General features: G+C 35.8%; 10 protein-coding genes and 1 pseudogene across 31 annotated transcripts; 7 read left to right on the forward strand and 4 right to left on the reverse strand.

The window, feature by feature from the left end:
• The first annotated feature begins 8005 nt into the window (after positions 1-8005).
• LOC122004732 (LRR receptor-like serine/threonine-protein kinase GSO2) lies at positions 8006-10624 on the forward strand. Its single transcript, XM_042559573.1, has one exon. It carries the CDS (start codon positions 8006-8008, stop codon positions 10622-10624), a length of 2619 nt encoding a protein of 872 aa, XP_042415507.1.
• Positions 10625-26597: 15973 nt separating this feature from the next.
• Positions 26598-42169, reverse strand: LOC122007126 (DNA-directed RNA polymerases I and III subunit RPAC2-like). 9 transcript variants are annotated; one of them, XM_042562906.1, is made up of 6 exons: positions 42098-42169; positions 41554-41663; positions 40897-40973; positions 40049-40126; positions 27557-27668; positions 26598-26956 (listed from the first exon to the last, which is right to left on the reverse strand). In XM_042562906.1, the coding sequence occupies exons 2-6, from the start codon at positions 41652-41654 to the stop codon at positions 26908-26910; spliced, it is 417 nt and encodes a 138-aa protein (XP_042418840.1). In that variant the 5' UTR covers positions 41655-41663; positions 42098-42169; the 3' UTR covers positions 26598-26907. The 9 variants fall into 9 exon arrangements, with proteins under 9 accessions (XP_042418840.1, XP_042418841.1, XP_042418839.1 ...); XM_042562907.1 differs by having other exon boundaries at positions 26598-26884; positions 41986-42146; XM_042562905.1 differs by having other exon boundaries at positions 41986-42146.
• A 1079-nt stretch (positions 42170-43248) lies between these two features.
• LOC122004742 (protein DETOXIFICATION 10-like) lies at positions 43249-46166 on the forward strand. Its single transcript, XM_042559581.1, has 8 exons — positions 43249-43433; positions 43514-43802; positions 44496-45040; positions 45111-45197; positions 45277-45333; positions 45403-45641; positions 45736-45941; positions 46040-46166. The coding sequence occupies exons 1-8, from the start codon at positions 43414-43416 to the stop codon at positions 46100-46102; spliced, it is 1506 nt and encodes a 501-aa protein (XP_042415515.1). The 5' UTR covers positions 43249-43413; the 3' UTR covers positions 46103-46166.
• Positions 46167-52807: 6641 nt separating this feature from the next.
• LOC122007129 (protein DETOXIFICATION 10-like) lies at positions 52808-55676 on the forward strand. Its single transcript, XM_042562914.1, has 8 exons — positions 52808-52964; positions 53044-53328; positions 53922-54466; positions 54534-54620; positions 54700-54756; positions 54826-55064; positions 55158-55363; positions 55471-55676. Exons 2-8 carry the CDS (start codon positions 53092-53094, stop codon positions 55531-55533), a joined length of 1434 nt encoding a protein of 477 aa, XP_042418848.1. The 5' UTR covers positions 52808-52964; positions 53044-53091; the 3' UTR covers positions 55534-55676.
• A 568-nt stretch (positions 55677-56244) lies between these two features.
• LOC122007131 (UTP--glucose-1-phosphate uridylyltransferase-like) lies at positions 56245-64598 on the forward strand. The gene is made up of 21 exons (XM_042562915.1): positions 56245-56407; positions 56511-56558; positions 56667-56758; positions 56836-56926; positions 57990-58050; positions 58130-58207; positions 58304-58354; positions 58487-58560; positions 58981-59053; positions 59207-59264; positions 59356-59402; positions 59477-59542; positions 61438-61470; positions 61601-61653; positions 61730-61805; positions 61896-61952; positions 62043-62126; positions 62230-62328; positions 62401-62505; positions 64135-64206; positions 64304-64598. Exons 1-21 carry the CDS (start codon positions 56349-56351, stop codon positions 64334-64336), a joined length of 1410 nt encoding a protein of 469 aa, XP_042418849.1. The 5' UTR covers positions 56245-56348; the 3' UTR covers positions 64337-64598.
• Positions 64599-69696: 5098 nt separating this feature from the next.
• On the forward strand, positions 69697-76302 carry LOC122007132 (protein GET1-like). The gene is made up of 8 exons (XM_042562916.1): positions 69697-69857; positions 71094-71173; positions 71349-71419; positions 73836-73906; positions 73968-74049; positions 75732-75781; positions 75868-75986; positions 76083-76302. Exons 1-7 carry the CDS (start codon positions 69747-69749, stop codon positions 75952-75954), a joined length of 552 nt encoding a protein of 183 aa, XP_042418850.1. The 5' UTR covers positions 69697-69746; the 3' UTR covers positions 75955-75986; positions 76083-76302.
• Positions 76303-78045: 1743 nt separating this feature from the next.
• LOC122007133 (bromodomain-containing protein 9-like) lies at positions 78046-87201 on the forward strand. 2 transcript variants are annotated; one of them, XM_042562918.1, is made up of 9 exons: positions 78046-78538; positions 79030-79075; positions 79195-79261; positions 79396-79441; positions 79518-79616; positions 85148-85216; positions 85315-85669; positions 85770-85927; positions 86210-86372. In XM_042562918.1, the coding sequence occupies exons 1-9, from the start codon at positions 78212-78214 to the stop codon at positions 86231-86233; spliced, it is 1191 nt and encodes a 396-aa protein (XP_042418852.1). In that variant the 5' UTR covers positions 78046-78211; the 3' UTR covers positions 86234-86372. The 2 variants fall into 2 exon arrangements, with proteins under 2 accessions (XP_042418852.1, XP_042418851.1); XM_042562917.1 differs by having other exon boundaries at positions 78049-78538; positions 86194-87201.
• Positions 87202-89691: 2490 nt separating this feature from the next.
• LOC122007134 lies at positions 89692-94070 on the forward strand (annotated as a pseudogene).
• Positions 94071-95811: 1741 nt separating this feature from the next.
• LOC122007135 lies at positions 95812-103019 on the reverse strand. The gene is made up of 5 exons (XM_042562920.1): positions 102714-103019; positions 100774-100892; positions 96438-96495; positions 96273-96350; positions 95812-96200 (listed from the first exon to the last, which is right to left on the reverse strand). Exons 1-5 carry the CDS (start codon positions 102913-102915, stop codon positions 96007-96009), a joined length of 651 nt encoding a protein of 216 aa, XP_042418854.1. The 5' UTR covers positions 102916-103019; the 3' UTR covers positions 95812-96006.
• A 1196-nt stretch (positions 103020-104215) lies between these two features.
• Positions 104216-106856, reverse strand: LOC122007136. 2 transcript variants are annotated; one of them, XM_042562921.1, is made up of 6 exons: positions 106695-106856; positions 106396-106615; positions 106022-106117; positions 105218-105473; positions 104847-104924; positions 104216-104662 (listed from the first exon to the last, which is right to left on the reverse strand). In XM_042562921.1, exons 2-6 carry the CDS (start codon positions 106495-106497, stop codon positions 104520-104522), a joined length of 675 nt encoding a protein of 224 aa, XP_042418855.1. In that variant the 5' UTR covers positions 106498-106615; positions 106695-106856; the 3' UTR covers positions 104216-104519. The 2 variants fall into 2 exon arrangements, with proteins under 2 accessions (XP_042418855.1, XP_042418856.1); XM_042562922.1 differs by having other exon boundaries at positions 106396-106624; positions 106695-106853.
• Positions 106857-107855: 999 nt separating this feature from the next.
• Positions 107856-111539, reverse strand: LOC122007138 (poly(A)-specific ribonuclease PARN-like). Of its 12 annotated transcripts, XR_006118852.1 has the most exons (7): positions 111142-111539; positions 110468-110598; positions 109913-110031; positions 109633-109758; positions 109279-109540; positions 108703-108907; positions 107856-108240 (listed from the first exon to the last, which is right to left on the reverse strand). XR_006118852.1 is itself a non-coding variant. In XM_042562929.1 (5 exons), the coding sequence occupies exons 1-3, from the start codon at positions 111393-111395 to the stop codon at positions 109745-109747; spliced, it is 399 nt and encodes a 132-aa protein (XP_042418863.1). In that variant the 5' UTR covers positions 111396-111539; the 3' UTR covers positions 107856-108240; positions 108703-108784; positions 109633-109744. The 12 variants fall into 12 exon arrangements, 7 of the variants coding, with proteins under 7 accessions (XP_042418863.1, XP_042418862.1, XP_042418861.1 ...); XR_006118850.1 differs by having other exon boundaries at positions 108703-109540; positions 109925-110031; XR_006118853.1 differs by lacking the exon at positions 109279-109540.
• Positions 111540-143295: the final 31756 nt, after the last annotated feature.

Consider the following 143295-nt stretch of genomic DNA (forward strand, 5'->3'; position numbering starts at 1 on the left):
ATGAACTTATAGGGGCTTTTCGATAACTTGCTCGTTATAAATTTGTTTCTGCGCCATTATATTTGGAATTGAAATAAAAAGCCCACAATGAGCACAGTAGAATTAGAAAATGTATAAAGAAAAAAAAATGTAGTTAAAAAATTATGAAAATAAATAAAAATTATTATGACAAACTTTAAAATTAAAAACAAATCATGGGGAAAATGAAAAACTAAAAGTTTTGACGGTCAAAATTAGATAGATGGTAAAATGAGAGATTCGAAAATAATGGATAAAGTAATCCTTTAATCATCAAATTCAAAATAAAAATATTAAAAGTAAGTTGTAAGATGAAGTAGAATTTTTAAGTGCAATAATTAATATTAGCAAACATGAAGCATAACAATGAAAAAAAAAAGATTAGACAATTGAAAAACTTTAAAGGTGAAGTGGAATGTTTTAAGATGAAATGAGCATTATACAATATTTAAGATAAATTGCATTTTTGTTAAAGATATGAATGCAACAAAACTAATCCAAAATGCCATCTCTAAATATAAATATAGCAGCCACAGCTAATCCCAATTAAGAGCATAAATTACAGATATAAAATCTTGAGTTGCAAATTATAATGTTATCTCAATTAATTTTAAATAATGAGGTTGATTTTTAAAAAAGTATTTTTTTAATATTTCATAATTAAAAATAATCATGTACCATGTATTTTCATAGGAGAACTACAGTGAGCTTAATCAAGAGTTAAAATGTGAATTATAAGAAAATTAAAGGTACATTTAGTCGATAAATTTTATAATAAATTTATAATTATGTGGCAATCAAAATAAGATTAAATAAAATAGTGGGTATATAATTTTTTTTTTAAAAAAAATAAAAAAGTCTTAAGATGACATAATGAATGAACTAATACTATTTTTATTACATACAATGTAGTATAAGATCTTGTGCAATACGTGATTCCTAAATAGATGGGAATAAGATTGAAGATGATCTAAGTAGATAAGAATGAGATTGAAGATGAGTGTACTAGATGCAGTTAAAATCATTTGCTTGCCGTTTGTGTCAAATTTCATGTTGATAGAGATTTATTATTTTATTTCTTAATTTAAGAAACTTAAAATTGATAAATTTTATAAGTATAATAAATTATTTGCTCTAAAAAAAATATTGTTGTAAAAGTTTGTGAGATCTTAATGTAAAATATAATTTATCAAATCTAAGGAACTAAAATGATAAATTTAAAAAATAAAAAATGGAAATGTTTAGAAGTAAAAAAAAAATGTAGAAAATTATGAAAATATAGAGAAATTATTATCACAAATTTTTTAATTGAAAATTTTGGAAAAAAATAAAATTTTGAAAAATTTATGTTTTTATGATAAAGTAAAAAATTAGTAAAAGGTAAAGTAAGAGATTATAGAAGTATGAATAAGGTAATATTTCAGTTTAAAAAAAAAAGTATCTCATGAGAGTACATTATAAAATTAGGAAATTTAGATAATTATAGAGATGAAGTAGAAATTTTAAAGGTAAAAATTGAATATTAGCAAATATGTGCGCGGTAATAATGATAAAAATATTAGAATTGCAATTTTTAAGTTGAAATAAAAATCATAAAATACTCGAGGAAAGTTAAAATTATTAAATAATAATTTAACGTTTTCCTTTTTATATATGTCTTTTCAATCTCTGTTTTCACTCAGCTCTTCACCGGTCCCATGTGTCGGAGGAATCATACAAGTGGGAACAATTTCTTTGAACCTCGCTCGGATAAGCTTTCTGGACTCAACTCTCATAGAATGGAACTTTGTTTTCTTCGATCTCAACCTCCAACAATTTTTGATAATCATCATACTCTGCAGTCCATAACCACTCCTAACAAGATAATTTGCATTGAATATGACACTGGCCAACAACCTAATCATGTCAAATATATGAATTTGTCGACCTTTCTCTGTTGATCTAGTCAACTCCTATCTTATGTGGTGGCTCACATAGACTCTCTTCCCTTTTGACTTATATGGATGAGTTGGGTAAGAAAAAATATGATTTTATTTTTATGTGTATAGGTTGTTCATCTCTCCTGATATGATTGTATATGGATGTATTATTTGGAGTGTATTTCTATCATGGTATGTATTTTTATACTTTATTCTCGATATTTGGATACTTTCTATCATGATATGAATTTTAATTTGTGTATGATTGTGATTAGTTTGTATGAATTGTGTTTATTTATAAGATTGTGTGATAGATGATGGATTGTATGAATTATGTTTGTTCATCTGATGTATGGATTGTATGATTGTGATGTTTGGATTGTGTTTGTATCGCCATCGTCTGATAGTTTTGACGCCGGACAGAATATAGATTATTCTGGGACGTGAAGTTATGGAGGGATTAAGAAGAAACTAGAGAGAAATAATGAAATAAGAAGTAGCTCAAGATAGGTTTTTTAAAAAAAAAACCTTCTTGAGAAAATAAGAGCGGAAAATAAAAAACAAAAGAGATGTAGTCGTAACGTGGCTTAAGCGAAACGAATTGATTCAATATCAAAATAACTTGTCCCCAAACATCATCTAAACATAGGCTTATATAGATCTCAAAACCCTCAAAAAAATCTAAATAGAAAAATAACCAATTAAACTTATTCCTTAAGATTTAGGATAAATTAATTGTCAAGACTCGTTCCTAAGATTTAGGACAAAATTAAATATAAAAAATAAACTAAACTTAATTAACGGATAACTACTTTTAAAAAAACTCAATTTTGGATTCTCTCCTGCAACAGTCGTCTGGAGTTGAAGAGAACTCGTCCTCGAGTTTAGGGTGGGTGTATCTGGCTCCAGAGCACAATGATTTAGGTGTTTTACATTGAAAACATCAGAAGGCTTTAAATGGCTAGGAAGTCGCAACCTGTAGGCATTGTCATTAATCTTTTCTAGTATCTCGCAAGGTCCAATCTTTTGATCTTTGAGCTTGTTGTATTCACCAACAGGGAAACAATCACGAGTTAATACAACCCAAACCATATCACCAATGTCAAAAAGAACCTAACGTCGATGCCGACCTGCCCTGATCTTGTATTCGGTGTTGCTTTCTTGAATAGCTTGCTTAACCTGCTCATGAAAAACTCGAAAATACTTGGCCATATCCTCAGCCTTGGGTTTAGCTTGCCCGAGACGCGAAAATAGGGACTAAATCCAGTACCCCAGATGAGTTTCGTCCATAAACAACTTCGAAAGGACTCAAATAGTGGTCATGTTCTTTGATCTATTGTATGTGAATTCTGCTTGAGGTAAAACTAGATCCCATTGATTCAATTTGGTTCCTGTGAGACATCTCAGAAGATTTCCTAAGCTCTGATTCACTACCTCGGTCTGACCATTTGTCTAAGGGTGATATGCGCTGCTGAAGTTTAGCTTTGTCCCTAGCTTTTCCCATAAAGTCTTCTAAAATTGACTGACAAATTTAGTATCACGATCCGAAGTAATAGTTTGAGGAATACCGTGTAAACGCACAATTTTTTTGAAGAAGAGGGTGGCAACCCGAACAACATCCATGGTTTTTTTGCATGCCACAAAGTGAGCCATCTTGGAGAATCGGTCCACCACAACTAGAATAGAATCAACATTGGTGAGGGTTCCCTTAGATTGCTGACAAACAAAGCAACGGTCCACGAAATGAGTTACGTCACTGGTTAGCTTGGTTCAATAGAAGGCGGAAGAGATGAGGGCTAATGTCTTATCTCGATCAAAGTGTCCTTCGTTATGCAATTCACTGATAATGTGTTGTATATCTAAGAAAGATCCAAAGCCGATAACCTTAATGCTCATGGTAGTAAGCAGTGAAGAATGACAGCTTAGAGCATCTGCAACACAATTAAGACTCTTGGATTGAAGCTTCAGCGTGAATGTGAACTCTGGAAGTGCTAGAACAGGTGCTTCGGTCATCTGTTCCTTTACCAGTTGAAAACTAGTTGTAGTCGCTTCAGTCCACTTGAACCTATGCCCCTTGAGATACTTAGTGATAAGAGCAATTAATGTGCTGAAATTCTGGATGAATCGACGATAGAAAGAGGCCAAACGTGAAAATTTCGGATGTCATGAATGGTTTTTGCCTGCAGCCGCTCTAAAACTGCATCTATCTTTGATAGATCTGCACGAACACCATCTGTAGACACTATAAATCCAAGAAACAAAACTGAGGTTGTGAAGAAAGAACACTTCCTGTTGTTGATGAACAAATGTTCTGCCTTTAGTTTCTCAAAAACAGTGCGAAGATAATCAAGGTGCAAAGCTCGTGTCGGGCTATAAATGAGGATGTCATCCAAGTATATAACCACGAATCTTCCCATGAAAGGTCATAAGACTTGATGCATGTCTTCGTGCTTCATCTTGTTCAAAAATCTGGACATAGAAAGTAGTGTAGAGTTATTAGTTGCCAAATCTGAAGGGATTCCATCTCGTCCAGACTCCAAATAGAGTGCAACCACGTCAAAAGACCACGAACTCATTATCTTCCTTGTAAGTAGCCTCAATCGTCCTTCTTCTAGATTCAAAAGGAAAGTTGGTAGCTTTATTTTCTTCTCATAACAACTCTAAGGGGAACATAGCCATGTTGGATGGTACGAGATTATTGTGTTACTGGATGCTACTTCATCAGACGCCCCAGGTTGAAAAGAACTCGTCCTCGAGTTCAAAATAATGTCTTCAACATCCATAGTCTCCCTTTTCTTCGCATTATCTTCCGAGACACCACAAACTACATCCTCAAATAAGACCAAAATCTCATGATCATCACCATAGAGTACCTCGTCAACTTCATCATCAAATATTGGTTCGCCTAGTGCTTCGATCTCGTCTTTGTCGTAAATTAGATCACCAAATAATTTGATCTTTTCATTGTCTTCGCTGCCTCTTGCGATCGGGAGAGTAGGATTGATCGTACTCGATGTTGTCGATGTTCGCATCCTCATAGCTGTCTTCGTCGCCGTGAGAGGAAGGGGGGCGTAGAGGTACTGGGGAGTTGGTGTTCTCTCGAAGTTGTAGGTGGTGGGGTGGTTGAACCCGTATTTCTTGAAACCAAACTTGTGCTTGGATAACTCTTCTCGATTGGAAATTAGAGATTTTTCAAAAGGGGAATAAAGGAACTTACAATATTTACGTTCTCGTGTTGCTAGACGTTGAGATAACTTTGTTACTTGTCTCTATAGATACTGAATCTCGTCTTGGGTGCTACAACCACAATGTGAGGCTTCCTCAGCCGAAACCTGCCTTTCACGATCATGACCACGTCCACGACGACCCTCCATAGGATCTTAATGAGCTATGATACTAATTGATGCCGAGCAAAATATAAATTATTATGGTACGTGAACTTACAGAGGGATTAAGAAAAAAACAAGAGAAAAATAACGAAATAAGAAGTAGCTCAAGATAGGTTTTAAAAAAAAAACTTCTTGAGAAAATAAGAGCAGAAAATAAAGAACAAAAGAGATGTAGTCGTAACGTGGCTTAAGCGAAACTAATTGATTCAATATAAAAATAGCTTGTCCCTAAACATCATCTAAGCATAGGTTATATAGCTCTCAAAATCCTCAAAAATATCTAAATAAAAAATATCCAACTAGATTTATTTCCTAAAATTTAGGATAAATTAACTATCAAGACTCGGTTCTAACAAAAAATAATGAAACATGTTTGTTTAATTTCTTACGAAAACAATTAAACAAATGTGTCTTTTATATATATATATATATATATATATATATATATATATATATATATATATATATATATATATATTTCTGTTTGATAGATTTGTTTAAACTTGATAAAATATAAATTTGATCTTGATAGGAAAAAAAAGAAAGAAAATACTTGTGGTAAAGGAGGTTGCATTCTCTTGAGCTAGCAGACGCTCTAAGTTAATTGGAGTAATTAGCAAGATGCATGCATGCGTTTTTTCTACCACCTCAACTGCATTATTCGCATTGACTTCTTGGTCTGCTCGTCAATGTCGTTGGTGTCTCATAACCGGCAGGACAGAGCATCACAATTTCCATCATCACCCAAATTTCCACACAACGAGATGATTACAGCACTACTTGCTGATGCATGAATTAATGACAATTTTTAGAGAGAGAGAGACAACTGAATTATTGGAATAATGGGCGATCGAGGGAAATAGACTCTTCACCAGACACAGACGCAGTCTTCAACATAACTAGCCATTGCTTCTGCAGAATGAAAATCCACCAAAGACTATGTTGCCTTGCCATTGCCTTTGCCGTGAGCTACGCACCTCAGCTAGCTGCATCATTCGTCATTGACTTGGTCTGCTCGTCAAAGTTGTTGGCGTCTCATGATCAGCATGTTAAAGCATCAATCGCAATTTCCATGACTCTAATTTCCACAGAAGAAGACGACAAATCTATTGACCACTTCTTGAGTCATAATTAGGATGAGGCAGAATAAGTGATATGGTTCATGTAAGTCATTATGTATGGAAGACTTGTGATCTTGCAGTCTTGAGACGACTCTAAATATTTATTAGCAAGAACTCTAGTTTTCTAATTAAGTGTCGATGTCGAATGAAGGCATATATCGTATGGTAGAATTTCAACATCGGACAGTGAGTGATTTAATGTAAAGTGTAGAAGAATTTGAAGTCGTCCAGAGTGAAAGACGAGCACTCTTAGTCGTCGATTTCTCCTCCACCACTCCATCCCTTCCTCCTTCACCGTGCCCCTCTCGATCGGTCAATATATCATTGTTGCCACTCACATCTCCCTTCGTCGTCAACTCGTCACACATATTTTCCCTCATCCTTGGCGGCCTCCCCCAGCCATTCCCTTCCCTTGTCGGAGGAAATTTGACTACATCAATCCAACAAGTAGCTTGCCCATAAATTGACAACTTGAAATGATGAGACATTGATATGGTATTGCTTGCGGGTCACAACTTACTAATTGCGACACCCTTTTTGATATGGTAGACATATTTATGGCGGTGTGAGTTCCCTTCTTGCTCTCTGTCATATCATTTTATTGCATGTGAATCACCCCCAATTTGCGTAATATTACTTCTCCACAAAACTCAAGCATGCTATATTAATTGTTTTAATTAAATCCTTCAATCTATTCTTCAGATTTGTTTCTCAATTAGAATCTTTTTGTTGCTTGAAGGTTATGAATATCTTGCCTTTGGGATTTAAAAATTAAACGCAAACTTTCCTAGAGTAGTCTCACCAATAAATATTAATTGTATTGTAGCCCGCCCTCTACAAATTCATTTTTGTTAATGCGGTGAGTTTGCTAAGCAGAAAGTTTTGTTTTGCCGCCATGGTTTTCAAATTATCTTGTCAGCTTATAAAATATATTTCACATTTATTTCTTTAATACAACTTTTTTTTTCTACTTTGGTCAGATACATTAATTTAGTATTCTTTTTAAAATTTCCCATGAACTTAGATTGTAGTATATTTGTCCTTCTTTCTGCCGTCTCCTCAGCTGCATTAAATGTGGCGTCTCATGAGCGTCAGGAAAAAGCATCGCAATTTCCATCACCCAACCCAAATTTCCACACAAGAAAACGATCGTTCGATCTATGGACCACTTGCTATAATAATATATAGATGAATATATATATGGGGAGTGCATAGTTCTTAGCTGAAAGGTCCAGGGATTGATTCCCGGGGTGTCATTGTCTGGGGTTAACGTCTCCGTCATGTACTTTCCACCTGTGTACCTATATTTATCTCCCTCTATATCCATGGGACCGGCTCTAGAAGGGCCGTTGATGTGACGACTTCACATTTTTATATAGATGAATATTATATTGCCAATTTCCACAGAAGTAGCTAGAGCACGATGACTGATTCTTGCAATAATGATTAATGGCGGAGGGAAATAGACTCTTCATTTCATTCTTCAATATATATATAAATGGCCATTGCCTTCCTGCAAAATTAATAAGAATAGAATCCACCAATTAAATTAAAGAGTATGGCAACGGCCTGGAGAAGCACACTCTGTTTCCGTGAGCCATGGCCACTACTGCACCACCCCCACTGCTACAGCTGCTACTATCTTCGTCTTGTCTTGCTCATCAGCCTGGCTTTCTTTCTTATGGAGGTAGCTGGAGTAGAAGGGAGAGTGAGCAGCAAGGGATGCTTGCAGAGGGAGAGGGATGCTCTCTTGCTTTACAAAGCCGCCATCAAAGATCCTTCCGACCGCTTGTCTTCTTGGCATGCCCAAGTAGACTGCTGCGCTTGGAATGGCGTGGTCTGCCACAACAGAACAGGCAGAGTACGAGTGGCCGAGCTCAACCTTCAAAATCCAAATGCCTACCAAGACGATAATTTGAGGGAGACGGCTTTGAAGGGTGAGCTGCTGAATCCTTCATTATTCTCTTTAACTCATTTGCACACCTTAAATCTAAGTTTCAATGACTTTGAGGGCTTCCAAATTCCTCCTCTCGTTGGTTCTCTTCACAAACTCAGGTATCTTGATCTTTACCGGTCCAACTTTGGTGGAACCATTCCCCCTCATCTTGGAAACTTAACTAATCTTCGTCATCTTCATCTCAGCTCATATTTTAATTCTGCCAAAGTTGTTGTCCACAACCTAGACTGGCTCTCCGGCCTTTCTTCTAATTTGATTTATTTGGGCATGTCCTTTTTGGATCTCAGCGCTGCCTCCCATAATTGGATATCAGCAGTCAACATGCTACCTTCCCTACAACAATTATATTTATATGATTGTAAAATTAATAATATCCCTCTTTCTCTTAGTTTCCATCTCAACCTCAGTACTTCACTTGTGGATCTTAATCTTGGTTCCAACAACTTCAACTCTTCTTTTCCTAACTGGTTCGGGAATCTCACCAGCCTCTCCTCTCTTTATCTTGAGAACTCTGGAATTCAAGGGACACTGCCTACCGAAATTGGCAACTTAGTTGGCCTCACACATCTTGTTCTTTCTTCGAATTTGCTCTCTGGTCCTTTACCTGATGTGATTATGAATCTATCAAGCTTATCTACACTATGGCTTTATAATTGTTCACTAAGTGGTCCAATCCCTAGTGAGTTAGGAAATATGACAAAGCTAAATAATATTTATCTTCCATATAATTCACTTTCTGGACCAATACCAATTGAGATTTGGAAGCTAGTCAACCTAAATGAGCTTCTTCTCTCTTCTAATTTGTTGGAGGGTGAAATTACTGAGTTCCACCATTCTAATCTTACTTTTCTAGATCTCTCCTATAACAAAATTAGTGGTACTTTGCCACCAGCGTCCTTACAGAATATGACTAAACTAAAATTCTTAAGTCTCCGTTCAAATCGACTTGAAGGTTTAATTCCCCGCTTACCACCCAACCTAAATTTTCTAGATCTATCCAATAATACCTTTTCGGGACCACTACCACCAGCCTTATTAACATCCAATGTCTGCAATTCTTATAAACTTAAGGACCTCGACATATTGAATAACCAAATATACGGCGAAATTCCTCTATGTTGGCAAAAGAATTCACTTCTTGAATATATTAATTTGGGAAACAATATGCTCTCTGGAGAAATTCCAAGCTCTTTTGGAAACTTAATGAGACTTGAGTTCTTACACTTGAATAACAATAATCTAAAAGGGCATCTCCCATCGTCACTACAAAATTGCACTTGCATATTAGTTGTTGATCTTGGTAACAATAGATTCTCTGGAAATATACCTATATGGATTAGTCAAAGTTGGCATTACTTGCGCATTCTTCAACTACAGTCAAATATGTTTAATGGCAATATTGATCCACAACTTGGGTATTTAAGAGATCTACAAATTATCGATCTTTCAAATAATAAATTGTCTGGACCCATACCAAGTTCTTTTGGAAATTTCTACCCGATGATTTCAACATCAACACCATCACCTTATCCCTTTGAAGAAAGAGTACAACTCATGGATGGATTTTTTATATTAAATGAAGTCATTACTTTGGCTACAAAAGGATACCAACTTACCTTTTCATCTATTCTTTATCTTGTGAAGAGTATAGACCTTTCAAATAATGAATTAACAGGTGAGATTCCGGAAGAATTAGGATATCGTGTTGGACTCCACACTTTGAATTTATCAAGAAACTACTTCAAAGACAAGATACCAAATAGCATTGGCAGAATGAGTGCATTGGAAACTTTGGATTTATCCTTCAATAATTTATCAGGGGTTATTCCTCAAAGCTTATCACAACTAAATGCTTTAAGCCATTTGAATTTATCTTATAATAACTTATCCGGAAACATTCCCTCCGGGAATCAACTTCAAACATTGAATGATGCATCCATTTATATTGGTAATCCTTATCTCTGTGGAACCTTAGTAAACAAGAGTTACTTTCATGGGAACAACACCAATGCGACAAGCGAGGAGCATGCAATGTTATCATCAATCTTATCAATCATTCTCAGTAGCACACTTGGATATTTTATTGGATTGTGGAGTGTGTTTGTCCTCCTACTATTCAAGAAAAAATGGAGGTACTTTTATGTTAAAAAGGTCGATGAAATTTATGATATAGTTTATGTGACAATTAAGATAAGATTGGATCGAATATTGAATGTTTAGTTTTTTTTTTAGAAAGAATAAAGTTTATGATGAATGTATCAATAAGTAGTTTTCATATGAGAATTGTGTGTGTTTCATTGTAAGCATGGTACTTTTAGGAACCATATTCTTGTGATATTTTGCAAATGATTATGATTGTGCTTTTAGTGTAATCTATGACACAAAGAATGCATTTATTTTGTTTTCATTTTATGAAAATTATTATAATCCTCTACGCAATGCAATAATGTTGAATGCATACCTAATAGTAGATGAAAATGAGATTGGCGCTCACTTGGCTACCAGGATTTATAAACTCTAATACTTAAGCTTGGAGGTTTAGAGTTCGAATCCTGGGGGAGGCAAAAATCCACTGCCAGGAGTGGAAAGTCCTAGTGAGTAACGGCACGGCCAAAGGGTCGTCGGTCGACGACATTAGAGGTCGCCAAATGGACCGACGACATAAGGGCCGACGGTCGACGACATGAGAGGTCGTCAAATGGGCCGACGACATAAGGGCCGGGTCGTTACATTTCATTTTATGAAAATTATTATAATCCTCTACGCAATGCAATAATGTTGAATGCATACCTAATAGTAGATGAAAATGAGATTGAAAATTACTCATGCAAGTATTGAATCATTTGTAGTAAGTGTGATTAAGATTATGATGGTTTACTTGAACTTGTATCAATCGTTTCGCAGTAGTTGATAGATTTATTAATTATTTTTTCAACTTAACAAACTTTAAATTGATAAATTTTAAAATTAAAATAGATTATCCATTCGATAGTTACAACTAAAATAAGTTTTAAATATATTTTAAAAAATTAAAATGATAAATCCACACTCGAAGCTATAACTTTTAATACTTTAAGTTGATCTAAAACATAGAGTCCTTGTCTACAACCTGTCCCAATTAGCCTTTGAGATTGTAGATCCTGAACATAACAATTAGATGAAGAAAAAAAGACTAAGTATTCAGACTCACATAATTGACTAACAAAAATAAGATTTAAAGTAAAACTCCGAATATAATAAATATCAGTAAGAGATAAACAAGATATAATAATTGAGCTGACGCCTACTAATGACATAGCTAGAAGTGCCATCAGTAGTCACAATAGATATAGATGAACGAAGAGAAAAAGAAATAAAATATGATAAATTAGATGACATATGATGGGAGGCACCAGAATCCAAAATCTAGAAAGATGAAAATATACCTGAAATACCGAACGATGACAAACCTATATGAGAGGAAGCTAACATGACAGAGAGCTATGAAGCAAGGAACTATTGAAACTACTGTAACATATTGCATATACTGATCAAATTTTCATGAAGCATCTGCACAACCAGGCATGATGATAGAAAGAATAATGCTCAGAATAACCAAACTGTAAGGATACACATCTATACGATCCGTAAAAACTGGTGTCAGGATGACCCATGGGCATATAAAGAATTCGAGACAGAAAAGGATGCCAAACATAGAAATCGGCAGCATAGGGCGTCGGTGTTGAAATCAGTAGAAAAGGATGTCAATGCCAAAATCGGTAACACAGGGCGTCGAAATCGAAATCAATAGAAATGAGCATCAGCACCGAAATCGCCAGCATAAGATGTCGGTATCGAAATCAACAGAGAAGATCATCGGCACCAAAATCAACAGAAAAGAGCGTTGACGTGAAAATTGACAGCACAGGGTGTTGGCACCGAAATTAGCAGTAAAAGATGTCGCGCCTAAATCGATAGCAGCAATAAGAGACGACATCGACAATAGGAAGCAATAACAAGGGGCGGCAAAAAAAAAATAGATTAAAGAAGGAGAACCGCTTTGATACCATGTAGAAATTAAGAAAAGAAAAAAATTGGTCATATTATTGAATTCAAAATTGATCCATAGAAATACAAAGTATAAGGTTTTATATAGTTCAGTTAAGAAATTCTAAACTCTAAATATAAAAGAGAAAAAGATCAAATTATCTTAAAAATTATAAACAAATAAATATATATTGATGGAGGGAAAAAGGAGGATGAGGTAGGAGGTGTTTAGAGAGAAAGGAGAGAACAAACTATACTTTAAGTTGCAATTGAAACTCACAAATTGAATTCTCTGCCATTACAAGCACCCTCATGGGGTTTTTATACTAACTTAACATTGGTTGAAGAAGTTTACTAAAATACGCAATAGTATTTCAAGAGACCAATTTTAAGGTCCTTTATTGCCCTTGAAATTGATGGCATTTATTACTTTGTCAACTTGTCTTGCCTACTACACTTGTCTTCAAATTGCATTTGTCTTCATGCAACGTTCCTTAGTGTCGTGAGACAATTAACTTTGGACTGTAGCATTTGATGTCAACTGCAACAATCTCCTCCTTGACATCAGAGTTGCAAGTTATTCCAAGCCTTTCTCTAATCTTTTCAAACCTTTCTCGTGGCATCAGTTTCGTCAGAACATCAGCCACCATTTCTTCTATTGAAATGTGTTTCATATGGGTTTGTCACTCCTCCATTTCCTTCAAATAATAAAATTTTATCTTCATGTGTTTGGTTCTATTGTGAAAAATTGGATTCTGGCTCATGGCTATGGCAGACTTGTTGTCGCACAGGATTGTTGTTGCTACTTCTTGATCGTGATTCAAGTTGCTCAGCATCTTCCTGAGCCATATAGCTTGATCAGTTGCTCCTGTTGCAGCAACATACTCAACCTCGGCAGTGGACTGTGCCACTACTTCTTGCTTCTTAGAGTTCCAAGTGATCATCCCCGATCCAAAACTGAAGCAATGCCCTGAGGTGTTCTTCATGTCTTCTTTTGAGCCGCCCCAGTCACTGTCTGAATACCCGTACAACACTACCTGCTCATTCTCCATGGACTTACGATACAGAATTCCATGGGTTATGGTACTCTTCAAACACCTCAAGATTCTCTTTGCTGCTACCATATGTCCACGTAACGGATTGGTCATATATTTGGATAGGTAGCTTGTTGCAAACATGATATCCGGTCGACTATGTGCTAAGTATAATAGGCTATCGATCGGACTTCGAAACTTTATTGTGTCTGGCAAACTCATTTTTTTTACCATTATTAGTTCGGTCATAAACCATAGAAGTGGGCATTGACTTACATTTCTTCATGTTATGCACCCTTAGAACCTGCATAAGATATTTTTGTTGATGTAAAAAAATACCATTGGCTTATCTTTGGATCTCCAGGCCAAAAAAATAAGTCAACTCTCCAAGCTTGTTCATCTCAAACTTCTCCTCCATAGCAGCTTGAAAATCTTTTATTCTTGGCAGCTCCCACTGATCAGAATATCATCAACATATATAGAGACTGATTATTTGTTCACCTTTTTTTTTGATGTAGAGAGTTGCTTCATTCCAACTCCTCCTGAATTCTTGCGAGATCAAATAGTCGTCGATCTTTGCATACCAAGTTCTCGGCGCTTGTTTTAAGTCATACAATGCTTTCTTCAGCTTATACACCTTCTTCTCCTCACCTTCTTTGTAGAATCCTTCTGGCTACTCTACATATATATCTCTTCTTGGAGGTCGTCGTTCAAGAAAGCGGACTTCACATCCATTTGATAGATTTTCCAAGAATGGTGAGCAGACAAAGCTAAGATAAGACGTATGGTATCATACCTAGCCATCGGTGCAAAGGTTTCGAAATAGTCTATTCCTTCCTTTTGAGCATAGCCTTTGACAACCAACCTAGCTTTATACTTGTTCAAGCTTCCAACTGGATTGAGCTTTAGCTTGTATATCCACTTCACGCCTATAACCTTCCTATTGCTTGGTCTATCCACTAGACTCCAGGTTCTGTTCTTCTCTATTATCTCAAGCTCTTGTTTCATTGCTTGTTCCCATTCAGGAATCCCGTATGCCTCTTCAAAGCAAGATGTCTCTTCAACAGCTACATTACATCTTTCATAGATGTCCGAGAGGCTTCGGGTTCCTTTTATCGAGATGTTATCTTCGTCTTCCTCCAAAATTAATTCGGGTTGGTTGACTTCCTCATCTTCTTCATATTGCATGACATTCAACACTGGCGTTATAGCATGGATAATTTTCTTGTCCTCCAAATTCCATATGGAATGCTCATCCACCTTGACATCTCTTGCCACAATAATCTTCTAGTTTTCAATGTTGTAGAGTCTATAGTCTTTGGAATGTAGGCTATAACCAATAAAGATGCAGATGTCTGCTCTACTATCTAACTTGTCCCTTCTTATCTCTGGAACCCAAGCATAACATGGACTTCCGAAGATTTTGAGATGCGCCACTTGTGGATTCTTATCAAACCAAGCTTCGTATGACGTCTTCCCTTCCACAGCTTTAGACTTTGTTCGGCTCTGCAAATAGATAGCAGTGTTTACTGCTTCTGCCCACAAAAACTTTGGTAAGGACTTCTCGTGTAGCATGCATCTTGCCATGCCTAGAATAGTCCTATTCTTCTGTTCACTCACTCCATTTTGTTGAGGAGTGTAAGGAACGGTTAGCTGGTGATGAATTCCAGCTTCTCTCAACATGTCTCTGAACTGTCGTGTGGTAAATTCTCCATGGTTGTCACTTCTGAAAGTAACAATTTTCCTCTTCATTTTAGTCTCCACCATTTCCTTGAAGTTCTTGAAATGGCTAAATACTTCCAACTTGGACTTCATGAAATAAACCCAAGTGTACCTGTTGAAATCATCGATAAATATTACAAAATACCGACTCCCATTTAACGAAGGTATATTCAGAGGACCAAACACATCGCTGTGTATCAGTTGGAGCTTCTCCTTAACTCTCCACACTTGCCCAAGTCCGAATGGTTGTCTATGAAATTTGCCGAGTTGACAGATTTCACAAATTCCATTCGTCTCTTTAAACTTCGGCATACCTTTCACCAGTTCTCTTCTTGACAGGCTAGCTAGCGACTGATAATTGCAATGTCCTAGCCTTTTATGCCATAGCTCTCTTTCATCGGTGCTTACTGTTGGTGCAGTTAGCACTAACGATTTAACCCAGATTTTGATGAATGACAAATCAGGTTAAGTTAGTCTGTTGTTGTCTGACACTTTGATAAAGTGCGCAGGAGAAGTCCAGACAGGTCGACGGGCCGACCAGATGTCTGGCACGAAGTCCAGCTAGGTCGACGGGCTGACCGGATAGCTGGCGAGAAGTCCAAGCGGGTCGACGGGCTGACCGGACGCTTGGCGAGAAGTCCAGCTAGGTCGACGGGCTGACCGGATAGCTGGCGAGAAGTCCAAGCGGGTCGACGGGCTGACCAGACGCTTGGCGAGAAGTCCAGCTAGGTCGACGGGCGGAAGTCCAGACGGGTCGAAGGGCTGACCGGCGTCTGGCGGTAAGTAAGGTAAGTCACCGGAGGAGAGTGATCGCGAGGACGCGTTCCCGGGAAGGGAACATTAGGCGTCGATCCGGCTTAGATCCATTTCGGATATCTAAGTCGAGATCGTGACTAGATTCCGGTCTCGGAAAGACGGAATCTAAGTCATACTTTGCTTATCTATAAAACTGTGCTAACAATCTTTGCTGCAGGGTACATTTTGCCTCGGACTAACCTTTTCTTGCAGGAGAAGGACTTTCTGGAGAAGAGGGGTCCGGGCGCCCGGAGGGGATCCGGGCGCCCGGAGGCAAGTTTTATCCCCAGGACGACGTTGACACTTGGAGCATGCTGGTTGGGAGTGTTACGTCACATTCCAGGCGCCCGGAGCAGCATATAAAAGAAGCCCCAGGCAGGAGCTTCAAGACATCTGCTTTCTGAGAACTCTGAGTTCAATCACTCTGCTACTCTGCGCTCCAACGACGTTCACAAAGCTCCGACGACTCACTCCGGTTTTCTTTTAATTCATTAGTTGTCGGTATAGCTTTGTTTTTCTTTCATTAGCAATATTTGTACGTAAATTGTAATTATCCGAATTGCTAGTGAATTGCCCAACGAAAGTACTCAAGGAGTACGGGCCTTCGAGTAGGAGTCGTCACAGGCTCCGAACGAAGTAAAAATCAACCGTGTTCATCTCTTTACTTCCTTACTTTTCCGCTGCGTTTTAACTCGAGATTTTCGAATCGATATTCACCCCCCCCCTCTATCGAATTCAACGGTCTTACAAGTGGTATCAGAGCGAGGTTCCGCTCTGATTTGGTGCAACCACCAAACAGATTGGGGGTAAAATTTTTTTTTTTAAAAAAAAAACGGATATTATTATCTTTTTGGAAGATTTTTTTGCATTTAATTGGTGCAACACCAACTTAGAGTTTCTGTTTCTCCCGCACTGCTAATCCAAGACGAAGTCTTGGGATATTTTTCCAGTTAATTTCGTGTGTGTAGGTTATAATGTCTCAACAAGAAGGCTTCAGCACAGTACGTCCTCCTCTATTCAACGGGGATGACTTTTCGTACTGGAAGAGGAGAATGGAGGTCTACATGAAGACAGACTACGACCAATGGATGAGCGTCACAAGGGCTTACAAAATTCCAGTAGACAACTCCGGGAACATACTAGACCCTGAAGACTGGACAAATGATGTGAAGAAAAAGGCATCAATTGAAAACAAAGCCATCAATACACTACACTGCGGACTAACACGAGAAGAACTGAACCGGGTCGGACCGCATCAAAACGCTAAGGAGCTTTGGGATAAATTGATCGAGCTGCACGAAGGAACAAGCGACGCGAAGGTAACAAAGAGAGATTTGCTGTTAAATAGAATTTTTAATATAAAAATGCAGGAAGGAGAAACGGCAAGTCAGCTCCACGCGAGGGTCAAAGATATCCTCAACGGTCTCCACGCGATAGGCCACCAAATGGAGAACCGAGACTTAATCAGGTACGCGTTAAATGCTTTTCCGCGAAACAATTTGTGGGCATCAATCGTAGATGCCTACAAAATTTCAAAAAAATTATCTAAATTAAAATTGGACGAACTCTTTTGTGAATTAGAACTTCATGAGCAAACTAACGCCGGGGTCGAGAAAGGTGTAGCTTTATTTGCAGGTTCCTCTAAAGAAAAGAAGAACAAGCCCGAATCCGAAGAAGATTCCGATCAAGACTCTGAAGACGAAGAACACCTGGTGAACCTGGTAAGGAAAATGTTCACCAGGAAAAAGAGAAGCTTCAGCAAACAGGATCTTCAGAAGATCAGTTCGCCAGCCGACTCAAGAAATGTCACATGTTTCGGATGTAACAAAAAGGGGCACTACAAGAACGAATGCCCAAGATTGAAACTTGACAAACCAAAGTCAACAAAGAAGAAAGCCCCAACAAAAAGGGGCACTACAAGCAACATGGGACGATTCCTCCTCAGACGAATCGGAAGGAGAAAAGCACCAAAGTCACCTCGCGCTGATGGCTCGCGAAGCTGAAACGGAAGACGAATCAGAGGAATCGGAAGACGGGTTCGAACCCGAATCGAGCCACGAGTCCGTACTCGTTTCCGAAAGTTCCAAAGAGGTATACCTAAACTTAAATCGTAAATTCTTTAGAATTATCTCGTGTTTGAATAAAAAATTAGTTAAATTGGAAAATAAAAATAAATCGCTTCTTGAGGAAAATCAAAACCTCAAGGAACAATTAAAAAATTCGAATCCAACTCAAGATCGAACACTTGAGGAGGAGAATTTATCATTAAAAAATGAACTTAATAAGTTAAAGGAAATGTTGGAAAAATTCACAACAAGATCTAAAAATTTAGATTTAATTCTAAATAACCAAAAGGCATGCTATAATAAAACCGGACTTGGATATAAGTCAAACTCAAACAAAACCTTTAAATCATTATTAACCCAACACAAAGCAACTAAACAAGCTTGGGTTCCGAAAGCGTGCTTAACCACGCAAGTAGGACTTAATCAATTCTATATACCTAAAGATAAAATACATTATATAAACTTGAATAAATCAGATCAAAAACTAAAATATAAATCTAAATTAAAATCAAAATTCAAAACTCAACAAAATTTAGATTATCACCAAGTTGATTATAACTATAAAAAGAATCAATACAAGCCTAAAATTAAAACTTAAATTAATGGCCAATAATTCAGGGGGAGGCTCCAGAATAGCTGGCACCTCCAAAACTAACTTACCCGACAGGGTAACTCAAAACTAACAAACCCGTCAGGGCAATTAGAATTAGAGACCAAGTTTAACTTGAATCATGGTATTGGTGAAATTTTTGGATGATAGTACGTTAGGGAAATTTGGGCATCGCATGTCTAGAAAGATATGGTTTCGATCTGGTGCATTTGGCCAAGTGGAACTGACCGAAGCTACCCTTAAATGAATCCTAACCAGTTAGACCAAGATTTAGTACTAAGTTCCGTGGATAGGACTATTCGGAAAACCTCGAAAGGTTGGTTACTCCTAATGATGTCCTTGTGACTCACCAAGCTTAGAAGTTTATCCGAAGAATGCCTATTTGTGGAAACCAAAGCTAAGTCTGAATCTAACACAAGTTAAACCAAAAGTCTGTAATCAAACCAATTTCATCTCACAAAATCATAGGATTCCCTGATTGATAATATAGTTCGGGTGAGATGAATAAGGCTTTAAAAATTAATTTCAAAATTTTAATTTTAACTTAAAAATTAATTTTAATTTTAACTTAAAAATTAATTTCAAAATTTTAATTTTAACTTAAAAAATTAATTTTAATTTTAATTTAAAAAATTAATTTCAAAATTTTAATTTTAACTTAAAAATTAATTTTAAATTTTAACTTAAAAAATAATTTCAAAATTTTAATTTTAATTTAAAAATTAATTTCAAAATTTTAATTTTAACTTAAAAAATAATTTCAAAATTTTAATTTTAATTTAAAAATTAATTTCAAAATTTTAATTTTAACTTAAAAATTAATTTCAAAATTTTTAAAATTTAATTTCAAAATTTTAATTTTAACTTAAAAATTAATTTCAAAATTTAAATTTTAATTTCAAAATTTTAATTTTAACTTAAAAATTAATTTTAAAATTTTAATTTTAATTTCAAAATTTTAATTTTAACTTAAAAATTAATTTCAAAATTTTAATTTTAATTTCAAAATTTTAATTTTAATTTCAAAATTTTAATTTTAACTTAAAAATTAACTTCAAAATTTTAAACTTAAATTAATTTCAAAATTAAGATTTTTTTAAAATAATGATTGATTAAAAATTGATAAACTAAGACTAACATAAAAATCCTACTTGTTGTAGGAAACCAAATGGATTTTGGACAGTGGTTGCTCCAAACATATGACTGGAGATCACACCAAGTTCACTCAATTAACCTACAAAAGCCTAGGAACAGTTGCCTTTGGAAACAACGGTAAACTCAAGGTAATTGGTATAGGTAATATTGAATTAAAAATAGATTTCATAATTACAAATGTTCTACTTGTTGAAAATTTTAAATACAATCTTCTGAGCATAAGTCAATTATGTGACACTAGGTATAAGGTAAAATTTCTATCCACAGAATGTTTGTTTAAACATCTAGATAATCCAACTATAAGCCTAAAAGGCTTTAGAAAAGACAATATTTATGCCATTAACTTAACCACTTCTTCAGTCAAATGTTATTTAACACAAAAAGAAGAAACCTGGTTATGACATAGAAGAATGTCACACACACATTTCAGAAACATAAGTAAATTAAATGGTCTAGTTAGAGGCTTACCAAAATTACCTAACTTAGATTTAACGATATGTAATGCTTGTCAACAAGGCAAACAAACAAAATCTACCCACAAACCAATTAATGAATCCCAAACCAACTCAGTCCTAGAACTTTTACACTTAGACCTATTTGACTCCCATGGAGTTAAATCAATAAATGGAAGTCTATACTGTTTAGTTATAATAGATGACTATTCTAGGTTCACTTGGGTCAAATTCTTAAAAAAATAAAGATGAAACCTTTGAAATTTTTACAAATTTCTGCAAACAAATTGAAAATGAAAAAGGCATAAAAATTAAAAGAATCAGAAGTGATAATGGAGGAGAATTTAAAAATCATAATTTTGATAAATTTTGCCTTGAAAATGGCTACCATCATGAATTCTCTTGCCCTAAAACTCCCCAACAAAATGGAATTGTAGAAAGGAAAAATAGAACTTTACTTGAAGCATCTAGAACTATGCTAAACGAATACAACTTACCTAAATATTTTTGGGCAGAAGCTGTTAGTACAGCCTGCTATGTACAAAACCGAACAACACTAAACAAAAAACACAATAAAACATTTTTTGAAATATTTTACAACAAACAACCTAATATAAAACACTTTAAGGTATTTGGTTGCCCAGCCTTTATCCTAAATACTAGAGAACACTTAGGCAAATTCACTTCCAAAATAGAAAATGGAATTTTTTTAGGATACTCTCTGAATAGCAGAGGCTACAGAATTTATAATAAAGTTACCTTAAGAATTGAGGAAACCACCAATGTAAAATTCAAAGAATCCAATCAAAACCTAGAACAAGCCCAACCTCAACCAGTTGACCCTGTTCATGAACATATCAATTCTGAAGGAACAAACCAAACCCAAAATCATGAAGAAGAAGAACAACTACAAGAAAGTCAACCTTCTAGAACCATAAGAGTCAACCCAAACCATCCTACTGATCAAATAATTGGTGACCCAGACCTTAGGGTCCAAACTAGGTCATCTTTCAGAAACCTAAGTCAAATCTCGTTAATCTCAAATATTGAACCCAAAACTGTAGCTGAATCCCTGCTTGACCCAGACTGGGTCATAGCTATGCAAGAAGAATTAGCTCAATTTGAGCGCAATGAAGTTTGGGACCTAGTACCTCCTAACGATAAGAAAATAATAGAAACCAAATGGGTATTTAGAAACAAGTTAAGTGAAACTGGAGAAATTACTAGAAACAAGGCCAGGTTAGTTGCCAAAGGGTTCAGTCAAGTTGAAGGACTTGACTATGATGAAACTTATGCCCCGGTAGCTAGACTAGAGTCCATTAGAATGTTACTAAGCTATGCAGCCCATAAAGGATTCAAACTATACCAAATGGATGTCAAGTCTGCCTTTCTTAATGGATTAATAAAAGAAGAAGTTTATGTAGGTCAGCCACCTGGTTTTGAAAGCCTAGAACACCCTGATTATGTCTACAAATTAAAAAAGGCATTATATGGACTTAAACAGGCACCTAGGGCATGGTATGAAAGACTAACCTCTTACTTAATCTCTAAAGGGTTCAACCAAGGTCAAGTTGACCCAACACTATTTGTGAAATCAATAAAAGAAGATATTTTTATAGCTCAAATCTATGTAGATGATATCATCTGTGGTTCGACAAACTCAGAATTTTTAAACGAATTTACAAACCTAATGGAACACGAATTCGAAATGAGTCTGGTAGGAAAATTAACTTATTTTCTAGGGTTACAAGTCAAACAAACAAATGAGGGAAATTATATTTATCAACAAAAATATACTAAGGAGTTACTTAGAAAATTTGGAATGGAAAATGCTAAAGAAATAAAAACACCTATGGCCGTAAACACAATCCTAGATGATGATCCTAATGGGAAATCTGTAGACTTAAAACATTATCGGAGCGCAATAGGTAGTCTACTTTACTTAACTGCAAGCCGACCTGACATTTTATTTGCAGTTAGTATGTGTGCTCGATACCAAACCTGTGCTAAAGAATCTCATTTGACTCAAGTCAAAAGAATCTTTAGATACCTCAAGGGAACCACAAATGTAGGAATTTGGTATCCTAGGACCAACAACTTTGAATTAATAGGATATTCTGACTCAGATTATGCCGGATGCAAATTAGACCGCAAAAGCACAAGTGGTGGATGCCAACTACTTGGCCCATCCCTTGTCAGCTGGTTTAGTAGAAAGCAACACTGTGTTGCACTATCTACAACTGAGTCAGAATACATAGCTATAGGCGAATGTGTTGCACAGTTATTATGGATGATGCATACTCTAAAAGATTTCAACTTAAATATCACAAATGTAAAAGTATTAATTGACAATATAAGTTCAATTAACTTAACCAAGAATCCTGTGCATCATTCAAGAACCAAACATATTGAAATTAGGCACCACTTCATCAGGGATCATGTTACTAAAGGTGATATTGAACTCAAGTACATTGAGTCTAAATCAAATTTAGCTGACATTTTTACAAAACCACTCCCTGAAAGTGAATTTAGCAACTTACGACGACAATTAGGGATGTGCTCAATAGACTAGGAAATTTCAAAAATACTCTCAAAAATGGTTTCATCAAATTATAGGTTAAACTTGTCTGTTTTCAAAACTTTCCATTTTTAGATTTTCAAAAACAGTTTTGGCCTTAGATTAGTTTTTGAATCCTTAGAAAGCATGTACCCATAGGATTAGTTTTGAGCATCTCACCAACACCTTAGGTTTACCTTGCTTGTGTTTGAAAAACATAGAAAGGGGTGAGATGCATAGGTCAACTGTCTGGACTTAAGATGCTTATATCAGTGCATCGGCATAAGTCTGGACGTTAAATACAACTCAGATATTAATCAGATTAATCTCATCAGTCAAATCAAACACTGACTGCTTATAATCAACTTAATCTGACTAACCAAGTGAAAACTGCTATTTTCTGATAGTTAGTTAGTAACTGATTGGTTAGACAGCTATGTAAATTTGAGTATCAAATTCAAGAGGATTAACTAAAGCGTTTTTTTTAATTTCTTTTGAAAATTCTACTCCAATTACTTTGAAAATCTTATATTAAAAATTCTTAGCAAATATTTTCAAAAGCCTTATCTTAAATATCAGGTTCAGGGGGAGAAATTAATTAAAAGTTTGGAAGTTTAAAAATCCCACCTAATTTTTAAAATTGATTTTCAATTAAAAATTATTACATCTAAATTTAGTCAGTTTTGTAACATATGCTTGAAAATTAAAACTTTCCAAACTTAGCAAATTTATTTTGACTAAAATTTTACTTGCTTTTGAAAAATTAAAAATGTTGCTTTGTTTTGAAAATATCAAAATTGAAAACTAAATTCAACTTAGTGTTTGAAAATTAGAATTTACCTTTTAAAAAGTAAATGCTACTTAAAATCTAATTTGAAAAACCTGATTTGAAAAACTTTACACTTTTGAAATGTTAAACTTGATTAACTTTAAACTTAATTTGGGCTTAAAGATTACACTTTTATCAGTATCTTTGAATTTTGAATCAAACGTAGATATTTTCCAAAATAAGCTGTTTCTTAAATTAATAACTTTCTACAGTAACTCCACACTATGCTTGTTTCCTCTTGCTTATTTTTTTGATGAATGCCAAAGGGGGAGAATTAGGAGGTTAAGTTAGCTAAACCAGAATTGAAAATACAAACTAACTTAAAAACCCTTTAAATGCTTGCTTTTTCTTGCATATGTTTTCACTAACTTAACCAGGTTGTCATTCCATCAAAAAGGGGGAGATTGTTGGTGCGGTTAGCACTAACGATTTAACCCAGGTTTTGATGAATGACAAATCAGGTTAAGTTAGTCTGTTGTTGTCTGACACTTTGATAAAGTGCGCAGGAGAAGTCCAGACAGGTCGACGGGCCGACCAGATGTCTGGCACGAAGTCCAGCTAGGTCGACGGGCTGACCGGATAGCTGGCGAGAAGTCCAAGCGGGTCGACGGGCTGACCGGACGCTTGGCGAGAAGTCCAGCTAGGTCGACGGGCTGACCGGATAGCTGGCGAGAAGTCCAAGCAGGTCGACGGGCTGACCGGACGCTTGGCGAGAAGTCCAGCTAGGTCGACGGGCTGACCGGATAGCTGGCGAGAAGTCCAGACGGGTCGAAGGGCTGACCGGACGTCTGGCAGGTAAGTAAGGTAAGTCACTGGAGGGGAGTGACTGCGAGGACGCGTTCCCGGGAAGGGAACATTAGGCGTCGATCCGGCTTAGATCCATTTCGGATATCTAAGTCGAGATCGTGACTAGATTCCGGTCTCGGAAAGACGGAATCTAAGTCATACTTTGCTTATCTATAAAACTGTGCTAACAATCTTTGCTGCAGGGTACATTTTGCCTCGGACTAACCTTTTCTTGCAGGAGAAGGACTTTCTGGAGAAGAGGGGTCCAGGCGCCCGGAAGGGATCCGGGCGCCCGGAGGCAAGTTTTATCCCCAGGACGACGTTGACACTTGGAGCATGCTGGTTGGGAGTGTTACGTCACATTCCAGGCGCCCGGAAGGGATCCAGGCGCCCGGAGCAGCATATAAAAGAAGCCCCAGGCAGGAGCTTCAAGACATCTGCTTTCTGAGAACTCTGAGTTCAATCACTCTGCTACTCTGCGCTCCAACGACGTTCACAAAGCTCCGACGACTCACTCCGGTTTTCTTTTAATTCATTAGTTGTCGGTATAGCTTTGTTTTTCTTTCATTAGCAATATTTGTACGTAAATTGTAATTATCCGAATTGCTAGTGAATTGCCCAACGAAAGTACTCAAGGAGTACGGGCCTTCGAGTAGGAGTCGTCACAGGCTCCGAACGAAGTAAAAATCAACCGTGTTCATCTCTTTACTTCCTTACTTTTCCGCTGCGTTTTAACTCGAGATTTTCGAATCGATATTCACCCCCTCTATCGAATTCAACGGTCTTACACTTACATCATTTGCCAGAACTTCTCCCCAATTTATAGGAAAGCTCCTATCCATCATCTTTACAATAGCAATTAAGTTCTTTTGAGCATCTCTAATTTCACACTTCTTATCAAAGAAATGAACATCATAATCATCTTCTAGCAATTGTCCAATGCTTATTAGACCTTGATGCAAATCAGGAACATAAAGCGTAGTGAATTTGGTTTTTGTACCTGAAAGTGTTGGTACTTCAATGTTGCCATTGCCTTGCACACAAACCAGCTTTCCATCACCCATTCTTACTCGCAAGCAATTGCACAAGTGAACAGAATCAAACAACGATCCATTCAACGTCATGTGATGAGTACAACCACTATCAAGTAGCCACGTATCTTCTTTCCCTTCAACAATCTTATGCACTTCCATTTTAGCCATCAAGGATATTTCTTCAACCTCCTGATCATCCCTTTTGACTTGAGAATTTTGGGCTTGAGATTTGTTTCTGTAATCTCTTGCCAAATGACCTAGCTTATTGTAGTTTCAACATTTTGCAGGTGCTTTACCTCTACAAAATTTCTCCAAGTGTCCCTTTCTATTACACTTGGAACAAAACAGATATGATCGGAAATTCTGTTCAGGTTCCTCCTTCTTTCCTTTCTTTTCGTTGTTGTTGTTGAAGTTACCTTTGAATTTCGATACCTGCGCCTTGCCTTTGAATTTGGCCACCAACGTCGTCTCGGTCGCTTGGCCACTTGTAGAGAGTTCACCAACTCAGCAATACTTATCTGCGATAGGTCATGCGAGTCTTCCAAAGAAGAAATTTTTAATTCAAACTTCTCTGGTAAGCTCACCAACACCTTCTCAACAACGCTTGCATCCGGCATAGACTCTCCAAGAAGCCTAATTTCATCCTTATCAACTAAAATTCTCGTCTCAAGTTCAAGACTTGCATTTGCTTCGTCTTGATACTTCCTTGAAACTCCTCGTTTAGCCTATCCCATGCACCTTTTGCTGTTTCACAGTCAATAATTCTTATAAAAATGGTCCCTGATACAGCTGTGTGAATCATGCTAAGCGCCTTGTATTTCTTAGCGTTCTCCTCTGCATAGAACCGCTGCTGCTGTATGATTGGATTCTCTCGCAACTCGACAGGAGGTGCATCAGACTCGACCGAGCTCCAGAGATCGACACCCTTCAAAAAAGTTTTCATCTTCACGACCCACATGACATAATTTTGACCGTCGAAGGTTAGTGGTGCTCCGGCTATGACGCTCGTCATGGAGGTGTTTAGGCGTACTTTAGGTTTCAAGTTTTTTTTAGCTCTGATACCACTGGTGGAGGGAAAAAGGAGGATGAGGTAGGAGGTGTTTAGAGAGAAAGGAGAGAACAAACTATACTTTAAGTTGCAATTGAAACTCACAAATTGAATTCTCTGCCATTACAAGCACCGTCATGGGGTTTTTATACTAACTTAACATTGGTTGAAGAAGTTTACTAAAATACGTAATAGTATTTCAAGAGACCAACTTTAAGGTCCTTTATTGCCCTTGAAATCGATGGCATTTATTACTTTGCCAACTTGTCTTGCCTACTGCACTTGTCTTCAAATTGCATTTGTCTTCATGCAACGTTCCTTAGTGTCGTGAGATAATTAACTTTGGACTGTAACATTTGATGTCAACTGCAACATATATAATCTAACGGTCAAAAGGATGCGGAATTCTGTACCCATATATAAAATCCCACCCTTGGACTGCAAAGACAATATGTGAGTGGAAAATTTGTCTTGTGACCCTAATTAAAAGCAAGAATTAGCTTAAAATGACAACTCATGTTATCTCTATCATCATAAAACTACTAAAGATTGCACTTTAGCCCGAAAGATTAAGACTCTAGTTGATTGGAAATATAATCATGACTACAATAACAAAATTACAATACTAAGGCAGTAACAATTGGTTCTAAAAGATATGGATGTCATGCCATATGATGGTTCTATAAGATAATAAACATAGGATAGTCATAGCATGTAGCTCACCTCACTGTCAGCATATATATCATAAGCATAAAAGTTACGTACGTTGTGTCTCAATACACAACCCAAAACTATCCATGTTTCTATAATATATTTGAAAAACTAATTAATTATAATGAAAAAAAAGCAAGTTCATATTGAAATTCTTCACTTAAACACATGGATAAACTGACTAGCAAAGGAGCACATCTCAATAAACAGGTAGGTGAAACAAATAAACAGTCATGCATGATTAAGAGCAAACGGTATTAATTAAATCAATTAACCAGCCATTTACACAATATATAAACAAAGTTGTTTACTTTATGAACAACTCACTCTTGATTTAGCATTAATCTGACGGAGTTTGCTAGCGTATGGTTCTCATCCATCAAGGAGAATGTTGAGGGGTGCTCAAATTTGACAGAGAACCCTACTCCATAGCAAACAACTACAAACCAAGCGGAAAAAAACAACTTCGAATTCACACACCAGATGATGCAACAATTTATATCGGAAATTATTATCTTTGTGGAAATTTAATAAACAAAAGTTGCTTTCATGGGAACAATATCAATGTAGCAAGGGATCAATCTATTTTAGTAGAATAATTGGATATTTTGTTAGATTATGGAGTGTGTTTACTTTCTCTTATTTAAGAAATTAAACAAATGGAAGTACTATTACTTTAAGAAGGTTGATGAAATTTATGATAAAGTTAATATGACAATTAAGATAAGTTTGAATAAATTTTCTGAAAAAAGTCAATGATCAATATCGTAATAGCTAGTAATTTTTCATGTTAGAAGTGTGACCTTACAATTTCATTGTAAGCATGATATTTTTAAAAAGCATAAACTGGTAATATTTTATAAATGATGCAATGTTATGGTTGCGCTGTCAATGTAAACTATGATATAAAGAATGCACTTTTGCTATTTTCATATCATTTAATCAGTATAAGTAATGTGGTCTGATATGGTTATAGATGGGTTGAGAAAAATTTTTAAAGGTAAACCAAGGCTTTTCTAAAAAAATTATGGGTGGTAAACCCTAAAAGTAATGATAGGTAAATAAAGCTTTAGGATATTTTAATAATTTTAAAAGTTTATGAAAATCTGTTAAAAGGTTAAATTATCCTATTAATTCATTTTCAATCCCTTCCTTTTTTCACCTTTTTCTTTTTCTTCTCTCTTCCTCTTCCATCTTCTTTTTCTTTTTCTTTTCCTTGAGAATTTTTTTCCACAGCATAAGTTCTCTATAAGCTATAAGTTTCATTAATAATACGCATTCTTATTTTAACCACAATATAAATCTATTATTTTAAAAAAAAATACCTAAAATTAATTGTTTATTGATTTAAGTATGCAAGTCAAGATTGACATCTAGAAGATATCATGAATTTCTTATCTTTGTACTCTTAAAATATTAAAAGTGTAAAGCCAAACTAGTCATCAATAAATTTTAAAATGTCTTTAAGCACCACCTTTAAACTTAGTATGCGTCCTCCAGTGCCTTAATTTCTCTTTACATATATAATTACTTATGGATTCATTTATTTATAAATAAATTAATAATGAGAATGTTTTATTTAAAAAAAACGCTATATTTGTACCATAAATAAGCTAGTTTAAATGCTTATCAGAAACACAAATGTTAATTTCTATGTTTCTAACGACTGAAGCATGTTTGTTTAATTTCCTATCAAAACAAATGAGTCTTATATATATTTCTGTTTGATAGACTAATTTGCTTAAACTTGATAAATAAAATAGAAATTTGATTTTGATAGAAAAAACAAGAAGAAAATAACTCTAAGTTAATTGGAGTAATTACCAAGATGCATGCGTTTTTTCTACCACCTCAACTGCATTATTCGCCATTGACTTCTTGGTCTGCTGGTCAATGTTGTTGGTGGACAGAGGCACAGAGCATCACAATTTCCAACATCCCCCAAATTTCCACACAACGAGATGATTGACCACTACTTGCTGATGGATGAATTAATGACAATTTTTAGAGAGAGAGAGAGAGACAACTGAATTATTGGAATAATGACCGATCGAGGGAAATAGACTCTTCACCAGACACAGACGCAGTCTTCAACATAACTAGCCATTGCTTCTGCAGAATGAAAATCCACCAAAAGTTATGGTACATTGCATTGCCATTGCCATTGCCATTGCCGTGAGCTACACACCTCAGCTGCATTATTCGTCATTGACTTGGTCTGCTCATCAAAGTTGTTGGCGTCTCATGATCATCAATCGCAAGTTCCATGACTCTAAGTTCCACAGAAGAAGACGACAAATCTATTGACCACTTCTTGAGTCATAATTAGGATGAGGAAGAATAAGTGATATGGTTCATGTAAGTCATTATGTATGGAAGAATTGTGATCTTTGGGCAGTGCCGGTCTTGAGACGACTCAAAATATTTATTAGTCAAGAGCTCTAGTTTTCTAATTAAGTGTCGGATAGTGAGTGATTTAACGAGGATGTAAAGTGTAGAAGAATTTGAAGTTGTATATGGACTCAGAAGAGTGAAAGACAAGCACTCTTTAGTTGTCGTCGATTTCACCTCCACCACTCCATCCCTTCCTCCTTCACCGTGCCCCTCTCGATCGGTCAATCATTGTTGCCACTCACATCTCCCTTCGTTGTCATACATGCATATTTTCCTTCATCCTTGGCGGCCTCCCCCAGCCATTCCCTTCCCTTGTCGGAGGAAATTTGACTAAATCAATCCAACAAGTAGCTTGCCCATAAATTGACAACTTGAAATGATGAGAAATTGATATGGTATTGCGGGTCACAACTTACTAATTGCGACACCCTTTTTGATACGGTAGACATATTTATGGCGGTGTGAGTTCCCTTCTTGCTCTCTGTCATATCATTTTATTGCATGCGAATCACCCCCAATTTGCGTAATATTACTTCTCCACAAAACTCAAGCATGCTATATTGTTTTAAATCCTTCAATCTATTCTTCAGATTTGTGAATATCTTGCCTTTGGGATTTAAAAATTAAACCGCATGACTTTCCTAGAGTAGTCTCACCAATAAATATTAATTTTATTGTAGTCCTCTACAAATTCATTTTTGTTAATGCGGTGAGTTTGCTAAGCAGAAAGTTTTGTTTTGCCGCCATGGTTTCCAAATTATCTTGTCAGCTTATAAAATATATTTCACATTTATTTCATTTTTTTGGCTCTTACTATTTTTAGTAGTTAAATACTAACACTATAGCATTTTTATATTGGACAAAATAATAATAGTGATGTATTTGTGATATTTTTTAAGTCATTTTTTTTTTCATAAGATGAAAATTTTATTTTACTTTAAATTTTCAATTTTAAGTTAACTATTGCAAAGGACTCAACAGACTGCAAGGAAAATATTTATGATTTTACCCGCCCGTATCGATTATAAGAATTCAATTTCCATACAATTCATCTTCAATTTGGATCATTTTCATCTAATTCATAACTTAATTGATGTTATAATCATAATATTGTTTTATTCGCAAAATATCACAAACATACGGTTACTAAAAGTAAAAGTATCATACTTATAATGAAAGTTCACAGTTTAACATGAATAATTACTTATTGTTATGTTGGTCACTGAGTTGTTTTTAAAAAATCTCATTTACTATACAATCTTATCTCAATCAGCATATGAACTTCATACCTCCATTTTCTATAATCCAACAAAATATCCAAGTACACTATTAATTAAGAGAAGTTAGTAGAATTTGGAACAACTAATATTTTATGATATTTACTAATTATCACATCGATAATTTTCCAATGAAAGCAACTCTCATACTCTCATTTACTAAGTTTCAACAAAGACAAAGATTGCCAACTCAGCACAAAGATAAGGAACTCAACACAATAGAATCCTCTTCTTCTATATTGTGGAATTGATCATAAAAAGTCCCATTATTTCTATCACCCAAACTTCCACACAAGAAAACGATCGATCGATCAATGGACCAGTTGCTATATTAGATCGATGAATATTATATTGCCAATTTCCACAGAAGTAGAGCAGGATGACTGATTCTTGCAATAATGATTATTAATGACGGAGGGAAATAGACTCTTCATTTCATTCTTCAATATATATAAATAGCCATTGCCATTGCCATTGGTTTCCTGCAAAATTAATAAGAATATAATCCACCAATTAAATTAAAGAGTATGGCAACGACCTGGAGAAGCAGACTCCGTTTCCGTGAGCCATGGCCACTGCACCACCCCCACTACTACCGCTGCTACTATCAGCTTCCTCTTGTCATGCTTTGTTGGCTCATCATCCTCGCCTCCTTTCTTGTGGAGGTAACTGGAGTGGAAGCGAGAGTGAGCAGCGAGGGATGCTTGCCGAGGGAGAAAGATGCTCTCTTGCATTACAAAGCCGTCATCCGAGATCCTTCCGCCCGCTTGTCTTCGTGGCAGGAGGCCCAAGGAGACGACTGCTGCGCATGGACTGGCGTAGTCTGCTATAACAAAACAGGCAGCGTACGTGTGGCCGAGCTCAACCTTGGAAATCCAAAGGCCTTCCAAGAAAATTGGACGGATTTCGCTTTGAGGGGTGAGCTGCTGCATCCATCATTGTTGTCTTTAACTCATTTGCGAAACTTAAATCTCAATTTCAATGACTTTGAAAGAACCCAAATTCCACCTCTCGTTGGTTCTCTTCACAAACTGAGTTATCTTGATCTTTCTTGCTCCAACCTTGGTGGAACCATTCCCCCTCATCTTGGAAACTTAACCAATCTTCGTCATCTTGATCTTTCTTGGTCCAACCTTGGTGGAACCATTCCCCCTCATCTGGGAAACTTAACCAATCTTCGTTATCTTGATCTCAGCGAAAGTTCTAATCTTTATTTTCCTAAAGACGGTCACAGCCTAGACTGGCTCTCCGGCATTTCTTCTTTGAATTATCTGGACATGACCAATTTGAATCTCAGCGATGTTTCCCATAATTTGGTATCAACAATCAACATGTTACCTTCTCTCCAACAATTAAATCTATATGACTGTAGTATTAGTAATATCCCCCTTTCTCTCAATTTCCCTCTCAACCTCACACTTCTCACAACTCTCGATCTTAGTTTCAACAACTTCAACTCTTCTTTTCCTAACTGGTTGTGGAATCTCACAAGCCTCTCGTCTCTTCAACTTTGTAACTCAAATATTCGAGGAAGGTTGCCTGCTGAAATTGGCAACTTAATTAGCCTCGCACATCTTGATCTTTCTGGGAATTTACTCTCTGGTCCCCTACCTGATACATTATCAAAATTGAAGCATCTAACATACCTCGACCTGAGTGATAATTTACTTGGAAATTCTTTACCAATGGGGATGATGAATCTATCAAGCTTATCAATATTATACATTACTAATTGTTCACTAATTGGTCCAATACCCAGTGAATTAGGGAATTTAACTACTTTAAACCAATTATCTCTTGAATCCAATTTCCTTTCTGGATTAATACCACATGAGATTGGGAAACTAGTCAACTTAGATCATCTTGACCTCTCTATTAATTCCTTTGAGGGTGATATTACTGAGTTTCATCTTTCCAACCTGACCAAACTATACCACTTGTTCTTGTCTGATAACCACTTTCTCACCATAGCAATAGACCACAATTGGACCCCTCCTTTTCAATTAGAGTTAATTAGCCTTAGTTCCTGTAAGGTAGGTCCTAGATTTCCTACTTGGCTTCGTTCACAACAATCTATCGACACTATGCAATTGGACAATACAAGCATAGAGGGCAGCTTACCTGAATGGTTTTGGAACTCTTTTTCCTTCATTAGATTTTTAGATCTCTCCCATAATAAAATTAGTGGTACTTTGCCAATATCCCTAGAGAGTTTGACCAAATTAGACTATTTAAATTTTGGTTCGAATTTACTAGAAGGTCTAATTCCTCATTTACCACCCAACCTAAATTTGATAGATCTATCTGACAATGCATTTTCAGGGTCGTTACCACCAACGTTATTCAAACCACACTTAGAATATTTAATTCTCTCCCATAATCAAATTAATGGAAGCATACCATCTAGTATTTGTAATTTTCTTACATTTCAACACCTCAACTTATCAAACAACAAAATATTTGGAGAAATTCCCCGGTGTTGGCAGGAGGGTTCATTTCTTCAATATATTAATTTGAAAAATAATATGTTCTTTGGAGAAATTCCAAGCTCTCTTGGCAACTTGACGAATCTTGAGTTTCTTCACTTGAATAATAATAATTTCAAAGGGCATCTTCCATCATTACTGCAAAATTGTGCTCGACTATTGGTTGTTGATCTTGGCAACAACAAATTCTCTGGAAATATACCTTTGTGGATTGGGCAAAGTTGGCGGCAGTTGCGCATTCTGCGTTTGTCCTCAAATATGTTCGATGGCAAAATTGATCCACAACTTGGGTATTTGTCGGATTTGCAAATCATTGACTTTGCAAATAATAAATTATCAGGGCCAATACCACTTTCCTTTGGAAATTTCAGCACAATGATTTCAACATTAGATGAACAACTTCCTTCCTTTGAAGTACGAAAAATGAAAATATGGGACACATACCCAATTTATAGCGGAAGTGAAAGTATTACTTTAATCACAAAAGGAGATCAGCTTACTTTTTCTTCAATTCTTTATCTTATGAAGAGTATAGACCTTTCAAACAATGAATTGATAGATGGGATTCCTGAAGAATTAGGATATCTTGTTGGACTTCACACATTGAATTTATCACGAAACTATTTCAAAGGCAAGATCCCAGATAGCATTGGCAGAATGAGTTCATTGGAAACTCTAGATTTATCCTTTAATAATTTATCAGGGGCTATTCCTCAAGGCTTGTCACAACTAAATGCTTTGAACCATTTGAACTTGTCTTATAACAACCTCTCTGGAAGCATTCCCTCCGGGAATCAGCTTCAAACATTAGATGATGCATCCATTTATATTGATAATCCGTATCTTTGTGGAGACTTAGTAGGCAAAAGTTGTTTTCATGGAAACAATACCAATGCCACAAGCGAGGAGCATACAATGTTATCGCCAATGTTATCAATTTATCTGAGTAGCACACTTGGATATTTGGTTGGATTGTGGAGTGTGTTTATCATTCTACTATTCAAGAAAAGATGGAGGTACTCTTACTTTCAGATGGTCGATAAAATTTATGATAAAGTTTACGTGGCAATCAAGATAAGATTGAATAGAACAATGGATGAATAGTTTCTTTTTAGAAAAAATAAAGTTGAAGATGAATGTACCTTTTCATATATTAGAATTGTTAGCTTTCATTGTAAGCATGGTACTTTTAAGAATCATATTCTTATGATATTTTGCAAATGAAACAATGTTATGATTGTGCTTTTAGTGTAATCTATGACGCAAAGAATGCAATTATTTTTGTTTTCATTTTATGAAAATTATTATAATTCTCTGCGCAATGCGGTAATATGAATTCCTAATACTAGATGAAAATGAGATTATAAGTTACTCATGCAAGTGTGGTTAAGACTATGATGGTTTACTTGCACATTGTGTTAATCTTCCAGTAGTTGATAGATTTATTGATTATTATCATGACAAAAATTTATAAAAAATTATAAACACTATTATGAACAAATTAATAGAACTAGAGTAAAAAATTATTATATAAAAATATAAATGTGAAATATGATTTACCAAATTTCAGAAGTTGAAATGATCAACTAAAAAACTATAAGGGTAAACTAAAACTTTCTTCCTAATTAACTCACGGTATCAAAATATAAAAAAAAATGAATTTGTACGGGTTTTTAATAACTTGCTTGTTATAAATTTCACTAAAAAAAACCCTTAATTTAGGGACGAAAAATTTTCGTCCCAAATCTTTAACAAATTAAATTTAGCGACAAATAAATCGTCGCTAATTAACAACGAAATTTGCAACGAAAGAGTTTCGTCTCAAATTAGCAATAATATTTTGTCAACAAAATCGTTTCCAATTAGTGACGAAATTTGATATTCGTTACAAACCCCGCGACGAATTCATATTCGTTGTAAATTTTGTAATGAAAACGATATTCATTGCAAACTTTGAGACAAATTCAGAATTCCTCATAGAAGTTTGAGGCATATAAGGAATTGATGCAGCCAATTTTGTGATAAATGCATGGATTTGTCTCTCTCCCCTTACCCTATTCTCTCTTCTCCGACTGGCAGCCAACCTTGGCTGGCTGCGGGGGAGATTATGTATCCATTTATATTGGTAATCCTTATCTTTGTGGAGACTTGATAAACAAGAGTTGCTTTCATGGGAACAACACCAATGCGATAAGCGAGAAGCATGCAATGTTATCGCCAATGTTATCAATCTATCTTAGTAGCACACTTGGATATTTTATTGGATTATGGAGTGTATTTATCCTTCTATTATTCAAGAAAAAAAATGAAGGTACTCTTACTTTAAGAAGGTCGATAAAATTTATGATAAAATTTTTGTAGCAATCAAGATAAGATTGAATAGAATAGTGATTGGTTAGTTTTGTTTAGGAAAAAAAAAGTTTGTGATTAATGTAACAATAAGTTGTTTTCATATTAGAATTGTGAATTGTAAGCATGGTACTTTTTGGAATTGTATGTTTGTGATTTTTTACAACTAAAATAATATTATGATTGTACTTTTAGTGTAATATATGAGACAAAGAATGCACTATTTTGTTTTCATTTTATGAACGTCAGCGCAATACGGTAATGTGAATTCCTAATAGAGTAATAAAAAATGAAAATGAGATTGAAAATTATTAATGCAAGCGTCGAATCATTTGTAGTAAGTGTGATTAAGATTATGATAGTTTACTTGCGCATTGTTTCAATTTTCATAGTAGTTGATAGATTTATTAATTATTATTTCAACTTAACAAACTTTAAATTGATAAATTTTAAAATTAAAATAGATTATCCATTCGATAGTTACAACTAAAATAAGTTTTAAATATATTTTTAAAAATTAAAAACTTATGAGAATCTTAAAAGGAAAGTGACTAAATTAATAGAGCTAGAGTAAAAAAAATATATAATTTACCAAATTTTATAAGTTGAAACGATCAATTGAAAAAACTATAAGGGTAAAATAAAACTTTTTTCCTAATAAGGTCACCGTATCGAAAAAAATTAAAATAAAAAAAATGAACTTATAGGGGCTTTTCAATAACTTGCTCGTTATAAATTTGTTTCTACGCCATTATGTTTGGAATTGAAATAAAAAACAACAATGAGCAAAGTAGAATTAGAAAATGTACAAAGAAAAAAATATGTAGTTTAAAAATTATGAAAATAAAGAAAAATTATTATGGCAAACTTTAAAATTTAAAAAATCATGGGAAAAGTTAAAAATTGAAGTTGTTATGGTCAAAATTAGATAGAAGGTAAAATGAGAGATTAGAAAATAATGGATAAAGTAATCCTTTAGTCATCAAATTCAAAATAAAAATATTAAAAGTAAGTTGTAAGATGAAGTAGAATTTTAAAGGGCAATAATTAATATTAGCAAACATATAGCATAACAATGAAAAAAAATATACATAATTGAAAATTTGTAAAGGTGAAGTGGAATGTTTTAAGATGAAATGAACATTATAAAATATTTAAGATAAATCACATTTTTGTTAAAGATATGAATGCAACAAAACTAATCCAGAATGTAATCTCTAAAATATAAATATGGAAGCCACAACAAATCCCAATTAAGAGCATAAATTACAGCTATAAAATCTTAAGTTGCAAATTATAATGCTATCTCAATTAATTTTAAATGGGGTTGATCTTTAAAAAAGTTGTTTTAAATATTTCACAATTAAAAAAAATCATGTGCCATGTTTTTTCATAGAAGAACTACAATGAGCTTATAAAGAGTGAATTATAAGAAAATTAAAGGTGCATTTAGTCGATAATTTTATAATAAATTTATGTAGCAATCAAAATAAGATTAAATAAAATAGTGGGTAGTAATACTATTTTTATTACATACAATTTAGTATAAGATTTTGTGCTATACGTGAGTCCTAAATAGATGGGAATAAGATTGAAGATGATCTAAGTAGATAAGAATGAGATTGAAGATGAGTATATTAGATGCGGTTAAAATCATTTTCTTGTAGTTTGTGTCAAATTTAATGTTGATAGAGATTTATTATTTTATGTCTTAATTTAAGAAACTTAAAATTGATAAATTTTATAAGTAAAATAAATTATTTGATCCAAAAAAAATATTGTTGTAAAAGTTTGTGAGATCTTAATGTAAAATATAATTGATTAAATCTAAGGAACTAAAATGATAAATTTAAAAAATAAAAAATGGATATGTTTAGAAGTAAATAAAAAATGTAGAAAAGTATGAAAATATATAGAAATTATTATCACAAAAATTTTAATTGAAAATTTTGGGAAAAAAATAAAATTTTGAAAAACTTATGTTTTTATGATAAAGTAAAAATTAGTAAAAGGTAAAGTAAGAGATTATAGAGGTATGAATAAGGTAACATTTCAGTTTTTTTTGAAAAAAAAAAAAAGTATCCCATGAGAGTAGATTAAAAAATTAGGAAATTTAGATAATTATAGAGATGATGTAGAAATTTTCAAGGTAAAAAATGAATATTAGTGCAGTAATAATGATAAAAGATTATAAATGCAATTTTTAAGTTGAAATAAAAATGATAAAATATTCAAGGTAAGTTGAAATTATTAAATAATAATTTAGTGCTTTTCTTTTTATAGATTTCTGCTTAGATTTATTTTTCAATCAGCTCCCATGTATCAGTCCTATGTACGGGAGGAATCCATGCAAGTGGGAAGAATCTCTTTGAGCCTTGCTCGGATGAGCTTTCTCAACTCAACACTCATAGAATGAAACTTCCTTGAGAGGAGATATCCTTGCCAAGTTGTTTTCTTCGGCCTCAACCTCCAACAATTTCTAACAATCATTGTACTCTACAGTCCATAACCGCTCCTAACAAGACAATTTGCATCAAATATGACACTTAGAGGGTGTTTGGCTGAGCTTATAAGCTCTCTAAAACAGCTTATAAGTTGTTTTAGAATTTATAAGCTCTTCAAATTTGTTTGGTAAATTTTTTTTCAAACAGCTTATAAGCTGTCAAAATAAGTTGTTTTGGAGCTTATAAGTTGTTTTTAAAAAAGTATGGAAGACCTACTTTTTTTTAAAAAAAATTATTTTAATAATTTGTTTCTCTAAAATACCCTTATATAATTTCATAAATCTCATCTTATCCTCCATAAATTTTTATAAGCCTAATATCTTTTTATCTCCGCCGACTTTTCTTCCAACATTGTGTCATCTTCTCCGCCAACACCTCTTTCTAATTTTCTCTCCCCCGTTGCAGAAACTCGCCCAAAACCCTCTATTAATAAAAATCTCAAAACCCTCTATTAATAGTATTATACCCTTTTTGATAATTTTATTAATAAAAAGATCTTATAATACCAAACACATCAATATCTTTAAGTTGATTGTAATAAGTTCACTCAAACACTTTAACAACTTATTTTTAAAATAAGACCTAACAATTTATAAGCTCCTAAAACAACTTATACGCTGTACGAACTTATAAGTTGTTTTTAATAAGTTTAGTCAAACATCCTCTTAACCAATAACCAGATCATGTCAAGTATTTAATTGGTCACTGTCTCCTTTAGTAGTCAACCCCTCTCAGTCAACCTAGTTGACTCCTAGTTTGCGTGGCAGCCCACATAAACCCTCTTACCCTTCGACTTATATGGGTGAATGAAGATAAGTGAAAATATGATGGTCTTTTTATGTGTATAGGTTTTTCTTCTTTCTTGAATTCTGTATAGGTTTTTCTTCTTTCTTGAATTCTCTGAAATCACTTATTTTTTCCTCGTGTACTCACGAGTTCCAACTCTCATTCCAATACTAACTTCACTAAGAGGAGTCACACCGACACCCACTGACGTGTGTCGACACACAGAATCACATACTCGATCGGAAGGCAGAGCTACAATAAAGAAAGAGAGAGAGGAGAGACCTAAGCGAGGGAAGGATGTCATTAGACTATTATTTTATTTTATCTTTTTGGTAATATAGGTGGTATTCAACATTAGAAGATTAATTTTGGAGATGATTAACTCGATCCAATAAAAATTCCTACCATCAACAAAATAAATTGATAAGTGTAAATAAATCCTAATGGACAAACCTCATAAAATTTTCAAACTTTCAAGATGTAATATACAGTTGAACCCTTTTGTATAAGGAGCCGTTCATCAAACTCCATTACAATCCATATGTTTTCCCGAGTTTTAATTACTGATTTCAATAGACATTCATTTTTTGGAAAACTGTTTGATAGATGGCCCACAACATAGAATCTACGTCGTTGAACCCACAGCCTCAAGGTCTCATGGTGGAATTAACTCCACCACTACATTCCAATTCAGTCCCTAAAATCCTTAACTAACATTAATAAAGTGAAGGTACTAAAGGAAAATGTTAGCATCAATTGGGGAATATACAAATCTGAAATTTCAAATTAGAAATTTTTGGAAAATAAATATTTCCTTTTATATTATAATTGCCATAGACTTATATTGACTAACAATTGATGCAAAGGCAAAAATAAAATTGATCTGAATTCTAATATGCATTCCATGTTTTAAATCATTAATTTAACACTACAACTAGGAAAAAGAGGAAAGAAAGAGAAATGTATTTATCATCAATCTTCATGATCACTGATTTTTTACTTTAAAATCATCTACTGTCTTACCGAATGTGGAGCGAACGTGTTGGCACATCCGCGTCAAATTCTCCAATGCATCCTTTAGCACTTCTTTTGCTGGATCACCTATTCACCCAGACAAATTAGTGTTGGCAATTGTATGTTACAACAAAGATTCATATAGAAAATAAAAATAGTAGGAGAGTAAAAGTCATTCACAGTATAGATGAAGAATCGATGATGTATGATTCTATTCCACAGTCCGATCAATTGGAAGAAAGATGGAGTATCATCTCATGTGTACAATACAAAACACGAACAATGAAATGCTCAATTTTAAACCTGAATCTTTGTTTCATTAGTTCATCTTTTTTAAAAATCTTATCTAATAATCTCATTCATCCATTATAGCATTTTTTTCATCTCTACCACACTAGCTTTTACATGATATTCTCAAGTAGCACAAACCTCTTATCCATCGAGGCATCGAATCTTATAAATTTTTTTAGCTTAAAAGGTACAACACAATCAGAAAAACCTCTAAAAGCTCCTCTCCATTTAAAGCCATTGTTTCTATATCTTCATTAGTATTCCCTTGTTGGACCATATAACATATTGAGTAAAAAGCTCTAATTGATGGAGCCTGGTTGGACATCTGTTCATGTGCATATTGTCATTGTAAATAGGCAAGAAGAAAGGAATATTTCCTTTATATAGCAGATAAATTACTAACCAATGGAAAAAATAAAAACTACTTATGCCAAAAAGGTAATCATTCAAAGACTTGCAGTCAATTTACAACTGAGAGATTGCGTATTCTGGCAACAATCTAGAAATTAAGAGAAAAGAATAAGGCTTTCAAGCATAAAGGCAATTTAAGGATGAACTAATAGTACCTGTGGTTTGAACTCTTATATTGACCTTGTTGTCAGAAGGATGTGGAATACTGTACCCACAAAATACCACCCTTGGACTGCAGAGACAATATGTGAGTGGAAAATTTGTCTTGTGACCACAATTAAAAGCAAGAATTAGCTTAAAATGACAACTAAAGTTGTCTCTATCATAAAACTACTGAAGATTGCACTTTAGCCTGAAAGACTAAGACTCTAGTTGATTGGAAATATAATCATGACTACAATTACAATATAAAGGCAGTAACAATTGGTTCTAAAAGATAAGGATGTCATGCCATATGATGGTTCTATAAGACAATAAACATAGGATAGGCATAGCATGTAGCTCACCTCACTGTCAACATATCATAAGCATAAAAGTTGTGTCTCAATACACAACTCATGCAATCAACTACTCAACTATCCATGTTCTATAATATATTTGAAAAAATAATTAATGGAAAAAAAACATCGAGTTCATATTGAAATTCTTCACTTAAACGCATGGATAAAGTGATTAGCAAAGGGCACATCACGATAAGCAGGTAGATAAAACAAATAAACAGAGTCATGCATGATTAAGATCAAACAGTATTAATCAATTAACCAGCCATTTACAATATATAAACAAAGTTGTTTACTTTATGAACAACTCACTCTTGATTTAGAGTGAATCTGACGGAGTTTGCTAGCGTATGGTCCTCATCCATCAAGGAGAATGTTGAGGCGCTCAAATCTGACAGAGAACCGTGCTCCATAGCAAACAACTACAAACCAAGCGTAAAGAAAATCAGCCACAATTTACGCGGCGCGAGGAGGTGGTGAAAAGGGAGTTAGGGATTTTAGGAGGGATGGTGCTATGCACATCTTATTTGTACGATTTAGACAGAATTTATTCATCAGGGGCGAAAGCGAACAGAAAACCTAAATTCACCGAACGTGGAAGTGTATATCCGGCAAAATCAAAATATAATCAGATTTTGCTCGAATTGCTCGGAACGAAGCGAACACCCAAGGAAAAAAAAAATAAAGCCGCAAATGGCGGGAAACGCAAGATTGCAGACACTAGGGAGCGCCTTGAAGACAAACCTGACCCTGGCGAGGGAGGACTAGAACGAAGGCTGACGAAGAGGAAGCCCCTCCTTCGATTAAAAGAGAGAGAGAGAGAGAGAGAGAAAAGGTGAAGCTTTGAAGAAGAGACCTGAGAGCTGGGCGAGGAAGGACTCTGACGGCGTCCGGCGAACAAGAAGCTTCTCCTTCGTTTGAGAGGAAAGATGCGGCAGTGCTAATTTATAGAGTAGTTTCCCTAGACTAAAATACCCTCCATTAATTCGGACTCCGCTGAACCGGTCTAATCAGGCCGGTTCAAAGGATTAATTTTTTAATTTAACTCAATTCAAAACGAATTATGAATTAGATAGATCAATCCAGGGACTCAGTAAAATTTAAAATTCATATCTTCACTATTTTATTTTAGAAAGATTTCATCTAAATATCACAAATTTGATATTTTAAATATAAATAGATATAAAATATAAAATTATCATTTTTATTTTAAAATTATAATAAAAAATAATAAATTAACATAAAATTTATTTTATATGTATTTTTTAATTCGTGGATCAAATTTAGACTTGGGTTGATAAACTTAAATTATTTGACAGGGTAAATTGACGGCTTAATTCGAGTATTTTCCTACAATGATGTCACCATCGTTATAGCAAGCGGTTTGCAGCGCCAGCCAAAACTACCCCATATTTTAGCAGTTTCCGCAACTTATTTCTTCATCAAACCACCCGCACAGAATTAGAACAGATTGGCCTTTTGCGACTGAAGGTCTGCAATCCTCAAAGCCTTCGAGAGTGATTTCCACCGACTCCATTCAGTATGTAAAAAACACTTTTTCGGAAATATCAATTGTTTCTTCTCCTTTTGTTCATTTGTGAGGTTGATTAATGATTATCATAGTAAATCTCTTTTCTTTTCTAGATTTTCTTGTTTAAAATGGTTCACATTCATTTGCATAATTGTCTCGTTCTCTAGAAAGAGAAATTGCAAAAATATCATCATCTGAATTTGTGTGTATATTAAATTGGATATGTATAAACTTCATTATATTATAGCAAGGAAAGAGATGATAGTATAGTATTTGCAAGAATTTCTTAATGATACTTTAAAACTTTGTGATGATTTTTTTGAGTAATTTGACATTATCTTGCCTCATTAGCATATTCACTTATCAATCCATAGATCTTGTCTCTACTTTGTTTCTTTTTTGTCGTCGTTTTGCAAAAGACGAGAAATCCATCAAAAGCCATGGTGTTTTGCACTTTCTATACGACGGTACAAAATGGTGAAACCTTGGATCGACCCCCGCTAATAGAATACTATGCGCCCAAGCCCTGGGCTCTTTACGACTGTACAAGTTTTTATGTGCAAGGGACAAGCTTTTATGTGCTACGCTATATGCATGTTCTTCCGTCGTCGCCTGGCCTGAATCCTTCCCGTGGCCGATAAATGATCTGCAGCATAAATCTGTGTGTGTTAAAAATTGAATTTTGGAGAAGTGTTTTCTATAAAACTCTTGTCTTGTTGATAAATTGTGTTCCGCCTTCAGATTTCGCCCTAGCAAGATAAGTCGGCGGCGGTCGGCGGCGGCGGAGAGGGAGATGGAAGAGCAGCTGATACAGAGGGATGGGCCGAGCAAGCGGCGGTGGTGCGGCGGCGAAGCGGCGGCGGAAGCCTGGCGGATAGGGTACGTGGCGGCGCCGATGGTAGCCGTGTTGATGTCGCAGTTCTTGGTCCAGGTGTCCTCCACCATGGTGGTCGGCCACCTCGGCGAGCTCGACCTCGCCGCAGCGTCCATCGCCTTCTCCCTCGCCAACGTCTCCGGCTTCAGCGTCCTCGTAAGTCCTCTTCCTTCCGCTTCTGGTTGCGCAGGGTAAGTTCACCTTCCGCTCTTGGTTGGTCTCACCGTCTGTGTCAATAAGTTATCACTCACTCAGTAAGAGAACATGTTTTTAAGAAGGTAGAAGCATTCGATTTGGCTTTTCCTTCTTCACACAAACAATAAACTCAAGTCATTAAGAGACAAAGAAGCACTTTATGTTACTGTCTAGTATTGAAGAACTCCAATCAATTGTGGACAGTATCCCTTGTAATTCCATGCCTATCGATGGCCACTATATATAGAGATTCACAGTGTTGTAGTTGGTATATATTCGTTTCGTTTGTTTTGGTTTCAGGATTACATGATCAAATTCCAGCATGATTATAGTGGAAGGTTTATATAGATGGAAGCATAGAGGGAGAACTAAGAAAACTTTTAATAGATGTTGTTGAAAATGATTCAACTGATTGAATCAGGGAGGAATAAGATTCATGTATCAAATCATAATAGGTGGAACAAACGACTAGATGATGATTTTTTGTCTGCAGTCTGATTTCATCTCCAGAGATAGAAACAAAGCTTGCTTTACTTTGCTTGTACTTGTAGTATTTCATATCCTTGTTTGAAAACATGGTATGTTGATCTTTCAAGTAGTAGATTGTAGTGGTTGCTAATTCTTCAGTGTTTCAATTTGTCGATTGACCAACAGGTTGGGATGGCGAATGGCCTGGAAACTCTTTGTGGACAAGCCTATGGAGCAAAACAGTATCATTCATTAGGTGTCTATACATACAGAGCCATATTTTCTCTTCTAATGGCATGCCTCCCTATCTCCCTTTTGTGGGCCTCAATGGGGAAGCTTCTTCAATTAGTAGGTCAAGACCCCGCGATATCTCAAGAAGCCGAGCGATATGCTATATGGCTGATACCTGGCCTCTTCGCCTACGCGATCACTCAACCCCTAATGAAATTCCTTCAATCTCAAAGCCTAATTTTGCCTATGCTCCTGAGCTCAGTTTCAACACTGTGCCTTCATGTTCTTCTTTGTTGGCTTTTGGTGTACAAGTCAAGCTTGCATAATGTTGGAGCTGCTGTTTCACTAAGTATATCGTATTGGTTGAATGTACTTATATTGATTCTGTACATAAGGTACTCAGATTCCTTCAGATCAACTCGTTCCCCGATCACAAAGGAGGCATTTAAAGGCATTAACGAGTTCATACGAGTAGCGGTGCCATCAGCACTGATGTTATGGTACTAATTGACATGTTTCAGTTCTACTATTTTTTGTTAGTTCTTACATGTGGTTTCAATCTTACGACAGCCTTGAATGGTGGTCTTATGAACTACTTATCTTGCTCTCTGGTCTCCTGCCTAATCCAAAGCTTGAAACTTCTGTCCTCTCAATTTGGTAAGTAAAACCCATAAGTAAACAATGATTGATGCGCATAACTGATCAGTAACTTATTCAGTTTGGTATTCTTGAACAGCCTCAACAGTGTTGTACTACTATATTGCATACCGTGTGGGCTTGGTTGTGCAGCAAGGTATTTCTGAAACCATAATGCTTATGTGCTCGCACATAGATACACCTTAACATGTTCATTTTGAACTAGTACTCGAGTCTCGAATGAGTTAGGAGCATCCAATCCTAAAGGTGCTAAGCTAGCTGTGCGTGTATCCATGTTAATTGCTGTTCTGGAGGCTTCTCTTGTGGTTGCTACTCTCTTAGCCCTGCGTCATGTGTTGGGTTATGCATACAACAACGAGGAAGAGGTCGTAAACTATGTCTACGAGATGGTTCCCATGGTGTGCTTCTCAATAGTCACAGACAGCATACAAGGGATTCTCTCAGGTTATCTAATTGTTCTAGTACTATGAGTCATCCCATATGTTTATACTTTACTCGAGATATTGTATCGTAAATAAACACACCAAAACCATATCAGGGGTTGCTAGAGGCAGTGGATGGCAGCATTTGGGTGCTTATGTGAACCTTGGAGCATTCTATTTGGTCGGGATTCCGGTAGCTATTTTACTTGGTTTTGCATTGCATTTGAGAGGGAAAGGCCTTTGGATGGGCATTGTGTGTGGCTCCACAACACAGACAATACTCCTTGTGTTGATAACAAGCTTCATAAATTGGGAACACCAGGTAAGTTCTTCATTGTTCTATCTGAAACTCTTAGAATGAAACATTGTATCACATATATCTAGAGTATGCTATTGTCTTATCATGATCTTATTTTCCAGGCAAAATTAGCAAGGGAGCGAGTATTCCATGAAAGATTACCTTCACATAATGAATTGAAATGAAGGAGCCATCAGTTTCTCTATATCGAAATTTCTTCCTCTCTTTTTTTTTTTTTTTTTTTTTTTTGAGAAAAATGAAATTGTTTTTTTGATATATCATAAGATAAATGCATAAAACTAGTGTTTGGTTGAATATATATTTCTTCTGGTATTAGCTACTTGCTATTCTGTGATTCATTTTAGGTTTTTAGTTTGTCTAAAAGAGTTAATTTTCTTTCTATCAAGACCAAAATAAAGTTGCTTCACAACTACTAAAACAAAAGTAAAAAAGAAAACAAAATTTTGTATTAATATATTCATGGTTGATTAACTGGAGAAAACACTTATTAAAAATATTAATTATTTCTTCTTATTTGTTAATTTTTAAGGTTGATTATCACAATAAATCTCTTTTCTTTTCTAGATTTGCTTATCTAGATAGAGAAATTGCAAAAATACTATTATCTTAATTACACTTTACTTTTTCAGGTAGGAATTTGAGTTATGATTTCAAATGATATATGGGTTAATTCTCAATTTAGTCCTTTTTTTTTTTTTTTGACTCGGCCCTGATTTGTCCCTTATTTTTCAATTGATCCAATTTAATTCTCTAATTTTTGAATGTTTTTTCTAAATCGATCCTTCTGTCTAAATTCTTGTTAAAATAGACAAGAAGACTTATTTAAACTTAGAAATCGCAATCAAAAACTCACGGTCGTCATTTCTTCCATAATTGTTCATCGATCTAAGGAGGTAGTGTCTTCTTTTGGAAGTCTCACGCTTAAATTGTCCATCAATCACGTTCAGATTTTCCAATTCTTTCGAGTAAACTCATTGAATTTCCTCGTTGTATTTCATTTCTAACATTTTCTCCTTAAATTTCAAGCGGTTGCATGGAAAGGGAAGGAATCAGAGATCACTTAGCTGGACTCGCTTCTTCTCATAATCACCTTCTCAATTTTTTTTAGATCATATCTTCTATTTTATGTAAATTTAATCTCTATGTCAACTTTTTGAAGCTCTTTCTCAATCATTAACAAACCCTAATCTTTTAATCGATTTGTTTCACTCTTTTCCCAAAATATGTAAGTTTTCTTCTTCTTTATTTGTTTTTTTTTCATGATATTTTTTACTTTGTTCTTGCTGGTTTTGCATATGTAAATCAAGTTTCACACTCAGAATCACTCGTAAAAAATTCCACTCCTACAAATCAAACGAATTTAAATCTCTGAACCTTCTAAGAATTTGGTATATGCTGCAGTGTTCTGTTGGGATATTTCATTGTTTCCAGTTCCTTGATATCAATAAAGTTGGTCTTTTAACATCTTTTGTTAATAATTGATGATGAGCGAGCGAGGTGGATTTGCAAGGTTAGGTCCATTTCGTCTTTGTTAGTTAAACTTTTTTATTGTATGTATGTATGTGTTATAGACTTGGAAAAGTATGCAATATGGTGAGATTGTGTTCTAGTTAATATTTGATTTGAATTTGATTAATTTTTATGATTGATAATGGTTTTGTCAATGATTGATTGCTATAGACACTTGGTAGTATTTAATCTCGTCAAGTTTCATTTTCTCTCCTTTTCGAAATGATTTACTCTTTCCAACCTTCCCATGAGGCTACACGATTCAATTCTTCTGTACCACTTTGGAAATGAAAAAAAGATTTTGATTTTTTTATGTTATTGTGTTTTCAAAGTGCAAAAGGGAAGGTTTAAAAGTTTGTGGAGTTGGAAATTTGATCACGATGCCATATACTCCCTCCTTCATAGTTTTATTACCTCATTAAGCATGGTCTTAAGTAAATTTGGCTATTATCTTGTTGTAGTATTTTACTTTTGTGTTTACATTTAAAAATTCTATCCGTGGAATATTAACTATATCATTCAGACATAGTTGGACTTGTTAAGGTGATCCGTGTTAAAATTGTGAGCCTTTGAAAAGTTTAATCTTTTAACGCAATTTATACTTTTGCTCATTGGAAATAATATTCTTTTAAATTTATTTCTAATGTAGGCCATAATATATATTGTGTTTGATGGACGTAAACCTAGTATTTATGATAGTAGAACAAAAACACATAATGAAGTAAATAAATTTACTGGCGCTTCACACAAATCAAATTGGAACAGAGAAGAGGTAGAAAAAGATTATGATGCATTTTTGAAGAAACAATTGAAATAGCCCGTAGCTACTTCATTTGCTTTCGGTGGCAACAATTCTTTGACTTGAACTTCAAATTCCAATTCAAGTACAACACCTAATGAATTTGAAAAAATTATCAAGCTATGGGATACTCAATTGGAGTTAGAATGTGAGAATCACAATCACGCAGCAAGAATTGCGAAGATATTTGAAAAGATGGATAAATATTTGAATCCTTGCACTTGTGATGATGATTGAACTTGTTATTGTTACTACTCAATAGTGTTATTGGTTAATGTTCTCAGATACTAATATTTGTGTTGTATCACTCATTACCAAACTGAATGATCTATTAGTTATGGTTTTAATATTTAATGGTCCCTTTTATCTTAGAAAATAAGCAAGTGATATGTTTTTTTTAACTTTTAATTACCATGGAAATGGATTTTTTTGTGTGTTTTAAACAAATGAACAAGAAACCTATGCCATAGGTTCTCTATGTCATAGCATGTGCAAAGTGAGATTATGCTTCTTGATGCATTTAAATAAAATGGGTTTGTATAAAGTTAATGTGCTAGCATTTTATTGCTTGAATCAAGGAGCATAGTCTACAACAAAGAATAAGGTTGGAAGAAAGCTAATAATGAGCAAGTTCCCCATGCAAAAGGCAGTGTAAAGTACTCACCAAAACATATGTCAATCATTCCAAATCATAAACTCCAACACTAAAACATTGAAATAACCAAAACATAACAACCATCAGGACCAAAACATCCACCAGTACCAATACACAATAACCACCAGTATCAAAAGTAAAAATCCACAATTCATAAAACAAGCAATGATCATTTATGGTTGACAGAAGAATGTGATGAAGTTATTCTCTCATTCGAGGTATTTGGGCCAGACCTAGGCTTTGACACTGGTTGAGGTACTGATTGAACTTGTCTTCTCGAATCACTTGAGATCGATCGAAGTTTAGAGATTATGGTGTAATTTCTACCACCTTTGACAAATACGGGTGTTTGAATGATGGTAGATCGATCCACCTAAATTAATTTCAACAATATGTTTAATAGTTTAATACGTGGAAAAAAGCATAAAATGTAATTAAGCAAACTTACATTCACATTAGATAAGGCGTTCAAACTCCCTCCAATCTGTATCCCAAGTGTACTTGGTCCTTCATCTGTATTCAATTTTATGAATATTAACAAGACTTTAAGAAACTATTTTCATAGAATGTTTTGAACTAACTTGTAATTTCTCCCTTGTGTTGATTACCGAATCAATATTTGTTGGTTGGATATTACTTTGTTGTGAATTTGCCTCTTGTCGTGTGTTTCTATCATTCATACAAGTCCTTTAATTATGACCTAAATGACCACATCTTTTTGCATTTGTTTTGTCTATGTGGAACTTTCAATTTGATATGACTTTTTGCTGGAGGTTCATCAGGTTCTCTTCTTCTCAATTTGACTGGTCTTCTAGCTTTATTCTTATTATAAACAAGAGGAAGTTGAGGTAGAAATACACAATGAAACCACAAATCAAGGCCATTCATCACCATTATTGATCTTGAATAACATTTCTCGTAAGCTTCAGTCATGTAATAGTGACTAACAAAAGCCTCAGAGTCTTCGTATTTACATCAAAGTACACATATGCATGACTAAACAATTTGTAAATGAATTGAATAAAAAAATTATTTATTTTTATTTTTTCTATGGGTTGTCAGGGACTCGAATCCGGAACTAGTTGGATCGAGTATATATTTTCCCTTTTGGTAAAATATATAACAAATCCCTTTCCAAAACGTGCTTGCATTTTTCATTGCACACGACTTTTCCTATCTATACATATAAATAAAAAATATCCTGAGAAGAAAGTAAAGTGTAAATAAGAATTTTGACTACTCAGTTGATTCATGATAATTCTCTGAATATTTTTTCTCTTGATCTATAGTATAAATATAGATCATTTATACATCTTCTATGGATCTTATATTTATATTGTATTGTATTATGTCATGACTAATAAACAATTTACCAAGTCATTGATACAGATAATATCCAAATACCAAATATGTTCTCTATATGATCCATATAAATAAAAAAATTATTTTTGGAAAGATGAAAAAAAATAACTTGTTCTTCTTCCATAAAGAATTCTTCTAATATCCCGTACTTAATTTTTGCAACAAACTACATGCTAAACTTTTATGTTTACAAGCCAAAGTTCTGGCACTTTTACGTTTACGGTCCAAAGTTCTGGCACATGAAAGTCGAAGTATATACTTCATTCGATACAAACTCTATTTTTTTGAGGATCCACTATGATTGTGAGAAAGCTTTCTACATATCCGACCAAATCAATCTGGTAAATCGATCCAAATTATTTAATTAAGACAACTTTTGATAGCCTTCGGACTGTCCGGTTCTGACTTCGGATTTCATCTGGAAACCCTAGGTCGAACCGACGCTCATTGATCCCTCACAGGGGAACGCATCCTCACCTACTCCTCTCAAGAGAAGTTACATGTTGTCAGACCAGTCCTCCAGACTGACTGAACTTTTGCTCAGCGTCCGAGACTTCCGATCTTCATACTGGACGCCCACTCCACAACCCACCTAGACTTCCACCTAGTCCGCGACCACCAGGATTTCAACCTAGAGTCTCCGACTCTAGGATTTTGTCCGAAGCCCTCGATTCGCTAAGATTTTCCACCTAGGGTTACCACCCCTAGGGTTTTCCACCTGCCAACCGTAGGTAGGACTTTTCATCACCTAGGGTTACCACCCCCTAGAACCTAGGGTTACCACCCCCTAAGATTTTCCACCTACCTAGAATCCACTAAGACTTTTGTCTAAGGCAACTTAGGACTTTCTTGCAAGCTCAATCAATCTTATTAGACAACAAGATATCTTAACTTTTGAATCATTTGCCATTATCAAAACACATGTTTAATTGTACTTCCTGCACCAATATTTATAGCCTACATCCTCCGCATAGCCCCACAATTCAATCATCCCTAAAATGTCCCTATCAATATAGTCAAAATAATTAAATTATATTGACCACCGATATATTCTTTGTCATGAAGACCAAATTTCATCTCCCTATTATAATATAACTTAATTGTAAGACAATATGGTCAACCAGGAAGTCCTAGAAAAAATATGCATAATTAATAATTAATAACTGAATAAATTAACGAAAATGATGACATAGTAAATGAGCAAAATAGTAAGCACTTCATATGTATTTATCTTACCATAATTTGGAATGTGATCCGAGCAAGAGATACTACATTGAGCCATTAAATAAGGGGAGAGTGAGCGTGATATCAATAAATCTACTTCACATAGAATAAAATGCTCTACAATGTATAAAGGCTTGAGTTCTTCACTAGCTCTTTATCACTCTGCTTGGAAAAGAAAATAACGGAACTAAATTATCCTTCATATTATGACGATGACTAGAATCATTTACAAATTCAATTTCATTCAAATACAAAATGATAGTCCATTTTTATGTCAAATAATTTTGTATTGAATTGAGTGAATGAAGTTCAAATTTTATATAACCTCAAGAAATGAAGTGTGGAAATGTCATTGTCGAAAACTTTCCATTTTCTATGTTACAGGATTTCAAGACGAAATTTGTCATAGTTTATTTCACACAATACAAAAAATGAGAGTGATATAAAAGTTGAGATATACCATACCTATCGTGAAGAGCAAACAAGAACCCATACGAAGAACAAGACACATTCACCTTAATACAATCTACTCAAGAAGTTAATTAAAGCAATACAAAATGCATCAATCTAGACGAAAGAAAGTTGAATCTAACGGATCGATTTGGAAAAACGTTCAAAAATTAGGATTAAATTGGATCAATTGAAAAATAAGGGACAAAATTGAAACTGTGTCAACAAAAAATGAAGAACTAAATTAGGAATTAACTCAATTATATATATAAGAATTTTTATTATGCATACCCAGCAAACTATAATCATCTAGTGTTAAAAAAAATTAACTCACGGCTTACCTATAAATGGATATGCAGGGTAATAAAATTATTTATATATATAAACCTTATTATTTCATGAAAAGTGATAATAATTGACTTTTTTTTATATTCATGCTTAATGATACTATAAAATTTTAATAGTTTTATGATGAATTTTTTTGAATAATTTGAAATTAGCTGACTAATCAACCTAGTTTAGTTGATCTGTTCAATTCAACTCACTTGGCACATCTATTATTATACTTGATGTAGACATCTTTTAACAATCAATTATCTACGTCCATTTATAATATTAAAATCTTTACAGAGTTAAATATAATATTATTATTTTTAAATTAGTTAAAGATCTATTTTTTTAAAAAAAAATCAGCATATTCACTTGTCAGTGCTTAGATCTTGTCTTTTGTTTCTTTTTGCAAGTGCTGTATTTGTTCACGTAAAACAAAAAGTCAACCACGTGTTTCCGAAACCAAACAGCGGTATTTTTTTAGAACACTTCCTCCTTCCAGCCAAACTTAGTCAAACTTGGTCGACGAGATTGTGATCCAAGTTCATGGCCTTTTGCTCTTGCTGTCTAACGGTTCAAGCTTTCATGTGCAAGTGACAAAAGCTTTGATAGGACTCGCCGACCCTGGCCGTGCATGCTTTTCTGTCGTCGCCTATCCTGAATCATCCAGTGGCCGAAAATGATCTGCAGCATAAATGTGTGTATTAAAAATTAAATATTTTAGAATTGGTTTCTATAAATTCTTGTTTTGTTGATAAATTGTGTACCGCCTTCAGATTTCGCCCTAGCAAGAGTAGTCAGCAGTGGCGGCGGCTTAGAGGGAGATGGAGGAGCAGCTGATACAGAAGGATGGACCGAGCAGGGGGCGGTGGTGCGGCGGCGAAGCGGCCCAGGAAGCCCGACGGTTAGGGTACGTGGCGGCGCCGATGGTGGGGGTGATGATGTCGCAGTTCCTGGTCCAGGTGTCTTCCTCCATGGTGGTCGGCCACCTCGGCGAGCTTGACCTCGCCGCCGCCGCCATCGCCTTCTCCCTCGCCAACGTCTCCGGCTTCAGCCTCATGGTAAGTCCTCTTCCTTTAAGTTCACCCCTCCGATGATGTGAGCAGCGGAAACACTCCGCCCAATCCACGCTCCTCGGTGCTGACCTTCCTCTCTTGGTTGGTCTCACCGGCGGTGCCAATAAGTTCCCACTCACTCAGTAACAATAAGAGAACATGTTGTAAGAGGAAGAAGCATTCAATTTGGCTTCTCCTTCTACACATAACCAATAATTTCAAGTCATTAAGAGACAAAGAAACACTTGTAAGTTACTGGCTAGTATTGAATAGCTCCAATCAAGCTTTGTGGACAATATCTCTCGTAACACACGGTGTTGTAGTTGGTGATGATGATGAGGCTGATGAGTGAATCATAAAAAAGTGCACCATTTTTTGATCGATGGCCACTTCTCTTACTGTACTTGTGACTTTCAGAACATGGGTGAAATTTTTTATCTGCAGTTTGATTTCATCTCCGTAGATAGAAACAAAACTTGCTTTACTTTGCTTATAGTATTTCATATCCTTGTTTGAAAAGTTGTTATGTCGATCTTTCGAGTACTAGGATGTTGTGGTTGCTACTTCTGCAGTGCTTCAATTTTTCCATTGATCAACAGATTGGAATGGCGAGTGGCCTGGAAACTCTTTGTGGACAAGCCTATGGAGCAAAACAGTATCATTCATTAGGTGTCTATACATACAGAGCCATATTTTCTCTTCTAATGGCATGCCTCCCTATCTCCCTTGTGTGGGCCTCAATGGGGAAGCTTCTCCAATTAGTAGGTCAAGACCCCGCGATATCTCAAGAAGCCGAGCGATATGCAATATGGCTGATACCTGGCCTCTTCGCCTACGCGATCACTCAACCCCTAATGAAGTTCCTTCAATCTCAAAGCCTAATTTTGCCTATGCTCCTGAGCTCAGTTTCAACACTGTGCCTCCATGTTCTTCTTTGTTGGCTTTTGGTGTACAAGTCAAGCTTGTCTAATGTTGGAGCTGCTGTTTCACTAAGCATATCGTATTGGTTGAATGTACTGATATTGATTCTGTACATAAGGTACTCAGATTCCTGCAGATTAACTCGTTCCCCGATCACAAAGGAGGCATTTAAAGGCATTAACGAGTTCTTACGTGTAGCGGTGCCATCAGCATTGATGATATGGTAATTGACATGTCTTAGCACTACTATTTTTCATCAGTTCTTACATGTGGTTTCAACCTTACCACAGCCTTGAATGGTGGTCTTATGAACTGCTTATCTTGCTCTCTGGTCTCCTGCCAAATCCAAAGCTCGAAACTTCTGTCCTCTCAATTTGGTAAGTAAATGTTGAAAGTAAACAATGATTACTCCCCGTACTTGATCACTGACTTCTTCGGTTTGGCATTCTTGAACAGCCTCAGCAGTGTTTCACTGCTATATTGCATACCGTATGGGCTTGGCTGTGCAGCAAGGTATATCTGAAACCATAATGCTTATTTGCTTGTTCATAGATACACCTTAACATGTTCATCTTGAACTAGTACTCGAGTCTCGAATGAATTAGGAGCATCGAATCCTAAAGGTGCTAAGCTAGCTGTGTTTGTATCCATGTCACTGGCTGTTTTGGAGGCTGTTCTTGTGGTTGCAACTCTCTTAGCCTTGCGCAGTGTGTTGGGTTATGCATACAGCAACGAGAGAGAGGTCGTAAACTATGTCTACGAGATGGTTCCCATGGTGTGCCTCACAGTAGTCACAGACAACATACAAGGGATTCTCTCAGGTTCTCTATTTGTTCTAGTACTATGAATCCATCTAATATGTTTATACTTTTCTCGAGATATCGGATCGTAAATAAACACCCAAACCATATCAGGGATTGCTAGAGGCACTGGATGGCAGCATTTGGGTGCTTATGTGAACCTTGGAGCATTCTATTTGGTCGGGATTCCGGTCGCTATTTTACTCGGTTTTGCATTGCATTTGAGAGGGAAAGGCCTTTGGGTCGGCATTGTGTGCGGCTCCACAGTACAATCAACGCTCCTTGCGTTGATAACAAGCTTCACAAATTGGGAACACCAGGTAAGTTCTTCATTGTTCTATCTGAAACTCTTTGAACGATGCACTATATCGTAATTCGTATCGTAAGCTAGAGGATGCTAATGTCTTATCATGATCTTATTTTTCAGGCAGAATTAGCAAGAGGGCGAGTCATCCATGAAAGATTACCTTTACGTAATGAATTGAAATGAAGCAGCCATCAGTTCCCCTATATCGAAATTTCTACCTCTTTTCTTATGGGGAAAAAAAGATATTGTTTTTATGATATTTCACTAGATAAAAGCACAAAACTAGTTTTTGGTTGAATAAGAATTCTTCCAAGTATTGGTCGTCTCGTTTTGGGAGAATTTTCAGTTTATCTACAAAAGTTGATTTCACAAATACAGAAACGAAAGTAACAAAGAAAACAAAATCTTAGGCATTAGGATTGGGCTTTAGTCGAAGTCCTTTTCAAAGGTGTGTTTTTAAGATTGGCGTTCGAATATTTCTTCTCCTTGCAAAGAATCAAAGCCTAATCACACCATTTCTAGATCAAAAGAAGCTCAAGCATCATCATCATGAACTTTTGTCCTTTAGCTTTCCTATCAATGAATCTAATTCCAACACCCAATTCCTCATATCATTTCACTTTACGCGCGGAGCATTTCGGTGCAACAAAATGAACCTAACTATCCATTAATTCAATTAATTAAGAAATAATTAGAAGGAAAAAAACAAATTACTTTAAATTGGATTTTAAATTATGATAAAAAAATAAGGAACCTTTTGATTTTGTTGATTTTGATTGCAACGCCGTTTCAAGTGTTGACACTCGTGGTGACGGGACCGTCGTATGCTGCGAATATTCCGTTACGGTTGACGGACGGAGAGCATTCATCGTCGCCTATAAATACCAGTCCGCTTCCGATCGACTCTCATCGCCCTTTCACCTTCTTTGTTCGCCTCTCACTGTGACATCGTTCGACGCCTCACGATTTCCTTTCCATTCGGTCACCTCGATCCCTCGATGGCCGCCGCGAAGATCGAGAAGCTCCAGCCGGCAGTTGCTGCTCTTGATCAGATCAGGTGAGACTGAAGCGCGTCTCTTGGGATCTTTTGTAATCCATGGAGTCAGGGGAAAGAGATTAGATCTGACGGTCGTTTTTTTGTTTGTTTGTTTTTTCTACAGTGAGAATGAGAAATCTGGATTCGTAAGCCTCGTTTCTCGTTATCTGAGGTAGGATTCCGTAGATCGGTGTGTTTGCTTTTGGATTTACTTCGTTGCGAGCTCTTTTGGTTCTGGTGATTGGAATGCCATCTTTTTGTTGTTTTAATTGGGTCTCAGTGGGGAAGCCGACCAGATTGAATGGAGCAAAATTCAGACTCCGACTGATAAGGTGGTTGTACCTTACGACAGCTTGGCGCCACCTCTGGAAGGTCAGTTTTCCTTATTTGGTCGGATCTGTGTCATGCCATTGCTGGTTTTCGGATTAATTGTGGCCATCGTGTCGCAGACCTTGAGGCAACGAAGAAGCTCCTCAACAAGCTTGCGGTGCTAAAGCTCAATGGAGGACTGGGAACCACCATGGGATGCACGGGTCCCAAGTAAGTAAATCGTCAAGGGTTGTTTATCTTTAAGCTTTCTGTCGAATGCAAAGCTTGTAAATTTTTTGCTAAATCGATGATTGTGTTGATGAGTTGATATGAGTTAGTAGTTTCATTTGAAATAGCCTTTGCGCTCGGATATTTAGTCGGAGAACATCGAACAATATTTTAACAAAGAATGTTGAGGGAAAGAATTATCTTGTTTCTTCTTTGAGTCATCCAGTGCTTCTAAAGCTAGTAGGAATAGTTGCAAACCTGTCTGATTTGGCTGGCTACATAAAGAATTATACAATTCATGAATTAAGGCTACCGGATTGGTTTTTTTTGGATGAGCTTTGTGAAACTAGTTTTTGATTGGTCCCACCCTTTTAAATGCAAAAACAAGTATTTTAACTTTGTTTGAAAATCATTATTTCAATCCTCTCTAATTTGAATAATTAGATAGCAAATCCTAGCCACCTGAACTATGACTTTTTTTTTTGTGCCTGGTATGTGCATTATCAGTAATCTGAGCACTCAAAATATTCTTGTGCAAACTGTTTGTGCAAATATTCTCTTCTCGTAGATCACTCTGCATAGTTTTACGAAGCCTGTCGAAATCAGAAGTTCATCCAGTGCTGATAAAGCTAGTAAGAATAGTTGTGAACCCGTCTGATTTGGCTGGCTACATTAAGAATTATACAGTTCATGAATCAAGACTACCAGATTGGTATTTTTTGGATGAACCTCATGAAACTAGTTTCTGATTGTTCCCGCCCTATTAAATGCAAGCAATAAGTATTTAACTTAGTTTGAAAGTCATTATTTCAATCCTCTGTAATTTGAATAATTAGATAGTGAATCCTATCCACCTGAACTATGACTTTTTTTGTGCCTGGTATGTGCATTATCAGTAATCTTAGTATTCAAAATATTCTTGTGCAAACTCCTTGTGCAAATATTCTCTTCTCGTATATCACTCTGTAATTTTTTCTAAGCCTGTGGAAATCAGTGGTTGCTGTGTAGCATATATGCTTTTGTATTCTATTCAACATAAACTGAGCTACATTTCCATTAACCACAGGTCTGTAATTGAAGTTCGTAATGGTTTTACATTCCTTGATCTGATTGTTATCCAAATTGAGGTAAGTTAATTTAAAGGGTTTATTTTCAATCTATTGTCATAAACTAGAAGATATTGAACCATCGGATAACACTTTGTAGTCTCTAAATAAGAAGTACGGATGCAATGTTCCTCTTCTTTTGATGAATTCTTTCAACACTCATGATGATACACTCAAGGTGAGAATAACGTGCTGTATTTGGTATCATAAGTGTGCTACACTTTTCCTTGGAAATGGTATGCTGACACTGCTTATGTATTTGATGAATGTGAAGATTGTGGAGAAATATGCCAACTCAAATATTGAGATTCATACATTTAATCAGGTTTGAACTTTGAATATCTTTTTTAGTTTTTATCAGTTTGGATATTTGTAAGATGTAGCAACAAATCAATCTTCTTTTTCTACTTTAATCTTGAAAAGGTCATCTAGTAACCTATAATTATTTAATTTGCAGAGCCAGTATCCTCGCTTGGTTGTTGAAGATTTTTCGCCATTGCCAAGCAAAGGCCAAACAGGCAAGGATGGCTGGTACGTTCTGCTCAAACATTGTTGCAAACTGTACATGATAAGATATGCCATATGTTTCTTAGCACTTGTAACTTACCTTGTAAGCAAAGAGTCCAAGTAACAGTAGTCAGCATCAATTTTGAGAAAATTTGAATGATTGAATCAGTGGAAAAGTCAACCTTTTCCAATTGTACCGGAACTTTTCACTGAATGAACCTATTCTTTGGCGTGGAGGAATTTGCTGTTGGATCCCTAAATGGAACTTGTGGAGCTAAAATGAATGTCTGTTTTTGTTGACTGATAAGTCTGTATTTCATTCACTTTCATGCATGACATCATTTTGTAAGTTCATAATTTGGATGCCTTGTAGATATGTGCTTAATCTAGACAATTATTTCTGTCATGGAAGTTTATTTATTGTGCATGTTCTTATTTTTGAAGGTATCCTCCTGGTCATGGTGATGTTTTCCCAGCCTTGAAGAATAGTGGCAAACTTGATGCCTTATTATCACAGGTTTGAAACAATCAACTAAATAGCAAATTTTTAGTTGTGTGGCATCCATTCTGCTCATTTTTTTATAATTTCTTATTGATGACACTCAATTCGTCCATTTTATTTTATTACCTTTTCTATTTGTTTAATGATCCTATGCATTACTTTCCTCAGGGGAAGGAGTATGTATTTGTTGCGAATTCAGACAACTTGGGTGCCATTGTTGACATAAGTATACTTTCTATCTCTTAGTTATTTTTTTCACTATTTAATCTAAAATTTCTTTCATTATGTCACCTAAGAATGTTCCCCCTACTGTATAGAAATCCTTAACCATTTGGTCAACAACCAGAATGAGTATTGTATGGAGGTATCTTCCTATTCATTCAATTCCAAAGTATGCTGAGTTTAAGGAAGGCATTGACATGTATACTGCCTCCTCAGGTGACACCTAAAACACTAGCTGATGTTAAAGGTGGCACATTGATTTCATATGAAGGAAGGGTTCAGGTAAGAAATTTGGATTTGGTGTCTTTGATGCTACACTATTTGTTCAGACTTTTGGCATGTTCTGTGGCTCAAAACAATTGGTATTGCACATTTTTTTTAATGATAATATCAGTAGTTTAATAAGAACAATGTATTTGCTGTGATCATATATGCTGCTATTCTTTATTGTGTATATATCACCTCCAAGCAAGTTTCTGGCTGGTATGCATCTGTGACCCTGAGAAATAAATATTTATATTCAAAATGATCATAACACAAAAACAAGAAGTATATTCTGATCTCATACTAAAAACTGATATATTGATCTGATTGTTCATAATGGTTGAGAAACATTTTTCAAGATTTCACGTACACACATGCACATGCATGCATATACATTTTCTATGTGGCATTATATGTAGCTAACGAATTAGTTTAAGAACCTAATTGTTTGGTATTTAAACATGGTTTCTTTATGTATCTACCTTGATTTTGGCTTGTTAATTTTTTTTTAAAAAAAATATTTTTGTTTATTTGTTCTTACAATTATCGTTATAGGATGAAGAAATCATGATACAGTTCTACATGTAAGGTTACTGATTTTATGAAACTCCTAAATCCTAATTAACTAGTCTTGTACAGTTTTTCAAAGGGCGAAGAGTAATTGATCAAATTTACAGGCGTTCATATGAAGAAACACTTACGATATTGGAACTCATGCCTTATCGAGCATGTTATCCAATTTTAAAACTGGTTTACAATAGCAAATGCTAGTCATAATATGAATTTGAAGGAAACTGATTTATTTATTAGTGAAGCTAAAGTTAATAAGAGTAGTTTTATAAAAAAAATTAAGACCTCGAACTCAAGGACGTAGTTATGGTATAAAAAGTCCCACTTGTCATATAACAATTCTACTAAAAGAAAAATCTTAATTTTTATTAGATAAATCTAAGATTTAGATTCGTTATATTATTTATAGTCAAATACAATATATGGACGAAAAAAAATATAATAGAAAAATATGGGACAAAAAATAAATCCACTTGGTTTTAGACTTGGTACAACTCACCATCATCATTCCTTTTGGTTTGAAAAACCAAAAAATTATTTTGTAAATTTACAAGAAGATGAAAAAATAAGGAATTGTAAGTCATTTCTGGCAATGAATCAACAATTCGCAGTACTTTTCTTGCCTATTCCCGATGAACCAATGTGTATACATAGATGTAGGAGACTCTGTTTGGAAAGTAATAAGCACCTTTGACATCTCTTCATATGCAAAGAATTCTCAACATGAAAACACAGAGATAAAGGACTGATCTTTGAATAGGAAAAAGAATGGACCTGCAGGGTCCCAAATGAATTTGGCTTATTCGAAAAAAGCCTTATTTTTTGGAAAATCTATCTGGTGTCCAGTACTGCATGGTTCCCCTATGCAAGAACTCCTCGTGCTTTTGAAGCTCATCCTCTTCATGATAAATGCTCCGCTTGCCCCGAAATGATCCAGCCCAATACACATTCAATAGTGCCCTCGTAGCATTAACCTGTCAATTGCCACTGGTAATATCATGAGTATCATAATAGGAACATAACATGAAAATCATGATAGTGCTTTGAGTTTATCCTATATCATGAATGTACGAGCTGAACTTTGATAGAAGTACCTCCTAATCTAATCTGTTGAATTTTGTGTTTTTAACATGAGTTGATATCTCAATATACCTACAACACATGAAATCACTTTGACTGAAAGTAATATGTTTGCATGCTTAGTAAAATCAGCTTATGATATTCTTATTTTGAGAAGAGCTATTAATTATGCCATTTTACTTGTTGTCATGACATTAAAGCTTCATTAAAGCAGTAGCTGATTTAATTACTGCATCTAAACATCTGTGGTACATATCTTGCAGCTTCTTGAGATTGCACAAGTACCTGATGCTCATGTAAGTTGCATCACAAGACGCTGTCTGTTTTTGTCATTCCATATCAAGGGAAAAAAAGATGAACTGCTTCTTTTCATTGGCCATTATTGTAACATAACTTACTTGTTATGCCACTTCTTTTATTATGCAGGTGAATGAATTTAAATCAATTGAAAAGTTCAAGATCTTCAACACTAACAATCTGTAAGCATTATATGTTCTGGCTTCACAGCATTATAGTGGGAATTCTGCTGCATTTTTCTAAAGTTTGCAATGACAGCTGGGTGAACTTGAAGGCCATTAAGCGGCTTGTAGAAGCAGATGCACTTAAAATGGAAATTATTCCAAATCCTAAGGTGTTCTGATGATTATTTATTTCTACTTCTGCTCGTACTTTTTGATCCATCTCAAATAAACAGAATATTGAGCTTCGTGAATTTATGTAGGAAGTGGATGGTGTGAAGGTTCTTCAACTGGAAACTGCAGCTGGAGCAGCAATTCGAGTAATCATCAGGCTGACAAGATACTGATTAGTTTTTTATCTCATAATTCAAAAACTTACGTCCTAAACAGAGTAAATTATGCTTTAACAGTTCTTTAACAATGCTATTGGAATTAACGTTCCACGATCTCGGTTTCTTCCAGTGAAGGCAACATCAGATTTGCTTCTAGTACAGGTATGTTACCAGACCATCTCTGCTATGAGGAACAATGGATATTCATAATTTTGTCTTACTTTCTATTATGTTTATTTATTTATTTTGCTTTTGTCACTTGCAGTCTGATCTGTACAAATTGGTTGATGGCTTTGTTGTTCGCAATACAGCACGAAAAATTCCTGCAAACCCCTCAATTGAACTTGGACCTGAATTTAAGAAGGTAAAATCACAAATGGAGTGTTTTTAGTTAGTAATTTGATTCCTTTGATTAAAATTGTTCCTCCACTTGTAGGTTGCTGACTCCCTTTCCCGTTTCAAGTCTGTACCTAGCATTGTTGACCTAGATAGCCTTAAGGTTTCTGGTGATGTTTGGCTTGGTGCAGGAATAATACTAAAGGTATTTTTTTTCCCTATATTGTCCTTTATCTATTTTCTTTTTTTACTTGTGTAGTTGTGTTAGATCACATCAACTTTCTTCTTACTGGGGTTTCAAAGTTCCTTTTGTCATGAAAATTTCCCATGCTTTCTTCCTATTAAATGGGTGTATTCATTTCCTTTCATTTCTCTTTATTTTTTGTCACATCTTCACAAAAACACAAGAATTATTTACAGAGTGCACTGGTAGTTGATTGTTTCCTTTAGGATAAAGTAAGCATGGCTGTTCACTTGGGTAATGGTACTGATACCTTAGCACCAGCATGATCACTCTTTTATAACCTAATTGAGATTATATTCATCTTACTAGTTAATTTTTTAATCTTGTGCAAAAATAAACTTTTCATCTGCAATCTTACTACTTAATACTTAATAGTTAATATCAATGTGAGTGATATTAATGCCGAGGGAATGACATCTATTCTTCTTTTTCCTGTTAGAAAATTAGAAATTGCCCCAGTGATTATAACCCTGATCATGATCTACCATATGAATGGTTCTGCATGTGATGAGTAGTGCTATGGTAGGTTTCCACAAACCTCTCATCTTTGAAGGAAGACTAGAATTTAGTTTTATGCAAACTTACAACTATTAACAGTATCAAACAAAATTTATGGCCAATGGTCCGGTTGGAGGGTTTCTCGAGTATTTAGGGTGCTTGGACATTTGGAAGGATGTATAGGATATTGCAACTTGAAGTGTTCTAGATCATATTTGGGCAAAAGAAACCACATTAATAAATTAACTTGAAAATTATCTTGTGAGATTTACTGGAGTTTCCTGTTTGTCTAACAATGTTTGCTGTAGCTGAAGCCCTCAGGCTCAAATGCAAGTGATAAATTGAATTGGCACCTGATGTTTGTGACATTTGTTTCCCTGTGACAATAATGTACATTCCAAAGATACATTCAGTTCAGTTGTTCCTCTTATCGCAGAGGATAAACCTCCTTGCTGAAATATACGAGGGCTTTTTAGTCCATAGAAAATACTAGTTTTGCTGTTACTATGATAATCTACTTGGGTGAAGGGACATGCCTCATCTCTGTTCCAAAAAGGAAAAAAAACGAAAAAGGATCTATATGAAACTGTGTAGAGGAAAACAGGCGTGAGAGAAACATGCAATTCTTGGTTTGACAAAAGAGAACAATAAACAGGAAGGTTCCAGTGATAATCTGTGGTTATGGCAGAGATGATTAGGCACCATTTCTGATTATGTCATTTGGTTACGTGTACACATCATTTGCAAACATGCCAATACACCACCTGTATGTGGTTTGAAGTTCCATATTGCTATATGTATATTTCCTGGTTGCTTGGTGGTTTCAAATTCTCAGATTCGTCAAAAAAGTATATACCAAATTCTTTTAGAACGGAACATTTTGTGCCACCCCTTGGAAACTGCTAACGAATGAAATTTGTTGGTGAGCTTTAAAATTAACCCACCCATTGACCTGTTACTATAAAACTCGTTCTCTTCTGCTAGCAATACCATATAACATCATTAAATTTGCCATCCTAATGGTTGCCTCATACCTGCTATTTATTGTTTAATAGTATTTTGTTTTGCTAATCTTTCGCGCCTGTGATGAAGGGCAACGTGGCTATCGCTGCAAAGTCTGGGGTTAAGTTGCAGATCCCTGATGGTGCTCTCCTGGAGAACAAGGTAAACCAACCACCAAATTACTAAGATTTCTTTTTGCTCATTTGAATGCCCAATTTCCAAGGTTTGCAGTGAACATGTTTTTCATTCGTTGAGCCAGGTAATCAACGGCCCTGAGGATCTGAGAGCATAAACATCCATGAAATTTTGGTTTGCCTAGTTTGCACGTCCAAAGAGGATTTGGGCACTTTTAGAGCACTTCATTTTCCTCTTCATTCTCTACTATTATTGACCTGCGCAAGGACAGCTCATGCATCCACAATTTTCTCTTTACTTAGAGAGGGCATAAAATTACAATGTATAAGAAGTGGAGCCTTGTGGGAGCTCCCGTCAATTTGTCTGTCTTGTCTGTGTCTTTTTGTTGCCGTTTCACGGAAAAACTTATTTTCCTTCAACTTCCCTTCATATTATTCTGGTCGCACTTCTCTTAGGTGTTTGGCTGCAGTTTAACAATCTTGTCAGGAACAGGGAAAATATAAATGCAGCAAATGCTAGTGCTACTTGGGAGAAAGAACTTGTTTATTTGGCTGGAACAATGATATCAGTCTGTGGTGAAATCCTAACACATAAATGACTATAAATTGCCTTGCTTTTTATCTGTAGTGACATTTCGAAGCACTCCAAACCAAAGGCATGGTGCAAGATATAGCATTTCAGCTTCAAATTTAGAATGCAACAACAATGTTACATTAACTAGGAATCTTTTCACGGGTTCTCCTTCCCTCACCTCCTCCCAAACAGCACGGGTTCTCTTTCCCTCACCTCCTCCCAAACAGTAGGAGATCCCTGATAAGGCTCGATCAGAGGGGGTTGTTGTCATAAATAAATCATGTCATTTAGATCAATAAAAAAAATATATATCTATTAAAAATAATTTTATAAGGTATAAGATTAACTAAATTTCATCTAATCAATTAAACTATGCAACAAAGAAGCTATTATTATAAAAAAATAGCTAATCTCCTCATAGGATTCACGTCTTTGTAGACCTCCGTGTCCAGACACTTGCCAATTTTCTTGCTTTATCTTTCTCTCAATGATAGTGAGCCGCATAAGAGGTCGCTAATGTGACGGATCCACAGTATTATTATAAAAAATAAATTATCTTAATAAATAAGTCAAAATGTGTTGATATGTATTAGCGGTGTTAAATAGGTTGAAGGATTTGACCCACGTGTAGGCTGAGCATGTTCCAATCCCTAGCGATACCAAGGCACAAACTTGGGCCACATGGCCCTATCGAGTTCGATTCGAAATTTAAAAAATAAAAAAAATAAGTAGACAATATTCTTTCATAAAAAATTAAAGAACAATTCCTAATAACTTTTTTTTTTAATTTTTTTTTTAATTTTTCGTTTTTAATTTTTCGATCGGTTATAAGCTGACTCTATAATTTATCTTCTTTAATATAAATTGGGACGGATTGTAAGAGACTCCTAAGTTGAGTGTAATCACATTTTACTATAATGAGTTGTGCATGCATTCGGAAAAAAATTTCTCCCACCTCCTAATCATTTGATAGTCTGGCTATAAAATAATTTCATAATTATCTTTTTTCGTATAATTTAAGGACGGATTGTAAAGGACACCTAGGATGAATGTAATTACCTTTGCTACGACAAGCAAGGGCGTAGACAGGGCTGGACTTTGCTGGGCTCCAACCCAGTGCAACTCAGCAAATAATCCAGTAACTTTAGCCCTCAACTTGATTATGATGGGCTAGACTTTGTTAGGCTCAGCATTTTTAGCCCAGGGTAGTACAATTAGGCAAGCAGCCCTACAATTTTAGGCTTTAATCTGGCTACACTGGGCTGAGCTTTACTGGGCTCAGTGTTTTTAGCCCAGGATAATTGTTCAACCTGGCTACGCCATTGACGACAAGTTACGTCTGCATGCTAACAAGCGGCTCGCCATAATTCTCAGAGTTGATAAGAGTTCAATTTCACGCAAGAGCACTGTCATGGTCAAATTTTTAATGTGCATGCGCGTCACATATGGAGGAGCTTACACTTTTCTTAGATTTACGTAATGGATAGAATATGAGACTGGACCATTTATCTCAAGATTAGTTGAATTATAGTATTTTAATATTTGGTATAAAAAAAACTGAGTTCTTTCGACATGCGGTGCTCGAATCACTTAAAGTTTGTTTGGATGGGGTGAAGAAAAGTTTATTAACGAAAGGGGAAGAGAGGGAAAGTAAAGTATTTAATTTCTCCTTGTTTGGGAGGGAGAGAATGTTCATTTACGTAACATGTGTTACTTTGTATAAGAGGAAAGGAAGGGGAATGAAGGTTAAATAGATAAAATTTTAAAAATATCCTTACTTTTTAAATTAGATATTTTTTATAATATTAATATTTATTTTATAAATATAAGTTAGATATTTTGAATAATAATATTAATTCTTATTTTTATTTTTATAAAACGGAAACAAAATATATCCTATTTTTATAAAAACTAATCACTATAATAAACACAAAGTATATCCAATATCAAGTAACAAGTCTTACATAAATAATAATAGTCTGACAAATATTCAAGATCATCCAAGTACATATAATTCAAATGCATAATACATAACATCCAAATATATAATTCCAATGCATAACGAGCAACAAACTAATCATGTCGTAGATTCTCTCCATCTAACATTTGAAATAATAAGTTTTTGCGATGTTCGAAAGGGCATCCAAGTAAAGCTCTCAACATCTTCGGGCATTGAACAAGATACAAATAGTATGTAAAAATTATATGTTGCTCAACACCTAATTGAATCAATAAACTCCACACTTCATGCTCAGGAATATGATCGGAAGTTCATTTGACTTAACTATTTCATGTGTTGAACTCATAATGGCTTGAGCTACATGGTCAATGCATTGGTTATATCGTTATCATCAACTTTACCTTTCTTTGCACTCTTTTTCTTTGATGATGCTCCAACAATAAAGGTAGTTTGAGATTCAGTTGGTTTAGAACTAAGAGATGAAATTTGGGCATCCTCATTAACTGCATTTGAATTGTCCAAATGGATTTCCTGTTGAGATATGATAAATTCAACTTCATCAATGGTTTTAAAATTATTTCCACCAACATTATTCTCCATTTCCATGCTAGCTCTTCTCTTTCACATTTCTGATGCAGTTTCGGCATGTTGTCCCATAGCCCTATCTTTCCCATATAATTGAACTAACTTCTTATAATTTCGAATAGACTTGTTTTTCCATTCGACAACTACTGGTTTTATCTATAAGTTACAATATAATTGCATTAAACATTCCTTCATAAATAGTATCACAAGAGAAAATCATTATAGTTTGTAAATGCATATCATGAAACGCACCTCAATTAGTTGTTGCCAAACTTCAGGTTCAGCAATGAAGAATTCTGTTATGGGATCCCATCCAAAAGCACTCATACCATTCTTGAATATATCAATATGCTTCATGCAATTTTGAATCTTGCCTTATCAATAAGTTTGTCGAGAAATTTTGCTTTCAATTCATTTATAATATTTTCAAATGCATGTGTAGTAAAGGTTCTACCAACTCTATTACCCATATTATGTTGATTTAAATATGCATCAATAAGAGCATCATCCATTACTTTAGTCCAGACACACTGATTATTTGCCTTGCTTGTATTAGCATTTTTCAAGTCCTTTTTTGGCATCCTTAACAACAAAAATATAGTAGCAATCAAACATACAATCACATATACAATCATATGACATAAAATTCAAGTAACATAATAAATTAAAATGTCAACATTCACAATCATCCAATTACATGAGAATTTGTCCAAAACCACTAGATAAGCATATAAACATAAATATCATATATTATAATCTAACCACATAGTCGTAGCTATAAAATCCCTAAGCAATTCTCCCTTTCTTGCAACTTCACTGTCATCTCTATTACTATGATTTTTTTCTTAATGTTCACTATTATTATTAAGTTTAGCATCAACCTCGACAAGCAATCTCTCATCTGGATCAATATTAATTAAGTAATTGTGTAAAATACAACAACAACAATCCCTCGGCAAGCCAAATATGATCCTGTGCGAAAGCAGAGAAGATGGCAAGCTGGGGAAGTGGCTTGAAGGTTGACGAAGTGGAGACTCCACGCGATCCTACAATACAGGAGGCATTAGTGTCGGGCCGAGAAGGGGTTCCCAGTATTGACCCTCCGACGCTCAAATCAATTTCCGGCAAGTGGAGAATAGTAGAAAACTATAGATAAAACGTGTGAAACAACGAAGTTGCACATATCTCCATTTGTAAATGGGAACCCCCTTTTATATTCACTATAGTGTTTACGCACAGATCTCAAAGTAGATGCATGTTTTTCCAAGCGTCCAATCCAAACATATCCCTGACACATTTCCTTAAGCGAGCATGTAAATCCTTGATGTGATAAGCTAGAAGCTTTTATTGTACGACTTGCATGCTGAACAAGCTCTGTTGTCAGTGGCACAAAGCTCCAAAATGGTATGAGGAGATACGTATGTGGGTCCCGCTGTAGGTCGACCGATGGTCGCTCGGCCGGGACACACCCCGCTCGATTGTGCTGAACAGAGCAATCTCCTTTCACTTAGCTTTTTCGTAATCGGAGGGTTCCTCCCCAGAATGGACACGCCTCCCGCTCGACAGGGACGATGGCCGAGGGATGTACTATCTGTTTATTTCGTAATCTTATGTTGTCCACTTGGCCCTACTCACCTGTTCGGGCGTATCGTCCGTTCAACCATAACTCAGCCAAAGCTCGCCTGATTTGTAGATAACGTCTATTTACCTTACTTGACTTTGACTTCCACATCAGTTGATTTTTCTTACTTTGACTTATTTTTAATGGTACTCTTTCTTCATCATCGTATCATTATATTTTTCTATCTCAATGCATCTCTATTACATTCATATATTTCATCTTTACCTTATATAATTATTATATAGTAAAAGGTACATGATCGATTCCATAATAATCCATGAAAAGGTAAATTAAAAAAATTATCATAAATCAGAAAATTATAGTTAAATATTACGGGGAGATTATAGTAAATTCTGTCCAATGGTAGCCAACTCAACGTTATCTCATGGCTATCTTACATAATTATAATATACTAACGAGGAGGGAAAGAGGAGGGCTGAAAATGAAGAAATAGTAGAAGATGAAATCAAATAGAAAAATACTCAATTGAGCAAATACAAATTAACAATTTTATTTTCACTTGATATAGATTAACAAGTCAAACTCACTCATATTTAAAATTATTTATTTTCTATATTGACCAAATTTAAATGAACTCTTATAAAAGCAATTAATGCATTTTTTTTTCACAAATATCTTACGTGTTGAATGTTTTTTTTAATATACTAAATTTATCGAACCGACCGGTTTGCTTAGTAAATGGGTTGCCAGCGGTTGACCGGTTCGGTATTGTCAGATCGCCTATAAATTCCCCTGCTGTCAGGTTCAAAGTTCAGACCGGAGCTAATCATTTCATCTCATCCGACGGCTTCAGATCCGGTGTCAGACATGGACGGCGTCCCTTCCGGCGGGGGCGATTCCTTCTTCTCCCCTCTCTGCATCTTCCTCCTCGTCGTCGCTCTTCAGTCCCTCGATGGCTTCCTGGATATCGTCAAAAAGGTTAGCGGTTCCAGCTTTCTTATCGCCAAATTGTCCGAATAAATCCCTACGGCATCGCCCTTCCTCTACGAGTCTTGTGTATCATGTTTTCTTTTTGGATCTTTCTGCCGAAGATTCAGGTGGTTGCGACAAGTTGTTTTTGGTGAAGATCTAGCGGGGTATTACCCTAATTTTCGGGTAGGCAGGGGTGGAAATCTATGAATATTAAGATTGTTTTTCCGTGCAACTTTAGATGGTATTTTTCTTTACCATTGTATTTTTCGATTAGGCATTGGTGATGGTATTTGGCAATCTTCACCAATCGATAGTCAGGGATGATTAATTGCAATATCTAATGTGATAATACAGGGACAATTTTATCTGTTCCATCTCACTGTACCCGATTTGTTATGAAATGTGACATATCACAATTGCGGAGAACTTTTTTTTTAAAACAAAAAATTAATGGAGAAAATCGTACCTTATGTGGAGAGGAAATAATAACCATGCTCATGTATTACAATAACGACAGCAGTCACTTCAATGTCTTTTTAACTCAATGCCCTTAATTGTCTTACACTTGTATAACGCTGATGCAGGTATATACAGGTAACCTACATCAACACCACCCCAAACCTTTGTTAGTATGAGTTTGACCTACTAGACCTACATGACAACAAACACTCTGATCTTTAGGGTTGACAACTAAGTAGAGGTGAACAAGAAACTTGATATACTCAACTCGACCTAAAACTGAACCAGAAATTTGAGTTTTATTAGATTTCGGTTCTTGTTCAGGTTTAAATATTGTAAAATTTTGACCAGGGTTGATTTTTCGGGTTAGATAAAATTTGAAAAACCTTAACCAACATGATTTATTGATATACTCATGTCATATACCACATATATACAATATCTTGTAAAACTCAAAGGATCCAAAAATCTGAAAGAACCCTTAATCTGATTTGAATTGAACTGAAATTTCCTACTCAGTTTTTTCCTTTGTATTTTTAGTTTTGGGCTTTTTTTTTTGTGTAATTCAAATCTAATTGCACCGGGTTGAATTTTTCTCTGAAAACTTGACTTGATCTTACCTGTGTCTAAGCAAATTCGTTAGCAACTGCCTCAGCTTCATATGCTCATATGGGTCAACTTAAATGATGTTGTGTCATATACTGATCTTCATGTATAAATGATATTGATTTTCCTTGTGCATGTATATTTTGAGTTTTTTGTTTTACTTTTTGTTCTTTATAGAAAGGAATGACAAGTGAGGAAGAAGTTCAATTGCGCAAAGAAATCAAGGAACTTTACAAAGAGGCTAGCTCCCTATCAACGTAGGTGTTAAACAATAGTAGAAGAGGTTATTGTAGTGTTCATTAAACTGTCTTTTTTTTGTTATAATCCTTTTTCTGTAATCCTTTATGATACTTAAGTTAGAGGTTCACAATGCTTACTTTTGTTTCTATTTCATACCTAACATGAATTCTTTTTTGTTGGTTTGTACTACAGGCCTTCAACCTTTGCTCAATCTGCTAAACTTAAACGACTAGCTGCAGCCAAGGAAAAGGAGCTGCTTAGAAGTACATAACAGGCTATTATTTTGATTTTCATTTTCCTAGTCATAATGTTTTAGGTTTGCATTATGCGATCTAGTATTATGCCATTTCTTACTTAATCATTGACTGCTTGCAAGCTTAAATAACCATTATATATTGGTGCTTCACTATTAATAGAATAATTCACTTTGCTACTAACCATCCCTAAATTTTGAAGTTTATAAAATGATAAGAATTATCTCTACCTGATGTAAAATCATAGTACATTCTGATAAAACTAATGTCAAACTTAGCATTTGTTTGGGATCATATGTGAGACATAGTTTTGGCCAATATTCACAAACTTTAGTCTATTGTATTTCTTTTATACTATTGGAATCAAGGTTCTAAAATTCGCTAGGCGCTAGACCAGCGCCTAGGCCATCTAGGCGGGGACTAGGAGCCGTTAGGTAGATTCCACGGTATTAACATAAATTACATAATAAATCACATTCTATAACTCCAACACAATAACATCAAATTTAAAATGAGTTCAAAATTACACAACTGATAAAATATTATAAATTTATTCTACTACTTCTTGTTCTTCATAATTTTCAAAAACTTGTTCTTCATCAGACACAAACTCAATATCATCATCGGGCACAAACTCAAGGTTACATTTCAGTTTTTTTTAATTGGGCTTTAAATTTAAAGACCCAAACTAAAATAAATCATAAAAACCCTACACTATTTCCGTGGTGTCTAGACAATTCAACCGATTAGTTGGCGCCTAGGGCCGCGCAATCCTGCTTAGGCGCCATGGCCGTCTAAGCTGGCCGACTAGCATGTTTTCGGTGCAGCTGGTGGACGCCTAGCACCTAGGCAGCGCCTAAGCCGATTTCTAGAACACTAATTGGAATTGATTCTTTTACTGTCTGTTCTACAAGAAAAAGGCAAAAGTTTTAATGTAGTAATTTAGATTATGGTAATTATGTCTTTTCTTGCACAAATATAAATTTCAATAAAAAAAAGACTTCATATTGTGCGGAGCATTATGTTCTGAGAAGAACAAGACCTGACAAGTAATGAACTGAATACCTTTTCTGGTTCTTGACTAATAATGTTTTGCTTGGTTGCTTGATCTATGGGCTTTACAGTGATCTGTGAACATGCATCCAACCATGTATGCCTTTATTAACACCAGCACATACTGTGCAATTTGCAAACCCAGCATGCTGTTGCTGTAACCCATTTTCATATGAAATGATAGTGATTGCTGATTATATTTATCTCTAGATGTATCATATGTCTTCTAATATTTTAGAATAAATAACACCTTGTTTCACATGGGTGATCACCTAATTCCTTGAGCAATTTAGTTCCTTGCCTCCTTGACATACCTAGTGTCTTTATTAAGAACACTTGGAATGATCTTCATAATTTGGCTAATCACAATCTGCACTCTTCAATTTAAGCAAGGATTAAGTGGTTTGGATCTAGATCTATAACCTTTATCTTCAGGTGAAATACCAGAAAAGAATAGAAAAAATTATGGTCTGGAAAGGTTTGGTACCATGAGAGAAGCAGAGAAGCAAGGTGCATTGGTGGTGAAATGGTAGACATGTGAGATTCAAACTTTCATGCCAAAGAATGTGGAGGTTGACTATGACAATGTCAAGAAGAGAATTGGTCTTAATGGAGCTAAACATGGTGCAAAATACTGTAGTTTTTCCCTTTCCCATGGGCCTGTGCGATCAAGAATTTTGTCCATGTCATAGGATAGAATTAGTTAAACAACTTGGACTAACAATCCACTTTTAAGAGAAAATATTAGAATTGCTAAATATCAGAAGGAGAATGAAAATGACATGCTTATGAAAAACAAGATGAGTGGGATAAAATGCCAAAGAAATCGGAAATATAAAATTTCATATTTGGTATAATGGAAAAGTTAAATCATAAAAATGGAGTGTGTTATGCTAGTTAAAACTATAGGGATATGTTGCAAAAGTGAAGATGTGTATTGGAAATAGAACCGTAGTATTAAAATTGGCAGTAGGAGATGAGTTATTAAGTGTTATATATGTTTATTCTCATCAAATAAGATTGAGATTAAATGTTATCGACTTATGTTTAATTATGTTTTGAGAATCCTTCATAGTATTGCTATTTATTTTCAAAACAATACATCAACGTTAGTTTTCTGAAATTTAATCAAGGTATTTATATATACTTTTCCTGTTAGAAACATAAACCGAAATCCCAAGGGATTTTAATTTTGTGAAATATGATCTGTCTGATCATCATTAAAGTCAAGAAGTTCAGAGCACCCTGGTTGGTTCTGGTATCAGATCTTGCATAATTTTCAACTTAGTTACTTCTCATGTTAGCCTCAATAATGTGCACGATCATGTAGTAATCCTCTAAACATGTTCTTTCCTTCACATAATGCGTGCAGAACAAGAAGAGCGCAAGAAGGAGAAAACCTGGTTATATGAGCTGTCTGGGAGGGCCTTGCTGGCTTTGAAGGTGATGTTTTATTTATTCGTTTTTCTGAAAGAATGTGGTCCAATCATTTCTTTTTGTACAGGTACTGTTGTATGGTGGTCTTGTACTTCGGTTTTGGGGAGTTCCTGTTGCAGCAGTTCCCCAACATCTATTGCAACCTTTTGGTAAGATATTTATAGGATATTTTCATTCTTTATGAAATATTAAACATTTTGTGTTCCATTATAGTGATGCCTGAAGTGTGTTTGTGTAACATCTTTACATTTGTTATGCATGTTTATTTTTTATCAAATTTGAGGCAGATCATATTATATGTTGTTCTTTCATTTCTAGTTTGTTTGCCTTCTGTGTTGTTGCACTCATAAGAATTGAGACATTTGTTGGTGAGATACAAGAACTATTGGAAGGCTTCTAAACAGAAGCCTGTAAAATAGTGAAGCTTCTTGTTGGTGGATAATTTTCAGTATTGAGTGCAATACTGAGCTTGGTGTGTAAAACTTTCGCTTTATTAAAAAAAAGGCTTAAAGCGTTGCCTGCTTTTAAGGAATTCAATTGTTTTTAAGGGAAAATTACTTTATTTGAACAGGAAAATTTTCATTACTAGTAGTCCGCTGGAAGTAATTAGTGATTTGGCAGAGTTTCTCATGTAAAAGAAATGAATTTGCTAAGTTGTTGATCTTTTTGAAATTAATTAGCAAAGAAACTACGGAAACTGGCTGCCAAAAGTATGATGGGTTGTTTTACAGACACTCCTGTTGGCTTTAGATCGGGGCATTTGCCAAACAAGAAACACAGTTTTGGCAGGTTGGTAAATCAGTAGAATGTCCCCTTCAATGTCTAGGTACAAGAGTTATGCCAAAAGCAAATCAATTTTTGACTTGGCAATGTTCACATTTCAAGCTAGTAATGTTAAATTGATACATATTAGTAGAAGGAAATCAAGTACAATGAGGATATTGATGATTGTTTATAACTACTCAACTACATGAGCTTGGCACGGGATTTCTATTTTCTAGACCATAGCTCTGTAGATCTTGGAGATTTTTGAGACTGTATATTGAAAGATATGTATTCATTCAATCATACATGATAGGCAAGCTAGAAAATATGTACTTGGCTACTTGCAAAAATCCATTCTTTATGTAGCGAGTTCAAAATAATAATTTAAATTGACACATTAGCAGTAGGAAACTAAGTGCTATGCAGGTATATTTGATAATTGATTGCAGCTATTAAACTACATCAGCCTGGCATTTGGAGTTCTAGACCGAACCACTAGAGATTAGTTTTTGAGATTGTATATTGAAAGATTGTATTCATTTATGGTAGGCGAGCTAGAGAACTATATACCTGCAAAAGTCTGTTCTTTATGCAGTGAGTTCTGAATACCTCTACTAGGATTCTTCAGCTAATCACTTTGTGCCCATGTCAGATATCAACATTCAGTCATTGACATCCCAAGTGGACACTAAATATCAATACTACTATGGGTCATGAGTTAAATTTCTTAGAACGTACTGTGTTGGACACTCAGATACTCTTGTTGATTAATACTGGATGCTTTCACAGAACTAACTGAGATCTTCCCATTCAATCAGACTAAATTTGAAGAATCTGAAATGACACAAGCATCAGATCCACTTGAACTAATTTGAAGAGATGATGAGTCAAGGGTTTTGCCACTAGTTGTATTGTAATAAAAGGAAAAAAAAAAACGTGTTGGAAAACCTGTGGATATCTGTTCAAATTCTAGTTTCTCCCTTCATTAAATTGTTTAATTCTACTATGACTGCATCTTGCAATTTACCACTGCTCAAAGTTTGATGTATTTTGCTGGTGTTGGCAGGCAGAGTATTGTCCTGGAAGTCTGGAAATGCTGCCACAGGCCAAATCATGGTAGATTCATTGCTTGAATTGTCTGGAAATACAATGACTTGTGGAATTGAGTTGCAGGAATTTTGTTTCCTTTGTTCTAAATGCAGGTTGGCATAATTCCATGGCTGGCTTTAACTTCTCGTGTCAGCAAATTCTTGTGGCAAAAGTTCCAAAAAACCTTTTTCAGCAGTTAAACGTAGGACTACCAAACCTAAGATTTTGTCTGGTATGTAGCTTGTCTATTCTGATTGTGTAGGATCACAAAATGTATTGCCTTTTTGCTTTTTAGCTATTCATTGTTTCCTTTCTTGTCTATGTTCAGATTTTTTCCTCTACTTTTGTGTGTACCATGTCACTCAATTGGTCAATAAACTTACGAAGCTGCATACATTTCGTATTGAGGCACTTAACTTGCAGTGGCAACACTCCATGTGTTCAACTGCTTTTTCAGATTTATGCTATATTTTTCTGACTCCGACATGTAAAAACTTTGTTTTGTACAACATTTTTGAAAGGAATGGGAAAGTGATTTTTCCTGACCATTTTGTCTGATAAATTGTTTACTTTAGCAGTATCTGTGATAAATAATGCTTCCAGGATGTTGGTCTTTGTGGTGATAGTTTGATGTTATAGTACCATGTTCTTGCCGAAACAATGAAGTGTCTTTATTTTCATTCTGTAATTTGATGAACAAGAAAGCTTGTATTGAAGATTTCATTCAAATGTCTGGTTTAACAGAGCAAGACAGTCAGAAATGCCACAGAGCTGCCATTTTAGATCATATAACATCATCATCTTAATCAAGACAAATATGAATGGAAATCAATCACTGAAATCTTTATTGAATTCGAATACAGTGAAAGTGAGGCATCAATTAACCTTATAATGAAAATGAACATGAATTCCATAAAGAAATATGGATGAATGTGAACGTAGGGCAACTTTGTCACAAGTTCTAGACAATATAATTTTACACGAAGCAAATCAATTTGAAATGGTCACTAGAAATCAGCAAGAAACGCACGACTGAAACATTAAGATCTCTTTTGGGAACAAGCAAAGAAGTGTTGCTTTTTTTGTTTTTACTTTTATTTATTATTATTATTTTTACATTTTAGATTTTTTTATCTCATTAGAAAAAAATATCCTGTAACACACCGTAATTAAAATTTAAACTGTAGATGCTTAGATAATCTATTAAACGTTGCACCATGCTCAAGTGAGGGGAGCCTTTGGTACACCTACTGGATAATCAACGTTATAGATTTTTCATCTCACTAGTAAAAAATATTTTGTAATACGTTGTAGCTAAGATTTAAATTGTAGATGGTTGAAGAACTTGCTAAACGTTTTGTTGTTGCACCATGCTCAAGTGAGGGGAGCGTTTTTTACTTCTTATGTTTTTGATAATCTAGATATTTAGGTCTTACGATTTAATTAATTTTGGAGATAATCGGTCCGATTCTATTAAAATTTTTGATTGGTCATCAAAATAAATATGAAAGCAATATTTTAGTTTAAAGGTAAAATTTTTTGTGCTGATTTTGAATGGTAGATGTATAAAAAATCTCAAGGTAAACTTACCATTACACAGTAGCTTGGAAGTTTTTTTTTATATTAGAATCATGAAACGGAGGGCTTTTTATTTACTATCAAAATATCATATGTTTTTTTAAATATATTTTTTTTCATATTATTATAATATGGATACTTTAACTCTGTTAATATCTATTCAACATTAATAATACTAAATTGTAGCAGTTGTAATTTTGTTATAATATGAACATTTTATTTTTAGTCAACAATAATATATTATAACAAATACGAACTATTATAATATAGAAAGTTTAGTTTTTAATCAACACTATTTAATATTATACTAATCAGTATTATATTATTATATTATAATATATATAATTTTTTATCAATATTAATTAATATTATATTATATTAATTACAGGATCAACTGTATAGTTATAATAGCCGTTATTATATAATTTTAAAAAAAATAGATCTAAGGAAAGATATGATATTATTTTAATAATAAATAAATAAATAAGATACTTTTGACTATTTCAATAAAAAAAAGACTCTGTTTTTCCAATCTCCTGTTTTTTGTTTTTTTTGTTTTGTTTTGTACAACAGTGCAATCTCTCGAATAAAATAAAACAAAATTGAAGAAGAAGAAAAAATTGACTCGTGGTGAAGCCAAATTCAAGCCCAAGACCAAGTTGAAGAACAATTCGAAGCCCAAGCTCAGCTGAGAGAGAAGCCCTTCTCAATCAGGCACGCGGATGCAACTTCCTCACGTAGATATCACGTGCCACCCTTTATTGCCCCGGCCTCCCATCACGTGCGACATATCCTTCCGGGCAAGAGAGGAAAACAACGGAGAGACCGGAGAGAGAGACAGAGAGAGAGAGAGAGAGAGAGAGGAGCGGGGCATCCGGAATGGGCAACACGAAGGCGCCCACAGCGACAAGGAAGACGAAGAAGAAGGGGCGGCCCTCTCTCCTGGACCTCCAGCGCCGTAGTCTACGCCTCCAGCAGCAGCAGCAGCGCGATCCTAGCCCCGATGATGATCCCCGACACCGCGACGCAGCAGCGGCGGTGGCGGACGACGACGATGACGAAGAGTCCGACCAGGGGAGGCGGGAGAAGAAGCTTCGCCTCGTACTTCGCCTCCACAACAACCCTAACACCGATTCGGCTGTATCTGGCTCCGAATCGGATGACCGCAGAAGCAGAAAGCTCGGGGCCGCCCGGAATGATGCCCAGGTACTTTGATCCCAATTCTTCTCCTCCCTCTACCTCTCTCCTATTGTAGATCTGTCTAGGAAAAATTGGGAATTTGATGGTCTGGAAAGGCGCAAACAATTAGATTTTTCTATTTGGAGGATTTTGGGGCAAATCTGATACTGATTTGGTTTCCGTGCTGTTACGGCTTGGGATCGGAAGTGTTTGCGTGCTTCTCGGGTGGTGTATTTCTTCGGAAGGAGGGATCCTTGGTTTCCGTTCTGTTTCCCTTTTTATTCTTTTCGTTTTCGTTTGAGAGGGAGAGCGAGCATGTGGTGGTGGATTTGACTTGGTCAACCTCCTCCAGGTAACATGTTTCTCGTATGGAAAAAAAAGGGATATCCTTTTCTATCTTTTCGGTTTTTTCTCTCACCTGGTGATCTTTTTCCGCTACCAATCCCCTTTGAGCTCCTGATCGTGCTTTATGATTCCATTTTTACTGATATGGCCTGCGTTAATTTCTCTTATTTCAGATAGAAAGGCAGAATCCTACATCGAAAGTGACGGATCTTCCACAAGGTTTGATATTTCACTCAGTCATTTATTTAGTGGTAATAGTAAATCAAAGAAAAAAGAATTTTGTGGCTTTCATTATTTAAGCCTTTCTCAGTGAAGAATGTTTGTGTCATTAACTGCAGATTTTGGACCCACTACACCATTACCGGACAAAAAGTTGTTAGTTTTTATCTTGGATAGGTTGCAGAAGTGAGTTCTGTGCTTTCTTTGTTTGATTCTCACCTGAGTTTGCTTCTTCCCCTTCTTGGATTTTGGCCCATGTGTATGTTCTGTTCAATATGTGTCTTTCCATTAGATTTATTGCTTTCTTATAACCATATCAGGAAAGATACTTATGGCGTCTTTGCTGAGCCTGTTGACCGTGAGGAGGTGTGTTGTCTTTGAATATGATTGCCTTCCTCATTAGGCATCCATTGATTGCATCCTATATTGGCTGTTGTGGCAGCTTCCAGATTATCATGACATTATCAAACATCCCATGGATTTTGCTACGATAAGGAAGAAGCTTTCAGATGGAGCTTATGCCAACCTAGAGCAGTTTGAGGTCAGTTACTACAAATGCTGAATTTTTCTGTAAACTATTTATTACGTGATTTTTTCCTACCAAAATACTCTCAGAAGCTGTGGTGTTTTATATATTTTTCTATCACTCTCTTACTTGGAAATTCCTTTTTAACAAAGAAACTGTACACTAATTAATAGTATGATTATCAGGAATTCTAGAAACATCAAAGGACAATGTATGTGAAGTTCTTTATCTTTTTGTCTGTTGTGCAGTGTGCGACAGAGCCTTTAGCTCCTTTTCTATTCGACTTCCATGTTAACTTGGACATAGCTTACGTTTTGTTTTTCTTTTTTCTTTTTCATTTTGCTGAGTAGCATCTGAGTCAGTCTGCAGCTTTCGGTTGTATATTTATTTTTCTGTCAAGACATTCCTTGTTATCCTTAAAATAAACAAAAAAGTTGCATAATGTTTTTGTTTCTATAAATTATCAATTAATAGTTAACCTTTTTTTGTTTTTATGAATGTCATTAATAGTTACATTACTGTAATTTTTCCTACAAAAGAGGTCATGAATTCTCCTGCCAAGGATGCTTTTACATAAACATATATAATTATGTTTTTTTTTAATTCATTCCATGAAAAGTGTAATTGGGTTTGTAGCTTATTTGCTGCAATTGGAGAAAGCTAGCATAAAGTTGTTGTCCATGAAATACTAGCAGATATTTTTCTTTTTTTAATGTACATTCGCCTATACTTTTCTTGTTTATCCAATGATTGAGAACTATCATGCAGTTAGGTACGATTATGCTTTGACTTTAGAATTTGGTGCTTCACGGTAGATGAAAATGTTTTGCTAGATTTTCAACAAAAGTCTAATATTCAACTTTTTATTTAACTATTTATGTCCTAAGAAGCACTTCTAAGTTGATACAAAAATTCCCTTGCTGCTGAGTGAAGAGGCACCTTACCACAATTTATTGTTGGGATGTTCCTATATTTCTCAAAAATTTCTTAACACAGGTTTAAATTCATTTTGGTTGCTACATTTTTTTTTTCTTTCAATTTTCTCCATTTATTCCAAAAGTTTATTGTTTGAATTTAGGCACATATATATTTTTTTTTAAATATCAATTTACCCCAACTGACTTTAAATCTTTAATGATGACATTTTCCTCTTTAACTCTGAGGTCATCATGATCTTTAGGCCATACTAATACGAACTATTTCTGATCTGTTGCACAAATCTTATCTCTTCATTGAACTCTGTGTTAAGCTCAATCACTCGTAATATTCAATTATTGGATCATTTCTAATTATGTAGTATAGAATGGTTTCCCTCTACCCCTTACTCTTCAATTCTAATCGATTCAAATTGTCTGATTCATTGTTTTGAACATGCTCATACCATTTTTATTCCCTCTCATAATGTTTGGAGCTGCACCTAATTTCTCTCAGAATATACTAATTTTTGTTTATTTTTGTCTTTTATAGTAACCCCATCCATCTTATCACTCTCCTCTCTATTACATTAGTTTTTTTACTTATTGCTTCTTGATTTTCCATCATCATGATATTTACAACTGGCTGTATTGCAACCTTATAAGAATTCTATTCTAACCTGATAGGCACTGGATGATCAAATAAGACTTTAAAAAGTCCTATCCATTTGGACAAGCCACTATTTTAGTGGTTTCTTAGTTATTTTCTCCATTTTCTCTAATAATATATTCAAAATATCTATAGCTCTTAGTTAAAATAATTCCTTGCTATCCATTCCTTTGTTTCTTTTCTTATTATCAAAATTAAAAAAATCATATGCTCTGTTTTAGTTTTACTTAAAATCTTTAGTGTCTAATTTTACAATCTGAGTGACAAACAGTTTTTCTACTTGTGTCTTCCTCCGGATGAGTTAGTAGTTTAGTTTGTTACGTTTATGATGCTTCATCCAACATGGACCAAATACCTCTTCCACCTTTGCCATCTGGTAGCGCCATCAATGCTGCTTTTGTAGTTTCTTTGATGCAGTTCCCCCTTGCCCATCTCCCCATCCAAGTAAACCAAGTCTAAAAATGTTGAAGTTAGTTGGAACTTAAGAAAAGAAAAGAGATGATTGTTGTAATAGATGGACTACAAATTCTTGTTACTTAGAGTTTTAGGTATATTATTTATTAAGGAGATGCCATGAAATTATCATTATTAGGAAAGTATCTAGTTGAAATAGAAAGGATGTTCTCAAATTTTGTGTCATCATCATGTGTTCCTTAGTTTTTTTTTTTTTTTTTGTGGAGTGTGATACAACCAACTGTAAGTGTTTAGTAGGGAGGAACAACTCATTAAAAATCAGTGTAATATAGGTCAAAATGCTGAGGTGACATTGTGGTGTTATTTGGATCATTTTATTTTTAAAAAGTAACTTTTACTAAACAGCAATTGGTGTGACCCCAATTACATGATTAAATGAGATAAATAAGTTAGATTGTTTGGTTATTTTTAAACATTACACACTTGAATTAATTAGACTTCAAGGAATGGTGTATGAAATACCAAGTAAAACTCTAGTGACGTAAAAGTTTTGAATATTACTAGTGATCTAGTATACAATTGAATAGTGGATAATGTAGAATCCCAGATTGTTTTGCAAGCGAAACTTATATAACTGTTATTGATAAAGAATGAAATATCCAATCATCATAATAATGGTGGTTATTGATATTGGATTGATACGATCGAAGTATATATTGCAATACTGCTACTAGTATAGTATTAGAACTAGTTAGACTGTAACTGATGCTTCTCTGTGCGTGCTGGTTATATTAATGATTATCTTTTCAACTCCAAGCCCTTATCCCTTTACTTTAGTTTAGGAGGAAAAAGAATATACATTGATAAAGTATTTGACATGTACTAACATAGTATTGTATAGGTATCACATCTCTATCATACTCAAAATGAACTCAACAAACAATCTGAATTATTCATGCTTCATAAGCTTGCTATCTTTTTCTGTAGTTGCAAGGCATAGTAGAAGTGGAAAGTAATGCTTGACCTGCTAGTATTACTTTCACAACTTTGATGTTCAAAGTTTTTTTGATCCAATCTCACCTCTTTAGCACAAGGTCATTGCCTATGCCATTCCAAAGGTTATAATGTTTGTTTGATCTTTCAGTTAGCTTTGTTGCTCTGGTAGCCATATGACACTGAAGATGGACTTGAGAGATGGATTCCTAGGGAGTAGGAAGGCAATAAAAAACTGTCAAGGAGAGGAAGAGGGCTAAACTGATATGCCCATCCCTTATGTAATAGTATACAGGATTAAGGTTTTGGATGGGTTGGATGGCTCCAATTTCATCCCTATTGGCAAGGCTTTCAGTGACCTTTGAGGCTGCTAGGGAGAATTCTTCCCTCCAGCTTTTGTTGTTCTCCACTTTGTTTTTTCACATGGTACAGGCACGCTTTTAATGAGCATTTTATAGATAATTTGATTTTGGTGATAAAAAATTATGATAATAATCATAGATTTGTTTATAATATTAGATTAAGTAAGGTAAAGAAGCTTTAAAAAGAATTAATGTAGATGAATGTGTATGCCCCATTGATGTTACTATTGAAGTTTGGTAGAATTTAGGTGATCAAGGTATAATTTGGTTAATGATACATATTGTTGTTCTAATTATAAAGTTTGATGAGTCATATTATGAAACTTTGGAAAAGAGTTATTGAAAAATGAATGAGAGATGTTACAAATATTTCTGAGAATTAATTGGATTTCATATTTAGATGATTAACTATAGATGCTATTTATTTTAATAAGATGAATGATGGAAAAAATATAAAGAAAAATAGAAGCGTTTACTTATGATTTTTATGGACTTATAGAAAGTTGATAGAGTACTTAGACAACTATTAAATTGGATTATGAAGTGGAAAGGAATATGTAGTAATTACATTAACGTGATAAAAGATATATAAGATAATGTTTACTAGCATTATAGCTACTTGGAGTGTGACAAATGATTTTCTTATTGTGAACCAGAAACTATGTTATTTTGTGTTAGTACTTGATGAGCTAATACATCATATTCAACATATGTATGCCATCCAAGACATTATTGGGATATTTGATGAGTGTAATTGGATTATATTTAAATCTTGAATTATATAGAAAAAATTTAGAAATTGAAGGCTTTATGATCAATAGAACAAAATAAACAAGGAATATATGAAATGTAGCTTGAGTAATAAAAAAGAATCAATGAAATAGTTAAGATGAATAAGAATGAAATCTTTATAAAAGTTATGAATAGCTTAGATTTATTATTCAACTAGGAAGAGATATTAACGAGAGGCTTTCCCCTTTGACTAAAAGAATTTTTTTTAGAAATTGTGGTACAATCCATTATATTTTATGTAATATAGGGATGTCCTAATTTGCAAATATGAAGTAATGTGTACAAATAGTTAATATAACATGGCACAATCCATCATATTTTATGTAAAAGAGTGATGCACTAGTTTGCAAATATGAAGCAATGCCTACAAATATTTAATATAACAGTGATGACAAATTGACAATATTAAGATGGATGCATAGATTTAGTTGATAAAATGAGAGAAAATATGTTGAGATGGTATAAACATTTTCAAAAGTGGACAATAGATTTTATATCTTGAGTTGAATTTCTTACATCAAAGGTGTAGAAAATAGAGAGAGGGGGACCTTAGAACATTTTAGTCTATTTAATTACAAGGTTGGTTTTGAATGTTACTTGTGATATAGTCTTGTATAAAACTTAGCAGAGGGCTACTATTAATGTAGCTGGATCAAAATAGTTGGGACGAATACAGCTTGATGATCATGAGGTACTTGCATTGTCTAACACTACTAGGAAGCCCTATAGATAACAGACCCTAGTTGGCGCAGCCTCTGGGTGGAAATCAGACTTGATCATTCTGAAAGGAAATATTATAGCCACAAATGAAACATGTGTGTTGGTGTCTTGGTGATAACAATCTTACCATATAATGTGATTTACATCTAGAACTGATCATGTGTGCCCTGTAGTCACCTGTCACTGTCACAATGAAAAAGGGTAAAGATGGTATTCCAGGAGTTGTTACATGCTTATTTGTTTAGCTTGTGGGTATTGTAAGAGGCTTTTAGTGACTTTTTTTTCTTATGCTTCAAAATTTGAGTAAAATCTCTCTCGGAACATGTTTCATCTGCTGCACTGCAGTTTTTCCATGTTCTTGTTTTCTGAATTTGAATTGGAATTGATGTGTTGTTAGTAATCAAGTATAGAACAAGAAATACAATTATTTTAACTTAAGCTTTTGGGAGTCATATATTTTTCCCACTGTATAAGATCTTATGCCTGAAAATTTCAAGACAATCATCTTTGGATCGCTTCTACATTGCAGTTTTAGCATATTGTAAATAATTTTTTGTGTGCCGCACTTGATGATATCTATTACAATAAAGGAGGCCTTTCATGATTTATTCCGTCTTCATTATCATATTGGAAGTGACATTCCATTTATCTGAAAACATTTTTATTTCATGTGTTTTGCAGCAAGATGTTTTTTTAATCAGCTTAAATGCAATGCAATACAATGGATCAGACACAATTTACTACAGACAGGTGTCAGCTGTCTCTTTCCTTGTTTATTTCCATTACTTTTCTGGTAGCAATATGTGTACTTTATTTCTTTTTTGTTGATTCATATTTTGTCTGTACAGGCTCGAGCAATTCAAGAGCTTGCAAAAAAGAACTTTGACAATCTGAGACAAGAAAGTGATGATAATGATCAAGAACCAAAGCCAGCAAGGAGAGGTAGACCACCGACTAAAAATATATTCAAGAAATTAGGTCGCCCCACTGCTGATAATCCCTGTTCCAATCTCTCTTCCAATGCAACACTTGCTAATGCTGGAGATAATCATCAATCAACCAACTTCTCACACAATTTATCACATACTGGATTGGATAAAACCAGCCTGCCCAACTTGTCTACAAGAACTTATTCTCTTCGCAATACCGAACCTCATGGTTTCACCAATGAGCATAAGTTTGAAAGGCATGAAGACAATTCAGGTTTACTTCTCAAATTGTGTGTTGTGACATTTATAATGAATTAGACAGAATTATCATCATTTGCATAATCACAATTGTTCTCTTTGGGATCTTTTTGTAGGTTCTATTTATAAAGGTGGTTCGTTGAAATATCTAAAGAAATCCTTTGTGATGGATGAAAACCGTCGCAATACATATACCCAACCTGAGGTGGCCGGCTCCCTAACTGAGCCATCAGTGTTAACAGCATTTGATGGAGAGAGAAAGCAGCTGATTCCTGTAAGTATCAAGTTAGATTCCGGCATTAAATTTCAAAGGTCCACTGTTTAAAGGTTTAACGATATGGCTATCCTGTCTAATATTCATATCTTACTCAGAAATGATCCTATTCATAGTTATATTCTGTGTCGGAAGTATCGTTAGATTTGCAGCTGATCACTGCCCTTTTAATTTCTTCTATAACATCGGACGAACTTTTACTTAGTGAATGTTTTAATATGCCAATATCTTAGTTTCTTAAGTTCATGGTCTGACTGTTAAATTAGGTCGGCCTTTACACAGAGCATGCTTATGCAAGGAGCTTGACTCGATTTGCTGCAAAACTTGGTCCTATTGCCTGGGAAATTGCTGCTAAACGCATCGAGCGTGTTCTACCTCCCGGGACAAAATTTGGCCGTGGGTGGGTCGGAGAGAAGGATGCACCACAACAGTCTCATCCTCTACTATCTAGATCCCCAAATTCATCCCAACCGGAAAACTTGCCGACCACAAGTGCATCGGCATCTGAACATGCATCTGATGATGCTGCGGTGGAAGTTAATGCAAGCTCGACTTCGCCAGCTGCTTCACTTTCTCATCCAAGCAGATCCATAGATTCTGCAGAAGCTACTACTAAACATCAAACAAGTTCTTTGAAACCACATGGTATTTGGCAAAAGACAGGAAATCAACTTCCACAAGTCGGTGCGATGCAGCCACTGAACGGTTTTAGTCGACCCATGGGGTTTAACCATCCTTCTCAAGCTGGTAATGTTATCAAGGTATCAGCATCACCCGGCAGCTTTCATTCACAGGCAATGCTAACGCATCCTTGCGCATCATCAGACATGCTGTCAAGAACTAACACTCAAGCTGATACGACTAATTCAGTTACTGGTCCAACTACGTCACCGATCTCCGGCAACCACCTGCCCGACGGTCCCCATGATTCTCAGGGAACAAGGAGAGTGGCATCAATGACAAAGTCAGTTTCTTTTTCTCCTGATCTAAATTTAGGCTTCCAGTCACCAGGTTCACCGGTTTCAGGTGTTCGATTAGAATCGAAAAACCCAAACCTAGCATTGGGGCTCTGAGATTGTACACCTTCATTTTCCATTTGGTAGAGGTTAGAGAGCAGAAGCGGCCATGACTCATGTTACAGATAGTGCTGCAATGATATGCAGGCGTTTTAACAATTAAGGAACCCCCGCATTCTGTTGTAAAAGTAGAAGAAGGGTGTTTGTACAGATTAATTATTATCGATATTAATTCTTAACAAGATGTTTGATTTTTTTTTGCTTGTTTGCTTTTGTTCTTTTGCTTTGGGTGAAATATGTTCATTCCAATTTAGCATGTGGTTCGTAAGTTTGGTTGGAATGTGTACTTCACACTTGGGTCAAAAATATTAAATCATATATATTTTAAAACTATTTTCTCTTTTTAAAAATTAAGGTGTAAATTTTAGATGAACTTCACTAAAATTGCTTGATTTTTCTATGCCTTTGGATAAAAATTAAAAAGATTTTCTTGTTTATTAAAAAGATTTATTTATTTATTTATTAACAAAATGATTATTTTTGAAATTATTTTTATTTTTAATGTGGGTATAGCAATTATGAATTCATAATTATTATAATATAAAAAATTGTTGTAATCTACATTAGCAAATATTACGTTATAATGAAGCTTCCACTCTGAATAGCAATACAAATAATATTATTGTAATAATTATAATTTATAACACTAGTAATATAGGCCTTTCATCTCTAGTTAATACTATCAACAATGATCGATATTAGTTGCTACTAACATAGATAATTAATTTTTGCTAAATACTTATCAATATTATATTATAATAATTATAAAATTATAACTATTATAATTATGTAGTTGTAGTAGTTATGACTATAGTATATAATAACATTAAAAATAATGATAATTTAGTAAAATACACTAATGAAATGTATTTTTATAATAAATAATAAAAAAGACGCCTTTTTACTATTCTAATAAAGAAGGGCAAGACCAAAATCTTATAAAGATATATGAATTTGTACATAAGTGTTGTTTATTATTATTTTTTAAAAAAACATATTATTGTACACAATTTGAATATCCTATGTAAAATTAACATAAAAAAAAATGAGTGTTTGCTCCAAGTATTATTATTGCCAATTTGAATTTATAGATTTTAAACAAAGTAAATAATGTAGAATATAAATACTAAATAGTTTCACAGCAAAAATAAAATATTTTAACGATAAATTAGAGAAAATTTTTTAATCATAATCACAACTTTACATGCAGTCTACAATCACAAAAATTTTTATTTCCACTCCTTGCATATAAAGTATTACTTGTTTCAACTCCCTCATGCAAATATTGTTACCTAAATTGCCCCTCAGATTTTTTTAGGTATAAAAAGTCTAAAAACGAGTATATTTCCGGTTAAATTCAGCACTTTATACTAGAATCCAGTACTTTATGCTAAAATCGAGTATATTTTCTATCAAAATTAACCTTCATATTTTTTTTCGGTACAAATAGTCTAAAAATGAGTATAATTCTATTAAATTCAGCACATTAAACTAGAATTGAGTATATTTTCTATTACGATTTTTTTCCTGCTTAATATAATTCCTTATAAATTCAGCATTATTTACTATTTAAAGAAAATCTAGTATATTTTTCATCCAATTGAGTACCGTTTAAAAAAAATCTAATATAGTTTTCATCCAATTGAGGTGAAAAAAGAATCGTGATAGAAAATATACTAGATTCTAATTTAATGTACTGAATTTAAGAGGAATTATATTGATTTTTGGATTTTTTATACCTAAAAGTATCATGGGTAATTAGGTAAATATGTTTAACTAGGGATGAAAATCTAGTATATTTTTCATCCAATTGAGTATTATTTTAAAAAAATCTAATATATTTTCCATCCAATTGAGGTGAAAAAAAAATCATACTCAATTTGATAGAAAATATAATATATTCTAATTTAATGTACTGAATTTAAGAGATAGTATACTGATTTTTAGATTTTTTATACTTAAAAGTATCATGAGTAATTAGATAAATATATTTGACTAAGGAATGGAAATAAAGATTTTTATGGATGAGGACTACACGTAAATATTTGTTTACCAATAGGAGCTGCATATAAATTTTTCCTTATTTTAATGGTTTGGTGAGGACCGTGAGGTTGCCAATTTTAATTTTTGCTCATTTTCTTTCCATCACTAATAAAAAAAACTGGATTTTTAATTATATAATTAATTGATATTTTATATAATATATAATATAAATACATATTTCTCTCTTTTAAAATCTTTCTTTAATTTCCATGCAGCGCACGTGTTTGTAATTAATAAGATAAACTCACATTTTATTTATTTTGTTTAATTTTAAAATTCCCTCTTTTTTTGCCCCAAATTATTTCGCAAAAATAATTAATATTCAAAGATTTCCAACTCTCTGTCAAGCGCTGCTGCGCTTTGCTGGCGCTTGGGTAATCATTCGGGTCGCTATAAAATGGGTTCCTTTTTGTCTGCGGCAGCTTCGAGCATCCGTGAGATCGAGAAAGCGAGAAGAGGGCGATCGCCTCCCTAATCCGGCGATAGAAAACAAGGTGCAGCCCTCCGTGTGCTCTCTTCGATCCCTGGAAGAAACAACCGCTTCCCCCAGATCTGGGGCGCCTCCTTGGCGATCTCGTCCCGGAAGGTCTTTTTTCTTTAATATATTCCTCTCTTGTGTGTGGAGTTGCCTTTTGGGGGTTGTTTGCGCGGAAACATCTGGCTGAATACCTGATGGAGCGGAGAGATAGTGATGCTGCGGAGGAACGGTGAGTAGATCGTGTTGTTGTGCGTTAAAGGGTAGTGAGATTCTTCTTTCGCGGATATTCTGGATCGGCAGAGGAGGTAACCAACGAAGTATTGTAGTTTATTTCTTGGATTTGGATTCTTATGATCCATCATGTGATTTAGCTTGTTGGTAGTTGGTTTGTTAGTGAGTATCTTAATTTAGATGAGAAATTATGGGAGGGCTAACGAAAATTTGCTCTTGAAATCTTTGACTACTTCAGAGTGGTTATAGGAGGAAAGTTGGGTGTTTGATAGCCTTCCAAAAAAAAGCAGCTATTATTGCATTTGTCTTATATTCCAACTGACATGCTTTATGCGGCTTCTTTTGATTCAGTTTCAGAGGAGAAGCGCACATTCAGTTTGGGATGTTGGATCATGTCAGGATGATGCTGAAAATACAAATGTGTGTTTAACTGAGATGAGGGATGTTAACAAAATTGATAAACCTATTTAAGGCCTGCTGGCAGCCAAAGGACATATTTGCCTGCTCAGGTTCTGATGTCGTTGGTCGACAGGATGGGCTTCTATGGTACAAGGACACTGGGCAGCATGTTTATGGTGAGTTCTCAATGGCGGTTGTACAAGCAAATAACTTGCTTGAGGATCAGAGCCAACTTGAGTCAGGACCTCTAAGCTCACTTGAATTGGGGCCATATGGGACTTTCATTGGTGTTTATGATGGGCATGGTGGTCCAGAAACTTCTCACTATGTCAATGATCATCTCTTTCAGAACTTGAAGAGTAAGCTCTGTACTTGCATGACTCAAACACAGTAAAGGTTTTGTTGATGGATGGATGAGTCAAAAACTAATAATATACATGGAAGTTACTATCTATTTTTTGTTCGTATTCAACTTTTATAATTGATGTCTGATGCTTTTTCATTGTGCTGTGTATTTGTATGCTTGTTTCCTATTTGCTACTTTGTAGTTGGAACTTGATTCTGAATCAAGATCCAAAGGAATGTGCTGCACTATGTATTGAGAAGGATAATTCTTCCATAATATGGTGATATTCATTGCCCATTTTCATTGAAATTATTTTGGCAGGATTTGCAACAGAGCAGGAGTCCATGTCCACTGATGTAATAAGGAAGGCATACCAAGCAACAGAGGAGGGATTCATTTCCTTGGTGACCAAACAATGGCCTGTGAAACCTCAGATTGCAGCTGTTGGCACATGCTGTCTAGTTGGAGTAATCTGCGGTAGTACACTGTATATAGCTAATCTTGGTGACTCTCGTGTTGTTCTAGGAAGAGGTGTGAAAGCAACTGGAGAAGTTTTGGCTGTGCAATTGTCTGCAGAACACAATGTAGCAATTGAATCCATGAGACGGGAGTTGCAGTTGATGCATCCTGATGATAAACAAATTGTTGTTTTGAAGCATAATGTATGGCGTGTGAAGGGCCTAATTCAGGTAGATTGATGCTTCTCTTCTTGGATGCATTCTTATCGTAAAGAAGAAAAGCATGCCTGACTTGAAGGTGGCCATGTTCTAATGGTTGGAATGATGACCCATGTGTCTGATGTTTTTCTATCATATGTGCTATATAGCATGACCATATGCACTCTATCATCTTTTGTTTTATATTGTCAATCATTTAAATATTTCATGTTATTTATGAAGAATTGATTTAGCCCCTTTCCCTTATTTAAAGTCCGCCACTAACCTAATCAAGTATATATAACCGTATGCAATTTTCTCTTTTAGATGCAAGATCTGCCTTTCTGTTGTTTTCCTATGCCAAGAACTTAATTTGAAGGCTTGTTTCAGATCTATGTCGTTTCATATATGTCTAGTAATAGATAGTGAGGTCACATTTTAGGAGACCAAAACTCCTAGATGCCTTTGCCGTGTGTCAACATGGCATGTCATCTAAACCTTACTGTTCTGGTTGGAGACAAACTCTTTCATGGCATAGGATTTTAAACCTTGGCTTAAATAAATATCTACCATATCTCTTTTTCTTCCTCAGACATTACGCTCTTAACAAAGCAAGGTTGGGCCATAGGATTGTAAGGTCTAGGCTAGAATCCTGGTAATTATGGGAGTGAGTAGCCTCCATATGTGACCTACGCCTGATACAAGTCTAACACTAACATACTTGCAGTTGCCAATACTTGCTATTATATATTTCTGTGGAACATTGATCATATTTACTAACAGCAATGTCCTTACCAATTCCATTCTATATTACTAATATATGTTTAATGAATAATTTATTTAGTTTTATTTTCCCTTAAAATTAAATTACTTTAGTTTATTCCAGATCTCTAGGTCAATCGGTGATGTATACCTTGCAGTTGCCAATACTTGCTATTATATATTTCTGTGGAACATTGATCATATTTACTAACAGCAATGTCCTTACCAATTCCATTCTATATTGCTAATATATGTTTAATGAATAATTTATTTAGTTTTATTTTCCCTTAAAATTAAATTACTTTAGTTTATTCCAGATCTCTAGGTCAATCGGTGATGTATACCTAAAAAGGGCTGAATTTAATCGGGAACCATTGCATGTAAAATTCAGACTTCGCGATTCGTTTAAGAAACCTATATTGAGTGCAGAACCAACAATTATTGTGGAACCACTACAACCACAAGATCAGTTCCTTATATTTGCATCTGATGGGCTCTGGGAGCATCTTAGTAATCAAGAAGCTGTTGATATCGTTCAGCACAACCGTCACACTGTAAGTTTAATTCTTTTCCCTGGTAGGTGATGTTGCAAATCACAATAGTATCATTATTTTCCCACTTTATTGTGTTTATCATGGAATTCTTCTTGCTTTGCAGTTGCAATACAATTCTCTATATTTCATTAGTGCATAAGGGAGCATTTATCATTGTTTTGATGCATTTTCAGTTTGTATCAGGTAGGTTGTGATTTCTAGTGCCATTGGATGGAATTAGGTAGTGAGATATAATAATTGCCTAATCCAAACCATTGAACACTGGCTTGGCTGATGTTATACCAGCTAGAAACCTTAAGAGGTTTGTACTGGGTGGAAATAATAGGTTTACTCTCGAACAAACATAAATTATTTGTTGCATTGGTTGTCAATTTCCGAGTGTTCAACGCATTCTTCAGTCAGTTTAACAGACGCAGACACAAGAAGCATCAACATAATATGCATTTTGAATGTCACTAAATACCTTAGTGCATATTCCTTTTTTGATAAAGAAAATTCTTGTCTGGAAAATCTCCTCAAACAAATACAATGATTCATTTTGGGAGAGATCCCCATTGTACTTTAAGCTATCTCAAGAAAGTAGCTAATTGACCCATATCTATAGTATCAAATTGAGCTTCTATTATGCATCTTTACTAGCCAGTAAAATATCATAGGAATTTAGAATCTCAAAAGAGATTTTTTATCAAAAAAATGAAATGGTTTGCCTTGTCGCTCCAATAAAGTTCACACCCTTGGTCCACTTGAGAAAGTTTACTGAAACCAAGATCTTGGAGTTTGCTTCCGATGGTAAATAGTTCTCTCAAGATTGCATACTTTCGGCTATTTGGGATCAGCTAAGTTGAAGATACATTTGCTAGAAATAAGCCTTAAGAGTTTGATAAGGTTAGCCTTCAACATAAGAACATGTGATCTTATGCTCGGTGTTAGAGGTCATATCCAATATCTGCCCACCATATGGACTTCAATCTTAGCTGCAGTTTTTCAAATTACTAAACTATTGAGAGAAAAAAACAATTATCCTTCCAATCATGCAGGGAAGTGCTCGAAGGCTTGTCAAAGCTGCACTACAAGAAGCTGCAAAAAAACGGGAGATGAGGTACTCTGATCTTAAGAAGATTGATCGTGGAGTTCGTCGGCATTTTCATGATGACATAACTGTAATAGTTGTGTTCCTCGACTCAAATCTTGTTAGCAGAGCCGACGACTCACTCAGAGGGCCCTCTTTGTCCGTTAGAGGGGGTGGTATTAATGTCCGAGCAAACTCTCTTACTCCCTTGTACAACACCAACTGAGCTTGCTGCCGTGTAAGTTCCGCCATGGGTGGTATTTGTTTTTACTAAGTCAAGCAGATAGCCTCTTTATTGTCAATTTATACGACCGAAGATGAGCCCTCTTCGTTCTTATTTGAAATCACCCACCCAGTTATTTTCCATTGTGAATGATGATAATGTGGATCAGATTTATGCATCTGATTCCATAAATATAGTACCACTTCTTAAGCAAAAGAGTACTCAACCTTGTATACTGCACTGAGCAATGGAGGAGCTCAAAAAGAATAGTTTTCTGCTAATTGTTGAAATTATTCCCATTTATCATTTTCTTGATCCAAAACTCTTTCATTATTTTTATTGTGTTAAAATTTCATTGCCTACATGATTAAGCTGACAACAAGGTTCCTATGTGATTGAATCTTAGATGCCTGTTCCATGTAGATTAATTAATTCCCTTATTTTCCTGGACTTAGGGCGAGAAGCAAATTAATTACCTCTCGATGTTTATCAGTAGTCAGCATATTTAGCTAACTGTAACTGTATCTCTTTCCAATCAAAGTAATATTGGCGATTAATCAGTTCCTTGAAGGTCGACTCTTTTTCACAAGACAAACCCAAGGGATTGGTTGTTTTGTTAATCATTTAATTTTGGCGGGTACTCTATGTTTTTAATTAGGAGATAAATTTATCAAGAATTATTAAATTAGAGATGTCTGTTGTTCCTGAGAATAAGAAATGGAAGATATGATCTATTAAACATCTGTGCAACGGTTAAGTATTTCTGCAGTTAATCAGGCACTGCATAATCGATATCCTCTACTTGGAAGATAATTTTGAAATGCTAATCCTTGAATTATTTTTAAAAAATTATTTGGACACTTTTCCGGGAGTCTTGGTACAACGGTAAAATTATTATCATATGATTAACGGTAAAATTATTATCATATGATTAAAAATCACGAATTCGAATTCTGAAAATAATCTTTTGTAAAAAATAAGATAAGAATGTGTATAATAAATCTTTCTCCGGGACTTTGTATGATGAGAATTTCACGTATTGAATTATTTATTTATTTATTTATTTTTATTGGATGCTTAGAAAGGGAAGGAATGCGGACTTTCTTAGACAAAATTGGTGACACAATTGCTCACGCAGTCACGCTTGCAGATTTATTCGATGGACAAACTGAGATAAGGCGGCGCACCTGAAAAAATAGCCGGGCCGAAGAATTATTCCCTGACGGATCATGACAAATGACTTGGACCCGACCTCCTAAACGTTGTGTGACCAATGAGCTAAGGGCTGTTCTTCGAGTTCTTGAATGGGAGTCTCTTTGCTCGGTTAGACTGTCCCTGCCTCATGATAATCCCAAGTGGATTACAAGTCATCTTCCATGCGGACAACCTTTAATCACCACACGCTACCTGCTCCCCAGAAGGCTCGGAGCTATAATGATGGATATTTGAGCGATGCCTCTGGAACTATGATTGACATTCTCGGCCGTGCTGCTTAATAATTGTGACTAATGATAATCTATTATTGTTGTTGTAGCCAGATGATTTGCTATTGTTGCAGGATTTATTGAGTGTGCAAGGCTGGTCCTGGTCCTAAAAGATTGTTTTCATGGTCACAGGACAGGATAGCTTGCTTGTTATAGTGACCTGCACTCAACACTAGCACAGCTGGGCAGAACAGTCTCGGCGTACAATGTGAACGTCACGCAAGCAGTGCTACAGGATCATTTGCAATCACAAGACGCCTATGGTGGTGCAAGAACAGCATGTCAGCGTCCGCGACAGCAATGGATTTCTGCCTGCTGAATGAGTCATCTCGATCTCGTTCGGTTTTACTTTGTGCTTCCAAGTATGCTTAATTGCCTGGATAATGGACATGCTTGATTTAATTTCCTTCACAAGAATCATGTGAGAAAGATAGGAAAGCTAACCGTGAATGAACACAACCATTTTCAACCGACCAATGTCAGTGTTGCCTATTCTGATTCGACTCAGGCGATGCTGGTGAAGGAGGGTCAAAGCAACCGGGAGTCCTCTGCAGTTCAAATAGTTGCTGAAAATGCTGGCCATCCTGCTACTACTTTATTAAACTTATATATATGTGTTTGATCTTGATGCAAGCTTATAGCTAATGCATCCTATTTTCAGAAAATGTGCTTGGTAGTGTAGATGATGACAAAGAAGATCAATAATTCTCCGAAATTGCAAAGATTTACATCGCCGAGCAACCAGGATATTTTGTCATCTAGAGAGGCAAGAGTAACACAGGGCAAGGAATGAACTCTGCCAATAGATTTGCATCGACATGCTTCGAATGAATGGCCTCCATACTTAAGACCACGAGATCCAAATTCAAGTCGTCGGCAACCTCGCCTATTATAGCAGTTGGCTTCTTCCCTTCCCCCAGTCGTTCCATCAAGCCGAACTCCTTAAATCCACCTGAAATGATTAAACAAAGACAGTATCTCAATATGCATAGTGAAAGGTCAGGAAGAACAATAGAACATAAACCTTCAGAAAGGTGCCATCTGATGCTAGACAATTGAGCATCATGCTCGGGGATTGATTCTTTTGGCTTGTCATCAATAACTACATAGAAACGAGGTCATAAACCCATCAAATTTTCAAATGTAAAAAAACAAAAAAACATTCGAAATCAAGACGTTGTGCCCGTACCAACTACTGTTATGTCAGCACCATACTTTTTTGCAAGGGACGTGGTAGTTGAAGCAGCCTGTCAGCCAAAAATTGCAATTCATCAAATACAAGATTAAAAAAAAAAAAAAAAGAGGGAGAACGGTGTGACCATAACGCAAATTCTATAATCTCCTATTAATTCTTTTTTAAAATATCAAATTACAGAAAGCTGCAGTAGAATATTATTTTACGGATTACAATACTGTAAATCTTAATGCAAATTGTAGATGGAGAACATCATTAGTTGTTAAACTCCAAATTGTCACTAATATATTGGAGTCACAATTGGAATATACTATGCTATAAACATGTTGAGTGAATTTTAAGTAGCACAGTGGAGCACAATCCTATAAAGATATTGCAGTAATGACGCTACTAAAGAGGGTATCCAACATATCTTTGGGGTACCAAAAGATATCTTTGAGATATTATCATCACGCATGTACCACCAGAATTAATCGAGCACAGAGTTTAATATTATTGAAGTTGGGTACCAGAAAAAATTCACAGAATGTTAGCGACTACTTAGTAAGAACAATACAGCAGGGAAAATTGATGGAATGGGAACTCTTTTTTGTAGGGCATCCTTTTGTATTTGAACTAACGTGTTTCGCAAGAGCTGAAACACACAAGTTGGTCTCAGGTGAACAGTATTGAAGATGCCTCAGAGCTGGCTGGAGGCTCCTTGAACCTACTTGAAGGCACCCTGAATGGAGCGAAGGCACCCTCACATGGATAAACCTTGGGGATAAGGTTTTCACTGCGGGAAAGCGCCTTGGAATGCATGGAAGGCGCCTTGGAGTGCATGGAAGGCACCTTGGAGTGCCTTAAAGGCGCCTTCAGTGGGATAAACTTCACAAAATGTAGTGATTATCGCAACTAAAGTGCAGGGGATAATTTCTACAGCTGGAGGCACCTTGCATGCAGTCGGGGCACCTTCAACAGCCTATAAAAAAGTCTTCGAGCGGCTCCTTACACAGAACTTCAATTGACGACTTTTCTCTTGTGCACTACTCCAAAGACGACGCTATGATTCTGCGACACGACTCCGACGACCGAAAGCCCGAAACTTCTAATTCTTGGTTGTTGGTATAATTTTAGTTACAACATTTAAATTATTATACTTGTAAATCTCCGAATTATTAGTGAATTGCCCAAAATAATATTCAACGAGTGTGAGCCTTGGAGTAGGAGTCGTCATAAACTTCGAATCAAGTAAAAACAAACTTGTTAGCGTTGTTTTTTACTTCCGTTCTTTATTTATTCCGCTACATTTTACTCCGAGTTTTAAACGAATTAGTGAAAAAGTCACGAACATTATTCACCTCCCCCCCTAGCGCATCGATTCTACAAAATGGTAGGTTGATCTAATTAGCAATGTAGTGTGATGCCTGTGGTTGGGTAAAGAACTTATGTATGAAGAGCTTGAAGTGAATGAGGATATTATATATATATATATATATGAGGAATGATAGTCTGCACACCCTTATGTGAGCGAGCGTGGGTGACATTCGACGTGTGCACCTGATGCAGCCAAACCTCAATTTTTTTAATTCTTCTCTCAATTGCATGCAACAACTTTTCTCTTTTTTTTTCTTAAATTAAAATAAAATTCTCTATTCTTTCTCTCTTGATTGCATGCAACAATCAGTGCTAATTTTTAAAAACTAACACCACAGAATCTCCACAGCGGTGGATAGTGCTGATAAAGACCAACACAAGATGCTATTGATAAAACAACAACACGTTGGTACATCACCAAGGTGTTAGTGGTGTTAGCCTTTAAAGATCAGCACCAACAACGCCTTTGTGCTGGTCTCCAGCACCACTTTAGTATTGGTCTTTAAGGAGCAACACCAACCAAGACCAGCACCAATCACCACTGCGGAGGTATGTGGTGCTGGTTTTTAAAGACCAGCACCAAGATGCTACTGATAAAAACAGAAACACCTTGGTGCTGGTCTTTAAGACCAGCACCTCACCAACATTGGTGCTAGTCTTTAAAGACCAACACCAAACATTGGTGCTAGTCTTTAAAGACCAACACCACATTAGTGCTGGCACCAACCAAGACTAGCACCATTAAGGTGGTGTTGGTCACCAAGGTTTTGTTGTTTTAAGCTGTGGTGCTGGTTAAAAACCAGCACCACAGTGATTGTTACATGCAATCAAAGGAGAGAAAAAAGAAAATTTTATTTTAATTTAAGAGGAAAGAGAGAAAAGTTGTTACATGTAGATGAAAGGGATCAAAAAAAATAAATTTTAGCCACGTCAAATCGCTCGTGTTGCTGTTTTAAGCTGTAGTGATGGTTTTTAACCTGCACTTGCAGCATGAAATCAAAGGAGAGAGGAGAAAATTTTATTTTGATTTAAGAGGAAAGAGAGGAAAATTGTTGCATGCAAATGAAAGAAGGATTAAAAAAAAAAAGAATTTTAGCAGCGCCAGATCACCCACGTCCCCACATTGGATGTCACCCCTGGTCGCTCACTTAAGGGTATGCAGGGTAACATTCTTGTGTGTATGTGTGTCCACACGCATATGCGCGCCACTTTGCGCGATAGAGAGGGAGGCGGCCATGTGGGGGGCCCATCCCCTAGCCATGTCGGCCCTCCCTCTCTGTCACGAATGGTGAGGGTCGATGGGGGGTGACTGGGTGAGCACAATAAGAGAACTCTCAAAGAATATGTTGATGAATGCATTAAGGAGGTTGGGAAAGAGAATATGCTACAAATAGAGACAAAAGATGTTACAAGTTTAGATGTTGGGAGGTTGATGAAAGAGGAATGCCCACACATTCAAAGTCCCTTTGTGTGGTCCACACGATTAGTTTGATACTTAAGAAATTGGTAAGAAAAAAGATTAAGGACAGTTGAAAAGGCAAGAGATTTCTCTGTTTTCATATTCAATTCACTATTAGACTTAAGAAGCTGGAATCACAAGATTTGCAACTTGTTTGCTTTCGCTATTATGGATGTGAGGGAAAAGTTAAGAATGACATTTTCTTCGGATAAGTGGGTGCAATGCAAATGGTCTAGAAGCATTAAAGGTAAGAGAGCAAATGTTACTACGATGAACACACGGTTCTAGCCAAGTGTAAATTTTAGACTATAATTGTTTTTGCTTTTAGTGAAATTGTTAAGGATTGTTTATGTAAATAAAAAGAGAAGAATAAGAATTGTGTACGGTGAGTGGCATAGGATCCTAAGAGAGATAATGGTCTTTTTGTTTAAAAATGTGAAATGTGAATCCCATTAAGAAATATGTGAAGGTGCAATTAGATAATGTGATGGAAGTAGCTACTTATTAACTTAATTCTCTCTTCTTTTTTTTTAGCTAATATAGGCTCTGTAGAGATAGAGTCTAATAGTGCTAGCACAAATGACAAACTCGCATGCGCATAGTCTTCCTAGCCTAAATTCACCACCCAAGATACTATGCTAAGGATGAAATTTAGGGTGCATAAAGATGCATCCAAATTTTTTGAAAGACCACTAGCTTAGTCATGGATCAGATAAAGATTTTAGCCTAGGTAATATTTACTACTTGATAAATTAAGTTTACTTTTTGTAGTTTTGAATAAATTTAGAATTTTACAAATATTATTTATTAACCTGACAATGAAATGTGTGTATGGTGGCATAAAGGGTGCTAAGATCGACATAATGGCCTTTTTTAAGTGTGAATTGAAGTATATTAAAAAAATATGTGAAGAGTAAATTAGATAGTTCTCTACATGTTGCTACTTATTACTTTAGTTTTTTTATACTATTAGAGGGTCTCTACGGAGATAGAGTTCGATAGTGTTATCATGGATGTTATACTCATATATGCAATATGTATAGAATTTCCATCCAGAATCAGATCCTACCACCCAAGATATATGATAACTATGAATTTGAAGGCGTATAGAGATGCATCTAGACTCTTTGGAACACCACTAATTGTGAGATAAAGATCAAAAAATGATAAATATTTTAGCACAGTAATACTTAGTTAGTCTGCTAATCATTTTGAATAAATTTTAAAATGTTCTTAATATTAAATATTAATTTAAATTGATATCAAATTGGTTTTCAATGTATGGATTGTTTACTACCTATTCGCATGCAATGATAATCAAGATTCTTAACCTAACATGTAGCTCCTCTGGGTGTAAGAGGAATTGGAGTGCATTTTAGAGGATAGGTGAATGACGAGTTGAGAATTAATGTTGTATTACTTTACTTCATAACCATTCCATAGCTACCCTGCAATCAAGAACAAGTTTAGATGCCAGCATTAAAAGGAACCAAGAAGGAAAGAGATAGAATGAACCAGTCTTGTTCCCTCTGATAGGTAAGGATTTCGATCTGTGATGGGAAGAAGTAAATGCTTCACATTTGCCAATGCATCTACTGGTGACAAACCTTGAGATTCATTCATCTGTGCCCTTGCTGAAACGATATAATGAAACTATTTAGCTCGTAGCAAAATCTATCAGAGTCTAACTACTTCAAGCTTTACATAAACAAATAACTATACTACTAGATTCTTATGCAGCTTCAGAATTGTCAAATTAATAGAACTCACTGATAATGTTTGACAGAATACATGACTTCTGTAGATAATTAACAAAATGTATAGGAAGCGGTACACAATTAATATATTGTTCAGCAAACAGATTCACAATAATGTGCAAAAGAAAAACACAAGAAATGTACATAACCCTGGATGAAATTTTATGCCATGGCTAAATCACAAATTTCCACGGTTCCAATGTCATGCTACTAGAGTGATAAGCTGCAAGAAACAATAGAGTGTGTAATAACAAATGGTATAAAATCATAAACTATTGTTAAAGGTCTAAACATAATTTACAGCAGTTTTAACAAATAGAATAAGATCACAAAGTAATATTACAGGGTGAAATAAAATGTAAAGAATTGAAAATGCATAAAATGAAAACATTCAGTGATCTATGGTGTTCCTTCACACTTGTCTGAAGTCTGAAAAACATACATGACATGTATAAACCATTCTACTTACTGTTATGCCAAGTCATGTAGCTCATCAAATATTTGTATTCTGGTACCAGTTTTTGAATGATGGGCAATGAATGAAAATGACTAATCTAAAATATTGTTGTTTGACAGAGCAAATGCAATGCCATACTTGAGTAAATACCTCATGTACAAAGGTTAACAATTAACAAAAGAAGTATAAGCATTCATTTTTGTATTTGACCTCATTTATAGAGGTTAATATTCTGTATTTGTCCTCAAGAAATCAAAAGTTATTCCCTCAAGTATTTTCATCTGAAATTGTGTTTTATACTTCATATGAAGGTCATTCAAGGTAGCATTATATGTTGGTTGCATCCATTATGAATCCATGCAAATACTATATTCATAAAATGATTGTCAATACAGCCAGTACTAAAATGGATTTGCCCATGTAAGATCAATATTGGCAAAGGTAAATCTTATTTTTCCCAGAAATGTGCTAGACTACACTGGAAAACTCAAGTGATGGCCATCGCATAGTGATTTCAGCCCAGAAGTTGGCATGACATTAATCTGTGCATTAGATGATGATATCAACCCAAAGGAAATTAGGAATAAAAATCAACAACAAATCATACTGTGCGAGATTTACGTCTAAACTCTCTGCAGGTGTCTAATGTACTAAAGCTAGATCATAAAAACACTGCCTTAATAGTCAACCTACCAAGCCATGGATTAGAACTTTCCCTGGATGTTCTATAATGTACCAAAGTTTCATCCATTACAAAGATTGTCATAAAAGTCAACCTTCTAAGACATGGATCAAAAACTCTCCCTATTTATCAACAGTGCTGCAAATGTATATTTTCTTTCATTATATTGCCTGGTTCCTCCATTCTCGTTCACACGATGGGCTCATTGGTTCTTCTGGGCATAAAGCTCCTCTTCGCATCATTAAGAAAAAAAAAGCAAAAAATGTGAAATAAAAAATGCGATTAATTTCATTGCCCTTGTTAAAAACCCAAGATGTGTCCATTCGAATTAGGATTTCAAAACAAGAAAATTTCAGCATAAAAATTTGCAAATTTTTTAACCCTCAAACACCAGAATCCTCCAATTTCAGCTCAGGATACTTGGAGCCAACGAGAAACTTAGCCCTTTAGCTCCGCCGTTGGGTAGGACAAACAAAAAAGGAAAAAGAAATGATACAAACATGAAGCGGCAAATCTATGGGAGGCTAAAATCGAGATGTACTTAAAATATCGAACACACCCTTGAGATCGTCTCTTCTTCTGTAGGCGGCGGCGAGGGCTTGGGACCGCTCAGACCAGCGAAGAGAGTACGACTCCGGGAAGTGGCAGACCGTGGAAGGAAGACGACGAGTGGGCATCAACGGCGGAGAGGCGCCAGAGGCGGCGGCAGCAGGATTAGACCAAGAGAGGGAGAACAAAGTGGCGGCAGCTGAAGAAGCCATGAGCAATGAATGATTGGGGGATCCGATCGATTCGGAGAGAGAGGGTTGGTTTAGGGCTTATAAGCGTAGAACTAGAAGCAGAGGGAACATTCTGGATTCTTACCCTTCTTTGGGTGCTTTTGAACCCGTTGAATTTTTTGAATTTTATTCAAAAGCCTATTTAATTTCTAAAATATTTTTATATCTAGTTCAATCTTAAATTAAATAAAAAATTAAATTGTTTTTTTTAAACCTAATTAAACTGCATCAAACGGAAAAAAATATTAATTGTTTCATTAAAGAGTTTCATATGATATTAAAAAGCTCATTTTATATATAAAAATATTCAATCTCTTAAATTTATCCGTATTTTTTTTATTTTAGAGTTTTATTAAAAATTTAAAAATACAAAATAATATTAATAAAAAATTGAAAAACTCTTATTTTTTTATTTTTATTATATAATATCTAATAAAAATAAGTAAAAGTAAAATAAAATTAGGAGATCATCATAAATTTTATCATTTTATTTTTTTATTAATAAAATAATTAAGTTTTTTTTTTCTTATCTGATTAATTCGGTTCAGCTCATTTAATTTAAATAAGAAATTTTATTTTTATTTTAATTTTAATTTAAAGCTGAAATTGATGAAAAGTATATTTTAAAAATTATGTGTGCCTTTTAGTAAAAACTACAATAAGATATACCATTTAAAAAAATTTTGAATGTGTCTTTTGGTTAAATACCTGTATAAATATCAAACGGTTATGTTTGATTTTTTTTTTTTATTATTTAAATATATTTATTAGATTTTTTTATTAAGTTCACGTTAAATTTAAGTTTAATTGAGTAGTCATAATTTTAAAAAAAACGTAGTAGTCAGTTTGTCCAACATTTAAGTAAATAATCTAGATATATTTTATATTTCGGAGTTACATTATGACTTTGAAATAATCGAAATATGATATACATTTTTTATTTTCTATAGAAAAAATAAAATAAAATTTTAAGTTTTTTTAAAAACATCAATCAGATTTTTTTTTTTGACAAAATTTATTAACGGCATAAAGAACTCTAATAAACATGCTCATAACACCAAGTGTAATTTTTTAGTAAACATATCTACAGAGCTCTCGAAAATAATTCTGAACGTCCAAAAGTCTGAATAAATTGCGGACAGAGTCCCACGCGAGGGGTGGAAAAACATAACATTACTCTTTAATAAATATCCAAATTATAATGCACATTTTAAATATTTCTTAAATTGATGGTGTAGTATTATAGTACATGAAATAATATTAGTGATAGAAAACCAATAACTATAACAAATCTCCAAGAATTATTGCCATTGTTTTAAATTTAAAAAAAATCCTTAAACTTTGAAAATTATAACCTTCCAATGAATGAGTACCTAAAACAATTAGTTCTCATCACTTTCCAGATATTGGCAAAGAGAAGTTGAACTATGCCATTAATATTTTATGAAATTCTTTGCTGAAACTTCATGCAGTTATTCCTCTCAGAGGAGGCATTGGATCCACCATGCACTCTTATACCGCTAGGAACATCACAAAACCTTGTAACATTTTGTCCATCCATCGACCAAGATCGCAGAAAGTATTAGCTATCGCCGTAGGCGTTCTTCGAGCTTCTCTATGGCTGCACCAACACCAGTTTTATTTGTATCGTTCTGCCCTTCTGTGTCAGCAGACTTAGAATTTGATAGCTCTTTGTTTGCCATTTCCACCAGCTTCAGATGAACCCATCCTGGCATAGCAAACCGATAAATTGAAATTATCAAACAATTAGAACACGTATGAGAAAATGGAGGCTGCGAAGTGCAGCATGGTAAGAGTAATGATCATTGGTATATGTAAACCTGATGAGATTAAGTTTTTAAAGAATTACATTGATATGACAATCTAAAAGAATTAAACTACAATTTCATTACCCAGAGGGAAACAGATTCCAGCTCCCAAAACAGAACCAAGCAATACATTCCTTGCACGCCACATTGGGGACCCTGGCACTGAAACAAACAACAAAATAAGGTACTTTCTTTGCTAGCTGCTTATCACTTGACTCATTTTAATATTAGTTCAATTAGAGATTAATCCATGACAGAGCAAAAACATAAAGATCAATACAAAACATGATTCAATGTACGGTACCATATGTAATTATTGCAGTATTTTCATTAGCAATCGTAACCCAAAGCTGTAGTGAAATTATTCTCTTAGAGACATGCTACTTCGTAAGGAAAATCATTATGTTAGTACAGAACAAAGATAAAGTTCAGAAGAAAAGAGTAATTTTTCTCACATATAAGACCGAACGTAGCAGCGGTAGCAGAACCAGCGGTGACCACATTATACACATCATGAACACCTCGTTTTTCAGCCAGTAAGTCTTGCAAGCCATAAAATGCTGCAGTGAACATGCCAAGGCGGACACCACCAACAAGTGAACCACGAGCAACACGAATAAACCTTTTCTCCATTGCATCTCTCATTATTCTATACTGTTCACGCTTGTCGCGTGTACTCCCTAGCTTTAATGTAACTTCTGCATCCTTGCTCTGTAGATATTAGAATGTCATTATCCTTCAATAGATAGGCGGAGCACGACATATGTACACCCTTAACAACAAGCATTGTCTGCAAGTTCTAACTTTGTCGTTTGCCTTTTTGTTTTAATTTGGCCTTGCTTGACAAATAGTAACAACTGAGAGCTTTTGATTTTAATGCCAAGTGGAGACGCATGATGGACAATAGGTAATATGAACTCAACACCTAATAATAATTCAAACGAATAAACCATGACACATTTACAAAAAGGACAAAAGTGTTAGTGACTTAGAAGTTGTATCATGTCTAAGTTGGCAAGAAATCAAGAATTAGGACTCCAACAAAGTCCCAAAGTAAATAAAAGAATGAGGTTTAATGCATTGATCTGAGCTCCAACAAAAGGCAACAAAGTTTCAGATTAGCCCATATGATTCGTGGATTGCTCTATGCTCCAACTTAAAAAGTCAAAAACAGAAAGTTTAACATGCATACAATACAATTAAAATTTAGTAACAAGGAATAAATAATGACAACAGTATTTTAGGAATAGGAAGCTTACTACAGATGCAGAAGCCTCTTTGCTTCCACCATATAGCAACCCTGCAAATACTCCAACAATTGTTGCTGTAACCCAACTAACTGTTCCTGGCTTTACCTGAACAATGGGTCTATGTTTTAAACCAAGAAACAAGTTGAATTCAAAGAAGAAAAAAAACAGATAACCTAGATCAGCAAGCATATACATCTCCAAGCTCATGTGTCACAATTTTTTTACAGACAATGATAAAAAAAAACGTTTTTTTATTCAATTCTTTTGCCCTCAACAGAGTTGATCTTGGTTCCGCAGTTAACTAGAAACAGGATGCACAAACACTGGTGGGCATAATTCTGCTACAAACGATCGAAGAGATTACGAAATAATAAAATACGTACTTTGCCATGCGACGACAGCGGCACTGCAGTGTCGACTGGAGGACCATCAGCGACGAGTCCGTTGGGCGGTGAGGATGCGACCACGTTCTCGGCCTCTCTCATTACTCCACCTCTGCAGCTATTGGCCGGACACTAGAGCGGGAGAAGGAGAAGCATGGTTCGTCGGAACGGACGTGGAACGGCCGGAACGGGTGTTCCGGCACGGATAACGTGGCTTGCTCTGAAACGCCTTCTCGGACGTTATAACGGTAAAAGAACGGATTGGAACGGCCGGAACGGAACGGATCGGAAATGATTACCTCCGGAAGAATCGGACAACGACGACGTCGGAGGCGCTCCGGCGTGGCCTGATCGGGCAGCTCACAGCGCGCACTGTAGTAGAAGAAGGCGGCAGCCGCGGCGGTTTAGGGTTTCTGCTCGTGCGACGGGAGTGAAAAGAGAAGACGCAAGTTGGTAATAAAAATTTAGAACTTAGATTTTGATAAATAAAATTCATTTCTAAAAATATAATCATTTTAATATATAATATAATTAAATATAATAAAAATTCATTTTAAATTTTTTTAAAAATATAAAAAAAATCAATAGAATCATATAAATTTATTTTCTTATTAACTATTATTTATATTATTATTATTATTATTTTCCTAAATAAATTTAATTAGATTAAATTTTAATTAATTTCAATTATTATCATATTATATATATATATATAACATATTTATTATTTATTCTTCTTATTATTATTATTATATTTAATATGAACTTGATTCAACCTCACCCTGTCCTACAATTTCATTCATTTATTTATTATTATATATTTTATTTTTAAAACTCAATACCTAATATTCTAAGTCATGATATTTTCTAATAAAAATAGTATCAATAGATAGCTTAGGTCGTGGACTTTCTAAATATATAGCTAATTTCAATTTTCAACAATAAACAATGATGAACCGGTCAATCAAAGTGATAATGAGAGCTTTCAAATATATAATATTATTTTTTTAACAAAATGTCAGAGATGGTGCACTACAAGAAAACAGGGCTTTAGAGACGAAAAAATCTGTCTCTGGAAATCATTTTTCCGTCTCTAAAGAAAGTTTGAGACGGAATATTCCGTCTCAAAAATCCGTTAGTGAAAACCCCGTAGCTAATTTTGAAACGGAAATATTCCGTCTCTAATTTTAAAAACGGATGAAAAAACTGTTTATAAATCTGTTTTCAAATTAACAAAATAAAATTAATTTCAAATGTAAATTCTGTCTCTAATTTTGTTTTAAATCTGTTATTAATCTTGTTTATAAATCTGTTTACAATTCTATTTATAAATCCGTATATAATTTTATTTTTAAATTTATCACTAAATATTATTATATTATATTTTTATATTTCTCATCAATATATTTAAATAATTCTTCATTTCAAATAAATTAAATTTATTAAAAAGAAATAACTTCTAATTCCAAATGTATTATACAATTAACATTAAAATAAATAAATATTTACATTATCCAAACAAATTTGACCAATAATCAAACTATAAAGACCAAATTCTCCTAGATATAAATGATTTGTATATTCCATTTCTTGAATCATTTCCGAATCATCTCCTTGAGATTTTCTTCTCTTTACCTACCTTCCTCAATACGATTTTCTTTCCTCTGCCTACTTTATGTAATAACAAGTTTTTTTTCCTTTCAATAATTTGTTCCTCCATCCTCGAGCTAATAGCATGCATGAACCAACCAATTTCTTCTTTTTGCCCTCCTTGTCTTCGAATTTCATGAGATAAATTGCTTCTCTTGTACAAATTAATGAACCAACCAATTTTGTTGAGAAAATCTAACAAATCAAAACATGAAACGAGTAAGTCTTGCAATATCAAAATTTTTAATGCAAATAAATTAAAATTGTGCAAAAGTCATAATCAATATCAATGATCACCACTAATTAGTCCATAGTTGTCAATGCTAAAGAATTAACAAGTCATGAAAACTCTTTTGGCTCTGAAACAATAGGCATCACAAAACCATAAAAATTATATCAGTGTGAACAAATACTTAAGTAGGATTTTCTTCAAATTTGAATCTTAAACTTAGAATCTCTAAGTACATATAACAAAATCAAATACAAGATAATAGAAAAGACTTGATGGTCTTCTTACTACACATTGATTAATTTAAATCACAAACTAAAAAAGCTTAATATCTATCAACATAATACCACACGAACTATAAATATTGCTAAGAAATAATCCTATAATATTAATAAACAAAACTATAGAAGATAGTAAGCAAATAGTACCAAGCAAAAGATTAAAAGATGGTTTTGAATCCAACATTTGCTCTTTGTTGTTGTGGCTAATGCAGCGTTTGCTCTTGGTATCCTGCATGATACTAACGAGTGAAACATAAGTCACAATAGAATATGGAAAAGTAGAATTACCTAATTAAATAATTACGGATCATTCTTGGATAACTTGATTACCTCTAGATAACCTCATTCTCATCTACAAATTAGTTAGAACATTGTGGCTATAAGGAAACAATATGTAACAACCTAAAATACAATAAACACTAAACATTGAAATGAGAATGCAAAGAGTACAAATGTTACGAAAAAAAAGGAAAATGACAAAAGAAATTCTTGTGAATAAATAATAAAAGAAAAGGGATCAAAGCAAATCCTTTTTAATAGTTACTACAACTGCTACAGATAGATTAAACATATAATAGCAACAGATTTACACTTGAGAGTTTAAAAATAGTATGAGAAAATTTCCAACCCAACAAAGTCAAAAAATAACGAATGATCATGTTTAGTTTGTTATTTCCTGATGCAGAAACAAATGAATAAAATGATTGAATTATGAAAGCTTACCTAATTTCATCTGTTTGGACCTCAAATCTCAAGTAAGACTTGGAAGTGGTCTGGGAATTAGATGATACGTTGGGCCATAAAAGAGAGAAGGCAGAAGACAATGACTTGCTATTCTTTTTCATCAAATGCTTAATTGTTTGGTTTGAGTTCAAAAGGTGCTTAGTGTCAACAATGTGGGGGAATTTTTTATGGACAGCTTGCACAAATTCCGTCAAAGATGGAGGAAGAGGACCAAAAAATTTGTTGTATATATGAGCTAAATCTGTTTATATAAAAGTAAATTGATCAGATGGTATTGGTAAAACTGGAAAAAAAAGAGAGAGAGAGAGACTTCTATGAGCATAAACAGCAAACCTAGAAGACAATTATGACCGACAATCAATTTTTCTGTTGATGCAAGAAGATCAACAACATGCCAAAATCCAACAGAGACTTGATTCTTTTTTCTGCATTTTTTCTCAGATCTTCAAGGACATCTTTCTGCATATAAAAAGTAAATAACAAAATTTAGTATTCACATGGTTGAGCTTCAGTCAAAGTCCTGTCAAACATTGTTTCCGAGATATAACTGTTCCAGAATATGGTAAGGTTAAAAGTTATAAAAGCCTCTGCAAGACATAGCTTCATTCCATACCATCAATACAACCTTATCTTCATTTGTGTCGACATAGACTACCCTCCTTTAATTTGCCATGAGTTGTCCTCATCAACAACACGAACATACATGAGGTCATTGAAGTGCTTTTTCACAACCTGTAATTATTAGCTTTTGTTAGAAAAGGAAACTGGTATCTAACAATTAATGCATCTTTACACATTGCAAGTTAAAAATGAAAGACAAATTTTATTGACACAAGGCATTGTAAAATTTGTCACCAGTTATTCAGAGAAGCAGAATCCTCATGGGATTAACAAATGCTTAAGATTTAAATAAGTCGAACATCAAATATACACTGGTAACTACAACTGATGAGTTCTATGACACAGCACAAGAAACTGCTAACAGATAAAAAGGGCATGTGAACCCACAGTCACCCAACAAGCAATGGAAGGAGTCCCCTTGCCTCTCCAGATTTAATAAATGACTAAGTAGATAGAACGACTAATTGAGACTTATCTTTTAGTGGTATGATGGAAAGGCAACACTGTATGTATAGTAGGATGCGAAGAACTTGATTGAGAAAAGCACCTTCATATATGCATGCATTGAAGTCAAATTGGCATTTAGCAAGGAAGTCGATGGATGTTACTTGCCATAGGAAATCATCAGGTGGCCCATGAAGTGGCAACTCATTCCGTGGAAAGATATAGAAGTTATGCCTGCAATGTAAAGAGCTGCAGATGTCACACGAAATCCAACAAATTTCTACAAACATGAAATCATACAGAATCTTATATTAATAACTAGGTGATCTAACACAAATTTCGTCTACAATTACCTACCAATGTCTGTCGAGACTTGTCCCACAGAACAAGCAAGTATGACTGATAAATTAACCCAAAAATATCAAATGAATAGTCTTGATCAGTAAACTACCACCATCTCATCAAAACATAAATTGGATATCCGTCAAAAGAAGTGATAAGGTAAAACCACGCAAAAATCAGTCATGAATCTCATATGCTTGACATATGAACAGTTTTTAACCTTTATCGCAAGCAGGCCTAGCTTCCAGAGGGAGAAAACGTGAAAGAATATCCTAAGCAAGGCATTCGATTTGAACAGGAGAATGAGGTAAAGATCATTTTTTTCCCCACAAAAATAAAACCGATAAAGAAGTCAATTCATCACTTCCATTTTCTCTAAAACCACATTGAACCCTATCATAACAAAACGAAAACCAAATGATGAAGAACACTAACGGATGGGCGAAGAAGGAGTCCTTGGATGAATCCCAGCGGAAGGGACAGACACCGAACTGCACGACAGCGAACTTCTCAGCGGAGTCCTTCAGCTTAAGGTAACGGACATCGGATCGGTCGAACTCGAACGAGTCCCTCCATGGGGCACTCGTCACGCCGGTCATCTCAAGGTCAACGACCACGAAGTCCGACTCCTCTACGCAGGCCCTAAGGCCCTCCAGCGCCGCGTTGAAATTGGACCTCGTCACCTGCATCACGGCCACGCTGCAGCCACCGGGCGCATCGGTGGAGAAGGGACGGAGGCGAGGCAGCAGACCTAGGGTTAGGATCGGTAGCACACCCAAACAAATGGCAGATCCCGCATGTCTTAACCTGCCATGACCATTCCGAAATCGGAACTCGACATTTATTCTCTGCAATTGTATTTTCATTTTAACTTTTAATTAATTTATAAATGAAATTAGTCACAAAAATTATACAGTCTTAAATTTTATTTATAATTCATATTTATTTTTATTTATAAAAATTTATATATAATTTCCTTTCAAATTTATTTTAAATTCTGTCTAATTTTTTTAAAAAAATATATAATTTACTAAAATGAAACGGATTAATAATTCCGTATTAAATCTGTCTCTGATTTATATACATCTAAAACAGATTTTATTTTCGTTTTAATTTTTAATTAATTTATAAACGAAATTTATCACAGAAATGATATAGTCTCAAATTATGTTTATAATTCATATTTATTTTTGTTTATAAAAATTTATATGTAATTTCGTTTCAAATTTGTTTTAAATTCTATCTTAAATTTTTTAAAAAATATATATAATTTACTAAAATGAAACGGATTAATAATTCCGTATTAAATCTGTCTCTGATTTATATAAATCTGAAACAGATTTTATTTTCGTTTTAAAAATCCATTTCTGAAGCCCTGTTTTCTTGTAGTGGTGGCTGTACCCCTCTTCTCCCAGTAGCTAAGCCCTTGTTAGCGTCATAAAGTAAAGGTGGACAACTAGGGAATTGTAGGGCTCTCATGATAAAGGTCTCCCTAAGAAAGTGGTAGTACTAGCAATGTTGTCTTAAAAGTAGATATCGTATTTAGATAAACACGCCAGTATAATTTCAAAAGCTTATATCTATATGTTAGGATAAACCACCTACATTTGAACAAACATAGAGATAGGAAAGATAACAATACTTAGGATGTCAACAATAATCATGGCGAAACTAAAATCCTAGGATTATTCTCCCAATTGCTTATTTCACCTCTACTTCATGCGATATAATCTCTAGACTCTCTCTCGACTCTCTTTCTCTCTCTTAAACTCATACACCCTATGATTCTCTAGATAACCTATTTCACTAACTCGATCAATACTTGATTTTTCAATCCCTATGGTTTCAATAATTTTTATTACTTAACGACAACCGTGACTTGTAGTTTGCAATAAATTAAGTTTTTGACGTCATTGCCGGGGATAACATAGTCTTAGGTGGCGTTTGATTTTTTCCTAGGAATCGGAATAAGAATGGAAATCATAGTATTGTGGAATGGGAATGAGTATTAGCATGAATATTACTCTTAAAAATAATATTTGGTTAGTTGAATATTTTCTAACGGAATAAATTAAATTTTTCTTTTTTACCCTTAGAGGAAAATAAGAGAAAAAATTAGATGTAAGAAAAAGTTGAATATGAGAAAAAAATATGATGAGAGAGAATGATGAAAGAGAAAGTGTGATGAGAGAAAAAAATATGATGGGAAAGAATGAAGAGGGGAAAGTTTGATGAAAGAAAATGAGAAAAGAGAGTGTGACAAGAGAGAGCATAGTGGCAAAAAGGTGAATACGCTCGTCCTCAGCGCCCCCGCCAACCCGTCCCAGGGCCAACACAGAGGAGGTAAATCACGGGCGGTTACTAGCTTTTGGAATAGTGACTAGCACATAAGGGAGACATTTACCTCGACTTTGTCGAGATTTGAATCTCATACCTCATGGTGGCAATACTTCATGGGCTAGTCACTAGACTGTCCCGAGGTGACGTGACGGGAGACAACATGATGAAAGAGGATGAGGAGAGAGAAAATGTGATGAGAGAGAAAGTGTGATAAGAGAGAATAAAGAAAGAAAAAGTGTGATGAGAGAAAATGATAGAGATGTAAATGAGCCGAACCGAACCAAACAGTATTAGGCTCGAGTTCGGCTCGTTTAAGTTATATTCGGGCTCGAGCTCGAATCAAACTTTTATCACAAGGCTCGAGCTTAGCTCATTTTGGAATTACGAAGCTCGTGAATAGTTTGAGCTTGGCTCATTTTGGAATTACCAAGCTCACGAATAGTTCGAGCTCGGCTCATTATTAGCTCGATTATCATAATTAACGAGCCTAACTTGTTAAATGAGCTCGGGCTCATTTTAGGGCTAATTTTTTGGCTTGTTTTAAGGCTCGTTTTTGAGCTCGTTTTGTAGGCTTATTAAGTGAGTTTGAAAATTCATTTGAATAAATATTCAACAAACCTAAAAACTAAAATAATATAAACTCAACACATCATTGAACACCTAAACTACTACATTAAACTTCTAAACTCAACACATCATTGAACACCTAAACTACTACATTAAACTTCCAAACTCAACACATCATTGAACATGCTCACGAGCCCAAGTTCACGAGTCTATTAATGAACATGTTCTCGAGCCCTTTAAACAAACCAAGCTTGAGCCTGAGCTGCGAGCCTATAAACGAACATGTTCGCGAGCTCACGAGCGGAATGCCCTTATGCTTGAGCTTGGCTCAATAAGATAAACGAACAAACTCGAATTAGCTTTTTACCGAATCGAGCTCCGAATAGCTCGCGAATGGTTTGGTTCATTTACATCCTTAGAAAATGAGAAGAGAGAAAGTGATGGAAGAGATTGAGGGCAGAGAAATTATGATAAGAGAAAAAATATGATGAGAGAGAAAGTATGATGAGAAAAAAAAAGTATGTGATGAGAAAGAGAGCATGATTAGAGAGAATGAAAAGAGATAAGGTGTGATGAGACAAAAACTGTAATGAAATAGAATGAAGAGAGAGAAAGTATAATGAGAGAAATGAGGAGAGAAAAAGTATGATGATAGAATGGGGAGAGAGAAAGTATGATGATAGAATGAGGAGAGAGAAAGTATGATAAGAGAGAACAAGGAGAGAGAAAGTGATATGAAAGAGAAATTAAATAAATATTTTAAGGGTATTTTAGTCCAAAACTTAATTCTCATTCTCATTTCCATCAAAACCCAAGGTAGGAGGTGAGTTACATCAATACCCAAGTTTTTGGATTTCATTTCAAAATTTTAATTCCATTCCCATCAACCAAATATAAAGTTTGGGAATGAATTCATTCCCTCATTCTCAAACTCCTAAACCAAACGTTACCTTAATGTTAATGGTGAGGTTCAAAAAAGGAAAGACTTATGGTGGATACCTAGGCACCCAGAGACGATCAAGGGCATAGCAAGTGACGAAATGCTTTAGGGAGTTGAAAATAAGCAAAAATCTGAAGATTCTCAAATAGGTCAACCTTTGGAACTGATGTTGAATCCATGGGCAAACAAAAGACAACTTGATGAATTGAAACATCTTAGTAGCCAGAGGAAAAGAAAGCACAAATGATTCCCATAGTAGCGTTAAGTAAAATGGGAGTCTGAATGTATAAGTACCCATATGAATCTACTTTTATGAAATATTCTATTCCTTTACTAGAAATCACAAGATCATTCATTAGGATTAATAAGATTCATTGTTATATCTTATCATATTTAGTCATTCCACCCTATCTTATACCTTTCTTTTACTAGTTTTATTGTATACCGTTTTATCCCTATGAGATATCATACAATAATTTTATAAAGGAAGGATATAATGAAACTCTTGATTAGATCTTTTCATGGGAACACGATGTATTTATTTGATTGATGGATCCACCAACTAATTTTAATTAATTAAAAAAGGGAGTGATTTTATTTAAAACATCTCATGATTTTCAACCAATTTTGTGCTTTAATATAATTACTTGGACTAAACGCTATATCTTGTTCCCAATACTCAGCAGTTTGATTGGATTAAGTCTCTATAGTTTCAGATTCATCTTGTAGAATGACATGTTATCACTAGTCAGAATAGGTAGCTCCTTCTCTTCAACTATACTTGAGAGTTTTAGGGATGACAACGGGTACGGATTGGGGCGAGTTTGGCCAAACCCAAAACCCGCCCCACCCCACAAACCCTGCGAGGCGGATCTGGGTTAGACACGCTAGACCCGCCATATTTTTATTTTTATTTTTATTTTTGAAATATAAAATAAAAAATTTAAAAAATTAATTAAACAGTAAATTTATTTTTAATATTTATATTAATAATATTTTGTAACCAAAAAATATTATCACAAATTAAAATCTATCAATTATTCAATTAAAATTTAATTAATAATTAATAAAATAATATTATACGGGACGGGTCCGGGATGGATCCGGTTAAACCCAGGTCCCCCCTCGAACCCACCTAACCCGTTTAGATGGATTTAAACCCGCCCAACCGGGACAAGTTTATTACAGGTCTGAGTTTCAACCCGTCTCATTACCATCCTTAGAGAATTTCTTACCTCATATGACTCGCCAATCGATTCTTTTTACTTACGCACCGTTTTAATCTACCTTATGCTAATTGAATTAGATTCGTCTTATTGTCATAAAACATCCTATTTTTTGTCGGGTTTGTCGGGTTAGCTATAAAAAGTTAATTAGATAAGTTTAAAACTCTATTTTTTCAATCAGTAAAAAGCTTTGTCTTTTCTCCAACCTTCTGGTGAATATATCCTATATATAATAGTATTAAAATATTACCCTGTCGAATAATTTAAGCTAATTAAATTAAAATTTTATTAATCTATCATCTAACGAGCTTAAACGGAACAACTTGCGCGGGATGTTGGTCCAAGCGAGCTAGCCCGTGATGGCCTCAAGTTGGCCTGTGGCTTGAAAAGAAAGAAAAATAATAATCAAGACTTAAAATGGAAAACTCAATGGACTTGATATAGTGCATAAAGGTGGGGCCTGGTAAGGCTAAGCAGTCGAAAGTTAAGCGGGCGTGATAGTCAAAGTCAAGAGGGCGTGGCAGTCATAAGTCAAGGGGATATAGTAGCCAATAATTAGGAAGGGAAAGGAGTTACACCACCTAACGTCATAGGCCGCATGATTCCCAATTGGGTGCCTCCAGATCAAGTCCCCATATTTGAAACACAACATGTAGCATGAGTTAACACCTAACCTGCCCCAACTAGTTGGGTTCCTCGGCCTAGTCCGTATAGACAGGTATGTTACTTGCAGTCAAATAGCTCCAGGTCAGTCCTTCAGCGATCTTAGTGTGAAAGGGGAGGCTCCCGCCACAACTCGTCTCCTTTATCAGGACTCAAGTTAAGAGACACCACGAATGGTCATCCCAAGCTGTCCATAGCTAAACCCGGGCAAGAAATAAAGCAATAAGTGACAAACAAGGTCAGAGAATCATAATCTCCAGTCAGAGAATAACTGTCGTGCGTCAGGGAATATTCCGAGGGTCTGTCATTGCCGCCAAATGGAACCTTCCTTCCACCAATGAGAGGGCACCATGTGCTACCCGACAGGCCCTGACACCCGACATTCTTTGACAGTGGTCAGGCTCCAGAGGTACGCAGTGTCATATAAAAAGAGAGGTTCTCTTCCTTGAGCAGGTACGCGCGCACACACTTTTGCACTCGTCTTCTACATTTCTTTTTTCCTTCATACACTATTCTTTTGGGGAAAAAGTACCTGACTTGAGCGTCAGAGGGTCTATACTGGGAACTTTTTCCCTGGCTTTGGGCTTCTAATGTTCCGGTTGCTTGTTTGAGTGTGTGCAGAGCTAGAGGACCACCGGTCTTCATCACCGCCGTCCTTCTATCACACCGAGGGGGTCCTTTTCCCTGGTGTACGTACGTTGGATGTGTCTCAATCGTCTCTCCGTCAACACCGATGCCATCTCAGTCGGCCTTTGTCTGACTCAGATTCTTGACAGGATCAAATTTGACGTCGTCTGTGGAAACATCCTTCACTTGTTCTGGAGCGTAAAGATGGAGGATACCGGTGTTAGAGTGTATACTGAAAGTCTAGTTTTTTGTAAATATTTATTTTGAAATAAGAATCACATTGGTCGAATGTCTACATTTATGCTAAGTATAGTTGTCCATTTAATTTATATTGTAGATAACATGGTGTGAGGAGACACACAGAAGTTCATGTTATCAGTTCCTTATAAATTATAAACAGTTGCTCACAACCAAGATGGAATGGGGCAAACCATTGGAGTGGTTGTAGTATAATTAGGTATTAATTTATCTTGACTAATAAATTACACTAGTACACTATGAGTGTATTGAGCAGGACCATTTGAGGTAGTATCTTTTTATACTGACTATATAAAGGAACATGATGATGTCCCCTTGAGGAGCTCATAAGGATTATCATGTAAACCCTGTAGGTGGACTTAGTCCGACATGACGATAAGGTTGAGTAGTACTACTCTTGGAGCTAGATATTAATTAAGTGAGTTGTCAGTAACTCATTTAATTAGTGGACATTCAATATCTTAAACATAGGGAGACTAACACACTCATGATAAGAAGGAGCCCATATAGTAATATGGGATTGGTGCGGTAGTGCAATAATAACTCTTTAGTGGAATGAGATATTATTGATGAACTTGAGTTGGACGTTCAGGGCGAACACGGGAAGCTCAAGATCATCGGGAGACCAAAACCAATTCCTCCTCTCGGTCCCTATTGTAGCTTCTTATTTATAAAGACTTATATCCACCAAAACTCACTTTCTTACCCACCTCTTGGTGGCCGACCAAGCCTAGCTTGGAGCCCAAACTAGGGCCGGCCAAACCAAACCAAGAAGGGAGCCAAGTTGTGGCCGACCCTAGCTTGGAGCCCAAGCAAGGGTAGTCGGCCACATTGAAATCAAAAGGGAGTTTTAAATTTTGAAATCTTTCCTTTTGTGGAAGTCATGGTTTTAAAAGAAAGTTTTAAAATTTTAAAATCTTTCTACAAGGGATTAAGAGAAAGATTTGATATCTTTCCTTATTTGTAGTTAAGAGAAAGATTTGAGCTCCCCCTAGAGCTCTTGGTCTTAGCCACCTCTCTAGATGACTCATCCACTATGGCTAGGCCACTTCAGTGCATCTCAGGTGATACTTAGCCTACAAAACTCACCTTCTTAACCATAGACACTTTGTCTTTGGTTAATTTTTTCTTGTCCTTAACCTTGGACACCTCATCCTTGCCATAATTATATGTCACCCTAGCATATTTCTTTTTATTGGCCTTTGATGACTTTCCCTTGTCCTTGGTCACTCCTCCCTTACCAATGTCATGTGTCACCTTAGAACTTGACCTCCTTTTGGTCTTGGAGAGACCTAATTTAACATTTTTGGATCTTTAACCACCCAAATACATGTCAAGTCTTTTAGGTCCAATAATGAACCTCTCTAGGACTTTCTCCATTTCCTCAAGCTTTGGCTTCAAGGCTTGATTTTCCAATTCTAGGGTTATAACCCTACAATCAACATGTTCATCATGGATATTCCTAAACCTACCCTTCCTAGGCATATGTCTCTCCTTCTTGGGATTAATGCCTAGGTTTTCAACCACCTTCTTCTTCTTATGCAAGATAGGTTGTTTCCTTTTAGGTCTATCTTTTGAAAATGATTTGCTAGAGTTATCAACTACATTAACCATATTCCTATCATTATATCTAAAACCATAAATATGCAATGGCAAATAATTCATATTATTTCTAATATGCATGGAAGAATTTGAATTTGAACTTGAATTCAAGTTAGGGTTTACCTCCCTTACCCTTGAAGCTCTCTTCTTCTCCCATTTATTTAAGTGCGCCAATTTCTTAAGCTCTCCTCTTCTTGGGCACTTTGTGTGGTAGTGACCCCACTCACCACATGTGAAGCATCGAATATGCTTCTTCTCCTTCTTCTTCCTACAACTCACATTCATTTCTAAATTAACTTTAGTGAGTTTAGAGTTTACCTCCTTTACCTTCTTGAGCGAAGGACATCTACTTTTATAGTGTCCCATCTTACCACACTCAAAGCATTTGATGTGGCTCTTCTCGCTCTTCTTGTAGTTGAGGTTGAGGGTTGATCTTCCAAGACCTCCTCATCCTTGGATTGCTCTTCTTCTTCTTCACTTGAAGATGTGGATGGTTCCACTTCGTCCTCCCTTAAAGATGTGGATGATACCTCCTCATCTTCTTTCTCCTACTCGGATGTTGAACGTCAACATCTGATTGGTCGTTCCCTTCTTGGACCAATGAGTCATTCTCCTTGGGCTACTCCTTTTCTTAGATTTGTGTAGGACTCTCATGAAGCGCAATTATCTTTTTTTCAAAGGTCACTTGCGTTCTTGTATTCACCTACATTCAATATCGCATTAGGATGTAATAAATTAATTAAAATTCTAGTTACCTCCTTGTCCGTCTTCGATTGCACCCTTTGCTCCTCGGTCTAATATTGAGGTCAAGGACACTTTTCCTTTTTATCCATTGGAGCTTTAAATGGTTTGTCCAATGCAATCCATTGGTTCCAATTCATTTGGAACCACATCTTCATGTGCTTCCTCCAATAGTCGAAGTCCTCACGCTCGTATGGAGGTGGGATTCGGATGTCCCATCCGAGAGGTCCCTCTAACTTCATCTTCTTCCTCTAGCCGCTCTCTTGGCAATTAGTCCAACAAGAGCTATTCTCGCTCTGATACCAATTGTTGGGATCTTGACGGCCGCTAGAGGGGGGGCGGTGAATAGCGTCTCACCCAAATCGATCGCTTCTTATAATGTTAGTGCACAGCGAAAATACAAAAACAAATCTAACAAATATAATGCTAAACCTAGAGGTAATAACCAAGACAATCAAAGCTCTAACACGTTTATGTAACGTGGTTCGTAGATCACTTACTCCTACTCCATAACTGTCTGTAAGGTGGATGATCTCGATCCGTCGATGGATGACTCCCCAGAAAACCTCCGGCTAGCTCAAGCTCCTTGTTGGTGGAGAAACCTCGCTACAAACACTTGAATACAAGTACACCGATCACACGAGGGCTTGAGAGACTCTAATAGGCTTTAACCAAGTCTATTTCGTCAATTTTAACCAAGCTTCCAATGCTTGGTTATGTAGGCCATGAGTTGAAAAACTCTGCTTACCAGTTAGACCTGACCACTGTTCGGAACCGACGGTTTGACGGTTAAGAACTGTCGGTTCGACGGTTCCAGACAAGTCGACCCTTAACCTTAACTGCCCAAGACGATTACGGTTCACAGTTCGGAACCGCCGATTCACGGTTCGGTTCATGGTTCGTCACGGTTCAAGATTATTATGTTAAAAAAAATAAAAATTAAAAATTAAAAATTAAACATTGTAAATTACAAATTACAAATTAGAAATTAAAATTTATTGGAAAAAAGGGCTTGCACTTATTTAAGTTGCCTACGTATCCCTTTAGGGGAATCACAGCACACGTAGTTCTTTTACATTTTTATCCTTTTACATTTTCACTCACTTTCATTTCCTGTTCCTATCGTATTTGTTCCTTCAATATCAAAATCTTCAACTTTGTCATCTGAAAGTTGCATTCCTTGGATTCTTTTCTCCGCTCTGGTCCAATCATCTAGTAATGCTTGGGCTTCCAATGAGTCGGGAGACAAAGTTAATCGTCGTTCATCTAATATGTTGCCGCCTGCACTGAACGTCTGCTCCACAACAATAGTTGACACTGGACAAGCTAATATTTCTTTCGCGATCACGGATAGGACGGGAAAGCTTTGAGCCTTCTGTGGCCACCACTTTAAGATATCGAAATTTTCACTATCCGCTTCATTAAAATAAAAAGAAATTGTAAAATAATTCTCAAGTTCCTGTGTGGAACTTGAGGATCTTCGTGGACGTTTTGTCCGTTCTTTTAATAAGAGTTGTGCTTTTGTAAGTTTTAAATTACTACTAGTAGTTTGTTGTATTTCAGAAATATTAATTTGTATTCCATATTTTGCATAATATTGATTATAAATATCATATAAATAAATTCTAACATTATATATAATATTAACTGGATCAGGGAAGAAGAATCTTTAATTGGAATTAAAGCTTCATAATATAAAGTTAACATTTCTTGTAAAACTTCTAATTTAAATCTAGGATATAAAACAAATGTAATTAAATAATTTTTTTTTTCCCTATTTAGTTTCATAGCTAAGATGCAAGGAGATAAAGATTCATTATTAATATGTTCATTTAAAACTAATTCTATATTAGAAAAATTTTCTAAAACTAATTGAGCAGTGGGATAATAAACACCAGAAAGTTGTTCAGTTGCATCATTAAATACTTTTAAAATTTCATAAATACTACTACAAATATTCCATTGTTGTGAAAATAAATATATATATTAGTGTTAGTATTTTGTGCAAAAAATAAACATAATAATTCTTTATATTGAAATGAATCTTGTAATAATTGGTATGTTGAATTCCAACGTGTTGGTACATCATGTGAAAATTTTTTAGGTCTCATTCCATTAATTTTACAAAACATACCCCATTGTTTCATTATAGATGGATGAGACCATAAATAAGAAATTACAATTCTAATTGGTTTAATATAACTTTCAATCCAACAAGGATTCGAACATTGAGAAGCATGTTTGAAGAAAACATAATCTTACCATTAGACCAACCATACACAACTAAATCTAATGAGGCCAAATAATATATATTAATAAAATAAAAATCTATATAAAAATAATATTTTTTTTTGGGGGGGGGGGGGGGGGCGTGGTCCCCTCGGACCCTAATGTAAATCCGCCCCTGATCTTGAACACATAAATACAGAAATTTAAAACATGGCATACACAATGAATATGAAAAAATAAATCACTAATAATAGGTTGACAAACAAATTTTAGATCATCTATACAAGCAGTATTGGAACTAGTATTATCTAATGATATTGAAAATATTTTATGAGTCAAGTCATATTCTTCTAAAATTAAACATAATAATTGTGCGATGTTATGAGCATTATATAATTCATAAAAAACTCTATAAGCTAACAATCTTTTTTGGAGGTTCCAAGAGTTATCGATCCAATGACAAGTCACACCCATATATGAATGTGTTTGCCAATGATCACTCCAAATATGGGAACATAAAGAAACTTTATTATCTAATTTACTAAATTCATCAATTAAATTCTTTTTTCCTTGTTTTACTAATTTTTTAATTATACAGTAAATGTAGTCCTAGAAACACGTTTAGCACATAGATTAAGAGATTCTTTACAAAAATCTTCAAATGTACATTTAGATTCATAACTAAAAGAAAGATGTTCTACATAAACAAATTTAGCTAATGCTTCTCTTAATTTATTATCCGAATATAAAAACAAACCGGAATCAGTACTACCGCTAGTTGAAGAAAATCTTGATAATTATGTTTGAGAACAGTCGAGTCCATATTCCGTTGGGTGCTTCGTTTCTACATGTCGTTTCAACGACCCATAGCCGCCGCCGGCTTGGAATTTGTAGGAAGCATTGCAGTGCTTATATTTTGCACGCATTTCTCCCAACGAAAGAGTGACATTCTCAAAATGTTTAGTGAAAATAGAAGACTTTAGAGGAGGAAGTCCCCAAACCTTAGAAGTAATTGCATCGGTACTTCCTTGTGTTTCGGGTATCGATTCGGAAGATGCTCGATCTCATCATCGGTGGGTTGAATGTTGGGATCCTCCTCCTTCGGATTCATTATTTGCTTTCCCTTCCGAGCTCTAGATGATGCATCTCCGCAACCTCCTTCCATTATAATTGAAAATTGAAAATTGAAAATGAAAGTGTGTAGAGAATACGAAATTGAGATTAAGAGTAAGAGTAGAGAAGATGTGTGTGATAATGATGAAATGAGCTCTCTATTTATAGAGTTTTGATTGTAATAGATACTGAATTATAGTCATTGATCAAAAAATGGTCAAATAATCCTAACCATTGGAAAAATACCCAAACCCTCCCCCCCTTGGCTATGAACCGCTGGTTAACTGGCGGTTCAAGCTGTTACAAAAAAAAAATTATGGCTGAACCGACGGGCTGAACCGCCGATTTTACAACATCTGAACCGGAACTGGCCCAGTAACTTGCCGGGCCGATTATGGTTTGACCCAGTGAACCAGGTCAATGAGCAACCGACCCGTTGACCCGGTTACAGGCCCGGACCGGGTCCGGGCCAGACCCGGCCCGGGGTCGAGACTATTACCAGTCGACTGCCAAAATCATCAGTCGACTGCCCTCTGTGGAGATTCGACTGTTACAACCCAACGGCTCGATACCAATCGATTGATACTGTAAAATACAGCACTCAAATAATAATTAAGAATAGGGTTATTTGACAAATATTTTTATTAGATTTTTCAGGAATTTTTAGAAATTTAATTGGAGCTCGTATGATGTATTTAGAGGGGATGCACTAATAGGCCCGATAAAAGTCTGTCAGGATTACCCGGAAGTAGGAGTTGATTAAGGAATTGATCTAGGGTTTGATTTAGAAACCCCTAAGTTTATAAATTCCTTCTCTTATTATACTCGAGCCCTAGCCAAAACCGTCGCCCGAACTCCCTCTCCCGATTCCTTCTTGCTCTCGACGTCGACACCACCTCCTTCGTCGAACCCCTTCTTCGTCGGGCACCAGCCGCCGAGCTACATCCGCTGCATCCTCTCTTCTCCGCTGAGCCATCGACCTCTCCACCTTCATCGAACCTTTTCTCCCGCAAGCAACAGCGCCGGTCACGACGAGCCTCAACCGCCGGTTTTTCCTCCTCACGCGGACAGCAAATCAGCGATCCTTCTCTCTCGCACGAGCACCTCGAGCCACTGCCGCCGATCCTCTCCTCTTCATGCCATGCCCTAACTGGTGAGCAAGTTCAATTCCTATGCTAAATAAGAGATCTATGAGGTACGAAATAGGAATCTGTGGGTCGCGATTCGTTTTATCCCTTGATGTTTTTGATTTAACTCGGGATTTCAACGCTGCTCTTGGTCGGATGAATGCCCTCTTTGAGGTTTTGCTTTGAATTTGTGTACTCGTGAGGTTCTGATCTGATGGTGGTTTAATCGCAGATTCTATGCGGTTTCGGGATTTTGGTTGAGTTCGATGATGTATGATTTGTGTTCTGCAATATCGATATGTTGAGGATCTAGGTTCAGTATGTTTATGCTTCGTTCCGTTAGGTTTTTGGCTTCGATTTATGATCTTTTTAATATTAAATGTCCGATGGTGCGAAACCTGTTTGCTTAAATGACTGGCCGAGATGTTAATTGGTGGAATAAGTCAAGATTTGAGTTTTCTGTGAAGCCCTGGATTGGTGTTTTGATTTCTGTGATGTCTTCAAGTTGATTTTGAGGTTGATTGGCTTCCTCCTGGGGTTTTCGTTTGGTTTCAGTCTAGGTGTTTTCTGTTCATTTATTTGTTATGGGACGTTGGGTGGAATTCTAAAGCTAAGTTGGTCTCTCGGGTGTTGCTGATACTTCAAACCGGCTTGAAGTTGTAGTTTCAATTTTCTTTGATTGGTTTGGTTTCTATATATGCTGTTATTGCTTACTTACTGCTGTTGTTCACATATGCTGATACGCTTACTTGTGTTGAGATATATTCTCATTATAGATGTTTAGTCATTGGAAATTTGTATATACCTTGCGTATTACCTTTATAGTTATGAGCAGTACTGTAGCAGATTAGTATCAGTTCTGACCTACTATACCTAGCCTAGGATATGGTTTCAGGTATGAGCATTTATTTTGGTTCTATTGTAGTATCTGCTATTCCTTTTATGAGACTGTATACTCTTGGCCTAATTTCTATTGGTACATTATGTTCATGCACTATTTTTCCTTACCCGCTGAGTTCCAATACTCACCACCCCGTAAAATTGTTTTCTTTCGCCAGGTAACAGGTAGATGAGTCATGGATGCTTGGAGAGTCCCAGCTGCCAGTCCCACGACACACTCGAGGATAGTTTCTTTTTCTGGTTTTGGTTGCTAACGCTATTTATGTTTTGGTTTTGTGAACTTGGTATTGTATGCTTCGATATGGATTTTGGAGTCCCGTCTGGTGGTTGCAGACATTTTTGTTAGTGTCGTTGTTAATTTTACGTTCGTATCATTTTATGTCTTCCGCTGTTATGTGTTTACGTTCAACCATGTAGGCTTATTAATTGCGTGGTGATGTTGTTTATATTTTATATATATATTCCAGCCGAGTGTGGCTGATGTATAGTTTGTTGGAGTGTATACTGAAAGCCTAAGCTTTGTAAACATTCATTATGAATAAAGAATCACATTTGGTCAAATTGTCTACATTTGTTTGTAGTTGTTCATATAGTTTATATTGTAGATAACATAGTATGTGGTGTCACATGCAGAAGATGATGTTATCAGTACCTTATAAATTATAAACAGTAGCTCACGACTAAAATGGAAAGGAACAAACCATTAGAAGGTCGTAGTGTAATTAGATATTAGTTTATCTTGACTATATAATTACACTAGTACACTCAGAGTGTATTGAGTAGGACCATTAGAGGTCATTTCTTTTATACTGACTTTATAAAGGAACAAAGACCTCAGTTATTATGGAAGTGTGTGCTCTTAATCCTAATATAATAACAAGCACATATGTTTGATATTTATTTCTTTAATTTATCAATGGGTGAGATTTAGTTCGATGAATCAATAAACCCGATAAGTTGGGAAATGATATCACTTATAGTGTGTGTTATTGATTATAGAAGGAAACTGTGTCCTAGAGATACTAGGTTGATAATGCCCCCAAGAGGAGCTCATAAGGATTGTCATGTTAAACCCTGCAGGTGGACTTAGTCCAACATGACAATAAGGTTGAGTGGTACTACTCTTGGACTTAGATATTAATTAAATGAGTTGTCAGTAACTCACTTAATTAGTGGGCATTCGATATCTTAAACACAGGGAGACTAACACACTCATAATAAGAAGGAGCCCAAAAATGTAATTTGGGATTGGTGCGGTAGTTCAATGATAGTTCTCTAGTGGAATGAATTATCATTGATAAAATTAAGTTGTGTGTTAGGACGGGATGCTTAATTTTATCGAGAGACCAAAACCAATTCCTCCTCTCGGTCCCTATCGTAGCCTCTTATTTGTAGAGTTCTATACCCACCTATACTCACCTTCTATACCCACCCAATAGGGGCCGGCCAAGCTAGCTTGGGAACAAGCTAGGGCCGGCCTAGTGGCCGGCCCTAGCTTGAACCCAAGCTAGTGGGGGCCGGCCAAATTAAATTAAAAATGAATTTTAATTTTAATTTTTATTATGTGGAAGAAATAATTTATTAAAGAGAATTTAAATTAAAATATCTCTCTTATAAAAGATCTACAAAAGATTAAAGAAAGAGATTAGATCTCTTTCCTTATTTGTAGATTGATGAGTTATTTTATTTTCTCTTTAAAAATTATTCACATGTTGATAAAATTAAAATTATAGAAATTTCTTTTATTAACCATGAAGAGATTTATGAAGAGAAATTTTATTTTTTAAAATTTTCGGAAACAAATTAGGAAGTTTTAATTGTTGATTAAAACTTGTCCAATTTGTTCTCCAATGATGTGTCCGGCCATGAGATTGTAATTGGGGAAATTTTATTTTATTTTTCTCAATTAAATCATGTCAAGGAAATTGAGGAAATTTTATTGTAATTAAATTTCCTAATTTGCCTAGGCCAAGGAATATAAAAGAATGGGTGAGGGTGCCTTCATGAAAAACAACCTCTATTATTTCTCTCCCTCTTTTGTTCTTTGGTGTGGCTGACCATCCTCTCCCTCTCTTCCTCTTGTGGTGGCCGAATCTCCCTCTTCCATTGGAGCTCTTGTGGTGGCCGGATACTACTCGGAGAAGAAGAAGAAGAAGGAGAGAAAGCTAGCATCTCTTGGAGCTTGGTTAGTATTTTGGTTTTCCTCCTTGGTGAAGTTTTTCCTTTGTGGCCGAACCTTGCTTGGAGGAGAAGAAGGTGGTTGGTGGTTTCTCATCTTGGTAGATCGTTGCCCACACAACATCCGAGGTTAGAAGAGGAATACGGTAGAAGATCAAGAGGTCTTTCTAGAAGGTATAACTAGTAGTTTTTCCTTTTCCGCATCATGCTAGTTATTTATGGAAATAATACCAAATACAAGAGGCTTACGTTCTAGAATTTCGAATATGTTTTTCGATGTTGTGTTCTTTTGTTTTTCTTTTTCCTTGTGATTTGATTGTTCTCTTTGGTTAACCTAAAGTTATTTTAGGAAATTAAATATTAGCTTTCTATAAAAGGTTTTGTTTAGTCGGTGGTGGTTGCTCCTATATCCAAGAAGGCCATGTGCCTCGCCACGTCAGTACTGGGAACCAATTATGGAAATTAATATTTAATGGAATTAATAACTTAAGGAGACTTGGGTCGAACGTGTTAAGTTCCGCAGGAGATCCAAGTCAAAACCTAAAAGAACAAATAGATTAAGTTTTGGATCAAACGTGTTAAGTTCCGCAGACGATCCAAAATTTAATTTAAAAGAACACATGGTAGCTAGGAAAAGGTTCAGACCTTTGTACAAAATTTTTGTACAGTGGAACCTATAGGTTTTCCGAGTAGCAACCAACAATTGGTATCAGAGCTAGGGTTTTGCCTCTGTGTATTTGGTATTTAGTTTAATTATGCACATGTCATACATAATTTAGGCAGGATAATAGTAGGATGTGCTAACTTTGTGGATGCAGGATCCAACTATTATGGCTTTTAGTTATTATGTGTGTGATTGGACCCTTGGACATGTCAAGGGCATTTATATGTGTGTGCATGATTGTATTAAAATACAGCAGGAGCTATATTTAGTTTTTATTAGGATTTTATTTTTGATCTAGATACATGTACATTCCTTTTATGGAATATAGGATCAAAAATGTAAAATTATATTTATGTCGCGAATCGAATCTTGCAAAGCGTGGAACCTTCTAAGGACCAGAGGCGCAGCGGAACTAGGAGCAAGATGGATGCGACAGCTAGACCCGGTGGCGGTGGCCAAATATGGCAGCAGCTTGGGATGACAACACACGGAGGGCAATTAGAGATAAAAGCCATAATAGTTGAAAATTAAATTTTCTATTTATTGCTTTTATATTGTGCTGTGTGTGCATGTTAGTTTACAAGTTTAGTAGGCTAGCATAGTTAAAATTCCTCATTTATAAATAACTAAGTGGGAGAGGGATTTTTAAATAAATCCCATGGTCTCCATTACTGGTTTGTAAGTGATGCAAACAAGCTTGCGAGTTGGCTCTGAGTGCCTTCCTCCATAACGGATGAGCTTGTTTGTGGATCACTAGAATAAACTTCCATTTTGGATGACTATAGGAAATTAATTAAGAGCGTGTGATCTTCCCCAACGGAAGGGGCATAATCTTATTAATGGACTTAGTGTCAAGTAATGGTATACACTTAGACACATCTAATAGTATCCTCCCCAACGAAGTCACTACTATTATTTGTGTGACCAAATAATACCAATTATTAATTTTATTTGTCAAAAAGTTAGGTTGACAAGATAATAAAATTAATGGGTTAAAACCCTCCTTTTACAAATGTTGAATTTGTATACGTCCACACTAACGTGGCATACAAAATTCACGGTGTTACGAGGTGTTGGTTAATTTAAAATAGTATTGTTTGAGGAATCAATATTATTCTAAATTTAGAGTTCTGACCAAAAGTTATTTGTGATTCTTATGATGACTTTCAACCCACTGTCCATCATACTTCAACAAAATAGACTTACTGGACCTAATTACATAGATTGGAAAAGGAACCTGAACATTGTTCTGACTGCTTAAAGCTATAAATTTGTACTGACTGAACCTTGTCCTGATGCACCCACTGGTGAATCTACCCAAGAGGAGATTGAATATCATAAGAGATGGGTAAAGGCAGATGAGATGGCGCGGTGTTATATTTTGGCTTCAATGTCAAATGTATTGCAACATCAGCATCAAGATTTACCAACAGCTTATGATATTATGAACAATCTCAAGGAACTCTTTGGTCATCAGGATAGGGCTTCTAGACAAGAAGACATGAGAAAGATAATGACAGCCACCATGCAAGAGGGTACTCCTGTAAGGGATCATATCCTAAAGATGATGACTTATCTGAACGAGATACAGATCCTTGGAGGAGAAATTGATGGGGAAACCCAGATCGATATGATTCTCCAAATGCTACCTAGAAGTTTTGAGCAGTTCCGCCTGAACTATAATATGAATAAAAGGATTTATTCATTAGGGGAACTACTGACAGAACTTCAAGCAGCAGAAGGATTATTTCATCACAATTCTCAAATTCACTATGCTGAAAATGGTTCTACTTCTAAACCGAAAGGAAAGAAGAAGAAGAAACAAGCTGGCTCAGCAAAAAAAGTGAATAAATCTCAAAGTACGGGATTTAAAGCTGGAGTGAAGAAGCCCAAGGGCAAGTGCTTCATCTGCAAGCAGGCGGACTGTCCTCGTAGGAACCAAAACAAAGGTATATCTCATGCTCTAGTTGTTGAAACATGTTTAGCGGTGTTATCTACCAGCACCTGGTGTGTAGATACGGGAGCCACTGATCATGTCTGCAATTCCTTGCAGGGGTTCCAGGAAACCCGACGACTATCTGAAGGAGAAATTACCGTCTACATGGGCAATGCTACTAAGGTGGCAGCTGTTGCAGTGGGAGACGTCTACTTATCTTTTAGTAGAAATAGAAATTTGGTTTTAAGAAATTGTCTTTATGTACCCAGTTTTAGAAAGAATTTAATTTCAGTTTCTAAACTATTTTTAGATGGATATTCAGTTTCTTTCAGTAACGATGTAGTTATTAAAAGAAATAAAGTGATTATCTGTTCTGGTGCATTGGTTGGCAATTTGTATACTTTAAATCCAAATTCTTCCACAAAGCAAAACATGAAAATTTATAACTCATCTTCTAATTCTAATAAGAGAAAAGAACCTTCGGAAATGAATCAAGCATATCTTTGGCATCTAAGGCTTGGTCATATTAACTTAAGTAGGATTCAGAGGCTTATAGCCGATGGACTTTTGAGTTCATTAGAGTTGGAAAATTTTCCAACTTGTGAATCTTGCTTAGAAGGTAAAATGACCAAGAGGCCGTTCAAGGCCAAGGGGTATAGAGCCAAAGAAGTGTTAGAGTTGGTTCACTCTGATTTGTGTGGTCCTATGTCTGTCCAGGCAAGAGGAGGTTTTGAATATTTTGTCTCTTTCATAGACGATTATTCAAGATATGGATACATTTACCTAATGCGCCGCAAGTCCGAGTGCTTTGACAAGTTCAAAGAATACAAGGCTGATGTGGAGAAACGATTAGGTAAAAGTATCAAGACACTACGATCTGATCGTGGTGGCGAATACCTCTTAGGAGAGTTTAGGAATTACTTATCAGAGGCTGGGATTCAATCCCAATTGTCTGCACCTGGAACACCCCAACAGAATGGTGTAGCAGAACGAAGGAATAGAACTCTTATGGAGATGGTTAGATCGATGATGAGTTATTCAGAATTACCAAATTCGTTTTGGGGATATGCCTTAGAAATACGTTCTGAACTTAGTACCTTCTAAATCAGTTTCTTCTACTCCCATAGAATTGTGGAATGGGCGAAAACCCAGTCTAAGACATATTCGGATTTGGGGTAGTCCAGCACATGTGCTGAAACCAAATGCTGATAAGTTAGAATCTCGTACAGAAGTTCGCATGTTTGTAGGATATCCCAAAGGAACGAAAGGTGGTTTATTTTATAGTCCTAAAGACGAGAAGGTCATTGTTAGCACCAATGCCCAGTTTTTAGAAGAAGACTATATAATGGATCACAAGCCCAGTAGCAAAGTTGTTTTAGAAGAACTTAGAGAGGACATGTCTACTTCAATACCAACAGTACAAGATGAAGTACCACAAGAGACTGCAACACGTGTCACACATGATACACAACCACAGACAGTGCCCCGTCGTAGTGGGAGGGTTGTAATGCAACCTGAAAGATTCATGTTTCTGGGAGAGTCTTCGGACTTGATCCTGGGTAAACATAAACCTGATCCACGAACATATAACGAAGCACTCCAAGATATAGATGCAGCATCTTGGCAAAAGGCAATGACTTCTGAAATAGAGTCCATGTACTCTAATAAGGTCTGGGAGCTTGTAGAACCACCTGATGGTGTAAAAGTCGTTGGATGCAAGTGGATCTACAAAAGGAAAAGAGGGACAGACGGGAAGGTAGAAACCTTCAAAGCTAGGCTTGTTGCAAAAGGGTACACTCAAAAAGAGGGAATCGATTATGAGGAGACCTTTTCACCGGTAGCCATGCTTAAGTCTATCCGGATACTCTTATCCATTGCTGCTCATATGGATTATGAGATTTGGCAAATGGATGTCAAGACAGCTTTCCTTAATGGAAGTCTTGAAGAGAACATCCATATGAAGCAACCGGAAGGATTTATTGAAAAAGGCAAAGAGCATCTAGTGTGCAAGCTCAATCGGTCCATTTATGGACTGAAGCAAGCTTCACGGTCTTGGAACATCCGGTTTAATGAAGTAATCCAGTCGTATGGATTTATTCAAAGTCCGGATGAGTCTTGTGTATATAAGAAGTGTAACGGAAACGTGGTGGTATTTCTTGTACTATACGTAGATGATATTTTGTTAATTGGCAACAATGTCAAGGTATTGTCAGACGTAAGGATATGATTGTCCAAACAATTTGATATGAAGGACTTAGGAGAATGTGCACACATACTTGGGATCAAAGTAATAAGGGATCGTAAGAAAAGAATGTTGTGTCTGTCCCAAGCTTCATATATAGATACAATCCTTGCTCGTTTTAGCATGCAGGATTCCAAGAAAGGTTTCTTACCTTTTAGGCATGGAGTAGCTCTATCTAAAGAGATGTCTCCAAAGACATCAAAGGAGATAGAGGACATGAAAGCAGTTCCTTATGCTTCGGCTGTAGGAAACTTAATGTATGCAATGCTATGTACGAGACCTGATATCTGTTTTGCCGTAGGCATGGTTAGCAGATATCAGAGTAATCCTGGACAAGGACATTGGACTGCGGTAAAGCATATATTAAAGTACCTGAGAAGGACTAGAGATTATATACTAGTTTACCAAGCAAACGATTTGCTCCCTGTGGGTTACACGGATTCAGATTTCCAATCAGATAGGGACAATAGTAAGTCTACATCAGGCTATGTGTTTACTTTATGAGGTGGAGCCATTTCATGGAGGAGTGTTAAGCAGAAATGCGTATCGGACTCAACCATGGAAGTTGAGTATGTAGCAGCCTCTAAGGCAGCTAAAGAAGCAGTATGGCTCAGGAACTTTCTAATGGACTTAGATGTGATTCCTGGTTTGCCCAAAATCATCACAATTTATTGTGATAATAGTGGTGCAGTTGCAAACTCGAAGGAACCACGAGCCCATAAGGCAAGTAAACATATAGAGCGCAAGTACCACCTGATACGAGATATCGTGAAGCGAGGAGAAGTTGTCATCGCCAAGATTGCATCAGCGGATAACCTGGCAGATCCTTTCACTAAGGCCCTTCCGGCGAAAGCTTTCGATCGGCATGTGGAGGGAATGTGAATCAGATGTATGGTAGAAGATATGGCAGCTTAGTCATTAGTATAAGTGGGAGATTGTTGGAGTGTATACTGAAAGCCTAAGCTTTGTAAACATTCATTATGAATAAAGAATCACATTTGGTCAAATTGTCTACATTTGTTTGTAGTTGTTCATATAGTTTATATTGTAGATAACATAGTATGTGGTGTCACATGCAGAAGATGATGTTATCAGTACCTTATAAATTATAAACAGTAGCTTACGACTAAAATGGAAAGGAACAAACCATTAGAAGGTCGTAGTGTAATTAGGTATTAGTTTATCTTGACTATATAATTACACTAGTACACTCAGAGTGTATTGAGTAGGACCATTAGAGGTCGTTTCTTTTATACTGACTTTATAAAGGAACAAAGACCTCAGTTATTATGGAAGTGTGTGCTCTTAATCCTAATATAACAACAAGCACATATGTTTGATATTAATTTCTTTAATTTATCAATGGGTGAGATTTAGTTCGATGAATCAATAAACCCGATAAGTTGGGAAATGATATCACTTATAGTGTGTGTTATTGATTATAGAAGGAAACTGTGTCCTAGAGATACTAGGTTGATAATGCCCCCAAGAGGAGCTCATAAGGATTGTCATGTTAAACCCTGCAGGTGGACTTAGTCCAACATGACAATAAGGTTGAGTGGTACTACTCTTGGACTTAGATATTAATTAAATGAGTTGTCAGTAACTCACTTAATTAGTGGACATTCGATATCTTAAACACAGGGAGACTAACACACTCATAATAAGAAGGAGCCCAAAAATGTAATTTGGGATTGGTGCGGTAGTTCAATGATAGTTCTCTAGTGGAATGAATTATCATTGATAAAATTAAGTTGTGTGTTCGGGGCGAACACGGGATGCTTAATTTTATCGGGAGACCAAAACCAATTCCTCCTCTCGGTCCCTATCGTAGCCTCTTATTTGTAGAGTTCTATACCCACCTATACTCACCTTCTATACCCACCCAATAGGGGCCGGCCAAGCTAGCTTGGGAACAAGCTAGGGCCGGCCTAGGTAAGAAATTGGGTGGCCGGCCCTAGCTTGAACCCAAGCTAGTGGGGGCCGGCCAAATTAAATTAAAAATGAATTTTAATTTTAATTTTTATTATGTGGAAGAAATAATTTATTAAAGAGAATTTAAATTAAAATATCTCTCTTATAAAAGATCTACAAAAGATTAAAGAAAGAGATTAGATCTCTTTCCTTATTTGTAGATTGATGAGTTATTTTATTTTCTCTTTAAAAATTATTCACATGTTGATAAAATTAAAATTATAGAAATTTCTTTTATTAACCATGAAGAGATTTATGAAGAGAAATTTTATTTTTTAAAATTTCCGGAAACAAATTAGGAAGTTTTAATTGTTGATTAAAACTTGTCCAATTTGTTCTCCAATGATGTGGCCGGCCATGAGATTGTAATTGGGGAAATTTTATTTTATTTTTCTCAATTAAATCATGTCAAGGAAATTGAGGAAATTTTATTGTAATTAAATTTTCTAATTTGCCTAGGCCAAGGAATATAAAAGAAGGGGTGAGGGTGCCTTCATGAAAAACAACCTCTATTATTTCTCTCCCTCTTTTGTTCTTTGGTGTGGCCGGCCATCCTCTCCCTCTCTTCCTCTTGTGGTGGCCGAATCTCCCTCTTCCATTGGAGCTCTTGTGGTGGCCGGATACTACTCGGAGAAGAAGAAGAAGAAGGAGAGAAAGCTAGCATCTCTTGGAGCTTGGTTAGTATTTTGGTTTTCCTCCTTGGTGAAGTTTTTCCTTTGTGGCCGAACCTTGCTTGGAGGAGAAGAAGGTGGTTGGTGGTTTCTCATCTTGGTAGATCGTTGCCCACACAACGTCCGAGGTTAGAAGAGGAATACGGTAGAAGATCAAGAGGTCTTTCTAGAAGGTATAACTAGTAGTTTTTCCTTTTCCGCATCATGCTAGTTATTTATGGAAATAATACCAAATACAAGAGGCTTACGTTCTAGAATTTCGAATATGTTTTTCGATGTTGTGTTCTTTTATTTTTCTTTTCCTTGTGATTTGATTGTTCTCTTTGGTTAAGCTAAAGTTATTTTAGGAAATTAAATATTAGCTTTCTATAAAAGGTTTTGTCTAGTCGGTGGTGGTTGCTCCCATATCCAAGAAGGCCATGTGCCTCGCCACGTCAGTACTGGGAACCAATTATGGAAATTAATATTTAATGGAATTAATAACTTAAGGAGACTTGGGTCGAACGTGTTAAGTTCCGCAGGAGATCCAAGTCAAAACCTAAAAGAACAAATAGATTAAGTTTTGGATCAAACGTGTTAAGTTCCGCAGACGATCCAAAATTTAATTTAAAAGAACACATGGTAGCTAGGAAAAGGTTCAGACCTTTGTACAAAATTTTTGTACAGTGGAACCTATAGGTTTTCCGAGTAGCAACCAACATAGTTTGTATGTAGTAATGCTTCAGATTGTCACTCGTACAGGGGAAATGTTACCGAAATTTCTTCGGACATGGACTCCTCTAGGGCGTGACAGATATTTCCATCAGTCGACTGCACCACACTAACCGAACGAACAAAAATATTTTGTTTACTCCCAGTCGACTGCCCTGTCGACCGCACCAGTTGACTAATGAAAACACCAGTCGACTGCTATAGTAACGCTACAGTAAAACTCTAATCCTAGGATTTAACCCCTGAGCACATTCACTCAGCACTCGTCCTCACCCGACCAACCTAGACCTAGGTTTCTAGCCTCCTCAATCAGTATTGCGTCCCTCAGATGTCTCCCCATCCTTCACGTCTTGCCTTCTGGAGCTTCTATCAGTCTTGTCATTGTTGTCGGGTCTTTCTTTGCTAAGAGGTCGTGCCTCCGGGACTTCATCTATTGTCAAATCACACTTGGACTTATGTTGTCAAGATTACATGCTTAGACTTACATCTCCAAGATTCATCCTTGGACTTTTCTTCTTTGCCAAGATCACCTTTGGACTTTTCTTGTTGTACTTGTATCCTGTACACTCACAATACATATCAAATACAACAATAAACATAATTTAAACCTTTGCCCAAATATCAAAACCTAGGGTGCCCAGATTACTCCAACATTTACAACATTTGAAATCAGAATCAAAATGAAGATACAAGGCACGGGCTACTAAAAGGAAGGGAATGTTTCATCAGATAGCTCATTCAGAAGATGAGTCCGGTCTAGGCAGTTTTCAGGAGGAGTCGACCGGAGCAACCCCTTCTCTTGCAGCTGCAGTAAGGCCCCTGCACCACCATAGCAGAGTATGTGGTCGATGGGGTTGCTAATCTTCAACCTAAACTCTTTGGAGGCAAAAAAAAAAGAGGCCTTGTGAGATGCTAGGAGGGAGCTTCTCCCGCCTGATAACTCTTCAGCTCTTCTCCAGCCTTGTGTGCATCGTCCCGTGCCTCGACCAATTCTTGGTGTGCGGCCACGGTCTTCGCCCTAGCCACAGAAAGTTCCGCTTGCATAGCTTGAAGAGTCACCCGACCCGCATCTAATTGCTTCTGAAGGTCGACCTCCTAATCCATGCTGGCAGTCAGATCTGCCATTTTAGCCGCCAGGTTTATCTTTAGAGCGACCTACACCTCTTAGAGCTCCTGCAGCTGCGAAGAGAGGGTGATTACCTCTGTCTCCTTTGCCTTCAAGTCAGCCAGGATCTAGACGCGCCTCAAACCCTCAAACTTAAGCTTGGATTCGCTGGTCCGCAGGGCGGTTTGCAAGGATTGCAACCTTTCTGATTTTGCATGAGCCATGGTCCTAGCCACTCAAGTTTCCTCCTCCGTCGTTGCAAGTTAGATTGGATCAGGACCTCAGCGGTTGTCTGGTCAGGTGTGCGGCTAGCGGTTGTGGGTAACGCCATCTCTTGAATACGAGCCCTCAAAGACTCATTCTCTCGATGTAGACCAATTATAAATTGGGAGAGGCTCAGCCCCATGACATAGGACTGGCAAGAGCACGGGTAGGATTAGCAGTTTCTTACGGATAGAAAAAAGTAGGTAAAAACTTACCGACACCAGTCGTTGAGAGAACTAATCGGCCAGGTCCAATTGTGGGCATTCCAAAATCTGGTCTACCATGCTTTTCCATGAATCGGCCAAGGCATTGTGGATTTGCACTTGATTGCAGTTTAGAGAGGTGCTGGCAGAAGAAATGACGCCCAACACCTGGAAGGATGGCAGTTGGAATGAAGAAGTGAAGACATATCACCCTTTGATGCATTCCTTGAGGCGAGAAGAAGAAGTAGGAGCTGAGGCTGAAGGCAGCGGTTGGCTCGAGGATGGAGGAGTAGGAGTAACAATCCCGGGCTGGCCTTTAGGTCGGGTGGTCACCTGCTCCTGGGCAGGGACTGAAGCAAGAGGAGAGGGCGTAGCCTCTGACGAGAGTGGAGTGCTCATCCGACCAGACATTTTGGCTTTGGAGGATGCCCGCGACAAAGGCGGCCTCTGCGGTGATGATTGGATTGATGGGGTGACGCGTCGTCTTTTGTGTTGAAGGCGTAGTCGCTGCTTGGGAACTAGAGAGGGAGCCCTTTCACTAGCGATTACCTCATGGGAGAATGATTTAGCTTCAGGGGCCTCAGGGTCCCTCGATTGTTGGGAAGAAGCCCCTACTGAAGCGCTGGCCTGGGGAGACTCCTAGCCTGCCATGATCTCTTTGCCCCTCCTCTATAGGATTGCACTGGGCATCACGAAAGAGTCAAGGGTGAAAGCTCAAAACATGACTTCTGCAGATAAAGGAAAATACCTTAGTTAGTGGAGATATACAAGGAAAGTTGAGTGAACTTACCAAAAGGTGCGCTCAGGGGCGTCTAGATAAGGCTTAGCCCGAAAGTATACAACACACTCTTCCACAGTAGAGAGGAGAGCTTCAGTTGCACTCCCTCCAGTTTCTCAAAAACTGCGAAACAGGCAGGCTGGTACTGATGGTCACTCAACTCACGAGATGAAGGAAGATGGGGATGCCACTCCACAGGCCAAGTCACAGGCTCGGGTAATTGCACATAAAGGAATCGGGATTTCCATCCCTTATGGGAGGAAGACATGCCCTCAAAGAACTTATACTCGATCGTAGACTGTACCATGAATACCCCGGTCTTCGATTGCTTGAAGGAGTAGAAATGATGGAAGAGTTGGGGGAGGGGGGGGGTCAAAGGAATCTCATACAGGCGACAAAGGATTACCATTCCGCACATGGCGTGGAAGGCATTGGGGGCGAACTGTGATAAGGGGATGCCGAAATACTGACTCAAGGAGGAGAAGAAAGAAGGGATAGGAAAGCAGAGACCGGCGAGAAGCTGGTCTTTGAAGAAGGTTAAGAAACTTGAGGGAGGAGGATAAGGATGACTATCAGGTTTAGGAGAGTGGAGCTTGTACGCTTCAGAAAGTTGCAGGCTAGATTGTATCGACCACAGGTCACTCCTATCAATGTCCGAAGGAAAGTATGTGTACCACGGGGTTACCGTTTCACCAACCATTATCAAATCAAAAGTTGAAGGAGGAGAAAAAGATGTAGAAGAGGAAGCACTTACACAAGGGGTGCGTGAAGAGGGAAGTCAAGGACCAGGAACAAGCAAAGGAGGAAAGGTCGTAGGAAGTCGAAGCGCCGATAAACAACTATTAAAGACCTCTAGGATTTTTAAACCAAAACCCCTAAGGAACATCGGGATTTGAGCTGCACAGTAGAAACAGTCAAGCTCATGAAGGCCATTGGATTAATGGAAAGAGAAAGAACATCAGTTCACATGTAGAAAGCTTGCGTCAGTCATCATACCAAGGAAAGTTCGTGGGACACGCGTCAACCTCCTATGAAGTGACAATTATGATAGAAATGATAGGAAAATCAGAGAGGTGATATGAGAACAGTGGCACCATGCTTCAAGGGTGTCATGCCTCGAGGATCGAAAATTCCAGACGACTACCTCATGAAATAAAGTAGGAGGCGGTGGAGAGCATTTGATGTTTCATCCTCACCTCGGAATCAGAGTAAGATTCAAATTTAACTAATATCTTTTGTAATAAGCTTCGTGATTCCAGGTGGATTGGGCCAAGTCTACGGGGGCATCTCCTTCGATCCCTAACGACCTCTCGGTCGAGATTCCAGACTCTCCCCCCATCGCAAGTTATAAGTGAGGATGCTCTCATGTCTCTAGACTCTCGTCCCAGTGTGAGTTATAAGTGAGCATGCTCTCACGTCTCCAGACTCTCGTCCCAGCGCGAGTTATAAGTGAGCATGCTCTTATGCCCAATGACCTCCTGGTCGGGATTCCAGACTCTCACCCCAGCGTAAGTTATAAGTGAGCATGCTCTCACGCCTAACGACCTCCCGGTCGGGATTCCAGACTCTCACCCCAACGTAAATTATAAGTGAGCATGTTCTACGCCTCCAGACTCTAGCCCCAGCACGAGTTATAAGTGAGCATGCTCTCATGCCCAATGACCTCCCGGTCGGGATTCTAGACTCTCGTCCCAGCGCGAGTTATAAGTGAGCATACTCTCATGCCCAACGACCTCCCGATCGGGATTTCAGACTCTCACCCTAGCGTAAATTATAAGTGAGCATGCTCTCACGCTAACGACCAGTCGGTCGGGATTCCACACTCTCGCCGTAGCGCGAGTCATAATTGAGCATGCCCTCACGGTCAACAACCTCTTGATTGACTTTTAGAATTATCGACTCAATACAAATGCCAAAGACATCGGATCAACAGTTGCACATGAGCCACCCAAGGAGACTCGGGTCTAGTCAGCCGGACTTGGGCCTCCTTCGACTAGACTTGGGGGGGGGGGGAGGGAGAGAAGCTTGTGATATGGTGCATAAAGGTGGGGCCTGGTAAGGTCAGACAGTCGGAAGTCAAGGGGACGTGACAGTTAGAAGTCAAAAGGATGTGGTAGTCGGAAGTCAAGGGGACGTGGTAGCCAACAGTTAGGAAGGGAAAGGAGTTTGACCGTCTGACATCATCGCCCGCATGATTCCCGATCGAGTGCCTCCAGATCAAGTCCCCAGATCTGAAACATAACATGCAGCCTGAGGTAACACCTGGCTTGCCCCGACTGGTTGGGTTCCTTGGTCCAGTCCGCATAGATAGGTCTGTTACTTGTAGTCAAATAGCTCCTGGTCAGCCCTTCAGCGATCTTAGCGTGAAAGGGGAGGCTCCCGCGACAACTCGTCTCCTTCATCAGGACTTAAGTTAAGAGACACCACGAACTGTCATCCTGAGTTGTCCATAGCTAAACCCAGGCAGGAAATAAAACAATAAGTGATAAACAAGGTCAAAGAATTGTAACCTCCTGTTAAAGAATAATTGTCATACATCAGAAAATATTTCCAGGGTTTGCCATTGTTGACAAATGGAACCTTCCTTCCACCAATAAGAGGGCACCACGTGCTACCCGACAGACTCTAACACCCGACATTTTCTGACAGTGGTCAGGCTCCAGAGGTACGCAGTATCATATAAAAGGGAGGTACTCTCCCTTAAGCAGATATGCTCACACACACTTTTACACTCGTCTTCTACATTTTTTTTTCTTTTGTACATTATTCTTCTGGGAAAAAGTACCTGACTTGAGCGTTGGAGGGCTTGCGCTGGGAATTTTTTCCCTGATTTTGGGTCTCTAACGTTCCGGTTGCTTGTTTGAGTGTTGTGCAAAGCCAGAGTACCACCGGTCTTCGTCACCGCCGTCCTTCTATCACACAGGGGGTGGTCCTTTTACTGGTGCGCGTACATTGGGTGTGTCTCAGTCGTCTCTCTGTCAACACCGATGCCATCTCAGCCGGCCTTCGTCTGACTCAAATTCCGGATAGGATCAGGACTCATGGGTAAACTAACCTAATCTACTATTCAAACTTAAATTTTTTAGATTTTCTATATTTTTTCATTTTTAAAAAAAATTAATGAGCTCGTGGACTAGCCCGCGTAACTTGCAACCCACCTTGAGTTGAATTGGAAATTTCCCAACCCACTAGGCTAGCGGGTCACTCTGTCTCAGCATCTCAAATGATGGATTTTTGATGAACGAACGGGTCACCTCTCTAGACATGCCAAACAAAAGAAAAGAGCCCCTCCATGAGCATATGGTTAAATTAAATGATGGCTTTCTTTTAAAGTTATTGAAGAACTTAATTGGATGCCACTGAAAGTAGAGTTAAGTGAAAGCTCGCGTAGCTGCTATTATTAGCACAAATACAATCGTAAAAGGAAATCCAAAACCTATGACCAAGCCTACTAGTAGAGTTAAAAACTCCAAGTCAAAGCATAAAAGATCAGAAAGAATACTTCTACTACAAGAAGTTAGATAACTAGAATGCAATCGCAAGAATTTAACTCTTTGTGGATTTGAAGAAAAGGAAAATACTTCTACTTCAGGTATCTATGCCATTAAAGTAAATCCCTTCCCTTAAATAGTTGATGTGTTGGTGATGACTGGATTTACTACAGGAATTCTTAAAAGTTGCAACTTTAGTTATAGGAGATTATCATTTGCCGTTTACCTCTATTTAGAAACACGAATAGGAATATTATTTTTGTTTAATAAGAATATTTTATTTTTTAAAAATTAAGAATAGTAGGTATTATTTTTATAAAAATATTTATTATAAATCCTTAAGTTTATTTTAATAATTTACATGTAATAATTTTTAGGGTTGTAAATGAGCCAAGCGGAGCCAAGCGGAGCCAAGTTTTATAGTGTTCAACCTTGTTTGATAAAGTAATTGGGTCAAGTCTAGTCGAGTCTAAAATGAACCAAATCATTGAAGTTGTTGTTCAAGCTTAACTTAATTTCTTTTTGGGCAAAAGTTAAAAGAACACCCTTAAGAATCATCAAAAGGGTACCCCACTTTATTTTTTTTTATCAAAAGAGCGACTCACTCCACCAGTAATCTAAGTATAATTATGCAACTACCTTTTAGTACTGTTCTCATTATTATCTCTCACCTAAATCTTGAATCAGTCAAGCACATTGTAGCAATTATGAAACCGTACATAGTTGTAGCAGTTACGGTTTCGTATCTGCTACAATACATACTCAGTTTGTTCAAAAATATTAACGTTGTAGCATCTACGAAACCGTAAACTGTTACAATATGTGTAACAACTACAGTTTCATAGTTATTATAATACGCCTGACCGGTTCAAAATTTAGATAGGAGATAATAATGGAAACAATAAGCAAGGACAGTTGGGTAAGTGTATATGTGACAAAATGCGATTCGCTCGCCCCAGTTCCCCTGTCAATCCGTCTCTAGGTCAACACGGAGGAGATAAATCACGGATGACTACTAGTAGTTGAGTAATTATATATGGGTTGCTAGTGGGGTGGAGCACCATTTTGATAAAAAAATTAAAGGTGGGGGCCCTTTGATGACTTGGAGAGAAAAAACATGTTTTCTTAATTTTGTTTTTTCTTTTATATGCGTTTAAGCTTGATTTGAGTTGTACTTCAACTTGATTCGTTATATATTATCTAGCTTTTAGTTCAAGCTTACTTGATTATTTTAATTTTTTACAGTTTTAAACTTATTTGATTGATTATTAATTTTTAATAATACAAGTTTATTTGTTTATTTTAAAATTTTTTTTATCTATCTATCATATTGATGAGAATTTTATTAATAAAAATTATTAACAAACAATTGACACTTATTGTTCATGAACATTATATATATAAATTAATGTTCATTTAATTAACTTTATATGTATTAAATAAATATAAATGAGGTCTTACCAAATTTTACACTCCATGCATTTAGGTAAATTTGTCCATTCAATTTTTTTCCTTTAATTAGTTTAGGTTAAATAAGGAATAAGGAATAAAGATTCACTTCTTTTTAAGTTGTACAATTGTACTCACCTTGATATGAATTTCCCTGAAAGTTCCAATGAGCCTTGGAAAACTTAAAGATCCAATCAATTGAATCATGGCACCAAGTGAGATCAAGCTTCAAAGTGTTAGACAAAACATAATAAAGTGACAAAAGAAGAAGAAAAAAACAACTTTAACTTATCCAATAACAATTTAATTTGCTTGTTTTCATTCAAAACATTAAAATCATGTAATTAAAAAAGGTTAATAATAACATCAAACTTAACAATTACGAAAAGAACAAAAAGAAGATATTTGAATCCTTTTACAAAGAAAAATCAAGTTTTGTTTGTGACTAGTAGTTTAATTACTAGAAAAGTTATCAAGAAGATGTTATTTATAAGATCAAGGATGACATGTACATTTTATCAAAATTATATTATCCAAATCCATTGGTTGTGATGAGAACTAACTTTGAGGGTTGTTTGCCTTCACCATGG

The sequence above is a fragment of the Zingiber officinale genome, chromosome 7B (assembly GCF_018446385.1).
Source record: "Zingiber officinale cultivar Zhangliang chromosome 7B, Zo_v1.1, whole genome shotgun sequence".
Lineage (NCBI taxonomy): Eukaryota > Viridiplantae > Streptophyta > Magnoliopsida > Zingiberales > Zingiberaceae > Zingiber > Zingiber officinale.

Excerpts from the sequence above, each read along its gene's own strand:
- LOC122004732 (XM_042559573.1), top strand. The coding sequence starts at position 8,006 with ATGGCAACGGCCTGGAGAAGCACACTCTGTTTCCGTGAGCCATGGCCA.
- LOC122007126 (XM_042562906.1), bottom strand. The coding sequence starts at position 41,654 with ATGGAGCACGGTTCTCTGTCAGATTTGAGCGCCTCAACATTCTCCTTG. Across the intron at positions 40,974-41,553 it reads AGATTCACTCTAAATCAAGA|TCCAAGGGTGGTATTTTGTG; the intron begins GTGAGTTGTTCA and ends TTGTCTCTGCAG. Across the intron at positions 40,127-40,896 it reads TATAAGAGTTCAAACCACAG|GTGATCCAGCAAAAGAAGTG; the intron begins GTACTATTAGTT and ends CTGGGTGAATAG.
- LOC122004742 (XM_042559581.1), top strand. The coding sequence starts at position 43,414 with ATGATCTGCAGCATAAATCT. Across the intron at positions 43,803-44,495 it reads TCTCCGGCTTCAGCGTCCTC|GTTGGGATGGCGAATGGCCT; the intron begins GTAAGTCCTCTT and ends ATTGACCAACAG. Across the intron at positions 45,334-45,402 it reads GGGCTTGGTTGTGCAGCAAG|TACTCGAGTCTCGAATGAGT; the intron begins GTATTTCTGAAA and ends ATTTTGAACTAG.
- LOC122007129 (XM_042562914.1), top strand. The coding sequence starts at position 53,092 with ATGGAGGAGCAGCTGATACAGAAGGATGGACCGAGCAGGGGGCGGTGG. Across the intron at positions 53,329-53,921 it reads TCTCCGGCTTCAGCCTCATG|ATTGGAATGGCGAGTGGCCT; the intron begins GTAAGTCCTCTT and ends ATTGATCAACAG. Across the intron at positions 55,364-55,470 it reads TCACAAATTGGGAACACCAG|GCAGAATTAGCAAGAGGGCG; the intron begins GTAAGTTCTTCA and ends CTTATTTTTCAG.
- LOC122007131 (XM_042562915.1), top strand. The coding sequence starts at position 56,349 with ATGGCCGCCGCGAAGATCGAGAAGCTCCAGCCGGCAGTTGCTGCTCTT. Across the intron at positions 56,559-56,666 it reads CTCGTTTCTCGTTATCTGAG|TGGGGAAGCCGACCAGATTG; the intron begins GTAGGATTCCGT and ends ATTGGGTCTCAG. Across the intron at positions 59,265-59,355 it reads GGGTGCCATTGTTGACATAA|AAATCCTTAACCATTTGGTC; the intron begins GTATACTTTCTA and ends CCTACTGTATAG.
- LOC122007132 (XM_042562916.1), top strand. The coding sequence starts at position 69,747 with ATGGACGGCGTCCCTTCCGGCGGGGGCGATTCCTTCTTCTCCCCTCTC. Across the intron at positions 69,858-71,093 it reads TCCTGGATATCGTCAAAAAG|AAAGGAATGACAAGTGAGGA; the intron begins GTTAGCGGTTCC and ends TGTTCTTTATAG. Across the intron at positions 74,050-75,731 it reads ACATCTATTGCAACCTTTTG|GCAGAGTATTGTCCTGGAAG; the intron begins GTAAGATATTTA and ends TGGTGTTGGCAG.
- LOC122007133 (XM_042562917.1), top strand. The coding sequence starts at position 78,212 with ATGGGCAACACGAAGGCGCCCACAGCGACAAGGAAGACGAAGAAGAAG. Across the intron at positions 79,076-79,194 it reads AGTGACGGATCTTCCACAAG|ATTTTGGACCCACTACACCA; the intron begins GTTTGATATTTC and ends CATTAACTGCAG. Across the intron at positions 79,442-79,517 it reads AGCCTGTTGACCGTGAGGAG|CTTCCAGATTATCATGACAT; the intron begins GTGTGTTGTCTT and ends CTGTTGTGGCAG.
- LOC122007135 (XM_042562920.1), bottom strand. The coding sequence starts at position 102,915 with ATGGCTTCTTCAGCTGCCGCCACTTTGTTCTCCCTCTCTTGGTCTAAT. Across the intron at positions 96,351-96,437 it reads TGCTGACATAACAGTAGTTG|TTATTGATGACAAGCCAAAA; the intron begins GTACGGGCACAA and ends GTTTCTATGTAG. Across the intron at positions 96,201-96,272 it reads CAGATGGCACCTTTCTGAAG|GTGGATTTAAGGAGTTCGGC; the intron begins GTTTATGTTCTA and ends TAATCATTTCAG.
- LOC122007136 (XM_042562921.1), bottom strand. The coding sequence starts at position 106,497 with ATGAGAGAGGCCGAGAACGTGGTCGCATCCTCACCGCCCAACGGACTC. Across the intron at positions 106,118-106,395 it reads CGCTGTCGTCGCATGGCAAA|GTAAAGCCAGGAACAGTTAG; the intron begins GTACGTATTTTA and ends CCCATTGTTCAG. Across the intron at positions 104,925-105,217 it reads TGCTACGTTCGGTCTTATAT|TGCCAGGGTCCCCAATGTGG; the intron begins GTGAGAAAAATT and ends TGTTTGTTTCAG.
- LOC122007138 (XM_042562923.1), bottom strand. The coding sequence starts at position 111,395 with ATGCAGGTGACGAGGTCCAATTTCAACGCGGCGCTGGAGGGCCTTAGG. Across the intron at positions 110,599-111,141 it reads GACTCCTTCTTCGCCCATCC|GCATAACTTCTATATCTTTC; the intron begins GTTAGTGTTCTT and ends TTTACATTGCAG. Across the intron at positions 108,241-108,702 it reads ATCTTTTAATCTTTTGCTTG|ATTTTCTCAACAAAATTGGT; the intron begins GTACTATTTGCT and ends TTGATTTGTTAG.